This window comes from Vigna unguiculata, chromosome 4 (assembly GCF_004118075.2).
Source record: "Vigna unguiculata cultivar IT97K-499-35 chromosome 4, ASM411807v1, whole genome shotgun sequence".
Classification (NCBI taxonomy): domain Eukaryota; kingdom Viridiplantae; phylum Streptophyta; class Magnoliopsida; order Fabales; family Fabaceae; genus Vigna; species Vigna unguiculata.
Genome location: NC_040282.1, coordinates 40,604,853 through 40,735,548, shown reverse-complemented (window position 1 = coordinate 40,735,548; position 130,696 = coordinate 40,604,853). Strand labels below are relative to the sequence as shown.

General features: G+C 29.2%; 10 protein-coding genes and 2 long non-coding RNA genes across 20 annotated transcripts; 7 read left to right on the top strand and 5 right to left on the bottom strand.

Moving 5' to 3' along the window:
* The first annotated feature begins 6,922 nt into the window (after positions 1 to 6,922).
* LOC114182604 lies at positions 6,923 to 10,696 on the top strand. Of its 2 annotated transcripts, none has more exons than XM_028069501.1 (4): positions 6,923 to 7,093; positions 7,772 to 7,865; positions 7,986 to 8,068; positions 10,277 to 10,696. In XM_028069501.1, exons 1-4 carry the CDS (start codon positions 6,941 to 6,943, stop codon positions 10,298 to 10,300), a joined length of 354 nt encoding a protein of 117 aa, XP_027925302.1. In that variant the 5' UTR covers positions 6,923 to 6,940; the 3' UTR covers positions 10,301 to 10,696. The 2 variants fall into 2 exon arrangements, with proteins under 2 accessions (XP_027925302.1, XP_027925303.1); XM_028069502.1 differs by lacking the exon at positions 10,277 to 10,696 and adding an exon at positions 8,162 to 8,689.
* A 6,765-nt stretch (positions 10,697 to 17,461) lies between these two features.
* On the top strand, positions 17,462 to 23,506 carry LOC114181753 (probable boron transporter 7). 2 transcript variants are annotated; one of them, XM_028068296.1, is made up of 14 exons: positions 17,464 to 17,666; positions 18,347 to 18,440; positions 18,561 to 18,643; positions 18,737 to 18,929; positions 19,308 to 19,446; positions 19,528 to 19,693; positions 20,137 to 20,303; positions 20,491 to 20,664; positions 20,761 to 20,856; positions 20,947 to 21,063; positions 21,152 to 21,459; positions 22,275 to 22,533; positions 22,625 to 22,772; positions 23,219 to 23,505. In XM_028068296.1, exons 2-13 carry the CDS (start codon positions 18,349 to 18,351, stop codon positions 22,751 to 22,753), a joined length of 1,923 nt encoding a protein of 640 aa, XP_027924097.1. In that variant the 5' UTR covers positions 17,464 to 17,666; positions 18,347 to 18,348; the 3' UTR covers positions 22,754 to 22,772; positions 23,219 to 23,505. The 2 variants fall into 2 exon arrangements, with proteins under 2 accessions (XP_027924096.1, XP_027924097.1); XM_028068295.1 differs by having other exon boundaries at positions 17,462 to 17,666; positions 18,561 to 18,929; positions 23,219 to 23,506.
* A 9,917-nt stretch (positions 23,507 to 33,423) lies between these two features.
* On the top strand, positions 33,424 to 36,961 carry LOC114181682 (alpha-dioxygenase 1-like). The gene is made up of 10 exons (XM_028068204.1): positions 33,424 to 33,570; positions 33,729 to 33,992; positions 34,174 to 34,332; positions 34,460 to 34,593; positions 35,098 to 35,311; positions 35,417 to 35,562; positions 35,670 to 35,897; positions 35,985 to 36,187; positions 36,291 to 36,534; positions 36,639 to 36,961. The coding sequence occupies exons 1-10, from the start codon at positions 33,448 to 33,450 to the stop codon at positions 36,862 to 36,864; spliced, it is 1,941 nt and encodes a 646-aa protein (XP_027924005.1). The 5' UTR covers positions 33,424 to 33,447; the 3' UTR covers positions 36,865 to 36,961.
* Positions 36,962 to 41,554: 4,593 nt separating this feature from the next.
* LOC114180911 (alpha-dioxygenase 1-like) lies at positions 41,555 to 43,636 on the top strand. The gene is made up of 5 exons (XM_028067206.1): positions 41,555 to 41,613; positions 41,655 to 41,919; positions 42,025 to 42,170; positions 42,278 to 42,505; positions 43,092 to 43,636. The coding sequence occupies exons 1-5, from the start codon at positions 41,555 to 41,557 to the stop codon at positions 43,249 to 43,251; spliced, it is 858 nt and encodes a 285-aa protein (XP_027923007.1). The 3' UTR covers positions 43,252 to 43,636.
* Positions 43,637 to 50,693: 7,057 nt separating this feature from the next.
* On the top strand, positions 50,694 to 54,922 carry LOC114182677 (alpha-dioxygenase 1-like). Of its 5 annotated transcripts, none has more exons than XM_028069592.1 (10): positions 50,694 to 50,811; positions 51,609 to 51,818; positions 51,997 to 52,146; positions 52,342 to 52,484; positions 52,748 to 52,961; positions 53,074 to 53,219; positions 53,352 to 53,579; positions 53,868 to 54,070; positions 54,162 to 54,405; positions 54,510 to 54,922. In XM_028069592.1, the coding sequence occupies exons 2-10, from the start codon at positions 51,792 to 51,794 to the stop codon at positions 54,733 to 54,735; spliced, it is 1,581 nt and encodes a 526-aa protein (XP_027925393.1). In that variant the 5' UTR covers positions 50,694 to 50,811; positions 51,609 to 51,791; the 3' UTR covers positions 54,736 to 54,922. The 5 variants fall into 5 exon arrangements, with proteins under 5 accessions (XP_027925393.1, XP_027925394.1, XP_027925395.1 ...); XM_028069593.1 differs by having other exon boundaries at positions 50,703 to 50,811; positions 51,664 to 51,818; XM_028069594.1 differs by having other exon boundaries at positions 50,703 to 50,811; positions 51,664 to 51,891.
* LOC114182678 lies at positions 52,155 to 53,219 on the bottom strand. The gene is made up of 3 exons (XR_003604163.1): positions 53,083 to 53,219; positions 52,842 to 52,919; positions 52,155 to 52,507 (listed from the first exon to the last, which is right to left on the bottom strand). It is a non-coding gene; the product is annotated as an uncharacterized LOC114182678 (long non-coding RNA).
* Positions 54,923 to 59,284: 4,362 nt separating the features above from the next.
* On the top strand, positions 59,285 to 60,274 carry LOC114181181. Its single transcript, XM_028067541.1, has one exon. The coding sequence runs from the start codon at positions 59,481 to 59,483 to the stop codon at positions 60,033 to 60,035; it is 555 nt and encodes a 184-aa protein (XP_027923342.1). The 5' UTR covers positions 59,285 to 59,480; the 3' UTR covers positions 60,036 to 60,274.
* Positions 60,275 to 63,425: 3,151 nt separating this feature from the next.
* LOC114181307 lies at positions 63,426 to 64,274 on the bottom strand. The gene has a single exon (XM_028067727.1). The coding sequence runs from the start codon at positions 64,066 to 64,068 to the stop codon at positions 63,514 to 63,516; it is 555 nt and encodes a 184-aa protein (XP_027923528.1). The 5' UTR covers positions 64,069 to 64,274; the 3' UTR covers positions 63,426 to 63,513.
* Positions 64,275 to 64,438: 164 nt separating this feature from the next.
* On the bottom strand, positions 64,439 to 70,126 carry LOC114181309 (protein ALTERED XYLOGLUCAN 4-like). Its single transcript, XM_028067728.1, has 2 exons — positions 69,807 to 70,126; positions 64,439 to 65,467 (listed from the first exon to the last, which is right to left on the bottom strand). The coding sequence occupies exons 1-2, from the start codon at positions 69,870 to 69,872 to the stop codon at positions 64,685 to 64,687; spliced, it is 849 nt and encodes a 282-aa protein (XP_027923529.1). The 5' UTR covers positions 69,873 to 70,126; the 3' UTR covers positions 64,439 to 64,684.
* A 6,054-nt stretch (positions 70,127 to 76,180) lies between these two features.
* Positions 76,181 to 83,363, bottom strand: LOC114181292. Of its 2 annotated transcripts, none has more exons than XM_028067710.1 (4): positions 82,782 to 83,363; positions 81,491 to 81,862; positions 77,130 to 81,406; positions 76,181 to 76,808 (listed from the first exon to the last, which is right to left on the bottom strand). In XM_028067710.1, exons 1-3 carry the CDS (start codon positions 82,890 to 82,892, stop codon positions 77,162 to 77,164), a joined length of 4,728 nt encoding a protein of 1,575 aa, XP_027923511.1. In that variant the 5' UTR covers positions 82,893 to 83,363; the 3' UTR covers positions 76,181 to 76,808; positions 77,130 to 77,161. The 2 variants fall into 2 exon arrangements, with proteins under 2 accessions (XP_027923511.1, XP_027923512.1); XM_028067711.1 differs by having other exon boundaries at positions 82,821 to 83,363.
* Positions 83,364 to 112,953: 29,590 nt separating this feature from the next.
* LOC114182362 lies at positions 112,954 to 115,008 on the top strand. Its single transcript, XR_003604074.1, has 2 exons — positions 112,954 to 113,434; positions 113,524 to 115,008. It is a non-coding gene; the product is annotated as an uncharacterized LOC114182362 (long non-coding RNA).
* Positions 115,009 to 117,448: 2,440 nt separating this feature from the next.
* LOC114181498 lies at positions 117,449 to 123,362 on the bottom strand. 2 transcript variants are annotated; one of them, XM_028067972.1, is made up of 7 exons: positions 123,210 to 123,355; positions 120,724 to 120,949; positions 119,011 to 119,099; positions 118,840 to 118,928; positions 118,579 to 118,727; positions 118,326 to 118,407; positions 117,449 to 117,836 (listed from the first exon to the last, which is right to left on the bottom strand). In XM_028067972.1, exons 3-7 carry the CDS (start codon positions 119,045 to 119,047, stop codon positions 117,723 to 117,725), a joined length of 471 nt encoding a protein of 156 aa, XP_027923773.1. In that variant the 5' UTR covers positions 119,048 to 119,099; positions 120,724 to 120,949; positions 123,210 to 123,355; the 3' UTR covers positions 117,449 to 117,722. The 2 variants fall into 2 exon arrangements, with proteins under 2 accessions (XP_027923773.1, XP_027923772.1); XM_028067971.1 differs by lacking the exon at positions 120,724 to 120,949 and having other exon boundaries at positions 123,210 to 123,362.
* Positions 123,363 to 130,696: the final 7,334 nt, after the last annotated feature.

Below are 130,696 nucleotides of genomic sequence, written 5' to 3'. Positions count from 1 at the left end.
TTTCTTCGAATGATCTTTACCGGAAGGAGTCATCAGAAATATTCAAATAAATAAGTACCGGTTCCTATATTGTAAAGGATTTTGGTGTTTGGCTATTGATACCATATAAAAATGATGTAAAGAATAATTGATGTATTATTTTAAAGAACGAGGTACCATATATATATATATATATATAATATATATATATATATATAAAAGAGTGCTATAATTCCCCATCTATTAAAAGAATGAGTGCACATATTTTCTCACAAAGGTAATAATGCTTAAATTATAGTTAATACAATATTTAATATTTGCTAATAGAATATTTTACATATCTTAACAATATATTAAATTTTGATGTGTTGCATGTTGATAACATTATTTATATAACATTTTCGTACAATTAAAAAAAATGTCTTTATCGAAACATGATTACTTTCAGCTATTTGATGATGAATCGTCTAACACTTATGTTGATAATTAATGAGACAATGACTATTGGAACAATTTAATGGAACTTTTTCTTAAACTTTAAAGATCAATAACACATATGGACATATCGTATCAAAATCAAATTTTTTTAAACATGAATTGCTAAATAGAAATAATGTCCATAGCTTTCTTAAGTTGTTATTAAGCATTGAATAACTTTCCATATTAATAATATCTATCTTTTTCTTTCTCCCCCTCTCTCTCTATATATATATATAGAGCCAACGTTTCGGGAGTGTCCTTCACCGCCTATGCACAAAATGGGAGGGTTTCAACGTTTTGGAAAAAAAAAGGGAGAACCACGTAAATGGAGGTACACAAAAAATGGAATCAAAGAAAAAACAAACCTTTGAAATTGCTTGATAATGTCATCACCTATGCGCACCACGAAAACCATAAAAAATTAACCCTTTAACGCAGTCGAAGCCACAGGAGAAGAAGATCTGAAATATAAATTTTAGCGTTTACGTCTGATGCCCTATTGTCAGACGTAAATTTATGTGTGACTTTACCCAGTCAGATGTAAATTTATGTCTGACCATAGGGCGTCAAACATAAATTTACGTGTAACCTTATGCAATCAGATGTAAACTGCGATATTTACGTCTAACTCTAGGACGCCAGACATAAAAATTTGATCACTTGTTTACAAGTTTGCCACCGGTCATTTTTAATATCTGATTCTTCTACATTAAACATATGTTTATTTTGTGTTAGTGCATCTATCATGATAAGTGACATAATAATGTTTTTGTAATAACTGCAAAACACAATGTGACAATTGTAATTTGTCTGTCATAATAAATGACATTGTGACACTTTTATAATAACTTACACATTTATTATGTCAATTATGACTACAAATGTTATAGTAAGATTTTAAGTGATAGTGATATGTCATGTATATTTTTAACTATCATAATTGAGTTAAATTTTATTTTTAAATAAAATGGTCTAATATATATATATATATATATATATATATATATATTTATTTATTTATTTCTATTTTGTTGAAGTCGCATGGTCAGCACGACTTCAACACTTATTTTCATAATTTTATATTTAACCTTTCAAAATTTTAAGTAATTTATATTAATAAAATAATTCAAAAAATTAATAAAATAAATAGTTTATTAATGTTGTAATTAATTTGTAATATTTTAATTAGCTTGATTGAATATAATTATTTATATTAACAGAATCAATAAATTAAAAATTTTATTATAATAAGACTAAATATAATTCTTAAGCGATATCAAAAAATTTAATTGAGTGAGCAAATAAAAAATACAAAAATATACATCATTGTTTATATTGTTTATATGTACAATTTCTTTGGTTATACATCCTTTTTAATCTTCCTAACATTCTTACTAATATAAATTACTATAAACTTTCTTCGCTTTTATTATCTTTGTCACGTATTCAATTAATTAAATTAATTTTAAATATTTAATTAATGAAATAAAACTCCAACAAACATATATCATTAAAACATTAATGAGATTACAACTGTACCTACCAATATATTTCTGAATGTTATTCATCATGAAATTTATTGTCAAATAAGAAAATCACGTAAGGGAGAAAGTAATAAGAGTAAAAAAAATAGGAGTTGTAATATCATTCATATCACTTGAATTATACATGGAGGACTCTAAAACTCATATTCTCCGGCCATAACAAATTTTTTATTGCTAATTTGGTTGCTATATAAATAAATGTTAATATATACTAATTTGTAACCACTATTAGGCGGCTATATCAGTCATATATTTCCAACCAACTTTTTCTGTTGCAATTGAGATGATATGATTTATATCATACTCTCACGTAAAATAAAATATATCATCTTTTCAATATCATATCAAAGTACTATTATATTCATAAATTTAAATGGAAATTTTACATCAATATTCTCTAGTAGTTTATTAGGTTTATAATTAGATGGTTGTGGAGAAAATATTTATGGTCATAAATCATGTATAGGCGAACTTTATTGATGTTGCTTTTGTTGTAGTGATAGATTTTCGTAATACAATCCTGCTGATCAAGTTTGTGCAATTGGTCTCGGTGATCGAATCCTTTAATAGATCATGTAATAAAAACACATTATGAAACAAAAGTGAAATTATTTATTTAAATCGATTTAATGTTCATATAGAATGGATGAATTGTTGATTTAACAAATGAACATCATTAAATTTTGTAATTATTAATTAAAAAAATTATTCTAGAATGTGTTACTATAATTTGTATCAAAATAAAAGAAAAAAAAAACTATGAACTATATTGTTCTCATATTCATATGTGACTCTCTTAATATTCAAATTGAATATGTATAGTATATTTATCATTTTAAATTATAAATAATTTCAACTTATGTATTTTTTTTATAAATTGGTAGACATAGAAAGAATGCTAATAAAGACTCTGATCATCAAATAATAAAGATATCTCATGCAACATGGAAGACATATCTCTTGTTCTTTGTCAAAAAGTAAAAATATATTATTAAAAACTTTTAATTAATTCATGGAATTATGCTAAATTTATATCTATGAAAACCAATCCTAGTACATAATGATTGAAATTACAAAATATGAGAATTAATTTAAAAACACAAGGAACATTATTAAATTCATACCAATGAAAAATAAAATTATAACTGCATTCAATCAAATATACAAATTATTGAACATTAATATTAAGAGACTTTATCAAGTTCAAAGCTTCTTCAAATCACGTTGACAACAGCTTAGTCCCAGCCAAGTGCAACTGGTTCGAATTGCTCACTGCACATAATCTCACTACACACAAAATAATTCAAGTTAGACTCTCAAGTGAATTGTATTATCACATATAATAGCACCTAAAAACACTAATTGAAAAGGTGATATGCACTTTAAAAATTGGCTCAGACTAATTAAGATAATTAGAGAAAAATTAACAAAATCACAAACTAAAATTTACTTTAGAATTAAGAATTCTTGAGTAAATTTGATTAAATGCAATTATTAATGTTTATGTTCAATAATTAGTATATTTGATTAAATGTAACTATAACTCTTTTCCATTGGCATAATTTAACAATTCCTTGTGTTCTAAATTAAATCTCACTTTGTAAGGATATATAAATTTAACATTCTCTATGACTAATTAAAAGTTTTTAATAATATTGTTTACTTTTGACAAAGAACAAGGCATATGTCTCTCAACTTTGTTTATGGTTGATCAAAGTCTTTATTATCATTAATGTTATGTCCTAAGAATTTAAAAAAATAATCATACGTTAAAATTATGTTAATAATATATAATTATATATATATATATATATAATATAAAATATATTTAAAATTTTTTAAATTTTTTAAATGTAGGTAATATATATTAGAAATTAATAAAAATTAAATTTTTTTGTATTTCTTTTATTTAAACATAACATTTAATGTAAATATAAAATAAAATATAAATTTAAATATAATAAAAATAAAATATTTAGGTTTAATTTTTCTTTTGTCCCTGTTTTTATTTAAAAATTGACACTAGAATTAAGTTAATTACACCAACAAAGCAAATTATTCATATTAAGAGTCTCAATTTTAATGAAAAGATCATTGATTTGTTTCGAAGAATTTAACGAAATTTATCATAAAAGATCGAATTACATCAGTTTTTTCAAAAATCGGGATCAAATTGAGACTAAAAAAATTGGAGGACCAACTTAACATTTTTAAACCAAAACATGAATCAAAAGAGTAATTAAACCAAATATTTATTAACATAATTTTTATTTTCCTTTTTATTGTCTTTTTAATTTTTCACATATTGTAATAATTTCTCACTCTCATATGTCTTTTTTTTTTTTATTTTGAAAGAAAAAAAGTTAGACATAAACTCGTTATATTTCTCATTTATCCTCTTCATTTCCCGTCTCTTGTCTTACTTGATAATGAAAACATTATTTTTTTATTTCATGAGCTTTTTGTATAGTTTTTTTATGAATATAGAAAAAAAATAGTGTATTATGTATTAATAATAATGAATATATTTTTCTTTTAATAATTACATGTCTCAATTTTTTATTAGATTATGATCAATTATTTTTTAGTATTATTTACAAAAAAGGTATATTGATAAATAATGAAAGAATAAATTAATCGTTTAAGAGTGATGAAAATGAAATTATTGAATAAAACAATATAGATTCTACCTCTTCACATATTTTGAAGCATTATACTAATGATAAAAAATGTTCAGTTAAAGAAGTCATTTTTTTGAAGCATTATACTAATGATTGAATCTAATGATCTCAAAATTATATTATTTTGGCCCCTCCGACGCTTTTGGTCAAGATCCGCCACTGATGAGGATGTATATATCCCCGCGATAATACCCGTCCCCGCCACATCTCCCTTCGTATTTAAATTATTAAAATATTAATTAATTAACTATATATATATATATATATATATATATATATGTATATATACTTTCTATTTTCATTTCTTCTAATTATTTGGTTTGTCATGAAATCCATTTGCATCTCCAATATATTTTTCATCTTATCATAACCTTTATGTAATTATGTTAAAATGATGCATGTCAATTAAAAAAAATTATGTCTCACATTTGATTATTTCTATTATTTTTTAATATTTTTATTCATTATATATTTTCCTTTAACATGAGAATGTTTAATACTCTCAATTTAATTGTTTAATAGCATAAACCTTTCATTTACTAGTAATAAAAAAATTATTTACTTACTATTATTCATTTTTGTTTCATTTGAAGAACTCTTTTGTTTCGCTAAAACAATTTTCGTTATTTCTCAACCATTGAGTATATATGTTAATATTTGAAAACATTTCTTAAATTTCTAAGGTATTTTTCATCTTATCATATCCTTAATTATACATTTGTTTTTCTTTATGCGATTTCTTTCAATAGTCTCTCAAATTGTTTTTAAGACACACATTTGTTAATTTTTTTATATTTTTATTTGCTGTTTATTTTCATCATGTAGAATACTATTTCGATATATTTTATCTAATTATTTTTATTTTCTAACTTATTATCAATCATACTGTAATTTTTTCACTATAAATAAAGAACTTTTATTTACTACAATAAAATTTAATGTAATTGCCATGAATATTTTTTTATCACCATCCAACATATATTGGAGTTCAAAAGATACAGGATCTATGTCAAAAATTTATTATTATGTTTATTATTTGTTCTTTGCATCATTTTGATCAAGTGACGTATTATAACTTTTATTAGTGTATACAAAAGAGATTTATTAGAATTTAAAAAATTGAAGTAAACAAACATTTAAAATGTATTTTAATTTGAATATTCGTTTCCTTTTATATTTTTTTAAAATATTTTTAAATTTATCAACTAGGTTTCATTAATGTTTGTAAATTTAGTAAATATTTTAGTTCTCATCAAATTTTATTTGGTATTATAATCTAAAATGTAAACAATTATAATTTATTTTAAAGTATTTGATATCGAACAAACAATCATTCTCCTAATATTGAATATTTGATAATATTATGTTTCATTTACATAATTTTTTATTGTTTTATAAAAATTAATTAAAATTAATATTGAAATATAAGAAAACGGGTACGAGTATGGGTACAAGATTATATACGTTACCTGGTGGAGATGGAGATGAGAGAAAAGTTCAATACCCGTTGGATTTGGGTATGTGGATGTTGATGAATTTTTTCTACGAATATAAATATGGAATAGCGAAACCCATCCTCACTTCGTCCCGTTGCCATCCCTACCTCCCACCTTTATATATTGGAAACAACTAGAAATATTTTTCTTCCTAAATATAATTAACATAAAATTATTTTCAAATGCATTGTTTTTTCATACCATTAATTTATAAGGAGACATCCACTCGTCTCCGATGAAGGTTATGTCATTATATATTGGTTAAAATAACTTATTGAATTATTAGTTATGTCATTAAATATAATCCCTACTTAAACTATTTTATTCGATGAGTATCTCTTAAATAAAGTTTAAATTTATAATATTATTAATTAAAATGAACCCATTAAACTATTTTTATTAATCTTAATGATTTAAAATTATTGTTATTTGTAGTACACGAGCAAGACTTAATGAGTGGATTCCATTATTTTTTATCAAACGTAAATGAGATTAAAATATAGTAATGAATTAGGTGTTTATTCATCTAAAACCATTAGAAAAGACGAAATAAAAGAGAACACGAGCGATGATGATTAAGTCAACTTTTCTGATATGTGTTAAACGTGAGACATTTAAAAAAAGAGTGTATACTTTGTATATGTATTGACAATCACAGATTGTCGTAGGTATTGGTCTCTAAGGATGTTACAAATGGATGTACACCACACAAAACACGCTTGTCTGTTTTTCCATCACGTCCTTATTTCTGCATGCATACATGAAGCCACCCTCTTTTCATTCCTTCTCAACCCTGAGACAGAGAGAAACATCCAACAATAACACTCCTCTGGATCCTCCGGAGGGAATACTTTTTCTTCCACCTGTTCCTCCCACAACGAGACCTAGGGATTCACCTAGGCTCGTAATTCAAGTCAGTATTTTTCTTTCTGTTTTTCCCTTCTGCAGATCAAATATATATATTGTGCACTTTTATTTATGAAATGAATCTCATCATGGTTGCATGATTCATAGATAACATTGTTTTTTGTAAACATATGTGATCAAAGATTCAAGTTTTGTGGAAAAGCATTGGTTGGAAGTCCATCACAATCCATTATTTAGATATCATTACCACACCAAATGTCTTGATTCACAATTTTCTGCAATATTAAGGATTGTGATGAATCCACAATCCTTACCAACCCATCATTTAAATTAAAAAGTGTTTGCAAAGAATTTAAGAGAAGATTGTGATATATGGTGTTCAATGTCAGGAATAACAATGATGTCTATCGATTTAACCTCAGTTTGATTTTATATATATATATATATATATATATATATATATATATATATGTTCTAACACTGAATTCAATTATTTAAATCATGGTTTATGTGGCTGGTGTAGGCATTAATTGAAATCTTTAACTGGGTTTTTTTATGCATCTAAGTTGTTTGATACAGATGCTCAACCAACAAAATTATGGAAGTCCTTTATTTCATAGTGCTTAAGAAAAATGAATCTCCAAACTTTCATCTATTTTCATCTCAAGATATATTATAAGTTTTGGAAGTTTGTGATTTGATGATCTAATTTTTTTTGCATCAGAAATGGTACCTTTTGGAGGAGTCATTAGTGATATCAAAGGAAGGGCTGCTTGCTACAAACATGATTGGACCAGTGCATTATTTTCTGGGATTAAGTAATTCTTGTTTATTAAGTACCCTTTAGTTTCATATTGATGAGACTTTTTTCCCCCTTTTTACTTTTCACTTTTATCTGTGCTTAATTTTGATTTGTGATTCTCTGAGTAATATGTTAGGATACTGGCTCCAACTTTCTACATATTCTTCGCTTCAGCTCTTCCTGTTATTGCTTTTGGAGAGCAACTTAACAGGGATACAGGTAAAACATTTCTTCAACAATATGTAGTTACTTTCAGTGGTCAATGCTATGCTTTTTGTTCCATAACCAAGCATCCATATCATGTTTTTATAGGTGAGTTGATCCATACCCAACAAAAACACATTTTAAAGCTAGTTCTTCAAGGTTTGTACGTTGATGTGGGTGTAAGTGAACATATATAACACATCCAAAAATATGAGGCGGTAAATATGTTGAGTTGATCCATACCCAACAAAAACACATTTTAAAGCTAGTTCTTCAAGTTTTGTACGTTGATGTGGGTGTAAGTGAACATATATAACACATCCAAAAATATGAGGCGGTAAAGAGACCATGGAAGGAAGGATACAATGATCAGACAACACATCTAAAGGCCTTCGAAAGTTAAGCACATTAGAAGGTGTTCGATTAATCAAATAAACTGCAGATGTCACAGCCTCACCCCATAAATGAGATGGGACATTACCATCTATCAAAAATGATCTTGTCACCTCTAATATATGTATAATTTTTCTCTCAGCCACCCCATTTTGTTGTGGTGAATAAGGACATGTAGTTTGATGTAAGATGCCTTTGGAGTTCATGAACTCGATTAACTCAGTCTTAAGATATTCTCCTTCATTGTCTGATTGAATAACCTTAATATGTGTGTTAAATTGAGTAACTATCATATGATGAAAGGAACGAAACACATTACATACATCATTTTTATGTTTAAGCAAATACACCTAAGTTACTCGAGTACAATCATCAACAACTGATAAACCATTTTTTTCATTATGTGTAGATTGTGGGGCAGAGCCCCAAACACTTGGGTGAATTAATGAAAAAGAAAAATCTGTTTTTTTATTGCTTAAAGGAATCACAACACGATGACTTTATGTCATTACACAAGTTTCACAAATAAAATCAGAAATATTACATTTATGAAATAGTGATGGAAATAAATTTTTTAGATAACCAAAAGAGGGATGCCCCAATCTTCTATGCCATAACCAAATTTTCTTTCTTTTTCTTATCTTGTATGTGTTCATTCGCAAGACAAGCCAACGTTCTTGTATGGGTTTGTTGTGAGACATTTTCAAGATAATACAGTCCTTCTCTCTCTTTACCGCTATCAATCTTCTCCTTGGAATAGAGGTTTTGGAATAACAATGGGTTGGGTAAAATAAGGCAACACAAGAATGTGATTTGGTTAACTTGTTGTCAGAGAGAAAATTACAGTTCAATGTAGGAACAAATAAAACATTAGAAGTTGATAAGGAGGGTGAGAGGGATATAGTACCTAAACCTTCAATAGGAGATGAGACCTCATTGGCATTAATAATAGCTAAAATAATGCAACACAAGAATGTGATTTGGTTAACTTGCTGGTAGAGAGAAAATTACAGTTCAATATAGGAAAAAATTAAACATTAGAAGTTGATAAGGAGGGTGAGAGGGATATAGTACCTACACCTTCAATAGGAGACGAGACCTCATTGGCATTAATAATAGCAGTTTTAGAACAATTAGGGAAAAAATTAATAAATTTATGTGGATCACAAGTCATATGATCGGTAGCACATGAATCAATTATCCAATCACTACCCTTAATAACAATAGAAAGATCAAGAGCAGAGTTAGATATACCTGACTTGGTCACAAATCCGGCAGCAGTAGAACTATGACTCTTGGGAGTAGCTTTTACCTTGGTATTAGGAGTAGTTTTGCCTTTTGGATGTTAATCCGGATAGCCATGGAGTTTAAAACATGTTTCCATGACATGGTTATCCCCATTGCAATGCGTACACTTGCGTATTCCTTTCTTAGGAAACTTCTTAACAACAAAGGTAGTCCTCATAGTAGACTCACTATCAAGCATAGCCTCTTGGCGGTTTGCCTCGGCACAAACAATTGCATAAACTTATTGAACATTTGGAAGGGGAGTAGTAGCAAGGATACGATCATGAACTGCATCCAAATGTGTATCTAGGCCAGCCAAAAAGACATAAACTCGTTCATAATTAATCATGTTGTTATACTTTTCAACATCTTTAGGACATTCCATGGTACAATTCGTGATAGTATCATACTCCAGCCATAATCTTTGCAATTTACCAAAATATGTAATAACAGATCCTCCATTTTGCTGAATAGATATTACCTCATGATATAATTGATATGATCAGGACGCATCCTAGTTGACTGAGTATGTTTGTTGCACAGTGTCCCAAATATCTTTTGCCCTGACTAAGCGAATAAAGAGGGATTTGATTTCTTTCGTCATGGAGTCCAAAAGTCAAGACTTGACTAGACAATTTTCATCTTCCCATACTTCATATTCATCAGATTTCCTATTTTCTAGTTCAACCTTTGTTCCAGAGATGAAACCCCAACATTTTCTGCCTCTGATCTTGTTCTGTGCGTTCAATGACCACTCAACATAGTTGGTGCCGTCAAGCCGTTCAGGGGTGAGCGCTTCGTGCATATAGGTAGCAGCGGAAGTCCTAAAATCATGTTTCTTCGAATGATCTTTACCGGAAGGAGTCATCAGAAATATTCAAATAAATAAGTACCGGTTCCTATATTGTAAAGGATTTTGGTGTTTGGCTATTGATACCATATAAAAATGATGTAAAGAATAATTCTGATGTATTATTTTAAAGAACGAGGTACCATATATATATATATATATATATATATATATATATATATAAAAGAGTGCTATAATTCCCCATCTATTAAAAGAATGAGTGCACATATTTTCTCACAAAGGTAATAATGCTTAAATTATAGTTAATACAATATTTAATATTTGCTAATAGAATATTTTACATATCTTAACAATATATTAAATTTTGATGTGTTGCATGTTGATAACATTATTTATATAACATTTTCGTACAATTAAAAAAAATGTCTTTATCGAAACATGATTACTTTCAGCTATTTGATGATGAATCGTCTAACACTTATGTTGATAATTAATGAGACAATGACTATTGGAACAATTTAATGGAACTTTTTCTTAAACTTTAAAGATCAATAACACATATGGACATATCGTATCAAAATCAAATTTTTTTAAACATGAATTGCTAAATAGAAATAATGTCCATAGCTTTCTTAAGTTGTTATTAAGCATTGAATAACTTTCCATATTAATAATATCTATCTTTTTCTTTCTCCCCCCTCTCTCTCTATATATATATATATAGAGCCAACGTTTCGGGAGTGTCCTTCACCGCCTATGCACAAAATGGGAGGGTTTCAACGTTTTGGAAAAAAAAAGGGAGAACCACGTAAATGGAGGTACACAAAAAATGGAATCAAAGAAAAAACAAACCTTTGAAATTGCTTGATAATGTCATCACCTATGCGCACCACGAAAACCATAAAAAATTAACCCTTTAACGCAGTCGAAGCCACAGGAGAAGAAGATCTGAAATATAAATTTTAGCGTTTACGTCTGATGCCCTATTGTCAGACGTAAATTTATGTGTGACTTTACCCAGTCAGATGTAAATTTATGTCTGACCATAGGGCGTCAAACATAAATTTACGTGTAACCTTATGCAATCAGATGTAAACTGCGATATTTACGTCTAACTCTAGGACGCCAGACATAAAAATTTGATCACTTGTTTACAAGTTTGCCACCGGTCATTTTTAATATCTGATTCTTCTACATTAAACATATGTTTATTTTGTGTTAGTGCATCTATCATGATAAGTGACATAATAATGTTTTTGTAATAACTGCAAAACACAATGTGACAATTGTAATTTGTCTGTCATAATAAATGACATTGTGACACTTTTATAATAACTTACACATTTATTATGTCAATTATGACTACAAATGTTATAGTAAGATTTTAAGTGATAGTGATATGTCATGTATATTTTTAACTATCATAATTGAGTTAAATTTTATTTTTAAATAAAATGGTCTAATATATATATATATATATATATATATATATATATATATATTTATTTATTTATTTATTTCTATTTTGTTGAAGTCGCATGGTCAGCACGACTTCAACACTTTATTTTCATAATTTTATATTTAACCTTTCAAAATTTTAAGTAATTTATATTAATAAAATAATTCAAAAAATTAATAAAATAAATAGTTTATTAATGTTGTAATTAATTTGTAATATTTTAATTAGCTTGATTGAATATAATTATTTATATTAACAGAATCAATAAATTAAAAATTTTATTATAATAAGACTAAATATAATTCTTAAGCGATATCAAAAAATTTAATTGAGTGAGCAAATAAAAAATACAAAAATATACATCATTGTTTATATTGTTTATATGTACAATTTCTTTGGTTATACATCCTTTTTAATCTTCCTAACATTCTTACTAATATAAATTACTATAAACTTTCTTCGCTTTTATTATCTTTGTCACGTATTCAATTAATTAAATTAATTTTAAATATTTAATTAATGAAATAAAACTCCAACAAACATATATCATTAAAACATTAATGAGATTACAACTGTACCTACCAATATATTTCTGAATGTTATTCATCATGAAATTTATTGTCAAATAAGAAAATCACGTAAGGGAGAAAGTAATAAGAGTAAAAAAAATAGGAGTTGTAATATCATTCATATCACTTGAATTATACATGGAGGACTCTAAAACTCATATTCTCCGGCCATAACAAATTTTTTATTGCTAATTTGGTTGCTATATAAATAAATGTTAATATATACTAATTTGTAACCACTATTAGGCGGCTATATCAGTCATATATTTCCAACCAACTTTTTCTGTTGCAATTGAGATGATATGATTTATATCATACTCTCACGTAAAATAAAATATATCATCTTTTCAATATCATATCAAAGTACTATTATATTCATAAATTTAAATGGAAATTTTACATCAAATTCTCTAGTAGTTTATTAGGTTTATAATTAGATGGTTGTGGAGAAAATATTTTATGGTCATAAATCATGTATAGCGAACTTTATTGATGTTGCTTTTGTTGTAGTGATAGATTTTCGTAATACAATCCTGCTGATCAAGTTTGTGCAATTGTCCGGTGATCGAATCCTTTAATAGATCATGTAATAAGAAACACATTATGAAAACAAAAGTGAAATTATTTATTTAAATCGATTTAATGTTCATATAGAATGGATGAATTGTTGATTTAACAAATGAACATCATTAAATTTTGTAATTTATTAATTAAAAAAATTATTCTAGAATGTGTTACTATAATTTGTATCAAAATAAAAGAAAAAAAAAACTATGAACTATATTGTTTCTCATATTTCATATGTGACTCTCTTAATATTCAAATTGAATATGTATATATATTATCATTTTAAATTATAAATAATTTCAACTTATGTATTTTTTTTATAAATTGGTAGACATAGAAAGAATGCTAATAAAGACTCTGATCATCAATAATAAAGATATCTCATGCAACATGGAAGACATATCTCTTGTTCTTTGTCAAAAAGTAAAAATATATTATTAAAAACTTTTAATTAATTCATGGAATTATGCTAAATTTATATCTATGAAAACCAATCCTAGTACATAATGATTGAAATTACAAAATATATGAGAATTAATTTAAAACACAAGGAACATTATTAAATTCATACCAATGAAAAATAAAATTATAACTGCATTCAATCAAATATACAAATTATTGAACATTAATATTAAGAGACTTTATCAAGTTCAAAGCTTCTTCAAATCACGTTGACAACAGCTTAGTCCCAGCCAAGTGCAACTGGTTCGAATTGCTCACTGCACATAATCTCACTACACACAAAATAATTCAAGTTAGACTCTCAAGTGAATTGTATTATCACATATAATAGCACCTAAAAACACTAATTGAAAAGGTGATATGCACTTTAAAAATTGGCTCAGACTAATTAAGATAATTAGAGAAAAATTAACAAAATCACAAACTAAAATTTACTTTAGAATTAAGAATTCTTGAGTAAATTTGATTAAATGCAATTATTAATGTTTATGTTCAATAATTAGTATATTTGATTAAATGTAACTATAACTCTTTTCCATTGGCATGAATTTAACAAATTCCTTGTGTTCTAAATTAAATCTCACTTTGTAAGGATATAAATTTAACATTCTTCTATGACTTAATTAAAAGTTTTTAATAATATTGTTTACTTTTTGACAAAGAACAAGGCATATGTCTCTCAACTTTGTTTATGGTTGATCAAAGTCTTTATTATCATTAATGTTATGTCTAAGAATTTAAAAAAAATAATCATACGTTAAAATTATGTTAATAATATATATATATATAATATAAAAATATATTTAAAATTTTTTAAATTTTTTAAATTGTAGGTAATATATATTAGAAATTAATAAAAATTAAATTTTTTTGTATTTCTTTTATTTAAACATAACATTTAATGTAAATATAAAATAAAATATAAATTTAAATATAATAAAAAATAAAAATATTTAGGTTTAATTTTTCTTTTGGTCCCTGTTTTTATTTAAAAATTGACACTAGAATTAAGTTAATTACACCAACAAAGCAAATTATTCATATTAAGAGTCTCAATTTTAATGAAAAGATCATTGATTTGTTTCGAAGAATTTAACGAAATTTATCATAAAAGATCGAATTACATCAGTTTTTTCAAAAATCGGGATCAAATTGAGACTAAAAAAATTGGAGGACCAACTTAACATTTTTAAACCAAAACATGAATCAAAAGAGTAATTAAACCAAATATTTATTAACATAATTTTTATTTTCCTTTTTATTGTCTTTTTAATTTTTCACATATTGTAATAATTTCTCACTCTCATATGTCTTTTTTTTTTTATTTTGAAAGAAAAAAAGTTAGACATAAACTCGTTATATTTCTCATTTATCCTCTTCATTTCCCGTCTCTTGTCTTACTTGATAATGAAAACATTATTTTTTTATTTCATGAGCTTTTTGTATAGTTTTTTATGAATATAGAAAAAAATAGTGTATTATGTATTAATAATAATGAATATATTTTTCTTTTAATAATTACATGTCTCAATTTTTTATTAGATTATGATCAATTATTTTTTAGTATTATTTACAAAAAAGGTATATTGATAAATAATGAAAGAATAAATTAATCGTTTAAGAGTGATGAAAATGAAATTATTGAATAAAACAATATAGATTCTACCTCTTCACATATTTTGAAGCATTATACTAATGATAAAAAATGTTCAGTTAAAGAAGTCATTTTTTGAAGCATTATACTAATGATTGAATCTAATGATCTCAAAATTATATTATTTTGGCCCCTCCGACGCTTTTGGTCAAGATCCGCCACTGATGAGGATGTATATATCCCCGCGATAATACCCGTCCCCGCCACATCTCCCTTCGTATTTAAATTATTAAAATATTAATTAATTAACTATATATATATATATATATATATATATATGTATATATACTTTCTATTTTCATTTCTTCTAATTATTTGGTTTGTCATGAAATCCATTTGCATCTCCAATATATTTTTCATCTTATCATAACCTTTATGTAATTATGTTAAAATGATGCATGTCAATTAAAAAAAATTATGTCTCACATTTGATTATTTCTATTATTTTTTAATATTTTTATTCATTATATATTTTCCTTTAACATGAGAATGTTTAATACTCTCAATTTAATTGTTTAATAGCATAAACCTTTCATTTACTAGTAATAAAAAAATTATTTACTTACTATTATTCATTTTTGTTTCATTTGAAGAACTCTTTTGTTTCGCTAAAACAATTTTCGTTATTTCTCAACCATTGAGTATATATGTTAATATTTGAAAACATTTCTTAAATTTCTAAGGTATTTTCATCTTATCATATCCTTAATTATACATTTGTTTTTCTTTATGCGATTTCTTTCAATAGTCTCTCAAATTGTTTTTAAGACACACATTTGTTAATTTTTTTATATTTTTATTTGCTGTTTATTTTCATCATGTAGAATACTATTTCGATATATTTTATCTAATTATTTTTTATTTTCTAACTTATTATCAATCATACTGTAATTTTTTCACTATAAATAAAGAACTTTTATTTACTACAATAAAAATTTAATGTAATTGCCATGAATATTTTTTTATCACCATCCAACATATATTGGAGTTCAAAAGATACAGGATCTATGTCAAAAATTTATTATTATGTTTATTATTTGTTCTTTGCATCATTTTGATCAAGTGACGTATTATAACTTTTATTAGTGTATACAAAAGAGATTTATTAGAATTTAAAAAATTGAAGTAAACAAACATTTAAAATGTATTTTAATTTGAATATTCGTTTCCTTTTATATTTTTTTAAAATATTTTTAAATTTTATCAACTAGGTTTCATTAATGTTTGTAAATTTAGTAAATATTTTAGTTCTCATCAAATTTTATTTGGTATTATAATCTAAAATGTAAACAATTATAATTTATTTTAAAGTATTTGATATCGAACAAACAATCATTCTCCTAATATTGAATATTTGATAATATTATGTTTCATTTACATAATTTTTTATTGTTTTATAAAAATTAATTAAAATTAATATTGAAATATAAGAAAACGGGTACGAGTATGGGTACAAGATTATATACGTTACCTGGTGGAGATGGAGATGAGAGAAAAGTTCAATACCCGTTGGATTTGGGTATGTGGATGTTGATGAATTTTTTCTACGAATATAAATATGGAATAGCGAAACCCATCCTCACTTCGTCCCGTTGCCATCCCTACCTCCCACCTTTATATATTGGAAACAACTAGAAATATTTTTCTTCCTAAATATAATTAACATAAAATTATTTTCAAATGCATTGTTTTTTCATACCATTAATTTATAAGGAGACATCCACTCGTCTCCGATGAAGGTTATGTCATTATATATTGGTTAAAATAACTTATTGAATTATTAGTTATGTCATTAAATATAATCCCTACTTAAACTATTTTATTCGATGAGTATCTCTTAAATAAAGTTTAAATTTATAATATTATTAATTAAAATGAACCCATTAAACTATTTTTATTAATCTTAATGATTTAAAATTATTGTTATTTGTAGTACACGAGCAAGACTTAATGAGTGGATTCCATTATTTTTTATCAAACGTAAATGAGATTAAAATATAGTAATGAATTAGGTGTTTATTCATCTAAAACCATTAGAAAAGACGAAATAAAAGAGAACACGAGCGATGATGATTAAGTCAACTTTTCTGATATGTGTTAAACGTGAGACATTTAAAAAAAGAGTGTATACTTTGTATATGTATTGACAATCACAGATTGTCGTAGGTATTGGTCTCTAAGGATGTTACAAATGGATGTACACCACACAAAACACGCTTGTCTGTTTTTCCATCACGTCCTTATTTCTGCATGCATACATGAAGCCACCCTCTTTTCATTCCTTCTCAACCCTGAGACAGAGAGAAACATCCAACAATAACACTCCTCTGGATCCTCCGGAGGGAATACTTTTTCTTCCACCTGTTCCTCCCACAACGAGACCTAGGGATTCACCTAGGCTCGTAATTCAAGTCAGTATTTTTCTTTCTGTTTTTCCCTTCTGCAGATCAAATATATATATTGTGCACTTTTATTTATGAAATGAATCTCATCATGGTTGCATGATTCATAGATAACATTGTTTTTTGTAAACATATGTGATCAAAGATTCAAGTTTTGTGGAAAAGCATTGGTTGGAAGTCCATCACAATCCATTATTTAGATATCATTACCACACCAAATGTCTTGATTCACAATTTTCTGCAATATTAAGGATTGTGATGAATCCACAATCCTTACCAACCCATCATTTAAATTAAAAAGTGTTTGCAAAGAATTTAAGAGAAGATTGTGATATATGGTGTTCAATGTCAGGAATAACAATGATGTCTATCGATTTAACCTCAGTTTGATTTTATATATATATATATATATATATATATATATATATATATATATGTTCTAACACTGAATTCAATTATTTAAATCATGGTTTATGTGGCTGGTGTAGGCATTAATTGAAATCTTTAACTGGGTTTTTTTATGCATCTAAGTTGTTTGATACAGATGCTCAACCAACAAAATTATGGAAGTCCTTTATTTCATAGTGCTTAAGAAAAATGAATCTCCAAACTTTCATCTATTTTCATCTCAAGATATATTATAAGTTTTGGAAGTTTGTGATTTGATGATCTAATTTTTTTTGCATCAGAAATGGTACCTTTTGGAGGAGTCATTAGTGATATCAAAGGAAGGGCTGCTTGCTACAAACATGATTGGACCAGTGCATTATTTTCTGGGATTAAGTAATTCTTGTTTATTAAGTACCCTTTAGTTTCATATTGATGAGACTTTTTTCCCCCTTTTTACTTTTCACTTTTATCTGTGCTTAATTTTGATTTGTGATTCTCTGAGTAATATGTTAGGATACTGGCTCCAACTTTCTACATATTCTTCGCTTCAGCTCTTCCTGTTATTGCTTTTGGAGAGCAACTTAACAGGGATACAGGTAAAACATTTCTTCAACAATATGTAGTTACTTTCAGTGGTCAATGCTATGCTTTTTGTTCCATAACCAAGCATCCATATCATGTTTTTATAGGTGGAAGCTTAAGTACAGTTGAAACACTGGCATCAACTGCTATTTGTGGAATTATCCAATCAATATTTGGTGGTCAGCCTATGTTGATTTTGGGAGTTGCTGAACCAACTGTTATAATGTACACTATTCTGTATCAGTTCTGCATAAAAAGTCCAGATCTTGGCGTTGGGATGTTTCTGCCTTGGGCTGGATGGTATGTATCTATCTATGATGCTTGAATATCATGCACAAATATGATACCACCATATGATTATATATTCTAAATACATGTATAAGATATACATATGTACATAAATTCATATCAATCATATCTTACTAGACATCACTATGAATAAAAGAAAAACTGTGAATCATTTGTGTATCACAAGTAATAGTATCATATTGTTATACATACTTTATGATTCATATGTTGGTATATTATGTATATACGTACATATCAGTAAAGTATTAAAAGTTATCCTTATTTATGTGAAACAAATCAAATAATCGATGCTTCGTAGTTATATGTTAGACATTTTGGTTTTACCATGTTCTTAGTTTTTGAACTACATTATGTTCACTTGTGTTTCAGGGTTTGTGTGTGGACAGCTATCATGCTGATTTTGCTTGCAACTTTCAATGCCTGCACAGTTATCACGAAGTTCACAAGACTCGCAGAGGAGTTATTTGGCATGTTAATCACTGTCCTTTTCTTCCAAGAGGCTATAAGGGTACATTGCCGACCCTTGGAAGCAAAATAGAATGTTAATTCTGCACTTCACGATCTAACCAAAAAATCATGTGATCCTCAGGGAGTCAAGGGTGAGTTCGAGACACCCATATCTGAACATGCTTCTGCAGAGGATCATCAATTCCAATGGCTGTATATAAACGGACTACTTGCAGTCATTTTTTCTTTTGGAATACTTCTCACTGCCATGGTCAGCAGAAGAGCAAGAACATGGAGATATGGAACAGGCAAGTGGCTCCAAATATCTGCATATATACTGTCAGATATCGTTGTTTGTGATATCATTAGATATTGTTAGTTACATTATTATGTGTTAGTTTTAGATGTAACAGGGATAAAATCATCTCTTTGTACTTTCCTATATATAAATGCATAACCCTACATGTTCAACCCAGGATTCATTCATACGAGGCCATGTTCAAAGTTTTAAACTTTTCATGTAAGATTTGGGGACATTTGGAAGAACTTTGCCATAAGAATTTCTATAGAAGAAAAGAAAGTGAAAAAGGGTTATTTCTGTGAAGTAACCTATCTTAAAGTAAATTTAGTGTTTGAAGTGCTTCTCTTGTTTTCTTTTCTAGAAGTGTTTGTGGAGAAACTCTTCCAAACATGCCAATGATTTATATTTTTTTTTCACTTTTTTTTATCTTCTTTGTGGCATTCAATGCAGGGTGGATGAGAGCTATTGTTGCAGATTATGGGATTCCATTGATGGTTCTGCTTTGGACTGGACTATCCTATACTGTACCCAACAAAGTTCCATCTTCTGTTCCTAGAAGGCTGGTTTGTCCACTTCCTTGGGAACCTGCTTCTCTCTATCACTGGACAGTGATAATGGTATTATTACCCATATTATGTGCTTTTTCTTATCTTCTAGTGAAACAGAACATGTCCTTCTTTCATGCTAGAATTAGTTTTAGTCCTTACGTTTTTGAAATGGTCAACATTGTATACTATAATTAGTAATTTTATGTCAAACATGTTCTAGAAAACATATAATATGGTTGATGATGGCAAAGTGCAGGATATGGGAAAGGTACCGGTGCTTTACATCTTTGCAGCAATTATTCCAGCTATTATGGTAGCAGGTTTATACTTCTTTGATCACACTGTAGCTTCTAAGATGGCTCAACAGAAGGAATATAATCTTCAAAAACCAAGTGCTTATCACTATGATATGTTCCTTCTTGGTATAATGGTATACCATTTTCTGCAAAACCTTGCAACCTCAAACATCACTTTGTTAACTCCACTAATCAGTTCTCTGACATATCTATATCATTTTCATGTGTAGACTCTGATTTGTGGTTTACTTGGCCTTCCTCCATCAAATGGAGTCCTTCCTCAGTCCCCCATGCATACAAAGAGTTTGGCAGTTCTCAGGAGGCAGGTAAGTATCATCTTAGTTTTACATCAAGACCCTTAAGCCTAAAACACTAACTATAATATATTCTTATATAATTACTGTATCAATTTGTAGATGATCCGAAAGAAGGTGGTAAAAAGTGCCCAGGATTGCATTAGGCAACAAGGAACCGGCACTGAATTATATGGAGCGATGGAAGCTGTGTTTGTAGAAATGGATTCTGAACCAAGTGTTAAGTATTGCTGACTTGATACTACTTATATGTGCCTATTTGTTCAAATCCAACAGCAGTTTGATAGACATTTTGAATTTGGTCCAGACTAAAGACTTGAACGATTTGAAGGAGGCTGTAATGCAATCTTCTGATAGTAATGGAGAAACGCCTGCATTTGATCCTGAGAAACACATTGATGCCTACATACCAGAACGTGTTAATGAACAAAGAATGAGTAACTTCTTGCAGTCTCTCCTGGTTGGCCTATCAATTTTTGCCGTTTCTATCATCAAAATGATACCCACTTCAGTTCTGTGGGGATATTTTGCATACATGGCTATTGATAGTCTGCCAGGAAATCAATTCTGGGAAAGAATATTGCTTCTCTTCATTGCACCAAGCCGGCGCAGCAAGTAAGTATCCCTAAAGTTTCAAGAGAAATTCTGTTATCCGGGAAAATTTAAGGATTTTGGTACTGTTGTTAAGGCACTCTCTCCCTCTCTATCTCTCTTGGTGTTCTCAAACTCATTCAAACTGGTCCAGTACCAAAAACCTTAGATTTCTAAGGGTAACTAGACCACTCAACTCAAGTTTTAGTCTATAAATAATGGTTTTGAAATAGATATATTGCTTCATGGTATTCAAAGCTTTCTTTATTGCTGGGTTTCAAGTGTGAATCTAAGTTTTACATTGGATAAAAATGGTCCCTATATAAAAAATCTTCCTAGCAAGGATTCTATGTAAGCGTGTCCCGTTAAGTTGAATGGTGGTATGAAACGATACAAAAAAAGGTACTCGTGGTTAGGAATGATTTCGATGGAGTGTGTACCAATGTGAAAGGGGCTTACCCTTGAAGGAGAGATTGTTGGATTTAAAGTGTGAGTCTAAATTCCACACGGGATAAAAAGGAGAAAGTTGAGCAAGTTAGGAAAGTTAGAAAACCTATAAATTCATTATCTTAATGTTTTGGATTAGAAGTGGTGTTAATTCCTTACTTGGGTTAGGCTGATGTACCCATCATTTCCTTGTGGTGGAAATACTCGTTTGTAGCAGAATTGATAATCTGGCCTTAGTGTACAAAATGTAGTTAGCATTTTCACAAGGGTGCATAGTGTAGTAGGTCTTTCATTTTTCCCTTGGTGTCCAATCATTGTTATTTTCATATAGTACAAGAAGCTAATAACATTTTAAATTTTGTGATTGCTCTAATGTGAGTACTTTTTGGCAGAATTTTGGAAAGTCCTCATGCCTCGTTTGTGGAATCAGTGCCATTCAAGACCATAGCCTTGTTCACAGTCTTGCAGTGTGTGTACTTTTTAGTATGTTATGGAGTGCAATTGATACCTATAGGAGGAATACTTTTCCCATTACCTTTCTTCCTTCTCATACCCATAAGAGAGTACTTGCTTCCCCGCATATTCAAGCCTGCTGATCTTCAAGAACTAGATGCTGCTGAGTATGAGGAAATTCTTGGAGTTCCAAATGAGGTATGTCTTGTGCTCAACAATGTAGTTATCTGTTTGTACTCAATAATTTCAAATCCAAACCTTTTAACAATCTTCAAAACTGTTTGATCAGATCAAAGATCCAAGTGAGGATGACAACAACGCAGAGATATTGGATGAGATAACAACTTACAGAGGAGAATTAAAGCATAGAACTGTAAGCCAAAGGAAAAACAGAAGCTTCAATGAAGACAAGCAATAGACAGATATGTATGCATAAGGTATTCATGATAACATGCTGATCAGAGGCAGAAAACCTGACCTTTTTTCTTCGCAAATGATGAAAATTGAGTTTAAAATATACAAGTTTGGTTTGTTCAAATTCATCTTTGTTGAGTTTTATGGGACCTATCAAGTGAAACTTCATCTTAAATGTGACTATAAATTTGTCTGATGTATACAACCATACTTATATCACCAAAACTAAAACTTAGCTTGTAATCAAATGACTCTGTAAAAATGTCATCCACATTTCTTTTCATCTGACTATTCAAATCTGATAAACAGTCTATATTTATAGTTTTCATTTCACAAGAGAGTTCTGACTGACTACATAACCCTTTACCCTTTAAGGGTTTGAATAAATATATGCAGATATAGTGTTTGTTTTATTGTTTATCTTTGAATGATGAGTTATAGTGTCTAAACATGGAATGGTGTTGGACAGGTTCAGCAGCTTGAAAAAAAATGATGAGTCTCTCTCCATTGGCATGTTGAAACGGGCTTAGTATGACTATAATCATGAATGGAATCCTCTAGATAATTGTGAAGTCAACAAAAGTTGAAGACATACAATGTATGGAAACATAATCAGAAGAAATATGAAATGCAAATTGGAAAGAAAAAATTTTGAACTTTGATTATTTGGCCTCAATATTGTTACAAGGAAACTACATATAATTAGCTTGTTTTGTTGAAGGATCATTTTTCCTTCATTAATTGGTTACAAAGTTCTGAAAATAAATAGATTCAGCACTTGTTTTCAAGTGAAAATATAGACAATGTCTTATTTATTTATATATATATATATATATATATATATATATATATATATATATGTATGTATGTATGTGATGTATGTGTTCACGGGGCACTTTGAGGATTTTGTAAGCATTCTTTGACCCAAGGTTGTAGATGTAGTGAGCGTTGCATGTTAATTTTGTAGCAAAGATTTTGACAAAAAAATGATTTCATATTAGTATTTGGGAAACATAGAAGGTTAGATTTTTTTTAGGTATGATCATGTATTTTGACATCTAAGCTGAACTAATATAAAAAAAAAAATTGAATTTATTAGTTTAAGTAATGGATCATCATAAAAAAGATGAATATTCACACATAGTAACTTACAATAATTTGTTTAATTATTATCATAATGTGTATATATATTTTTTTTAATTAGGATTTGTTATCTCATGTGCAATTTCAATGGATAAATTTTTTCTGAACCCAATTCGTGACTCTATTGTAATTTGTCCTACTTTGTGCCACATTTACACTCTCTCGGTTCTTATGTAACCTATTGTATTCCATCAAGTATAGCTACCTTCACTTCTCCATTTATGTTTTTATTTTGATTAGGATTTTTAAAATTTTTTAATTTAAAAAAATAGATTTAAAAAATGGTTGAATTAGAGGTTAATTTTTTTAAAAAAAAATAGATTTAGTATTGTGTTTTTAGTTATTTTAAGTGTTATTTGGAAAAATAAAAAAATAAATGTTACTTTATTTTATTTTTAAATTTGTTGAGTTAAAAATAGATATAGTATTGTGTATTAAGTTATTTTAGGTATAATTTGGAAATATAAAAAGTAAATTTAATTTTTTTTTTGAATTTGTTAAGTAACTTTTTTTATAATAGTGATTTTGGAAAAAAACTTTATGAATTATAATAGAGGTAATAAAAGTAAAAATAATTAATATATAATGTTTGAGGTGGTGTTGTACTATTTATTTTTTTTGTTTATTGAATATTTAAAATTAAAAAAGTATGTGGAAGTACAAATTTATATATATATATATATATATATATATATATATATATTTTACTTTGATTTATTTATAAGAATTTTATTGGTCAAGTGTTTATTTTTTTACACAAATAAATAATGTAAAATTCATCTGTATATGGTGAAATAAAATAGTAGCTATTAACTTCAAAATATAAAGTTAGAATTTTTTTTTAAAATATCCTAATAAATAATCGACCAAAAATTTGGTTGAAATTAATTAGTTTTATTTTAACTTGAAATTTTGTTTTTGTAATATATGTGTTTTTTAGTTGAAATTTATAAAGTATAATTGAACATAAAATATATTTATTTAATGAAAGACATTACAAGTACCATAATTGACATAATTATAAATAAAATTGACATAATTGGACTTTCACCGTGGAACTTGACACCATCTTCACATTGCATCATTTGACCATTGAAAAACAAGGCTCCAAGGAAGGAATTTGAATAGTTCTTTTGGGTGTTGATGCCAAAGTGTTCCATGTCAGACATTTGGATGTGTTGATCTTTTGATAGTGGTTTTTTTATGCAATACCAGAGTACACTAACTTGGTTTTGAAGTTTTTGTATTTATAGGGGAAGTAGTTGTGGGTCTTGGTATGGATTCAAATTAGGTGTATAGGACCCAGTATCCCAATAAAGCTGATACATCTTTTCATAGTGGCAGAGTGCATCTTAGCCCATTAATATGTAATGTGAATCAGGGCATGCATTGTAAGACTACTTACCTTTTACAATTCAAGCTAGTAAAAAACTTGGCACGGTATCCCAATGAAGTTGATACGTCTTGTCATAGTTTCAGCATGCATGTGATACCATTAATGGTTACACTGTGTATGACCATGTGTTCACGTATTTGTCAGCTTTTGAAGTGGTCAAATTATGTATTTTTATTGGCACACTATTCCAATATCATTGACAAGTCTTAACGGTTATTCCACAATTCCACAAATTATGTATTTTTTATCACTATTCCACAATTACATGTTTTAACGGTTATTTTTCCTCTTAATATTAAGAATATTTTTAATAGTTTTATAATAATTTTTTTAAGTATATATTATAAATGATACGCTAATTATAGATAAATATTTGATTGATTACTATTCGGTATATTCCATTTACTATAGAAGTTCCCAGAGAATTCATTAGAGGAATATTTCCAACAAAAATAGTTTGTTTTTGTATATCTCTACTACTTTTCCAAATTAATCCCGCGGATATATATAATTCAGCAGAATATGTAAGTGATTCATATACAACATCTTTTTCGTTTATCAAGGGTTCTAATAATTGATATGTTTCGACAAATAATTGAAATTCAATTTCTTGATCTGTATCCTCAATTTTTGGAAACTTAAAAAGCCCTTCTGTTAAGCCCCGATCAATGAACCTACAAAACCCTTCAAATTGTATCTAATTCAATCCAGGTAATGTAGACATTTCTTCATTTTCACTCCCAAGCATTTTCAATTTCCCCGTGAATTTTATCGAAAAATATTCCACGATTTGCTGTCATGCTTCATCAAATCACATGAATCCATTTAGCAATACTGGAATTTCTATTCTTTATACTGAACTACATGAAATCTTACCTAATCCCGTGTATCAAATATTTCTTAGTGTATGAAATACCTATTATGAAAAGAGAAAGAAATATTAGAATTTGATACTCAACTTCGAAGGAATTTGCAACAAAACAAACAGATAGAATCGAAATTCTAATCTAAAAAAGGATTGGAAATTTCTACAGGCATTTCAATATTTTTTTTAGGAATATAAAAAAATGCATTTCATTTCTATCATTATTATGATATTACATATTCAAATTCAATTGGATACAAAAATAAATCCATTCGAAATTGTCAAGAAAAGATATATTTTGAAGTGAAGTATTTTGGAGAGAATTGGGGAGAATATGATTAGAGTATGTTATGTGTAATGTAATAAGGCTTGTATTTTTGAAACATGCATATATTTAACTGCAACTATAGATCTGTCTCTAACTTTATTGCAGTCATATTTGTTCAGGATAACAAACACATAACATGTTGTGTGAATTTTTACAAATTTTCTATTGAAAATTGTAAAAAAAGGATAAGCACGATAATTTCTTGAAAATACCGTATAGTATTGGTATTCTATATCTATATAGATATGGATAAGATACTCGATTAGATAATATCTGTGTAACAGATCAAATTGATATTCTAGGATTTACATATATTGAAAGTTGCTGTTATAATTAGAATGAACAAAGTAAAAAAAAAAAGCAATATTGATTGGTTATGTATCAATTTTTATTTTTTGATCTCATTAAGAAAAAAACAAATTTCTATTCAAATATTCAAGAATAATTCATAAAAGAATAGTTAACAGTTGCGATTTGTCTCAAGATTGTTTTTCAATTTTTCAATAGAAAGAAAAGGGGGGAGTATTCTCAAAAACTTCATATCTATATTTTTATTGGCGGCATGACCGAGTGGTAAGGCGGGGGACTGCAAATCTTTTTTCCCCAGTTCAAATCCGGGTGTCTCCTGATCGATAAGAAACTGTAAATGAAAGATTATATTACGTTTTTTTAGAAAACTTTTTTTCCAACAGAAGCAAGCGAGGGAAAAGGAGTCTTGAGAATTGCGTTTGATTCGAAATTATAAGCATCAGTAGCTTAAAAAATGTTGTAAATATTTTTGTCTCGAATTCAAGGAAAGATTCTAGTAGTGAAAAGGAATCCATAAATTTAGAAATGATAGTTCGTTCACTAGACAACTATTGTAGTGCCTGTCTCTTGGCTGGGTCTTTTATTAGATTGGATTAAGAATAAGTCGGATAGGAAAGTCCATTTTTAGGTAGAGAAAAGGCAGAAGAAAAACCTTCTATACAGACTAATTTAAAATTTATGAGTGCTTCCACATTTTATCAATATTATTTAGATCAATTCTATTTAATAACTTTAATTTAGCTAATTCGCTTTCGTAATATTCAAAAAAAGTATTCTTTAGATTTTCATATTCTATATTCTAATAAAATTAAAAAGTTTTGATTCTAAAATCGAATAGAAAAGAAAAAAAGTTTTTTTAATTAATTTAGAGAACGAATTGGGAGACATTTAAGGGACTATTTCAAATAGAAAGAAGAGTATAAGTATGCAAATGAATCTGTCTTGATTCTTTTTTTATGAAATCCTTAAGGAAATGATAAAAGAGAAATCTTAATATTCCCACCTGGTAGTAACATTCATTGACTTATAACTTCCTATAATTTTTTTTATGTTTAATGTTTTATGATTTTACTAAAAATAATCAAAAAAAAATTTTTAGATGTTCTCATAACTAATAAATAGAATTAATTCTTGTTTTTCGTGAATGATGTTAGCCCAGAGTCCTTTTTTTGACTCTGTAATAGCAATTCCACTATTATAGTATTTTTAGCGAATAATACAAAGAAAAAGAATAGAATAAAAAATTTGAAACAATAATGAAATGGTTCCTTCATATTTATAGAGATAGGAGACAAAATTTACATGGATATAGTAAGTATTGCTTGGGCTGCTTTAATGGTAGTTTTTTCATTTTCCCTTTCCCTCGTAGTATGGGGAAGAAGTGGGCTATAGGGATACTAAAAGTTGAGTTAAGGGATCCAAGTAACCTTGTTTATTTCTACCTGAATTTTTGAATTTCGAAACTATTGAATGAAAATATTTCATTTAAACTAATACTAATTAATTGAGTTCAAATAGAAAATCTATCTTGATTCTATTATATTTTAGTAGTGTAATGTATTCTATGTATCTTATAGGAATTGAAAATACTCTTTCAATCAAACAAATATTTTCATTATTCCCATATTCCTATTTTGAGAAAAACAAGGGAATCAAAAAGAAGAAGAAATGGATTCCTATTCCAATCAAATTTTTCTTAAAATTTCTATTTCGATGAACTGACGCTTAACCTGGTTATATATATATATATATATATATATATATATATATATATATATATATATGGAAAATGGCGGACCGTGTAATAACCATTCCTGTTTTTTTATCCCTTTTTTTTCCTAAGATACCGAAATTGTTTGTAAAAAGAATCTGAAAAAAAAAATTGGACACAATTCTCAGATAGTAGAAATCAAATTGATTTCTACTATCTGAAAATTACGTCCAACACTGCTTCTATGTTTTGATTTTTTTTTATGCCTCTGTTTTGGTTCTACCGGTTTCTGTTTTTAATTTGTACTTTCCAAAATTGGATGCGATAGAGGTTTTAATGTGTTGACTATCGTTTGTATGAAGAATGATTGAATTGTTTTGCATAGAAGTTGTGTAAATGGATGCAGAGGGAGATTGATGATGGATTAATGTGTTACTGAGAAGATCCTCACGTAAATTAAAGAAACCTTTTTTAAAGATTTTATTATTGTTAATTTTTTTAGATAATTTATTTTTATTCTTTTTAATTAACACTTATTTTTTGTTATTTTTAAAAATATTTTTATTCATCCGGACGAAATTGAGTGTTGACATCACCTTATGGTAAAAATTTCTCAAGACTAAGTACATTCCTACTTTCTAAGATTCCAACAACCTAAGTGCGTGATGGGTATATGAAAAGGTTACATTTACATTTTTATGTTTCAACCATGCACATGCTTTCATTTGGGCCATACTCAAGATTTCATCTGGATCTGGTAATAATGAATAAATGACTTATGCTCTCTTCATGCTTACCACACATAGCACAATTATCGTTGTTTAGGATGACCCCCTCTATGTCTTAAATTAACCTTTGTGAGTATTCCCTTTAAAATAACCCACCACATAAAAAAACTTCGTAGAAGGGATAATATTTACTCTCTAAAGGTAATTGAAGTTGATATGCAACATTTGCTTCTTGTAGCTTTTGATATGCTGATATAATAGTATAAACCTTATCTTCACCATCATTCCACATCCAACAATCATTTATTACCCTAGCAAGAATTATCTTATGAATGTCTTTTAAGAACATTTGAATTTGAGGTCTCTCCCATTCAAACTATTCTCTTCTCCAAGCCAAATTTCATTCCATTTGTCGATGTCTCATTTCCCACATTCACTTATTGTTTGTTCTTTCTTATTAGAGTTGACATATGTTAGGAATCCAAGTGTGATTCTAAGTCTCACATTGGCTAGAAATGAGAAAGTGGAGCACTATATAAGAATAAAGACCCATAAACCTATTGTCTTAAGGTTTTGGGTTGAGAGTGGTGTCAGTACCTTATGTGGTTATGCTCAGGTCTTATTGGTGTTGTATCTCCCTAGTTAAACCCCCTCCTTATAAACCCTAACAGCATATAACCTAGGATAAAATTCTTTAAGTGATTTATCACCTGCCCATGTGTCTTCCAAAAATAAAATCCTAGTTCTAGATCCCACTTTCCAATACACACTCTTTTCAAATAATGTTTGTCCTCACTAGAATCACAAATTTTTTTTAAATCTTTCCACAATTTAGATTCTCTTTGATCATTCTTTTTACATATCCTTCAGACTTTTTCAAGACCCATACTTAGATCAATTATCAATTCTATTGAAACATTGTTAACTGAATATTTCTTTCCGACATAATATATTTCATATATAAAATGATATTAATCGCATATTAAAAATACTAATATTTATTGTTTATTTGGCGCAAGTATATTTCTTGAAAATAATTATATTAAAAACACTACTGATTATTAAAATTTGTACACACTTTCAAAGAAAATTCAAATTACATTCTAATCTCACAAATTACCCTTTTAGAAGAAATATATGTATCGTTTTATTTGATCGTTAGCGTCATTTGTTTATCGAGATCAATCACTTTTAATTAGTTCAACTTGCATTAAAATAAATTGAGTCTCTAATCTAAACTAAATCAATCCCATTATGGCTAGATTATATTATGACCGAGTCTTCAGTTTATTATTAATAATGCCATAATCAAAGTTTAAAAAATAAAATAAGAATTTAACTATGAGATGTGCACATGTGTGTGACTTGAAGAATGAATATTTTATTTTGACTTCGAAGAATGAATTTTTCTTTTTCAATTCCACGTTGAATAATCTTAATATTTTTTATTTGAATTCATCAAAGTTATCGAATAACTAGTTTGGTGACCACTTTGCCCTTTTGTAATGCTAGTGTGTGATTTCCATAGATGTTGTGAGTTGACTGTTCATGCATGTGTTCCTAGCCTTCGATCTTGACTTCAACATCTTTTGTTTTTGTTTCTGCTATAAAAGTTTGCTTTTCTTTTATCACTATTCCACAATTACATGTTTTAACGGTTACTTTTTCTCTTAATATTAAGAATATTTTTAATAGTTTTATAATAATTTTTTCAAGTATATATTATAAATGATACGTTAATTATAAATAAATATTAATATATTAATATAAAGATAATTTTATAAAATTGAATTAGAATTAAAAATCACTTTTTAACAAGTAAAAAATAATATGTTACTTGAGGTGAAATTTATCATTAATCTTTTTTACACTTTTGTTTATAATTAAAAAAAAATTGCTTACACATAAACAGTTTTTTCAAGTATAAATATATAAGTTCTTAAATTATATGGAGCAAGAAACATAGAAATGGTTAAACCAGGGATCTTACCTACCGGTACCTGTTAATAATTAATATACATTGAATTCTAAAAAAAATACATAAATAAATATAATAATAAATAAAATCTGACCTAATAATTATTCATGCAATTTTATTTTATTTAAAGAATAAAATTTTTAAAAAATATTATATAAGTATGTTTAATATTTTATTTAATACGTATAAAAATTAAAAACCAATTAAATAATAAAATAATTATATTTTAACGTCGCAAAAAAATAAATATAATTAAGTATAAGAAAGTTTAAATTAAAAAAAACCAACAAAAAATAATATTAAACATGTAAAAGTTTAAAAAAATTTAAATTAAGAAAAAAATCGATAAAAAAAAAGTGTTAAATATCAAAAATTTAAAAAAAAAATTAAAATATCAATTTGAGATTTTATTAATTCTTTTTTATTTTTAGTATAAATCTTAAAAGTTTTAAAGTCTTTATTTTGTATTTATAATTTAAAAAATAGTTTTGTTTTTATAAAATTTGTTATATATATTTATAATATTTTAATTACTATACCAATTATTTTAAATTTTAATATAAAATTCATGATACCAGAACACATTAAATGTTCGTTAATAAGTAACTTAGATACTAATCAGCATGGTCCTAACAAACATCACTAATAGTATGTTTTTTTATTAATGTTTATACGGAATTCAATGCATCACAACAGATGGAGTGATAAAAAATTGATAAAGTTCATTATATTTATAATACAATTATGATCAATGATTAAACAATTCCCCGCTAATATTTATCTTGTGTTTTTTACTTTGTGTCAGGTATCTTTTTCATTTAAAATTAAATTATAAACATAACATTAATAGCCAACGTTGCCAATCAAATAATGGATAAAATACTGCAACCCACTCCTTATTATTATCCTCGTAGTTTTAAAAACAATTATAAATTACTTAATGTGTTACTTTTCATTCACGTTTATGTTATGATCTATAACTATATTATATGTTACTTTTCATTTGTTTTAGTTTTTATATAAAAAAAATACATTTTATTCATCGGTTTATCACGTTTATGTTATGATCTGTATCTTCTTTATATATATATATATATATATATATATATATATATATATATATATATATATATATAAAGAAGATAGTTATTTTTGTGTCCTCTCTTTTATTTTTTTAATTTTATCTTTTAATAATTTTATTTTTAAATTTAAATAATTATTGATAATAAAAAGTATTTTTTTAGTTTTATCATAATAACTACTTTTTTAAATATAAAGAAGATAGTTTTTTGTGTGTCCTCTTTTATTTTTTTCAATTTTATCTTTTAATATTTCTTTTATAAATTTAAATAATTATTTATAAAAAATTATTTTTTAGTTTTATTATAATAACTACTTTTTTTAAAATTTAAATAATAATTTATAATTAAAAAAATTCTTTACATATAGTTAAAATAATACTTACACTTTATGTTAAAAAATTCTTTACATATAGTTAAAAAAATTTAAATAATACTTATAGTTAAAATTTATTTTATCTATAGATATATCTATAACTATATACACTTTATGTTTCTTTCAATTTTACTCATTTAATTACTATTTTTAAAATATAAAAAATTTATAGATATTTAAAAAAAAATTATACACACCTGCCTGCGCGGGTAAGGATTAAAGCGAAAATGATTTGTCAAATAAATATAAAGACGAAAATGTTAGAATTTTATTGAGCCATTAAAATGAGAAGTAAACTGAAAACCAAATCTAGTCTCTTGGAAGTTTTCAAAAGCAAGAGATAAAGACTATTAAAACCGTTCATTGAATACAATAATGTTGTAGTAAAATCTGGGTTCATATTCAATACAAACTCTGGGTACATAGTTTTGTATAATAATTAATATATATATATATAAATACAAATACTTTGTTCATAAAAAAAATGATGATGTTCGTTTTACTATAAAAGAGAGAAAAAAGAATATTAAAACCTGATGACAAAGAAGATTAGAGGAAATGAGAACGAAATGTAAGTAATCAAAGGTCGTTTTCTAACATTTTCCTCAGAAAAAGACAAGCAAATAGTTGTTTTTCGATGATTACCACGTTAGGGTTTTGAACATGTGGTGAGTTCAGCCTCAGCAACGGAAGCCAAACTTTAAGAGCCTATAAATACAAGGCAACCTTAGAAAACTATACACATTCATTAATTCTATCTTTGCTTTGTACATCATCTAGGAAACATGAAGTTTGGGATAACGGATCTCATCAGAAACGTTTTTTCAAATGTTCTTCACCTCTTCATCCACGATGACTTCCATGAAGCAGTGGCCAAAATGACCATAATAGATGCTTTTCTCTTCTTTGTATATACCCAATTCCCTCTACATCTTATCATCATTACATGAATATTTGTTACTTTAGTGTTATGACATCATCTATATTCATTACCTAGTAGGTTTTCACAGCATAATTATCAGGGTTTTGAGTAGTGATAATCATGAAATGGGTATGTTTTCTGCAGATTGTTCATTCCATTGACAAGCTGGGGATATGGCCACGCTTACCTGTTTTCTTAGGGCTATTTTATCTTGCTACTAGACGTCACCTTCACCAAGAATACAACCTCTTCAACGTTGGAACAACACCAACTGGGGTTAGGTTTAACCCTTCAGATTATCCATACAGAACAGATGATGGAAAATATAATGATCCTTTCAATGCAAATGCTGGCAGTGACGGCACTTTCTTTGGCAGAAACATGCTCCCTGTTGCTCAGAAGGAAAAGGTCCACAATCATATATATATAAAGCTAGTTATAGAACTTCATAAAATATAAGTTTTGTTTTTACTACTAGATGAACTTATAATTTCAGTTTATGAGTATTATATAATAGTTTGTTGACTTGTTCTTGTATGATTTTGTTCCAGTGATGATGGTGAATTTTGAAAGTTTTTTATATGTGCAGCTATCGAAGCTATCGAAGCCTGATCCAATGGTGGTAGCAACAAAACTACTAGCCAGGAAGAAATACAAGGACACGGGGAAGCAATTCAATGTGATTGCAGCTTCTTGGATTCAGTTTATGATTCACGATTGGGTCGATCATCTTGAGGATACCGAACAGGTCCTAAATCTATGACAGTTTCTAAAACTTATTTCAATATTATTACTTTTAAATGTCATATATAAAACAATTTATATATATATATAAATATTTCATTTATTTATGAGATTTTGATACATATATGCAGATTGAACTCACTGCACCAAAAGAATTTGCAAGCCAATGCCCTCTAAATTCTTTCAAATTCTTCAAAACTAAGGAAAGTCCCACTGGATTCTTTGAGATCCAATCCGGATCATCAAACATTCGAACACCTTGGTGGTAAGATTTCTACTTTACATGAGCCAAAAGTTAAAAGTTAATTTTATCAAAGAAAAAAAGAAGAAGATAACTTAGATGAAAAGAGGAGAAGAAGTTAAATTTAAAAAATGCAACTTGTGTAATGGTTGGATTTTGGGTGCAGACGTACATGCATGCATGCACAATGTTCAATGTGTCGGGGAACGTATCCGTAATAAAATAAATAATAAATATTAATATCAGTTCGGAGGCCTCAAAGGGCGGCGAAAGTTGTCATTTGTTTAGAGTTAGGTTGTCTTATTCACATGTGTACATATCCTTAGTGGGGTGGTTTTTTGACAGTGATGCTTCTATTTGGTTTCAAGTGTACTTTTCAAGTTTGTCAACACAATTTGTTGCTAATAATAAAAAAAGAGGACATTTTCATAAAGAAATATATAAAAAAGTAGCAGATAGGAAACTTATAGCTATAGTCTCTGAGAATGAAAAGATTTTTAAGTTGCATGGACTTGATTGATGAAATAGGGATGCAAGTGTTGTGTATGGAAGCAATGGAGAAGTTTTAGCGAAAGTGAGGACTTCCCAAGATGGAAAGATAAAGATATCAAGTGATGGAAACCTTCTGCATAACGAAAATGGAACAGCAATTGCAGGTGACATCCGCAACAGTTGGGCTGGTGTTTCAACTCTGCAATCCCTTTTCATTCAAGAACACAACGCAGTTTGTGATTCTCTCAAGGTATAATGATCATAAATTTCATCATGGAAAAAAAACATTAACCAATCTTATTAATGAAGAGAAAACACTAACCAAATATACCTGTTTTTCATTGCAATCTTTCAGAAAAATTACCCTGATATGAATGACGAAGAACTTTATCGCCATGCAAGATTGGTGACTTCAGCTGTGATTGCAAAGGTTCACACCATTGATTGGACTGTGGAGCTTCTTAAAACTGATACTCTACTTGCAGGGATGCGTGGCAATTGGTAAGCCTCTCAGCACCACACAATTTTCTCACTGTTTTTTTTAATTTGTATTGAAAATGTAAAAGAATTTATTTGTATTTTTTTTGAAATTATTGTTTATATTTCAGGTATGGGCTATTGGGGAAGAAGTTTAAGGAAACATTTGGACATGTTGGTGGATCCATCTTGGGAGGATTAGTTGGTTTGAAGAAGCCAGAAAATCATGGTGTCCCATACTCTTTAACCGAAGAATTTGTGAGTGTCTATAGAATGCACCCACTCCTACCTGATAAGCTGCAACTGAGAGACATATCTGCAACTCCTGGCCCAAACAAATCTCTACCAGTAATCGAAGAGTATGACTATAAAATCTTATCATAGTCAATGACTACTGAACTGTTATAAATGCTTAATGACAAAAGTTTTTCCATTTGGTATTGTAGAATCCCTATGAAAGACTTGATTGGACTAACAGGAGAGAAGAAATTAAAAGAAATAGGAGTTGAAAGACAACTTGTGTCTATGGGTCACCAAGCTTGTGGGGCGTTAGAGCTTTGGAATTATCCACAGTTCCTAAGAGACCTTGTACCACAGAACGTGGATGGCACAGAAAGGCCTGAACATGTGGACCTAGCTGCTCTTGAAAGTAAGATATATCTAAAAGTTTGTGTATAGTTTTAATCTTAACGTTGACCACCGATTTACTGACAGATTGATAATATTAATTTAACCCTAAAATTATGATGCAGTTTACAGGGATAGGGAAAGGAATGTGCCTAGATACAACCAGTTTAGGAGGGCATTACTATTGATACCTATCACAAAGTGGAAAGATCTAACTGATGAGAAAGAAGCAATTGAAGTATTGAAAGAGGTATATGGAGATGATGTTGAACAACTTGATCTACTTGTTGGTCTCATGGCAGAGAAGAAAATCAAGGGTTTTGCAATCAGTGAGACAGCTTTTATAATATTCCTCCTTATGGCAAGCAGGTAAAAAGAATAAAATTCAAAATACCAATATGTTTGTTAGAAAATGTTTCTTCAATGAAAATTAATTATAACAACAATGAGTTTTACTTTTTTGTCCATTGCAGGAGGCTAGAAGCTGATAGGTTCTTCACGAGCAACTATAATGAAGAAACATACACTAAAAAGGGACTTGAATGGGTGAATACAACTGAGAGTTTGAAAGATGTGATTGATCGTCACTATCCTGAAATGACACACAAGTGGTTGAACTCTTCTAGTGCTTTCTCAGTTTGGGATTCACGTCCGAACCCACCCAATCATGTTCCTCTTTACCTTCGTTTTCCTCGTTAAATGCAATTTCGATATTTATGTGTTTGAGTTTGTTAGTGAGTACTCTAGTTTGTTTGAATCTTGAAGTCTTCAAGAACAGAATAAAAGTGTACCCAATTATGTCTTTTTAAAGTGTGTTTATTAATTTCACTTGTTGATGTTCTAGTCTATTTAAAACTTCTTGAAATTTGATCAAGTAATATTCTTGTCTTAGTTAACTAGGTTTCCTATATTTTAAAGGGGATTATTTTTACTAATTTATAATTTTATTACACATACAAAGAAGACACATAAAAATATTATTACTTTCTTTTATTAACTCAAATGTATACATTCATTCGTTATTAATTATATATAGTCATTAAGCTTTTATAAACAACCTCTATCTAATGAACTATTTTAAATAAAAAATATTAATGTAAAAAGAAAATACGCACTTACTTTAAAAAGTGTTACAAGAAGTTATAAATAAAAGTTATAATCTAAAAATAAACGTTATTAAATCAGTTTATGGAGAGGTAAACAATTTACATTTATTTTCAATGGAATAAAACAATCTAAAGTTATTATATTCGATCATAAAATCCTCGAGAAACCATATTTTATAAACCAACCCCTTTGTAGACATCCACCAGAAAAATGAGAAGTGTTATTCTAATTGATTATGTGGTATTTTTTCATGAACACGACGAAAATAATGGAATGAAGGAAGATGACCCAATAAACTTCCATCAAGCTAAACTAGATTCAAACTCAAAAAAGTTGATTGAAGAAATGAATATGTTCATATAAGACAACAAGGTTTGAGAACTTGTCATAATGTGTCAAACTCATTGTTTGCAAATGGACGTTTAAGACCAAGTGAGATTACAAAGGTAACGTAGAAAGGTATAAGGTTCGTTTATGGCTAGGGGATATACCAAAAAAGAAGATATTGGCTTAAAGAGATTTTGTCTTCAATTTCACCGAAAGACTCTTTTAGAACAATCGCAACTCTTGTTGTTTATTATGATTTAGAGCTCCATTAAATGGATATCAAGATAGAGTTTCTCAATGGCCACATTGATGAAAAAAAATCTATCTGGTGCAACTAGAAAACCTTGTATCAAAGTAGTGAAAAACATGATTTTATGACAGCTTATTATTATGACGGTTCTAATCCACCACTAATATATTATTTTAGGCTTTTTACGTCTATGGTAGGTCACACGTAACATCGGGAGACGTAAATGTACGTGTGTTGCGTTTATGATAGACGTAAATTTACGTCTGTTACAAAAGTAACAAACATAAATTTTTTTTTTTTCAAATCTACATCAAATTTGTTCGTCTTCTCCTCCTTCACTTCTTCCTTTTTCTCCTTCTCCTTGTTCTCCCTTTTCTTTTCTTCTTCTTCTTCTTTCTCTCATTCTTCTTCTTCACATTATAATGTAAAATTACACAAACCTAACACATCTAATATAAACCAAATTTTGAGAGAAAACATAGAAGAAAAATGCAAAAATCAAGCTTTTGGTATGGAGAAACACCACTGTAGTTCTCGTAGTCACTATAGTTGGGTGAAAATACTTTCGTCGTCGCTCCTCTTGGAAGGAGACCCATTATCGTGTCGCTGTTGTACTTGGAGCAAACACTGTTTCTGCCATCACATAGCAGTGTCCTTCACCGCCTATGCACAAAATGGGAGGGTTTCAACGTTTCGGGAAAAAAAAGGGAGAACCACGTAAATGGAGGTACACAAAAAATGGAATCAAAGAAAAAACAAACCTTTGAAATTGCTTGATAATGTCGTCACCTATGCGCACCACGAAAACCATAAAAAATTAACCCTTTAACACAGTCGAAGCCACAGGAGAAGAAGATCTGAAATATAAATTTTAGCGTTTACGTCTGATGCCCTATTGTCAGACGTAAATTTATGTGTGACTTTACCCAGTCAGATGTAAATTTATGTCCGACCATAAGGCGTCAAACATAAATTTACGTGTAACCTTATGCAATCAGATGTAAACTACGATATTTACGTCTGACTCTAGGACGCCAGACGTAAAAAATTGATCACTTGTTTACAAGTTTGCCACCGATCATTTTTAATATCTGATTCTTCTATATTAAACGTAAATTCATAGACGTTAATCGTTTATTTTGTGTTAGTGCACCTATCATGATAAGTGACATAATAATGTTTTTGTAATATCTGCAAAACACACTGTGACAATTGTAATTTGTCTGTCATAATAAATGACATTGTGACACTTTTATAATAACTTACACATTTATTGTGTCAATTATGACTACAAATGTTATAGTAAGATTTTAAGTAATAGTGATATGTCATGTATATTTTTAACTATCATAATAGAGTTAAATTTTATTTTTAATTAAAATGGTCTAATATTAATATATATATATATATATATATATATATATTTTTTTTTTTTTTTATTGAAGTCGCATGGTCAGCACGACTTCAACACTTTATTTTCATAATTTTATATTTAACCTTTCAAAATTTTAAGTAATTTATATTAATAAAATAATTCAAAAAATTAATAAAATAAATAGTTTATTAATGTTGTAATTAATTTGTAATATTTTAATTAGCTTGATTGAATATAATTATTTATATTAACAGAATCAATAAATTAAAAATTTTATTATAATAACACTAAATATAATTCTTAAGCGATATCAAAAAATTTAATTGAGTGAGCAAATAAAAAATACAAAAATATGCATCATTGTTTATATTGTTTATATGTACAATTTCTTTGGTTATACATCCTTTTTAATCTTCCTAACATTCTTACTAATATAAATTAGGTATAAATACACATTTGTTACCCAAACTTTTTTGGAAAGTTCAATGTGATACCTGAACTTTAGGAATGTTCAATTTGGTACCCCAATTTTCTAAAGAGGTTCAATTTGGTCTTCTATGTTAAGTTGGAGTTAACACCGTGTCCGTACAGGACACGTGTCAAGCCATGAAATTTCTTTTTTTTTTAATTTTTTTTCAAAAAAATTAAAAAACTGTCACGTGTCAGTTTATCATCGTGCCACGTGGCAGCTTACAAGCATGACACGTGGCAGTGTAATAGTTATTTTCAATTTAGTACCCCAATTTAAATTTTTGGTTCAATTTAGTACCCAAATTTTTTAAAATGATCCAATTTCGTCCTTTCCTATTTGAGACCAAATTAGTAAATAAGCTTAATTATAATTTATATAAACATGTTAAAATAATTGTTTTGAATTTATACCTCAAATCACTACACCTAAATATTCAAATTATTTTATTTTTTACAAGTGTAAAAAATTTAATGTATAAAAAATTACAAAGGTTAAAATGAAAAAAATAAAATAATTTAAGTATTTAGGTGAAATGATTTGATGTATATATATTATAAAAAGTTATTGTAACATGTATATATAGGTTGTAATTAAGCTTATTTACTAATTTGGTCTCAAATGGAAGATGACGAAATTGAATGATTTTAAAAAATTGGGGTACTAAATTGAACAAAAAATTTAAATTGGGGTACTAAATTGAAAACAACTATTACACTGCCACGTGTCATGCTTGTAAGCTGCCACGTGGCACGATGATAAACTGACACGTGGCAGTTTTTTTTAATTTTTTGAAAAAAATTAATTTTTTGAAAAAAAATTAAAAAAAAATAAAAATTTCATGGCTTGACACGTGTCCTGTACGGACACGGTGTTAACTCCAACTTAACGGAGAGGACCAAATTGAACCTCTTTAGAAAATTGGGGTACCAAATTGAACATTCCTAAAGTTCGGGTACCACATTGAACTTTCCAAAAAAGTTTGGATACCAAATGTGTATTTATACCTATAAATTACTATAAACTTTCTTTGCTTATTATCTTTGTCACGTATTCAATTAATTAAATTAATTTTAAATATTAAATTAATGAAATAAAACTCCAACAAACATATATCATTAAAACATTAATGAGATTACAACTGTACCTACCAATATATTTCTGAATGTTATTCATCATGAAATTTATTGTCAAATAAGAAAATTTTATTTTTGCAGAGTCACTAATACTAGAAACTATATTTTACACGGGTTATTTTTACCCATTACATCGGTTAAATTGTCGATGTGGATACCAACAATGTAGAAAATGTATGACATATTACATCAATTAATAACCAATGTGAAAACACTAAAACACTAAAAAAATAAAATAAAGAGTAATAGTTATATTCTAAAAGAACTTATTTTTTTAATTAGCAAAATATTTGTTAAATATTTGTTATTCTTTATATGTATTTAAATAGTTTAATCATAATATGTTAACTAATGTCACTTCTTCAACGCATCAGTTTTCTTGCTTCAATTATCTATCACAACATGCATTCATGAGTTTTCATGATATATAATTTCATGTATAATCTTTCTTTCTTTTAGTTGGAACGGTTATATTAATAATTATATTGATAATTTATTTTCATTAATTTTGTCTTGATAATTGATTTTTAATGATATAGACAAATAATACAATGATATTTCGTTTTATAATTACTATTTTGGTAAGAACAATAATTGTAGTGAAGTGATATATAAACCAATAGAAATAGGAAAGAAAGAAAGAGATATAAACTAATTTTTGGGGAACAATCTTTCTTTTACTTTTTCTTTCTTCTTCCCCCAGAAATTTGTCACGAGCACTACACATGGACACCATCACTCATAATGAGAGACCATACATGACTTCTCATCATTACACTCTAAGGTCCTTTCAATTTTCTCTTCTTATAACGTACCATAACACAGATTCAGATCCACTCCATTTTCACTCTTCGTACACTCCACCATCAAGGTTCGTCTCCGCAGTGCTGTGTATGGAAGCAATGGAGAAGTTTTAGCGAAAGTGAGGACTTCCCAAGATGGAAAGATAAAGATATCAAGTGATGGAAACCTTCTGCATAACGAAAATGGAACAGCAATTGCAGGTGACATCCGCAACAGTTGGGCTGGTGTTTCAACTCTGCAATCCCTTTTCATTCAAGAACACAACGCAGTTTGTGATTCTCTCAAGGTATAATGATCATAAATTTCATCATGGAAAAAAAACATTAACCAATCTTATTAATGAAGAGAAAACACTAACCAAATATACCTGTTTTTCATTGCAATCTTTCAGAAAAATTACCCTGATATGAATGACGAAGAACTTTATCGCCATGCAAGATTGGTGACTTCAGCTGTGATTGCAAAGGTTCACACCATTGATTGGACTGTGGAGCTTCTTAAAACTGATACTCTACTTGCAGGGATGCGTGGCAATTGGTAAGCCTCTCAGCACCACACAATTTTCTCACTGTTTTTTTTAATTTGTATTGAAAATGTAAAAGAATTTATTTGTATTTTTTTTGAAATTATTGTTTATATTTCAGGTATGGGCTATTGGGGAAGAAGTTTAAGGAAACATTTGGACATGTTGGTGGATCCATCTTGGGAGGATTAGTTGGTTTGAAGAAGCCAGAAAATCATGGTGTCCCATACTCTTTAACCGAAGAATTTGTGAGTGTCTATAGAATGCACCCACTCCTACCTGATAAGCTGCAACTGAGAGACATATCTGCAACTCCTGGCCCAAACAAATCTCTACCAGTAATCGAAGAGTATGACTATAAAATCTTATCATAGTCAATGACTACTGAACTGTTATAAATGCTTAATGACAAAAGTTTTTACATTTGGTTAATTAGCAAAATATTTGTTAAATATTTGTTATTCTTTATATGTATTTAAATAGTTTAATCATAATATGTTAACTAATGTCACTTCTTCAACGCATCAGTTTTCTTGCTTCAATTGTCTGTCACAACATGCATTCATGAGTTTTCACTATAATTTCATCATGTATAATCTTTCTTTTATTGATAATTTATTTTCATTAGTTATGTCTTGATAATTGATTTTTAATGATATAAACAAATAATACAACAATATTTCGTTTTATAATTACTATTTTGGCAAGGACAATAATTATAGTGAAGTGATATATAAAATAATAGAAATAGAAAGAAAGAAAGAGATATAAGCTAATTTTGGGGGAACAATCTTTCTTTTACTTTTTCTTTCTTCTTCCCGCAATTGTGAAATTTGTCACCGGCACAACACATGGGCACCATCACTCATAATACATGACTTCTCATCTTTACAATCTAATACCTTTTCAGTTTTCTCTTCTTATAATGTATCCAGGATCCACTCCATTTTCACTCTTCATACACTCCACCATCAAGGTTCGTCTTCTCCGCACCGCCTAACCCTTGCCGGAGTGCCTCTACCGTTCTCAGGTAAGCCCGATCCTCTCCTGGCCTTGCTCTCTATCAAATTCACTGCTTACCATTTTGTTTCATAATTTTTGGATGGATATGATTTTAGTTGGTACATGTTTTTATGATTCTGTGAGTTTTATTTGGAATCGGAGGAAGCCTATTTTGAATGTTGGTGACGTGACCAGTTTCCAATGGAAGGATGCTTTTGGTTGTTGGAGTGAGGTTCTGGAAAATCATTGATTATTTGTTCATTATGGATTGTACCGGTTGCGTTTTTCTGAGTTCATTTTTGTGGTGCGTGTGACTTTGCTAGGAGATCTCTTATTAATCCTTTAAGTCACGGTTCTACTTGATACTGATCTCGCATATAAGAAACATCATTTGACTCTTACGATTTAAACATCATTTTCGATATGATTATGACACTGTATACACTATAATGTACAATATGTATAGTATTTATGTATATTAGGATGACTATAAACACTCTCTGTGTTCTATATTAAATCTTAGATATTTTGTAATTTTAATTATTATATACGAGGAGTTGTTTTCATGGATATATATATATTTTTAAGATACTTTCAAGAATTAATTAAAAAAATTTAATAATATTTTTTAATTTAAAACAACGAACAAAGTATGTCTTGCTCATGCTTTGGAAGCATGAACTATGTTTATGATTGATTAGGATCTTTATAAGGATTCATCCTATGTCTAAAAGTTGAAAAAATCATAAGTTGAAATTATTTATACTTTAAAATTAAATCGATAATATATATTCAATTTGAATATTATGAAAGTAAATAATGAAATGGTGGGAAAAAAAATGTTGATAGTTTTTTATTTTGATACCAAATTATAGTAAAACATTTAGGAATAAAATTTTGTTCAATTAACAAATTACAAAATTTAAAAACACTCATTTGTTAAGTTTGTTTAATTAGCTCTAAAAAAATACACGAGACTATAAATAAAGATCAATAGTTAATTCATTTTCCATTAGCATTCCATCATAATGACTAACTTCATTTTTTCTTTTATAATGTTGTTTTTACTACATGGTATTACTAGAGGATTTAATTATTGGAAGATTGCAAAAACTTGGCCACTATAATTCTGTCACAAAAGTCTCTTTATAATTACAAAAACAAAATCAATAAAGTTTATTATACATGGTTTATAACCATCCAACAATTTCTTCTCATGACACTCTAATTGTAAATCTAATAAACTATTAGAAAATTTTGACATAAAGTTTTCATTTAAATTTTATATATACAATAATATTTTAATATAATACTGAAAATATGATATATATTTTTTATGTGAGAGTATATATATCATACTCACCACCTTATAAAATAAAAAGGTATCATTTTTCCAATATCATATCAAAATATTATTGTATTTATAAATTTAAATGAAAACATTATGTCAGAATTTTCTAATAATTTATTAAATTTATAATTAGAATGTCGTGAGAAGAGATTGTTAGATGGTCATAAACCATGTATAATAGACTTTATTGATTTTGTTTTTAGTCATAAAAAGACTTTTGTTACAGAATCTTGGTGGCCAAATTTTTACACTCTTTTGATGATCAAATCCTTTGGTAGAACCATCAAATAAAAAAAAACATTATGAAAGAAAAATGAAGTTATTCACTATTCATGGAGAATAAATGAATTATTAATAGCTATTTATAGTCTCATACATCTTGTAAGAGCTAATTAAACAAATTTAAACAGTGAACGTTTTTACATTTTGATTTTTTTTTTAATTAAACAAAATTTTATTCTAAAATGTGTTACTATAATTTATATCAAAATAAAAAAAAAAACATTGAACTATATGTTTTTCTCCCATTTCATTAGGAATTATATCTTTTTCTCACATTTCATTTGGAACTTTCTTAATTACAAAATATCTGACACTTATTTTTATAGCTATCCTAATATACCCAAATACTATACATCTCATATATTTAGTAATTTTAATTATTATATACAAAGACTTTGTTTTCATGGATATATATATATATATATATATATATATATATATATATATATATATATATATATATATTTAACATGTTTTCAATAATTAATTAAAAAATTTCATTAATATTGTTTTACTTTAAAACAAAGAACAAAGTATATGTCTTGCTCATGCTTTGGAAGCATGAACTATGTATACGATTGATCAGGATCTATATAAGGATTCATCCTATATCTAAAAGTTAAAAAAAATCATAAGTTAAAATTATTTATACTTTAAAATTAAATCGATAATATATATATATATATATATATATATATATATATATTCAATTTGAAAATTAAGAAAATAACCAATGAAATGTGGGAAAAAATTATTGTTGATAGTTTTTTATTTTGATTTAAATTATACTAAAACATTTTAGAATAAAATTTGTTTCGATTAACAAATTACAAAATTTAATAAAACTCATTTGTAAGTTTGGTTAATTAGCTCTAAAAAATACATGAGACTATAAATAGAGATCAATACTTCATTCATTCTCCATGAACATTCAATCATAATGAATGACTTCATTTTTGTTTTTATAATTGTTTCCTTATTATATAGTATTATTAGAGGATTTGATTATTGGAAGATTGCATAAACTTGGTCACCAGGATTCTATTATGAAAGTCTCTTCATGACTACAAAAACAAAAGTAATAGAGTTTACTATACATAGTTTATGACCGTCCAACAATTTATTCTCGCAACCATTTAGCTAAAAATCTAATAAACTATTAGACAATTCAGTCATAATGTTTTCATTTAAATTTATGAATACAGTAATATTTTGATATGTTATTGGAAAGATGATACCCTTTACTTTACAAGGTGTTGAGTACAATATAAATAATAGGAAATAGAAAAATGATATTATGACTCCCAATTTTTAATTCCTATCTTTTATTCTTTGACGTGACTTAGTGTGGACTATTGATTCTTTCGAAAGAAAAGAGAATAGTATATTAATCGATGTTTCATACTAAGTCACATAAAAGAGTAAGTAATAAGAGTAAAAAAAATAGGAGTCGTAATATCATTCATATCACTTGAATTAGACATGGAGGACTCTAAAACTTATATTCTGTGACCACAACAAATATTTTATTGCTAATTTAGTTGCTATATAAATAAATGTTAATATACGCTAATTTGTGACCACTATTAGGTGGTTATATCAGTCATATATTTCCAACCAACTTTTTCTGTTGCAATTGAGATGATATGATTTATATCATACTCTCACGTAAAATAAAATGTATCATCTTTTCAATATCATATCAAAGTACTATTATATTCATAAATTTAAATGGAAATTTTACATCAAATTCTCTGGTAGTTTATTAGGTTTATAATTAGATGGTTGTGGAGAAAAAAAATTTCATGGTCATAAATCATGTATAGTGAACTTTATTGATTTTGCTTTTGTTGTAGTGATAGATTTTTGTAATATAATTTTGTTGACCAAGTTTGTGCAATTTTCCAGTGATCGAATCCTTAGTAGATTATATAATAAGAAAAACATTATGAAAATAAAAGTGAAATTATTTATTTAAATCGATTTAATGTTCATATAGAATAAATGAAATGTTGATTTATAATCTCATATCTTGTAAGAGCTAATTAAACATGCTTAACAAATGAACATCATTAAATTTTGTAATTTATTAATTAAAAAAATTGTTCTAGAATGTGTTACTATAATTTGTATCAAAATAAAAGAAAAAAAAAACTATGAAGTATATTGTTTCTCACATTTCATATGTGACTTTCTTAATATTCAAATTGAATATGTGTATATATTATCATTATAAATTATAAATAATTTCAACTTATGTATTTTTTTTAAATTGGTAGACATAGAAAGAATGCTAATAAAGACTCTGATCAATAATAAAGATAACTCATGCAACATGGAAGACATATATCTTGTTCTTTGTCAAAAAGTAAAACTATATTATTAAAAACTTTTAATTAATTCATGGAATTATGCTAAATTTATATCTATGAAAACCAATCCTAGTGAATAATGATTGAAATTACAAAATATCTGAGAATTAATTTAAAACACAAGGAACATTATTAAATTCATACCAATGAAAAATAAAATTATAATTGCATTTAATCAAATATACAAATTATTGAACATTAATATTAAGAGACTTTACCAAGTTCAAAGCTTCTTCAAATCACGTTGACAACAGCTTAGTCCCAGCCAAGTGCAACTGGTTCGAATTGCTCACTGCACATAATATCACTACACACAAAATAATCCACGTTAGACTCTCAAGTGAATTGTATTATCACATATAATAGAACCTAAAAACACTAATTGAAAAGGTGATATGCACATTAAAAATTGGCTTAGACTAATTAAGATAATTAGAGAAAAATTAACAAAATCACAAACTAAAATTTACTTTAGAATTAAGAATTCTTGAGTAAATTTGATTAAATGCAATTATTAATGTTTATGTTCAATAATTAGTATATTTGATTAAATGTAACTATAATTCTTTTTCATTGGCATGAATTTAACAAATTCCTTGTGTTCTAAATTAAATCTCACTTTGTAATTTCAATTATTATGTAGGAAGGCTGATTGTTAGGATATAAATTTAACATTCTTCTATGACTTAATTAAAAGTTTTTAATAATATTGTTTTACTTTTTGACAAAGAACAAGGCATATGTCTCTCAACTTTGTTTATGATTGATTAGAGTCTTTATTATAATTTATGTTATGTCTAAGAATTTATAAAAAAAAAATCATCCGTTAAAATTATGTTAATAATATATATATATATATATATATATATATATATATATATATATATATATATATATACTTCTAAGTTGATGGTTTGTTTGTCCACTTTAGAGTAAGACTATGTCACGGTTTTGTCCTTAATAGACATCTCGGTGGGTGGAAGGAGGAAGGGTATTTAAAACGTCTTAGGCCTCGACTTTTTAACGATGTGAGACTATTGGGTGTGATACGCTCAAAAGCGGACAGTACCTTGTGAATGCGATGATTGTTTTTAACGATGTTGCCGAAAGGACTTGGGTCGGGTCAGAACAATAATTTGTTATGTTGATACAAATTATAGTAGCACATTCTAGAATGAAATTTTGTTCAATTAACAAATTACAAAATTTAATAAAGCTTATTTATTAAGTTTGTTTAATTAGTTTTTGCAAGATATATGAGATTATAAATAGAGATCAATAGTGTGTTTATTCTCTATGAATATTAAATCGTAATAAATAATTTTATTTTTACTTAATTTTTTTTATTACATTGTATTACTAGAAGATTTGGTCATTGAAAAATTGCACAAACTTGACCATCAAGATCCTATTATGAAAATCTCTCCATGACAACAAAAGCAAAATCAATAAAGTTCATTATATATGGTTTATGATCATCTAACAATTTCTTCTCACGATTATCTAATTATAAATCTAATAACTTATTGAGAATTTTGGTGTAAAGTTTTCATTTAAATTTACGAATACAATAATATTTTGCCATGATATTGGAAAAATGATATATTTAATTTTATAAAGTGGTAAGTACGATATAAATAATATCACTAGAATTAAAAATGGAGGACTCTAAAACTCCGAGATTCTCCCGTCACAAAATTTTCAGTTACTAATTCAGTCACTATATAAATAAATGTTAATATACACTAATGCAATTGGTAGTTCGGTCACTAATTTGTGACCATTATTAGGTGGTTATTTCAATCATAATTTTTGACCAATTTTTTCTCTTGTAATTGAGATTATATGATTTATGTCATATTCACCATGTAAATTAAAAGGTATAATCTTTCCAATATCATTTCAAAATACTATTATATTCATAAATTTAAATAGAAACTTTACATCATAATTCTCTAATTGTTTATTATATTTATAATTAGATGGTTATGTGATGAAATTGGTTGGATTGTCATAGACCATCTATAGTTAAATTTATTGATTTTTCTTTTATTGTCCCGGAGAGATTTTTATAATAGAATCTTGGCGGTCAAGTTTGTACAATCTTTCAATGATCAAATTATGTAATACGAAAGCAAAGATGAAGTTATTCAATTTTTCATGAAAAATAAATGAATTCTTGATATTTATTTATAGTCTCAAATGAGCTAATTAAACAAGTTTAAAAAATGAACTTTATTACATTTTGATTTTATTAATTAAACAAAATTTTATTCTCAAATGTGTTACTATAATTTCAAATAAAAAAAAACTTTGAAACAACATTTCATCGATAAATTTCTTAATAATCAAATTGCGAACCCTAGGTATAATTGGGTGTTTGATGAAGTAGCATCCTACGCGTCTGAGTATCAATCTCTGGTGAAACTTTCTGAGTTGATACCAACGTTTAAGTTCTGTCTGAAGGGTTTGATTGCCCTACCTTACTCGTAGAGTGACAAGGTGTTTTCGTGTTTCTCATATAAGGATGGGGTAGATACCTATGTTTACGCGTTCTTTCAGGAGTTCAACGTGTCGTTTCCCTTGTTTGAATTTGAGGTCAATCTTTTGAGCACAACATCCGTGGCGTCGAGCCAGTTGCACCCTAACAGTTGGGGTTTTGTCAAGGCGTCGAGAAGGCTATGGGAATTGAGCTAATCCAGTAACTTCCCTGACCCTTGGAAGTTAAGCAACTATTGTATGTTCTTGACGCTAGGACCCTGATGCGTATTTTGAGGGTAAGGCTGGTGGTTGAGTTATGGCCCGGTTTGGTATTATGTTTTGTAATTGTAGTTTCTAATTTTGTGTGTTGATGTTTGATTTGTGTTTGTGTAGAGATCATGTTGTCGATGGGTTTTGATTACAAGGGGTGGAAGGTCGTGAATGTGAAGAATGAGGGACAAGTCGCTGGCAGCCTTCAAATCCGCCAAGCCAGCCCTCAACCAATCCAGCTCAACCAACCCAGCCGGCAAGAATGATTCCACCTCTTTTTTCTTTAGTAGCTGTTCGGAGACTGCCAAGACCTTGTCCAGCCGACCCTTCTCCCCTTCAGTCGGCCCAGTCACTTAACTAATCATGCCTTTCTAAAGACATTACAGGAAAATTCTCATTTAAAAACTAATTTTAGAAATAAAAATAGTTAATACCACCAATTTAGATAGCGGTTTATAAAATTATAAATATAAATTATTGAACTGGAAAAAGATATGAAATAGAGAGTAAATTTCAAATTTTTACTTTTTTCTTATGTGAAATTTAAAACTTAAATAATTAATTTACTCTTATAAATTAGTTCTATTTTTGTAAATTTTCGATCCTAATTAATGTATAAATTATTCTCTAAAATTTTCTAACAGAAAGGATTTTGGTTATTTCATCACATTCTATACCTCGCGAATATATAAGGCAATTGCTTCTTGCACCCCGCAAATTTCAACCTGCACCAATCAAACGTTACCGTTTTGAAATTTAAACCAATTTCTTTCTTTCTTTTTCTTCTTCGCCTGATCTTTCCGCTTAGTGCTCCGCTCTCGCTTCCCCTTTCTGGCGTTTCTGTTGGATCACCGGTGACAAGCATTGCGGTTGACCATCGTTACCACCACCACTAAGGTAAGAACTTGTTTTCACTTTCCGAAATTTAACCGGATTATGAATTCTGGAACTCATCCACCTCTATTCCGGAATGCACTTTTACGCTTCCGAATTCACTCTCTTTCTCACACTGCTTTCCACTGCTCCACGTCTCTGTTCCACCGCCACAGTTACCGATCACACTCCCACTCAATCAATACTGCAACCTCACTAAGCTCACACTTATCTAATTTTAAAGATATTTTTATGGATTGCGTCTTTCATTTAACCATTTTTAACAATTTTGTTCATTTTCCTATAAAGTAGAGAAAAATAATATTAAAACCTGATCAACAGAGAAAGAATATTAGAAGCAATGAGAGAGAAATGCAGGACAAAGATGGTATGGAAGTAATCAAAATTATTTTTGTTATATGATGAAATTTTGTAACATTCTCCACACAAAAGGACAAGCAAATAGTGCTGAGTTCAGCCTCAGCCACGATGCATAATTGAAAGTAAAACTTTAAGAGCCTATAAATACAAATGCAACCTTAGAAAACTATACACATTCATTAATTATATCTTCTGGCAAACATGTGGTCTGTGATAACGGGTCCCATCAGAAACATTTTCTCAAATGTTCTTTACAAGTTCATCTACAAAGACTTCCATGAAGCAGTGGCCAAAATGGCCATGATAGATGCTTTTCTCTTCATTGTATACAATTCCCTCTACATCTTATCATCATAACATTAATTGTTGTTACTTTAGTGACAGTATCATATCATCTGTATTCAATGCATTTGTGAGGGTTTTGAGTCTGTTTTATGCAGATTGTTCATTCCATTGACAAGCTGGGGATATGGCCTCGTCTACCTGTTTTGTTAGGGCTATTGTATCTGGCTATTAGACGTCACCTTCACCAAGAGTACAACCTCTTTAACGTTGGAACAACACCAACGGTGGTTAGGTTCAATGAAGTTGCTGGCAGCCAAGGCACTTTCTTTGGCAGAAATATGCTCCCTGTTGATCAGAAGAAAAAGGTCCACAATCAATCATATACATACATAAAGCTAGTTAATGAATTTCATAAAATATCAGCTTTTTTACCACTAGGTGAACTTGTAGTTTCATTTGTTTCATTTTATGAGTGTTAGTTTGTTGAGTTCTTACATAACTTTGTTCCTGTGATGTTGAAGGCATAGTTTTGTGTGTGTGCAGCTATTGAAGCCTGATCCAACGGTGGTAGCCACAAAACTACTAGCCAGGAGGAAATACAAGGACACAGGGAAGCAATTCAATGTGATTGCAGCTTCTTGGATTCAGTTTATGATTCACGATTGGATCGATCATCTTGAGGATACCAAACAGGTCCTAAATCTATGACCCTGTAACCAATTTCTAAAACTTATTTCAATATTACTTTTAAATGTCAAATATAAAACAATTTATATTTGTCCATTAAAAAATATATTTGTGTGATAACTGCACATAATGAGCTTTTTTGTTGAGATATACAGAAGAAGATATTTAATCTGTTCACGGAATTGTGATACATATATGTAGATTGAACTCACTGCACCAAAAGAAGTTTCAAGCCAATGCCCTCTAAAATCTTTCAAATTCTTCAAGACTAAGGAAATTCCTACTGTTCCCACTGGATTCTATGAGATCAAATCCGGATCATTAAACATTCGAACACCTTGGTGGTTAGATTTCTGCTACACTTTGCCTGAGAAAAAGTTAAAAGTTAATGTTGATAAGTTTATCATTCATACTTCTTATGACTAGCTTAATTTCAGAAAAATCAGTTTTTAAAATGCGGATCAGATCTCACCTATATATTATGGTTTTGACAGTGATGGCTATATTGTGATTCAAGTGTACTTTTTAAGTTTATCAACACAATGAGTTGCTAAATAAAGAAAAAAAAAGACATTTCCATTAAGTGTGGATTTCGTTGGTGCAATAGGGATGCAAGTGTTGTGTATGGAAGCAATGGAGAAGTTTTACAGAAAGTGAGGACTTTCAAAGATGGAAAGGTAAAGATATCAAAGGATGGAAACCTTGTGCATAACGAAAATGGAACAGCAGTTGCAGGTGACGTCCGCAACAGTTGGGCTGGTGTTTCAACTCTGCAGTCCCTTTTCATTCAAGAACACAATGCAGTTTGTGATTCTCTCAAGGTATAATAATCACAAATTTCATCATGGATAAAAGAATGACCAATCTTATTTTAAACTTTAAAAACAAAACTCATTACTGAAAAGAAGATGCTAACTTATTGCACTCTTTCAGAAATATTACCCTGATCTGAATGATGAAGAACTTTATCGCCATGCAAGATTGGTGACTTCAGCTGTGATCGCAAAGATTCACACCATTGATTGGACTGTGGAGCTTCTTAAAACCGATACTCTACTCGCAGGGATGCGTATCAATTGGTAAGCCTCTCAACACCACACAATTTCTCACACAGTTTATCTACTGAAATAATACTTTAAGCTGTTTTTTTTAATTTATAAATGAAGTGTAATTTATTTCTAATTTTTTTGAAATTATTGTTTATTTTTGAGGTATGGGTTGTTGGGGAAGAAGTTTAAGGATACATTTGGACATGTTGGTGGGTCCATCCTGGGAGGTTTTGTTGGTATGAAGAAGCCAGAAAATCATGGTGTCAAATACTCTTTGACAGAAGAATTTGTGAGTGTCTATAGAATGCACTCACTCCTGCCTGATAACCTGCAACTGAGAGACATATCTGCAACTCCAGGGCCAAACAAATCTCCACCAGTAATCAAAGAGTAAGATAATAAAATCATACCCAGACCTTTCTTTTCCCCAAAATATTATCTGTTTCTATTTATAATAATAAGAATTCTTAAACTAATTTACACCACTTAAATTGATATTGAATTCTTCAGTAACTTATATTGTTTTTCAGAATTGTTCTTATTTTTTAGATTAATCATTTCTCTTTCCGTTTAGGGTGTGTTTAATAGCTATAAAGTTAGATTATCTCAAAATTTTAGGCATTTTAATATCTCAATAATAAATGTTTAATGACAAACTTTCTCCATTTGGTATCATAGAATCCCTATGAAAAACTTGATTGGACTACCAGGAGAGAAGACATTATCAGAAATAGGAGTTGCAATACAGCTTGTGTCAATGGGTCACCAAGCTTGTGGGGCATTAGAGCTTTGGAATTATCCAGAATGGCTTAGAGATCTTGTACCACAGAACGTGGATGGTACAGAAAGGTCTGAACTTGTGGACCTAGCTGCTCTTGAAAGTAAGATATATATAAAAGTTTATGTATAGTTTTAATCTTAAGATATATATATATACTATATTTAGTTATTAACCCTAAAATTATGATGCAGTTTACAGGGATAGAGAAAGGAATGTGCCTAGATACAACCAGTTTAGGAGGGCATTACTATTGATACCTATCACAAAGTGGGAAGATCTAACTGATGACAAGGAAGCAATTGAAGTATTGGAAGAGGTATATGGAGATGATGTTGAAGAACTTGATCTACTTGTAGGTCTCATGGCAGAGAAGAAAATAAAGGGTTTTGCAATCAGTGAGACAGCTTTTGTAATATTCCTCCTTATGGCAAGCAGGTAAAAAGAATAAAATCGAAATACTAATATGTCTGTTGTAAAATGTTTCTTCAAGAAAAATTGATTATAACAACAATGAGTGAAACTTTTTTGTCGATTTGCAGGAGGCTAGAAGCTGATAGGTTCTTCACAAGCAACTATAATGAAGAAACATACACTAAAAAGGGACTTGAATGGGTGAACACAACTGAGAGTTTGAAAGATGTGATTGATCGTCACTATCCTGAAATGACACACAAATGGCTGAACTCTTCTAGTGCTTTCTCCGTTTGGGATTCACTCCCAAACTCACCCAATCATGTTCCTCTTTACCTTCGTGTTCCTCATTGATGCAATTTCGATATTTATGTGTTCTATTTAGATCTATCTTTTGTTAAGTTCGAATTAATATGTGTGTATCTTGTCTGGCACTTATTTCGACCTATGTGTATTCAGTCTTAGTTCAATGTATTTGAGTTTATGTGTGTACGCGTAGTTGTGTCATTGTAAAGTATGTTTATTTATTTCTTTTTTTAAATTCTAGCCTATCAAAGCTTATTGAAATTTGCTTAAAATAATAAAATACTTGTCGATTTTTTTGGTTAGTTAACTAGGTTTTATATTTTTTAAATGGAATTATTTTGCGTGTCTAATTTACAATTTTATACCACATTCGAAGAACATACACAAAAATATTATTACTTTATTTTTTTAACTCAAAATGTGATTGACAAAAGTAACAAAAGAGTTATAGTTCCCATTTTGTAAAAAAAAAATGCAATTTTAGAAATTTAGAAATTTGAGTTTTTTTATACTACTGTTAATTTACCATTCCCATCATGCTTCAATTATTTATTTTCCCATCATTCTATAATGTGTGATGATCTAAAAGTAATTGAAGTGGTAAATTAAAAGTGGATCAAAGTCAAAATATCATTATTTTTTTCAAATTCACATGAAAGTCATTATTTTTGTAATGTAAATTGTATTTCATTTTGGAATTATTATTATTATTTATTTTATTGTCATTTTTTCATTGGACTTGGGGCACCAATATTCAAATCTTAGTTGTTTATATTCTTTTATACAAAAGTTAAACATTTTAAATGAACTATTTGAATTAAGGAATCGCCAAAGTGATTTTTCTTAAACTTATTGTTAGTAAGAAATATTAAACGATTGTATTTATGTTTATCTATGGGGAGTATTAATTTGTCTAAAAGAAATAAAAAAAATAAAAAGTGTCAAAGATTTTCATACAAAAATTAAAAGTATTTTGAAAAAAAAAAAGGAAACAGGTGCTCTAAATCTTCAGACAGAGTTTGATTTCCATGACCTGTACAACATATTACATCAATTAATAGCTAATGTGAAAATACTAAAAAACAGTAAAAAGATTGTAAGAGTAATAATTATATTTTAAATGAACTTATTTTTTAATTAGCAATATATTTTGTTGGATATTTATTATTCTTTATATGCATCTAAATAGTTTAATCATAAAATCTAAACTAACGTCACTTTTTCAACGCATCAATTTTCTTACTTCAATTGTCTGTCACAATATACATTCATGAGTTTCGTGAGTAGAGTACTTCTTTTAATCTTAAAGAAAATCTCACTACATCCTAATCCTTAACTTTGAGATTGCCATGTGCTCCTTAGGCCTTCTTCTCTTCTTCGTTTTCCTCTTCCTCCTGATCAAGACATTTTATTCTTGTTACTCTGACTTTAAAATTTAACCATATATTAACATAAATAAATCATATATTAACATAATACTACATATTTAAATCATGTTTAATGTATATTGAAGTTCCAACTAGTTAAATATGTTACCTTGATTTAGCTAGCATCTAGATTATTAGAAGATTTGAGATCTTTAGAATTAGAATCGGAGGGGTGAAACATAAAACTTTTAGTTATTTAGTTATTAGAAATTTCCACTAGTCGAACATGTTACGTTTATTTTTAGCGGACATCTAGATTATTAGTTGATTTGGTGGTTGAAGCATTATATTTAGCGACCAAAAATTTAGTTCTTAATTTGATCACTATACAAATAAATATCATCGTATACTAATTTGATAGTTATTTTAGTCACTAATTTGCGATTATCACTATTCGATGGCTATTTCAATCACAATTTGCGATTAATTTTTTTAATTAATTTTTTTAATTACGATTGAGATGATATAATTTATATTGTACTCACACACCACGGAAAATAAAATGTATCTCCTTTTCAATATCATATCAAAATAATATTATATTCATAATTTTATGTGGAAACTTTACTTAAGAATTCGGAAGTAGTTTATTATATTTACAATTAAATGGCCATGGGAAGAAATTGTTGGATAGTCACAGACCTTGTATAGTGAACTTTAATAATTTTTCATAACAGGGATTTTCATAATAGAATTTGGGTGGTCAAGTTTGTGCAATCTTCCAATAATCAAATATTCTAGTAGTACCATGTAATAAGAAAAACATTATGAAAACAAAAATGAAGTTATTCATTATGATTGAATCAGTGACAGATTTTGACCAGAAAGTTTGAAAGGATCAGAATAATATACTCAAAATTTATATATTTAGTCATCGTCACTAATATAACAAAAGTATATATAATCTAATATTGAAATTTTCTTGAATGTTTTTCCTTAGAAAAATCATAGTTTTGAAGATGTATTTAATATAGAACCCATTTTAAATAAATTTTTCTAATTTCATCTCTTTCACTCATTAGATACTCTTATACTTGAGAACATTTTTCCTGGTATAAGTTCAAAAGACTTAATATGAAACTCATCATCTATCACTATTCGAATTTAAAGAAATGGTTGGTCTAATTCAACAATTGGATCCTTAATATTATGCTTGAAAGTATGTAAAGAAGTCATCTATTTTGTTTTCATTTGCATGGATATCTTCCCTTTTATTACTTAAAAAAAATGAATTTATTATTTTATTTTTCATCAATATACCTATTTAAAAAAAATTTAAGACTAAAAGTAATTTATCAAAATTTAATAAAAAATAGAGACATAATTACTAAAATAAATATATGTGATAATCAAGTCATAACTAAAAAATAGTTGTAAAAAATATATAATATATAACTTTTTCTTCTATACTTGTAAAAAAATAAATATACAAAAAACTTATGAGAAAAAAAATATATTAACTATTAAACTAATATTTTACTATCAAGGGATAAAAGATATTTATCTTTTTTATCTTAAGAATAAAAGAGAACATATAAAAGATGAGAGCAGAAAGAATGAATTTGTGTTTAACTTATTATTTTAAAAAATAAAAAAAAATATTTTAAAATGAAAGATATATAGAATATGTGAGAAACTTAGAAGACATTAAAAATATCTAATATTTTTTTATTCTTTATTATATTTAATTTTATATTTTATTATTCATTTAAATTTAATATTATACTTTATAAAAAAAACTATCTAATTTAATTTCCATCAAAAGTTAAAAATTTTGGAGATATACTTTTAGAAAAATTTAAAACTTTTGGAAGGGTCATGACACCATATAGCCAAACTAAAATCTGCCCTTGAATTTTAGAATGTTCTTAGAAATTGAATGACCTATGAATTTTATTTATAGTCTCATGTATCTTTTAATTAAACAAACTTAGAAAATAAACTTTATTAAACTTAATAATTTATTAATTGAACAAAATATTATTTTAGAATTTGTTACTATAATTTGTATAAAAGAAACTATCAACAAACTTTTCTCCACATTTCATTAGCGACTTTCTTAATATTCAAATTGAATATATATATATATATATATATATATATATATATATATATATATATTTATATATATATATTTATATATATAACAATATATAAAGAGGATTCCTCTTTTTGTGTCCACATTTTAAAATATCAATTTTATCCTTTAAATATAATAATTTATCAAATTTTTAAAAATTGACCGTTATTTTTACAGGTTTTTTCTAAAATCGACTATCTCTCATTCTTTCCTTTTTTCTTTATTTATCAATGATTATTCTATCATCTGTTCTAATATATTTCATTCTATTTTTAATAAATATTATTTTAGTTTATATATTAACTTATTAACATCACAATATTATTACCTATAATATAATGCATCTTTACAAAATCATACACACAGACGTAATAGCGTCTGTATTTATGTAATATATATATATATATATATATATATATATATATATTATTAATTACATTTTAATGTATAAATAATTTTCATTTATGAATTTCTTTTAATTCTTGGACATATAATTGAATGCTAATAAATACCTTCATTAATCGTAAACATAACTCATATCTGCAAAGCATGAGAGACATGTGTCTTGTTCCCGTCAAAAAATGGAACAATATTATTGAAATTTTTTTAATTAATTCATGGAAGTATGTTAAATTTATATCCATGAAAACCCATCCTATATAATTAAAATTAAAAAATATCTAAGCCTTAATTTAGAACACAAAAAGAACATTATTAAATTCATAGCAATGAAAAATAAAATTATAATTATAATTACATTAAATCAAATATACTAATTATCGAACATTAATATTAAGAGATTATAATTTTTTACTAGGTTTTAACTAATTAAAAATACAATTTAACAACCGAATTTACCGATTAAAAAAAAGTTCATCACAAATCGTGAACGAAAAAACTTTTTCATTTGTAATGTAAAAATTTGACTTACATTTAAATTCCCAATAATTCCAAACTCAAAAAGAATTACATAATAGTTTATATTAGCAAATAATTTTTTTTATTTAATCCACTATTTATAAAAAAATATTAATATTATGCATGTATATTTAATTTTTTGTGTGTGTGTAAAATGCAAAACAAGTAACACTACAAATAATTGAATAAGAAAAATCTGAGTACCTGTGGAAGGGTGTGAAGAGTCAGAAAGAAAAATCCCATTCCTCTTTCTTCTTATCTTCTTCTTCTTTCTTATTGGATTTGCAATCTGTGGTGAAATCTGGGATCTGCGTGAGTTTGAGAGAGAGAGATCGGAGTTAGGTTAATCGGAATCGAAGAGCGTTTCAATGTCGGAAGGGTTCGCGATCGAACTGTACTTGGATCCGGCGTTGGAGAATCAGGTGCTGAAGGCGTGGAACATTCTCGCGCGCCGACAAATCACCACTCACCTCATCGAGATGGAGTCGCGCCCTCACATAACGCTCTTCTCCGCCCCCTTTCTAGAACCTTCCAAGCTCGAATCGCTTCTCAGAACCTTCGCATCCAAGCACGATCCTCTCTTTCTCTCCTTCTCCTCCGTCGGCACCTTCCCCAACCACGCCGACAACCTCCTCTTCCTGGCGCCCACGCCCTCCCTCTCCCTCCTCCAATTCCAGTCCCACCTCTGCGACGCCATCAGAAAAGAAGGTATTGAGATCTCCGACGACTTCGCCTTCAATTCCTGGATACCTTACTGCTCGGTTGCACACCATGTCCCCAAAAACAGAATGCCCGAGGCTTTCTCTCTTTTGCGGGAACTTAAACTGCCGGTTTCTGGTTACGCTACGGACATCGCGCTCGTGCAGTTCTCTCCGGTTCGTGAACTCTTCTCCTCTGTGCTCGGTAATAATGTAGAATCCTGACCTAAGGTTATGCCTAAGTACACCGCAGTTGCTAGTTTTTTTTTTATTTGTTTGTTAATGTTAAGTTAGTGATATTGTATTAGATTATTAACTGCGTTTGATTGTTTCGAACTGAGAATGGCTTGGGAGGGTTTTGGTTCCTCCTGAAATTCTCTTGCTGTAATGATTTATGGTGTTAGGTAACACCAAATTCGATAGATGAACTTTGTGAATTTATCTCTGCTATTTGCTCCCTTGTTGATTTGGTTTTGGTGAGTTTTAATTTTTCTTTCTCTGAGGAATAGTTTGATATGGAAATTAATGTTGATGGTGAGTTTCAAATGGATTGGTAATGTGTCTGAGGTGGAATGCTGAATTGTTAGAAATGTGGTGGAAGACTTTGGGAACTTGGTAGAGATTATTGTAGGGCTGAGACGCTGTGAAATAAAGGTTGAGGTACATGTGAAATGTAGTATGAGGATTTACTCTTGAGAATTTTGAATATGCTCTGAATAGAGGTTTTAAATTGTGATCATGGTTGCAGTTTTGTTGTAATGTTTGACATTTCGGAAAATGACGGACAGGTTCAGCCACAGTTATGGTGTTGTCGTGTGCTGAATGTGTTTATTTTTATCTTAGTATTAATTTGATGGATGGAACATGGTGGTGTTTTTCTCTTGGTTGCTCCCTTGTTTATAGGGTTAGTTTGACTAGATTCTTCATTCTTTTGTGTCTGCAAAATGCCTTATGCGATTGATCTGTTTGGTATAGTTTGATTAGTTGGGTCGGGTAAAAAAACTGAAATTGGATGGAAGTAGTTGCTAGGCCTGAGTGATACCATTTTATAGTTTTTGATCCTTTTTGACGTATGTGGTCTGTTCTGTATGATGATCTATACTATATATATTAATTGATGCATGTTTCCCGCCGGATATGAATTCGTGGCCAATGTTACTTGAATACATGAATTCACTATAATTCAATTAGTTAACGTAATTTACTTGGACACCTTACAAGCTTTTTTTGAAGGAATTTTTGGCTTTTATGCTCAACCAACTGTTGTAAAGTAGATCATGTTTATCTTAGTTCACTAACATTAGTCTTCAATAAGGATGAATATTTCTTGTGCAGTTAGATATACCATTTGGTTTTTTTTTTTGTTTATCTTTTGGGCAAATGAGAAACAAGCTGAGTAAAATCTTCATGGATTCCTATAGTAAATTAGCGGATAAACTAAGCTCTAGTTTAGTGTTTTATTTGTTTATGTGAGTCCTATTAATTTTCAAATGAGGATTCATTAAAGTCCGACCTTCATTAATGCTTTGTTTGGATTAAAAATGTGAGTGGAAAGGATGAGAAACGAGGAGGGAGAAAGGAGGAACCAAGGTTTTTGGATTAAGGGTTGTAAATGAATTTGAGTAAAAAATTTATATTATGTGATTGGTGTGATTGAAAGAAAAAAAAAATTTAGTTTGTATTTTAATTTTAATAATATTATATAAGTTATTTATTTTATTACAATAAATACAAAACGTAAATATTAATAAAAAAATACTAAAATATAATAGTTTAATTTTAATATAATAGCTATTCCCATAAACGAACGCAAATCTGACCGCCATTGATGCTCAACTATTTTGAAACTCTTTAGCTACCGAGTGTAAATATAAAATCAACCAATTGAAGATCAAGAAATCACTGCAATAAGCCAATAGTAAGTGCCTATCATCCTAGAGCCTCACAACACCAAACAGAATAGACACATTAATCTCAATTTACAGACAAAACCTCTGAATTATACCATTTTGCCTAACTTCATCCACAAAACAAAGGAGATCGATTCCATTTATATCAATTCTCCCAAATTAAGATGTTGTACTTCATTATCAACAAGCTAGTTTAACAATAATTAATTGCAACAAAACAATTTTAAATCGAACCAAGTACTCTACTCCAACGACTATCCTTTACAGTAAACCATCAAATAAAGAAATACATAGCTCTGTATTCTTGTGAAAAGTATACACAATCAAATGCCTAAAGAAACAGAACTCAAATTTTTATGCCTTAAACCTTTTCATAAAAAAATATAAAAAAAAATTGAGTTGAACTTCTCCGCATTCAAATCAATTTATGAACTTAATTATAAAATTATTTTAGCTCATGCAGAAGAAAAACACAATTCATTACTTACTTATTTCCTTATTATCCTATAATTGTTTGGGAGGAGTTTATCCAATCAGAACATGAGAAAAATCATAGAATAAACGTCTTTTAGTGAGAGCATGTTCATTGCATAAATCATACTCAGGATTATTAGGATCACGATTTTAAAACCTGAACTTATAAGACCTCTCCATTAGAGTTTGCTAACATGACATAAAATAATACAACATATAAGACCTTGGATTATAAAAAAAATAATATATATATATATATATATATATATTTATCTCTTGCTCATGTTTGAATAATTTTTATTAATCTGTAATCTTTTGCTCTGTGAACAAGTTTTTGGACAAATGTTAACTTTTAATTTTTGTCCTAGCATTATGTGGTGCCTTTACTTTTTTCTTTGTATATTTGGATGACTACTTTAAACCTCTTACTCTTTAAGTTTTAAATATCGTACTCTTTAAGTATTATAAAATATGCAATATTTTATTTAATTAAATTTATCTATTAAATTGGATGTTAGGAGACTTCGAAATATAGAATGAAGCATTCTTAAATGAAAAATAAAAAATAAAAATAGGTATCTATAACTTAATTGTTATTATTACTTTAATCACCTGTACGTGTGTTAAATTATCACTCAAAAAGTCTCATAGTTTTTGTAATTTTGACGAAATTAAGTGACAAATTGCAACTTCACCTACTGATCTTGGATTAATTACTCATTTTATTTGTATAATTGAACAAATTCTCTCTCTTAGTTTATCATGTTAATTTTAATGCCTTTTAATTCTTAGAAATTTAAACCGTAGAAGCTAAAAAACATTAAAAACATTGACCAAACATAAACTAAAGAAAATGATATTTGAGTACAGAAAGTAAAAAGAAAAGATTATATAATTATAAAACTAAATGAATAATTAAAGTTTAAATTTTATTTTTTCCAAGAATTACAAGAACAACCTCCTAACTATTTCCTATTTCCAGCCCCAACTCGAATCACACTAATTAAAGCAACTCAACAATTTTAGAATCTCTCTCTTGTCTATCATCTCCTCCGCAGGCAAACTTCAAAGTATTGTCGTGTGTTAGGAATAAAGTAAATCATAAGCTAAGTTAAACCTATAAAATTCAGCTAAGAACACGTTTATACGAGTTTTAGCATATGAGCTTCAATTAGAGAAAAACAATAAAACCAGCAAAAAATTTAGAAAAAAATTATATGAAAAAATTTATACACACAAAGTAAAGCATCAGGTTATTCTAGTATAATGGAGAAACTTGTTTCACCCAGAAACTACAAACTAGTGTTAAAGAAAAGAGTTCAGGAATCTACATTGTTGCTGAGCACAAAGGAGAAGAGTTCACGAACCGGAGAGAACTGCACGAGTGCGATTTCCGTAGCGTAACCGGAAACCGGCAGTTTGAGTTCCCGCAAAAGAGAGAAAGCCTCGGGCATTCTGTTTTTGGGGACATGGTGTGCAACCGAGCAGTAAGGTATCCAGGAATTGAAGGCGAAGTCGTCGGAGATCTCAATACCTTCTTTTCTGATGGCGTCGCAGAGGTGGGACTGGAATTGGAGGAGGGAGAGGGAGGGCGTGGGCGCCAGGAAGAGGAGGTTGTCGGCGTGGTTGGGGAAGGTGCCGACGGAGGAGAAGGAGAGAAAGAGAGGATCGTGCTTGGATGCGAAGGTTCTGAGAAGCGATTCGAGCTTGGAAGGTTCTAGAAAGGGGGCGGAGAAGAGCGTTATGTGAGGGCGCGACTCCATCTCGATGAGGTGAGTGGTGATTTGTCGGCGCGCGAGAATGTTCCACGCCTTCAGCACCTGATTCTCCAACGCCGGATCCAAGTACAGTTCGATCGCGAATCCTTCCGCCATTGAAACACTCTCCGATTCCACTTCACCTAATTCCGATCTCTCTCCCAAACTCACGCACGCTAACCACAGATTGCAAATCCAAGAAGAAGAACGATATCAAGAACAAGAAGAAGAGAAAGAACTTCTTTATAACGTGCGTCTTACTGAGGAATGAGAGAGTAAGGGTTTTGGAGTAGAACGTTGCAATTACGTTTGCGTTAGGTTTGAATGCGTGAAACTGTGCCACTATGGCTGAATCGTATAAAAAAAAAAACAGAGAAAAAAAAAAGACTTAATTCTGCCAATAAAATGTTTATTGTTTCCGTCTTTTCCTTTTTTACAATTATTTCTTAAATTTTAAACTCATGAATCTTGATTTTTTGTACTCATAAAAGCATATAAAATATTTATTTCAAAAATTAAAAAAAAATAAAAATGATACACTGTCTTACACAGAAATTGGCCCACTCTATACCCTCTGTTATGGTCACTCACAATCCTTAACTACAGCTAGCACCCACATACAAATCGCTGCAACTGGAACCACATTTCAGAACTAGTGCTGATAAGTATAATTAATGACACTAACAAAATCTATGATCTGTGTATGCATCTGTGATGATGAAAAATATGGTAACTAAATCTGATGAAGATGATGAGAAGCTGAAACTTTTTTGATGACAGCAAGCAACAACTCACTCCACATATCAACAGGCCCAGGCATGCACCAGTGAGTGCAATCATTGTAACCCTTCATCCACTTGTTCCCCCAATGCTCCCCAGGGTGACCGTCAGGTCTCATTAGCATGGCTCTCGCAACATCCACAACCTCAAACCTACCACCACCTTCGCTCCTCGCTCTCTCAAACTCCTCCATCTGAACATTCCTCAATTGCCAATCAAACGCCCCAAAATCCACCTCGCTCTCACTCCTCGGCCCCGTCCTGTTACAGTACCCTCCGGTGTTCCAAAACCCGTTCTCAAAGTGCGCCGCCGCAAAACTCCTCATCACCGTCACCATCCCTCTTCTTCTGCACTCCCTGCACCCACTGATATGCCTGAACGCTGTTCTCAGCGCTTTTCTGAGGGGGAAGTCGACGTTGTAGGCCGTGACGTTGGGTTCGTTGCAGTAGACGCAGCCTACTTGTTTTCCAGCTTCGTGCAGACGCATCCCTCGGAAAAACCAGTGTCCGTCAGAGATCACTGCGTAGTCTAAGTTGGGAAGCTCTTTGGCCCAGTCACTGTCTACCTTGTCCAGCTGCATGTCGAACACGCTGGTGCCTGTGCCGTTCGCCATTCTCTCCTCGCCTTCCACCAGGAACCTGCTCCACAACATCATCAGCGTGAAGTTGTGGATCGGGAAATACCATTTCCGGAACCTGTCTTCTGAGTCCTTGTACATGTCCTTTGGAACTTCACTCTGCAAGGTTTTCAACAAAATTGTCACACCTCTAAGAAAAATTATTCTTTTCACTCTCTATTTTTTATCATACGGAGAATAATATTTTGACCTCCAGAATTCTATTTCGTAGTAGAATATGTGATTTAATGCTGGTCATTTTGAGAGAAAAAAGATACTGATATATCAATCAATATTTTACGCTAAATTATATCAGAAAATACAAAATGAAAATCAAATTATAGTGATTTTTTTTTTCTTATTTTCAATTTTTATTCCTGATTTAACATGAATAATTAATTTAAAAAAATAATAATACATTAATCGATAATTTATATTAAATCACGTTCAAAAAGTAAAATATTAAAATAAAAAATAAAATATCATTGTACTTAGAATAATCACACTTTTGATCTTTCGATTTTTTTATAAAAAAATACTTAAATAATAATTAATTTTAGTATTATAATAACGAATTTTTAATGTTAATTTATAAAATAAAAAACAATTAATCAACTTTTGATATTTATTAAAATAATTATTACTATAAATAAAAATTATATTTATCACTAAATAAGTTTCAATGTAGATGCTTCTTTATAGATTAACTAGGATTTCTTTCTTCATATCAAACACGTCATGGGAAGAATATGCAATTTCTGTTTTCAACTATTGATGTCATGCTACTGATATTGACATAACATTATGTGATTGACTTTTCAAATTAAAAAAAAAAAACAGTAACAGTAAAAAATATTATTTCTGATAAAGGTGTAATTTTTTTTATATGCTATTATAAATGTTCATGTAGATTTGAAGATATAAAACAATTGGGAAAAAATGCAATTTTTTGCTAATTAAAGAACATTCAGACTATATCAGAAATAGTAGTGTGAAAGTTATTAATTGCAAGTATGAAAATGTACTATATAAGTGTGAAATTTTCTCTTTTCAAAATATACCAACAACAACTACAAAGAAGTAAAAAAAAAAAAAAATTCAATATATTCAAAACTAGCAAATTTAGTGGAAAACGAAAGTTAAAAAAGTAAAGTGATTGAATTAACATGTATGATAAAACTAACCATTAAACAAGCAAAAGTGAGTAAAATGATTTACAACAACATAAATGCAGGAAAAATGGTGAAACATATTAAGAATTAAAATGAAAATAAATGAGTTTGAAAAACAAAAATACTAGGAGGTAAAATAATTTCATGTAAGTCTCATAAAATGACATCAACGTACAATGACAGAAAATTACTTAAAAATCCTTTCAAATACATTATTTTCTACACCATCAATCACGTACATCAATTCAGATGAAAATAGTCTAGTTTAATTATTAGTCTCAATTTAAGGAGAGAGTTTAGGAATTTATTTTTCCCATAGTATGATAATATTATAATATTTTGTAGAAAATAACATTCTTTTTCTAAGTTAATTTTTAAAATAGTCCTTTTTTGAAAAGTTTGGTCGACCTATAGTAGTGTAAAAAAAAGGTTTTCAATTATAGTAATTTTTTCTAAGTGAAGCATATTTTGATCATCCCTCTAATATTATTTTCTACACCATCAATCACGTACATCAATTCAGATGAAAATAGTCTAGTTTAATTATTAGTCTCAATTTAAGGAGAGAGTTTAGGAATTTATTTTTCCCATAGTATGATAATATTATAATATTTTGTAGAAAATAACATTCTTTTTCTAAGTTAATTTTTAAAATAGTCCTTTTTTGAAAAGTTTGGTCGACCTATAGTAGTGTAAAAAAAAGGTTTTCAATTATAGTAATTTTTTCTAAGTGAAGCATATTTTGATCATCCCTCTAATATTATTTTCTACACCATCAATCACGTACATCAATTCAGATGAAAATAGTCTAGTTTAATTATTAGTCTCAATTTAAGGAGAGAGTTTAGGAATTTATTTTTCCCATAGTATGATAATATTATAATATTTTGTAGAAAATAACATTCTTTTTCTAAGTTAATTTTTAAAATAGTCCTTTTTTGAAAAGTTTGGTCGACCTATAGTAGTGTAAAAAAAAGGTTTTCAATTATAGTAATTTTTTCTAAGTGAAGCATATTTTGATCATCCCTCTAATATTATTTTCTACACCATCAATCACGTACATCAATTCAGATGAAAATAGTCTAGTTTAATTATTAGTCTCAATTTAAGGAGAGAGTTTAGGAATTTATTTTTCCCATAGTATGATAATATTATAATATTTTGTAGAAAATAACATTCTTTTTCTAAGTTAATTTTTAAAATAGTCCTTTTTTGAAAAGTTTGGTCGACCTATAGTAGTGTAAAAAAAAGGTTTTCAATTATAGTAATTTTTTCTAAGTGAAGCATATTTTGATCATCCCTCTAATATTATTTTCTACACCATCAATCACGTACATCAATTCAGATGAAAATAGTCTAGTTTAATTATTAGTCTCAATTTAAGGAGAGAGTTTAGGAATTTATTTTTCCCATAGTATGATAATATTATAATATTTTGTAGAAAATAACATTCTTTTTCTAAGTTAATTTTTAAAATAGTCCTTTTTTGAAAAGTTTGGTCGACCTATAGTAGTGTAAAAAAAAGGTTTTCAATTATAGTAATTTTTTCTAAGTGAAGCATATTTTGATCATCCCTCTAATATTATTTTCTACACCATCAATCACGTACATCAATTCAGATGAAAATAGTCTAGTTTAATTATTAGTCTCAATTTAAGGAGAGAGTTTAGGAATTTATTTTTCCCATAGTATGATAATATTATAATATTTTGTAGAAAATAACATTCTTTTTCTAAGTTAATTTTTAAAATAGTCCTTTTTTGAAAAGTTTGGTCGACCTATAGTAGTGTAAAAAAAAGGTTTTCAATTATAGTAATTTTTTCTAAGTGAAGCATATTTTGATCATCCCTCTAATATTATTTTCTACACCATCAATCACGTACATCAATTCAGATGAAAATAGTCTAGTTTAATTATTAGTCTCAATTTAAGGAGAGAGTTTAGGAATTTATTTTTCCCATAGTATGATAATATTATAATATTTTGTAGAAAATAACATTCTTTTTCTAAGTTAATTTTTAAAATAGTCCTTTTTTGAAAAGTTTGGTCGACCTATAGTAGTGTAAAAAAAAGGTTTTCAATTATAGTAATTTTTTCTAAGTGAAGCATATTTTGATCTTCCCTCTAATTTAGTTTACAAGAATCACATTCTCCTTTGTATGGAAGCAAAGAATTATGCTACTCAACGTGTAAAAAGGAACCATTCACTAAGTAATGGAACTGATATAACTTCAAATTCAATCATACAATTTAGTTTTGTTTACTTGGATATAGAATAAAAGTTAAAGGTTCAAGTTATAATTTAAATCAATTATTTAAGTTAATGTGATAAATATATATTCATTTTTAATGTATTAGCAATAATTATCATTTAATAATAATAATAATCATTCAAATAAACTATTGTACTTGTGTGTATGCATTTTTTAAATATGTGTGATATTATATTTAGTAGGTGATAATATTGTAATATTATTAAGTTAATATATAAAGTAAAATTATATTTATTAAAAATAAAGTGAAATATATCAGAACAGATGAAAGAATAACCATAGATAAATAGAATAAGAGAAAAAGCAGAAATAGCCAATTTTATAAAATTTAATAAATTATTATATTTAAAGGGTAAAATTGGTATTTTAAAATGTGGACACAAAAAGAAATCCCCTTTATATATTACTAGCGTAACACAGGCGTTATCGCGCCTGTGTGTATACATTTTTTAAATATGCGTGATATTATATTAATAGGTGATAATATTATAATGTTATTAAGTTAATATATATATATATATATATATATTAAAATTATATTTATTAAAAATAAATTGGAATATATCAGAACAAATAAAAGAATAACCATTGATAAATAAAGAAAAAGAGAATAAATAGAAACATCTGATTTTATAAAAAGTTTGTAAAAGTAACGGTCAATTTTTAAAAATTTAATAAATTATTATATTTAAAGGGGTAAAATCGGTATTTTGAAGAGTGGACACAAAAAGGGGAATCCCCTTTATTGTTATAGATTATAGATATGTAAAATGACTACTAAAAACATAATTCATTTAGTAATTGATAAGAAAATTCATAAATCAAAATTAAAGAAAACAAATTAATAAATTTATTAATGATAAAAAAATATATTAATTATCCAATTAATACTAATTCTTTATAAGAAAAGCTTCCTAATAGTTGGGCAAAATTATCAATAACAACACCAAAAAAGTCTTAAATTTCAGCAAATAGAACAGAATTTTCTGTAATTAATTACTATTAGACACTAACCTGTGACAAGAGGCAGAGAAGCGATTCCACGTGGTTTCGAGACACAGAGTCACCAATGAAAGCCATTGTTTTGCCATGAACAATCTGAAAGAAGGTTTTGGGATCAAACCTTGGAAGCTCACATTCATCAGGTTTCCATCTCCAATTCAGAAAATCAGAGTCCTTTCTGCCATGTCTGAAACAGTTTTTGCTATCAGGGATTGTAGGGCAACTTGAATTGGTGTAATAGCTTGATGACCCTCCCAATGCCTGCACCCAATGACCCTTAGAAAGGTCACATGGTTTCTGTTCTGCCCCAAAACAAAAAAAAAAATAAAGAACACAAATTTATGTAATGTCATAAACTCAGACCCATAAAATCAAGTTAACAGACAAAAGGGTGGCGATCAAAATCCATGATCATGATCAAGGTTTTAAATTACACCAATTTCGTCCCATTGTTTGATTTTAACCAAAATTTTAAGAAAAATGAAAACTTTTAAGAGGTTACAGTTGTGGGGCATAAGAACTCTATAATGGCGGGACGAAATCATGGTTGTGGACCCTTTTTTGAAACCTGAACATGATTATGATGGTGAGTGGGATCATGTTTGGGATATACCCATTGGTGGTTGGGATGATGATGATGATGATGATGATGATGATGATGACTGTGTTGTGATGATGGCATCATGTTGTTGGTTTTGTGAATGATTTTCAAAGAGGTCATGGCCTTGTTGGGGCATGAAGGTGGAAGGGTTGGGATTGTGGAGGAAGAAGAGACAGAAAATTGAAGCCATTAAGAGAGAGGACAAGACAAAAGGCACACCCTTGCCTAAGGTCAGACCCAGAAATTTCTCTCTTTTGATATGATTATTATGATGATGCTTGTCCTGAAACATCGTACTAGATGTCTTCATGGTTTTCTCCAACATCCCTCTGACACTTTACACACAGAGAGAGAAAGGGGAGAAAATTGTGGGGTCTGGTGTGGTTCAATGTGAGAGAAGAAAAGCATGAGACACCAGAATCAAAATCATCATAACCATAATAATGATAATAATAATAATAATCAGAGAAAATTTTGGTGTTATAAACTTTGTGTAGTTGTGACTGTTACGATATGACAGAAAAAAATAAGGTTGTGATGTAACTGCAATGGTGAAACTTAGGTTACGAGAATGTTTTTTTATGCTATACCATTTTTACACACTCTACTGATCTGGAAAAACCAAGATAGAAATAGAAATATTTACAAAATTATTTTTTTGGACACCATATATTAGTTTTCCTCCAAAAATTTACTATTTTATTGTCTAACAGCCATATTTTTTATGCTGTATTAAAAAATAATTTAATTACGCAAAGAATTATATTAATTGTCATTAATTTTTTATTGTCATATATACATCAAGATCGTTTTGAATAATTAATTACTTTAAAAATCATTTTTGTAAGATTAATTCTAATTGAACAAAAGTATAAAAAAACGTTAAACATATATAGAATTGACTGGTGATATATTAATGTGTTAAAATTCATTAATTACTCAATAGATGTTTCCTTCTGGATTTTAAACTGGGATATTATTATATGGGGTAAAAGAATATTTTTACTGTCATTTATAGAATTTATTAACTATGATGAGTCTGTGTATGGAAATAAATTGACCAGTGTTAATTAGTGGTATGATTTTTTCATTTTTGACATGAGAAACAAAATTTTTGGTGTGAAACAAGTAAGTATTAGAAAATTTGATGAGAGTTGATGGTGTCCCTGATAAGGATGGTGCAGGAAAGTAAGGTATTAGAAAAGTAGTTTATCTTATGGAAAATGATCTTTTAACTACTAAATTTTGACAACTTTCTTTTATAATTTTAGGTATCATTTTTTAAGTGATTTTTTATTTTTTATCTTTTTTATTTTCAATCATTTAAAACCACTTAAAAGATAATACATCATGTTATAAGAGAAAGTTGTCAAAATTTAGTATTCAAAATATTATTCTTTTTATTTTATTTGTTAGAATTTTAAGAAGTGTTTGTGGAAGAGCACAATACTTGTGAAAGAGAAAGCATGGCATGCAATGAAAAGTGGTACTTTTATTTTTGTCAGAAGATAACATGAAGGGTGGAATGTGACAGATGTCAAGGTAGAAGTTAAGCAGTGCATGTGATCGTGTTGGAGGTGTGGACCATTTTTCATTGACACAAACCCTAATTTTGCGCCACAATTGTTACACTCTTTTTGCAGCTGAGGTTGTGTTGTTGGTGGAGAGTGAATATGGTCATGGATCAGTGTAATGTAAGGTCATGTGACAGAGGTGGTGGATCAAGAGTTTGACCCGTCTTTTGTGGAACATGGTTGGTGAAAATTCAATCACTAGTTATTAGTGTTATTACACATCAAATTTGTGTAAAAAGTGAATAGTGATAAATATAGATAAAATATAACGACTAAATTTTATAATTTCTTCTTCTTATAATTTAGAATAACATTTTTTAAGTAATTTTTAAATATAAAAAAATTAAAATTAAAAAATTAGAAAGTCACTTAGAAAATATCATCTGACATTATAAAACATAATTATCAAAATTTAATTGTTAAAAAATTATTTTTCTAAAATAAAAGGAGTGATGAAATAAACTTGCTCAAGTTAGCATGGTGATGGGAGAAAATTGAGTAGTGTAGATAATACATAAAGCATTTGAGCTTTGTTTAAACTTTGTTATTGGTTAGAAAAAGGAAAAAAGATGAATAAAAGAAAAATACTCCTTTCATCTTTTGTATGGTTTAAGGTCTTTCGGGTAAAACAATAAATATAATAGAGAAATTTACTTAAAGAAAAATTTATAAGATTTTCTGTTTTATTATTTTTATTTTTACATAAAAATGAAAAAGACATACATAAATTAATTGAGAATTAAGTAAAGAATAAAAGTATAAAGGCTTAAATACCTTTTTGGTCCTCATTTTCGTAGTGTTTGTTGCGGATGGTCCTCATTTTGACAGAAGGTTTTAAATGGTCCTCATTTTTACAGAATGTTTAAAATGGTCCTCATTTTTACAGAATGTTTAAAATGGTCCTCATCTTCGCAATTCGTGTTTTATTTGGTCTTTTTCTGTAATGCCGTTTAAATCATTAACGGAGCATTGTACAGCTGACACGGTTTGTATTAGGGTGTGTTACGTGTACTGTACAGGTGAGGATAAATAAGTGAGCTAGGGTTTTGGTAAGGAATGTTTGGGCAGTTTGTGAGTTTTGGCAATCTTGTTCCTCCATTCCCAATTGGTGTTGCTGCAATTTTCTTCTTCCAACAATCCCATTATATAGGTATGTTACGGTCCCAATCTTCGTGCACTGTTGGTGGTTCAACGAGAAATGGATTAACCCCTAGTTGTAGCTGCGGAGAGATGGCAGCTTTGAGGATGGCAAGAACTCCAAAGAATATTGGTAGAAAATTTTGGGTACAATCTGTTTTTATTTTTGTGTTAATAATAGATTGGTTTTAATTTTTGGTTTATTGATTTACAGAGTGGTGGTTCCAATAATGTGGGCTGCAACTTTTTCAAATGGTGGTGTTGATGAAAAGGATATCATCATGACACAAATGAGGCGATTAATGATTTGGAGAAGTCATTAAAGGTTGCTGAGAAGAAGCTACAATTAGTAATAAGGTTCTTGTGTTGTTATTGTATTATTCGTACTTTTATTGTGTGTAATCTTTTAAAGTCCAATCTATTTTGTACTATTGTTAAATGAAAAAATAAATTAGTTTGATTATGTTGATATTAGTTTAATCTGAAGTAAGTGATATTGATATAAGCTTAGAAAAAAATAAATTGATCTAAGTCTGGAAGAAGTTAAATTCATAACGTTAATTCATCCTCATCAAAATGCACTACATCAATGTTTGGCAAAAGTGAAACTGAACAAAGTTTAAGGAAAGTCAAAATGCAGTACATCAATAATGGATTCTACATCAGAAATTCCAAAAAATAACTAAGACGTTTGTAGCTGCTATCATGACCTCCTCCTAATTTGTAATTTCATCCTAAACTGCTGAGATGGTTCTTCTGGTGTTGGTAGTGGTGCTGCTTGACTCTCCACTTCATTCCTTTGTGATTGAGTTGTTTGAGTTTTAGCAGTTGGTGCATTCTCAGCAGTTTGTGCATTCTCAGCAGTGTAGGCATCTGGTGTAGTCTTAGTAGGTAATTTAGAAACCATGCAGAATCACAACCATTGAATGACAAATAAACTCCAAGATAGAATTACGAAAACCCTAACCCACGAGCAATTACAACCCAGAAAACCCTAAACTCACTTACCTCATTGATGATGATTAATTGGAAAATTGAAATGAAGAGCGCAACTGCAATCCAATGATGAAATGGTCAGTATTAGTTGTTTCCTATGCAAATCCGAGCTCAAGAAAGACGAAGATAAAGAGATTTCTCTAATTGCAAAATTTTCCCTAAATTGAAAAATTAACGTTAATTGTTAATTAGCCACATGTACAGTAACACACCCTAATACAAATTGTGCCACATGTAGAATGTTCCGTTAATGATTTAAACGGCGTTACAGACAAGGACTAAATAAAACATGGACTGTGAAAATGAGGACCATTTTAAACATTCTGTCAAAATGAAGAACATCCACAACTAACACTACAAAAATTAGGAAAAAAAAGGTATTTAAGTCAAGTATAAAAGACCAAAGGGATTTTATTTTTAGAATCACGGTTACCTAAAATAAATAAAAGTTACATATATTTGTAAGTATAATTTAGTATAATTTTTACAATTTTTTTTATAAAAGTTAAATCATCATAATTATGTAATTATTCGATGGAATAATAGTACGAAGGTTTATTCTCTTGTGAGCGTATTCATCGGAGTTGTAGAAAATTGGTATACAATCGTACAATTTATTAAATGCATTGTATAATAATACAGTTGTAAAAAATAATTTCGTGAGAACGCGTTGAATTGACGTTGAAGATGAGAGTTACTGTTGGTCCATTGATTTAAATCAACGAACGTAATTTCTTCACTAAAACACATCATGCATGAAGATATAGCTTAAATGTTTCCTTTTATCAGTTTCTGATTAGAAATAAAAGATTTATCGATATTTGCAGAATAAATGTCAGCAATCAAGACCACAGATAAATGATAACATTATTTACAAGGATAAAAAATATTTGTGTTCAATATAGAATGGGATCACTAAACAAGCTTAAACTCTCCAAAACTGTGTTTTCATTAAAAAAGAAGTTATAATAACATTCAATTTGTTCTATAGCAAGAAAAAAAAATCAATTCTCACACTCTTAGAACAAAAAACAAACACACCCCTCACAGAAAATATAAGACTTTAATTATTTACATAAACACTTTTTCCTTATTCCATGGTAAAAAATTAATTTGGTCAAAAAGTAATTAAAACAAACACGTATGGTGAGAATTTGAAATGATATTAAGATCTTTAGAGCTTAGTTGTGAGAGTAAACAAACAGAAGAACCTTCATCTTTCTTGTTTTTTGAGAGAATTGAATTAAGGTATCATTTTTCAGAGAAACAGAGAAGAGATTTTAATTTGAAAGCAGAGTAAGTACACAAAATTGAAGTTTCCTTTCCCACTCAGTGGATGGTGACATCGCAGAAGTAGTCAGAAGTCAAAAGCTTTCCTTAAAAAGAGTATGGTACGAGGCTTGAGGCAGCATTTAATGTGAACTTTATCTCACGTTAATAATAGTAATACAACTAATAGCTATTGAGTAAGAATGAACTGAAAGTTATCGATTTTCCAGTAGCCAAGCAAGATCAGAATAATTGTACACAATGCTCACCAACTTGTTGCTAATTCAAAACAAAGAAATTAATCCAATCCCTTAACTCATCACTCTTATTCGAGATTGGTTACTCAAAAGTAAGTTACTGATTATATCACTATTTCCAAATTCTGACAAACAAGTGCTCATACCAAACATATTGAAACTGACTCTAAAATTTTCAACCAAATTGTTGACCCAATGCACTGAAATGTCGAATTGTATGAACAACATCCAAAATCACGATGAACTATTTGAGCTTTAGCTTTTACAACAACTTTCTTACAGCAACAAGGTATGCCACTAAAACTGGTTTCGTATTTCCTACGGTCCAGAGAGCACTTGTGTTCATAACATAAACACTTAATTTTAAATAACTAAGCGACTAAGATAAAAGAATTGTACACTTGGCAAACGAGAAATTCTTGCTGGAAGGAGGGCGAATGAATCATATCTTCTGTAGGCATATATGATGCCTGGCTGTGCTGACTTAGTTGTGCAATTCATTTTTTTCAAGGATAACTACTGTAACAAGAGTTAACGAATCACGAATTTATGTTGCAGCTAAGAACATCAAGGCATTGCCCATACAATAAAAGGAAGAATTCAAAGAAACTCTATAAACAAATTCTAGATATGATACCAAAAAAAGAAAACGACGCAAGTGCAGGGCGATAACAAATAGAGGGAAGAGACACATAGGCCATGGTGGCTAACCTGTGCATATATCAATAACCAGAATGTGAAAGTGACAAAATTCGAAAGTCAAGACTACAGCAATAACTATATATGTAACAAAAGTTGGAAAAAAAATGATTTAAAGACAAACTGGCCTCAAGCCTAGCCAGTTCATACATCCAATCCTCTCCTTCCAAATGCTCGAGAATGGATTGGGGTCGGTGCTGTCGCAGAACAGTCACAGTCAAACACTTGATGCCAATTTCTCTGATTCTAAGCGGCGGCATTATCACACCTGCTGTTTCAGTTAGATATCTACACAGGAAAAACTTATCTGCAAGCGACAATCTGGGAGCAGATTCATACAAAACAACTGCATCAGAGGATCTGGATCGCTTTATCAAGTCAGAAATGAAGCGGCACATCAGCAGCACGGGTACCATCTCTGCTCTTTGTCCATGGCTCAACACTCAAGTATCTCCAATTTATCAGACATTTTCCTTAATAGCTGCACCAGAACAGATACAAATTCAATACATTACAAATTAAGGAAATTGCATAGCAAAAATACATCAGTATAACAAACAAATAAAGACAGATATTTGGCGCATGCATAGAGAACTATTCTTTTTAACAAAATATGCTAAGATTCAAAAATACAAAATGAAAGATTATAGCACATTTAAAAACGCCAAATACAAGGCAAACTCATGGACCAAGAGAGCTAATAGAGCTAATAGGGCCGCAGAAACATGAAATAACATCCAATTTCAGCCAAGAAAATGCAGAAAAAAGGATTAGGAGGACAGAAGGCATAAAAGTGGCTAACCTCTTGAACATTTGTGTTGACGAACCATGACACTATTGCCGTGAGTGTTGCTTATAACCGAATCTTTCAGCATCCCAACCACCATCAGGCTCTTTTCTTTTCAATGCAGCAGCCCCTGCCATCTGAAACATCTTCAAGTGGTCCTCAATTGAGGGTTGTGGGTTCGGGACAGACATTTGCCTCAATCCTGAGGGCAATCTTTCGTCCCTCCGTTCTGTATCTGCTACACCAGGGCCTGAATTAAGATCCAGACTTTGACTTCCCCATTTTCTGCTGTCAGGTATCACATTACTAGTACCACCTGGAAGACTCATGACATATGGACGAGGATATGTGGATGAAACGACACCACCAGGCCCCACTGGCTGTGTAGGCATGGTAGGAAAACATAGCCCGCCCACATTCGACGAATCCATAAATGCATTTGAACCAGAAAAGGAGTTTGAGGATAATGGAAAATTGGTTTCAAATGGAAATCCAGGATATGGAAAAGCTGTAGTGGACGGATAAGCAACAGCCGGTGAGGATGAAAGTACTGATCCCCTGTAGATTTCAGGACCAAAAGGTGTGCTACCTGTTGGACCCATTATTCGTTGTGCCCCGGCACCAGTAACATAACTCTGCTCCCCTCTACCAGATAGAAGTGGCGGGACAGTAATTGCAGAATAGGAATTGCCAGGAGGAAACCATGCAGAATAATTTCCATATTCAGCACTGTTTGTTCTCGTGCTATGAACAGCACTTGGAAACGGCACAGAATTTTTCATCTGCTGACTACGTATAGGGACTTCACTACCAACTTCTTCAAGGCCAGGCCCGTTATTTAAGTCAAAGTCTCTTGAGACACTTCCACCATTAGACAACCCACTAGACAATGACGGCTTGCTTGGTAAAGCAGGAATATCCAGTTTGCTTATAGAGAAAGTACCAATTTCAGGAGTCTCATCAACTCTGTTTAAATCGAGATCAAGACCCACACTACGATCATGCGGTCCAGAATCTAAAGAACCATGTGAACCAACATCTTCAAAACATCTCTCATCTGCCACATTCAAGTCAAAATCTAAGGGGGGGCGATTTTGTTTGATAGAAGTGACATCAACAGAAGTAATATCATTAGTAGAGGACTGCATCTCAGTATTTTTCCTAGGTTCAGCTGGTCGAAATGCACTGGTAGCGGCAGATCCTTTCCATCCAAGCTCCCCCTTGATCCTCAATGGGTTTTCTGGTGGAACAACCGGCCCTTTAGCAGCGGATGCAACAGTAATTGAAGGGTGGAAGCCACCAGAGATGGACGAAATAGGAAAAGGCAACGGGCAAGGAACATGAACTGCAGATGATGTGATAGGATCATCCTGTCTGGCAATCTCCCCTTGGCTTACATCATCAACAGGAAAGCCTTCATTTAAATCAAAGTCAAGTTTTACAGCTGCATCAGCACCAGCTGTAGAGCATGCATGCCTCTCTCCTGAAACTTCAGACGGGTTTGCATCAAGCTTTTGCTCACATGATTTGGACACTTCACTCTCTGTCCTAGCCATTGCTTGTAAATCTGGCTGAACTGATGAACCAGAACACTGACCAATGGTTTCTTTTCTGCCCATATTAACTTCAGCACATTCATTAGAATCATCTGGAGCAGAAGAATCCTGCTCGATAGGTCTTACATCAGGCTCAATCACAACTGACTTCATGTCATCGGCACTTTCATCCTTGGGTACAATTAAAGCATTGCCAGAAGCAGGTGACTCCTTTTTTAAATATGCAGACTCACAGTTTTCAGCAATTGGAGAGGCCTTTTGCACTAGTATTCCAGTACCTGTTGCTTTCTCCACACTAATCTGGTTCTCATTATCCACCACACCTGAAGTTAACTCCGGCTGCTTTTCACCAGATACGTTTTCTGACTCAACATTTGTAACAGGTTTTGAAACCAACATTTTCTCATCCTCAATGATCTCCTCACTCATGTGATCAACCTTCTGATCATCATCCAAGGAGGAGGCCCTTGGCATTAATTTAGAGTCTGAAACTTCAGCGTCTGCATTACTCTCCTTTTTTGCTGTCAGTATAGTAACAGAAGTATCTTCTTTGGTTTCGGTCCGTAAGCATGGACCTTCAACATTTTGTGACAAATTTGTAGGGGAGACATTTATATGAGTGTCATGGGATGAAATGGTTTCACCATCCCCTGAAAAATCACGTGACAGAGTCATGGCAGGATGCCTCAACTCATTCTTTATCTGCAATGAATCAACTGTATTCAAAGGATGCTCCCCTGTAGCCCTACCATTCAACTCCGAAAGAGTGCGAACAGCTGCTTCACCAGAATGCTTTAACTTCAAATCATTGCCTGAGCACATTTCATCTGCTGCAGGAGACTTTCTCTCAGGGGATGCCACAGGTGACGCATTTTCAGATCTGGATATTTCCCCAGCAGCCACAGTGGCTAGTAGGTTCATCCCATCGTCTCCATGGGAAACGGATGAACTTGCTTCAGAAAACTTTACACAGCTTTCAACTAACGCATTCATGGGGCTTAAAGAAGCATCATAAGTCTGCCCTGATCTGGAAACAAACCCAGATGGCAAACTAGTTGGCTTTGATGTTTCTAATACCTTATCACTATCTTCATTTGCCCTGCTTCGCTCATCAACTATTGGAGTACCCTTACCTTCATCACCAATCAAAGCATCATTAGCATCACAAGCCTCATTCATCATATTTGACACATGGGTCAGTAAACACTCGGCCTTAGTTTTCACTCTTCTGTCCTGATTATCATTCCGGTCAGCAGGAGATGAAGCTTTGCTGCTCGTTGTAGCTGGTTCTTCAAAAGAGCCCCCGCTAGCTCCCCTTGAAGGACTGCGACCGGTGTTTGGCAACCTAAGAATCAGTCGCTGGTTATTCCCTTGATCGGCAAGGGCCTGGTCAATTGATTTTTCATGGGATGCTCGAGTTGGTGATACTTTCTCAGAAGGTGAATTTCTGGTTGCGTGTTTTGCAGAGTTGTGCTCCTTTTGACCTACCGCGGTACCAGCCCCCCCATGTACGCCATTGCTTGACTTGCGAGTTCGAGATGTACAACCATGAATTTTACTTCCACTCATTGACACTGCAGTAGAGCTCTTTGCATCTTCCCTGCAAGAACCAATAGTCTTAGCATGTTCACTAGAACAAGTTATACTGTTATTTTGAGATTGACTAGAACTGCTGCTCCTCTCCTCTTTGATAGGTGTCAGAGGTAGATCTGACGTTGCAGCAACAAAGAATTTACTGTTTTGATCTTTTGAGTTCACGCCTGCTGGGGTAGTCGATGATTTAGTAGAGGCAGGAGATGAAGACTTCGACAAAGCTTCTCCAGAACTTAACTTAGATTGGGAACTTTTAGATAATGAGGGTTGAATTGCGGAGCTCTTCACAACGTTATCAGAGGATCCGCCTGTTTTCCTATTTCCAACATGAGGAGACTCCGAGTTTGCTGGCTTTGCTGGCCAAGAAACAGCACGGTTTGAACCAGACTTTGAATCATTCATGTTCATTTCAGCTTCCACACGCCTCTTCCATGTGTCCACTAAACTCCGGGCTTTCCTCTGAATTTCAGCATTCTTGTGCGTGCGTAAATGATTGACAGACTTACCAACATTACAGGTCTGCAGTGCATGAAGGTTCACAGGAAGCTTATCCAATGCACGCAGTAAAGCTAACAAAAAATCATCAACAGACTTGTCACTTTCTTTGGGATTTCCATCACCAATTTTTCCCTTATGGACCTCCTGCAGCCATTCATCCAATACAGGTAAACCCCTAAGCTGTACAAACCAGCCCAGACAGTCGTACCGGTCTGTAAGTGCAATTACATCAACAAGCATTATCCGCCCAGGTAAATCAATCTTTTTATCAGCACTGTCAGGCTGCATAAGCTGTACCAGTTTTTCAACTCCTTCAAAGTCCACAAGCCCACCTTTATCAGTTATTTTAGCAATCTCGGACTTTAACATGCTCTCCGGTCTAAACTGACCAGAATCTCCATCTTCTATCTTAAATAACCGCTCCTTTTTAGATGAATCAGAACCCTGATCACCCCGCTCTCTCTTTTTACCCTTACCCTGTGCACCAAACGAAGAACTATTTTGTATATTGTCAGAACCAGATTTCAAAGACTGTGTTGATGCTGGACCATTCAAGGGTTTTGGAGAACGGCCTCCTGACTGCACAGCCCCATGCATTTCTAGTTTTGTCTTGTCTAATAGCTGGTTAACTTCTTCCTGTTGTTCCTGAATTCATCAACAGACCAAAAATGTATAAATAAATCATTATATACAAAATTATGACAAAACGATATTTATAAGAAAACTAACATTAAGGTAGTCCTTATCAGTTAGCCACCATAAACAGTTGTTCTCAATGTCATAAACTCGTCGACAGACAAATGCGGATATCCCTGAAGGAAGTTCAACACCTTTACGAAGAAATGCGACTTTACACGGATGGAGTAATGATGCAGCAGGTGTTTCATCCTTGTGAAAGGAGTAAAAAACTTCGTTCGGTGCAGCTTCCAGCACAATTCCTTTAGCGAGTTTTAAATCAGCAGGTCGGTAAAGCCAATGTACTTCTAAACTTGGACTTTCTTGTTTATCATAAGATAACTTGCGAATTATTCCAATAAAAGGAGGGGAGTCCCTAGGTGGCTTGAAGAGTGCACAATCACCGGCGCGAATCTTGCGTCCATCCTACAATGATTATGTACAGTGATTAAATAACCAAAATCTACAAATATTCAAGCAAAAGACAATGGTTATTTATAGAAATATATTATGAACGTAGATGCAAATAAAATTAAGAGAAGAAAGAATCTCAATGCATAACAATATCAGATAACACAACAAGGATTTGGTTATCAAATGCAGACAGCAACAATTACAACCCACAAGAGGATCAAAAATAGGAATTTGCCACAATCATATATATGGAGAAATTTAGAATCAGATACCATTATGAATACAATTTACACTCAGGATTTACAAAGAAGAATTCAATATAACTTTTGTCACTCAAATGTTATTATTAATATATTAATACATTCAATAACATAGTAGAGCAGTGAATTCCATAAAGGCAGAACCATCCTGTAGATTTCAACCCAAAATACCAGTAATTAAAAATAATGTAGCAAACAATAAATAAAACCATTAAAATACAGGTAGACAGCAAGCTTTGAAAAAATAAAAATAAAGATCAGGAAGAGAAAGATAACATTTTCCCCAAATCAGTAACAGCTTGGCAAGAGCCCAACAACAGCTTCCTAATCTCAATCTTTCACACACACATGTATTCTCTAGTATAAAAAAAAAAAAGAAAACAAATCAATAAAAACCCACAACTCATCAAGACTAAGATCGAAAACAACGAGGACACAACCGATTAAAAACTTTTTAGTAACAAAACTAAAAAATTAGGTCAAACCAGACAAAACACGATCACAAAGGAGATTACCGAGCTTTTTCAATTAAAATCACAACTACACTTTTTTAATTAAAAAATTTTGACATAATCCAAACAATCAAAAAGGACCTGGAGAGGAAATTGATCGAAAACACAGTGAAAAACTAATAACGGTTTAGATTTATATATATATATTTATATATATACTTTGCATATAAATTGAGACGGTGAAGAATCGATGGCTACAGTGGTCGCGTTAGCAGGTACAGGCCACATGTGCCGATTGTGTTTCCACTGGTCACCACCACACCCATGCATAATCCTCCATCTTCCGTGTCGATCCCAGCTTCGCCCCTGAAAAGAAACATCAATTCGAAACCGAATTCCCACGCCTCGTCTTCGAAACCCTAGATTTGGAACCACCACTGAAGGGGGAAACCCTAGATCAAGAACGACATCGCAGATCTCCTCCTCCAATCCGCCTTCGGCGAGGTAGTAAAAGGGGATTTTAGGGCTCGGTTACGCACGTTCCCAATGATCGGCTACAGAAAGGGAAAGGGTTCTTCTTCGCGTTACAGATCGAGCGATCGCTCTGGAAACTACGGAAATCCAGAGATTTTGTGCGAAGGAATAGCGAGATGAGAGAGAAAGTGAAAGACAGAGAAATCGCGAGAAGAGAGAGAAAGGGTTGGGTGAAGAGGGTGTTGCGCTTCACTCACGCGAAACGGTGAGATTTTGTTGAAAGAAAATTTGGGAGAAAAATTTTAGAGAGGATGAGAGAGAAAAGAAGAAGAAGAGAATACGAGAAAGGTAGAAAAATAAAAATAAATAATTATAAAATGGAAATTATATATTTTGATTGATTGATGTCTACGATTCCACACAGTCTAAAACGACGACGTGGATATGCTAAACGATACCGTTTATGGACACATGTGTATCTGTATCTTCCTTTCAAACTTTCCTTCTCGCTTTTCGTAAAATAATGTAGTGTGTAATACATAATATAATTCATTATAATTACCTATACCATTAATAATAAAAATATATATAAAAATTATTTATTTTATAATATTAATTTTATAAAAGTTATTTTATAATATAATTAACTTTTTATTATAATACAAACAAGTGAACTCACATGCATTGCTGTGTTTCTACTAATCAATAATAATAATTAAATAGATAATAATTCACTACAAAAATTTATAATATTTATTATTCATCACAAATACAAATAAAATTAATTTCTGATAGTGAATTGAATATTCCTTACACAGTAAAAGTACTTTTTATTCTCTATTTATAGAAGGTTATCATAATTTATTTTTACAATTAAATACAAAGATTAAAAAAATATATAAGTTGTTACATCTACAACAAAGTTATAATTTTTTTATTTTAAGGAAAAAACAAATTTGTATACTTGTAATGTTTTATAAAAGGAAATTATTTTAATATCTAATATTACTTTTTCATATACATAAATAAAATAGTGAATATATGTATGTTTTAAGATGTAGTAATATTTTTAATTTATAAACTCAATTGGAAGCATGGTATAATATCTTTCTCTTCAATAAATGTATTTGTTTGTAATTAACATTGCAGCTACTTCTTTGCATGACATAGGAGTCTTTGTTTGATGTATATGGAGTAGCAAATGATGGCCCCTCTTCAATTATCTTCTGATTATTCTATATTTTCATAATAGATTACTGTAATTAATTAATTAATTAATTAATTAATTTCCTATTATTTAGGAGGGTTTGTTGAATGAAATATTTTTAGAAATAAAGATGTTGAACATTTATTCTCATGTTTGTTAAAAGAATTTTATTTTAGATTCTCCTGTATACACGCAGTTTTTATTCTGGTGTTAATGAGTTACGATTCTAAGCAAATATGGGAAGTTGTTTTGTTACATATCTCATTATACTTTTACCTTTTTTTAGTTTAATTGTTTTAAAATTTAGAAAATATTTACTAAAATATAAAAAAAAATGAACAAAATATATTGTAAACATGTTTAAGAAATTATTCTTTATTTTATATTTTATCATGATATTAATAGGAGTTTTAATATAGTTTTGTTGGCAACAATGTCACGCAAATGACTACAGTGACCAAAATATTGATGGTTTCCCAAACAACTTGATATACTAATTATGTAATATATGTTTATTAAGTGTGTGAATATATGTATAATAAAATATATTTTTTTTAAACTTAAGATTTATATGATTTTATATAAATTTGTCAAAAGCACAACAAATAAACAGACTACAAACTCTTCCGTATTCTTCGAATACTGTCAACCTATATGTAACCTAATTTACCCTCTATAGAGTATAATAATAGTATTTTATTATAACAAAATAAAAATACAGATAAATTAACTTAAACATAAGTACATTTTCATATTTACAATATCAACACATTTTTATCATCAATTATTATGAATGATTAGCGGTTACTATTATAAATTATTATACAAAGAAATTACATCGATGAGTCAAAAAAAATATTAACACAAATAAAAAATACTAACATTACACTGTTTCTTTACAAAATGAAGAAAAAAACGTTTATATATTTTCTATTATGAATAAAATCTTAATTCGTCACATACGTTGATATTTGATTAATAATTATAATTAAATAAAAATAGCAAAACAATAATTAAAATAACCTAATATAAATTTTAATAAATGTAAAATAATTTGTTTTAATATGTTATTTTAAAAAGTTGTTTTTTTATTTCTTAAATTTTAAAATAACTTTTATTTTTATTATAATTTATATTTTAAAATTATGTTTATATTAAATTGTTTTAAAAAAATTACTTTTTAAATACATTTTAAAAAATTATTTTATAACACAAATCACATCTATTACAAATTTCTTATTTTTGTTTCTCTTAATCTAAATAACTTCTTTTTTTTACTTTCTTTCTTTTTCTTTTTTGTTTTTTTACTCTTTTCATTCCATTCAAACAATTAAAAATAATTTGGACTTTGTTGTGATGTCAAATTACATTTCTAAAGAGGAAGCAAAAGAAGAAACAAAGTGGTTTGATTAAAACTATGATTTGTGTAAGTGGTTTAATTTCTACAAAGTATTATTTTCTTTTCCGCTTTGGGTAGTTTGCAAAGAGAAATTTTCTTAGTGTAGGATTGGATATTTAAAGATTTTCTTGGAATCTTGTTAAATTTCTAAAGGTGTTCAATGAAGGTTTTTGCTAGGAAGAATGTTATTTTGAGGCAAGGAGAATTAATCATTGCATTAATAAATAGATTACTAATTTAAATATGTAAATATTGTTGTAGTTGATTTTTTTTTACGTGTAAAGTGTATATGATATTAAAAATATGCATGGAAACAATTATCAATGTAGTTGACATGTTGGACAGATCAGAGTAAATTTTTGGTGTTATTTTTGTTGTGAAGTTTCCTATAAGTTGAAAAATGTTACTCTTAGGTGCAATACCCCAACTGACTCAAACAGAATCTCCAAGTTTGCACTGCATATCATAACACATAGTGTCATCTCCACTTTCTTTGGCGCCTGGTGGCAAACAAGGTGTCGTCAGGCAGTGCATCCAGTTTTGGGTAAAAGCCCAGAATCCTCTTGCACCTATGAATCCTAAAATCACAATTATCCCACATTCCATCAATTTTTCAATCAATACACTCCAATCATTTGCTTAAGTTCACAATCATTACATTAGGTTTCAAATACACTTAATTTTATTGCCTTTTTCCATGCAAGTTATATCCAACCCTAAACCCCCAAATTTGTAAACCCTAATGTTCATATATATACCAATACTCGTTCAATAAGAAAAGTCCAGAATTCACAAAACACCACAAAACGAGCTATGGCAGTCTGTCATGCCATCAGGCGGTTTCTGGCATAAACTTAGAAAGTGAGTTGTAGTAAAATAATTAGATTAAACACAAATGGAATCAACATGACTAGAACCTAAGTTATTTCATAAGAACCAAGTATTCTCAACCACTTGAACTAGTATTATTCTTTATCATAACGTCATGCATTAAATGTCATAAAGATTTCATTCACGCATTTATATTAAATAATTATTTATTTAATTATTTAATTTTCTCAGGTTTTACAAAAGGCACTGTGAAGAAGATGAGAAAGGGTCTCTGTTATGGGCGTCTAATGAAAGAGTGTCAAGCGATCTTGGATAGTTCTTGCTATTGTTTCTCTGTATGATGGTTTCAAAGAAGAAAGGAAAGACATGAAAGCATGGGAAAATAGATTTTAGGGTTTCAATGAAAGATTTAAAGTGGAGAAAAGGGGCTACAGAGAACAAGAACGAAAAAGATGAGCGTTACTAGGAAACTCTACAAGAAATATGAGAGGGAGAGGAAGCTAGCGTTTTTTCTCTTAAAAAGATGGGTCGGGACAAGTATTCTCAAATATTGTTTTCCTGACCCGTATACGACCACTTATACTTGTTTTAACCATTTTAAATTATCCAGTTATACCTGAATTCATACCAAACTAACCGCCCACCTACTTTTTTGTTCGGTTTGGTCGGGTGTGTTCGGTTTAAGCTTTTATACTCACCCTTACCTAGAATCGTCACTAATTCAATCGTCATTATAAGTTTAAACAATTGATAATGGGTGAAATAAATCATTGTCCTTTGGTATCAAACAAGTTGGTAAGTAACGGTGACTTCATTGAATAGTTCTTTTTTAGGCTTGAATATATATTTGATCCATATTTTTGTTGTTTTTATTCAATTTAGTCATCATTTTTGTCAAATTTTAGTCAATTTGATTATTTTTACTTACACTTTTAAAATAGTTAATGTTATTTAATAGTACATGTCATGTGTCAGCTCTTTTTTTATTTTTTTTAGTTTTTTTAATTTCAAAAAAATTATTCATGTGTAATGCCATAATTGTATCACGTGTCATTTTGTGGTTGTGTTATTTTTTTGTTCAATTTAGTCTATATATTTGTTATTTTTGTTCAAATTAGTCTCTATATTTGTTATTTTTGTTCATTTTTATCCAAATTTTAGTTAAAATGAATCAATTTTGTCCCTTTAAAATTGATACCAAATTTAATATCTTTTATAGAAATTATACTATTTTTTTAAGTGAAATTTTTATTAATTGTTTCTAAATTCAATTATAAATTGTGAAATTTAATTATAAATTGAATATAATTCTTAAATTTAATTATTAAACAGAATAAAATTATTTAAAATATTATTAGAATACAATTATTAAATATTTGCTTCTGATATTTATATTCTAAAATACCGATTCTTTTAAAATTGATATTTTAAAAATATTTCAAATATTAGAAATATTTTAGAAAAGTAAAATAATATTTATAAAATAAATATTTAAATATAAAATATTTTAGAGTTTAATATCTAAAATGCAATAAAGATATTAAATATTTTAAATTTAAATGTCAATTTTACAAATGTTAATATATATTTTTAAAACATTTAATAATTATATTTTAATAATATTTTAAATAATTATATTCTATTTAACAATTGAATCTAAGAATTATATTCAATTTACAATTAAATATAATAATTTATAATTGATTTTAAAAAATAATTAATAATAATGTCAATTTCAAAAATAAATATATAATATTTATAAAAAATTAAATTTGGTCTCAACTTGAAAAAGAAAAAATTGTTCCATTTTAACAAAAACTAATAGTAAATTGAACAAAAAAGATGAATATAAAGACTAAATTAAACAAAAATAACAAATATTTAGGCTAAATTGAACAAAAAAAATAATAATACAACCACAAACTAATACGTGGTAGTATAATTGACAGGTTGTACAATTGTGACTTGACATGTGAACAATTTTTTTGAAATTAAACAAATAAAATAAATAAATAAATAAAGAGGAGTTGACATGTGGCATGTACTGTTAAAAAACGTTAACTATTTAAACACCGTTAGTAAAAAAGGACCAAATTAACCAATTTTTGAAAATGGGGACCTAATTGAACGTAAAACGGAAATGAGGATTAAAATGAACAAACACAATGAAAATATGAACCAAATGTGTATTTAAGCCTTCTTTTTAACATTAGTGGTTTAGTGAGCAACTGGAAGCGACAACACTTAGAGTGGTAATGACTAGTGGCGACAACTCTGAATGGGTCAACGACTACGAGCTTCAACAACGATTGCACAAAGACTAACGAGGTAGGAAACCACTCCTTGCAAATGCACCACGTACAAAAGCAACAACCTTAACAACAAGATGACTCTAAAGCCTTGGTGGTACAATGACCGGCAAGCTTGAAGTTGCGATGTGTGGCGAGCTTGAAGGGGCAACATGATGAAGAGAAAATGGGAAAGAAGAAAAGGAATAAGTTACGCGAAAAGCGAAAACACAACATGAGCGAAAAAGTGAAAAAAATGTTTAAAAAATGCATAACTTTTAATGACTATTGACCATATAATTGTTGTCGTATGTAAGACATTTAATAATTATTCTCAATAGAATCTTCATCGTTTATCTATACTGGACTTTTAATTACGGTTCACAGTCAATCGTCGTTAAAAATCTTCACAATCATTACAGTATTGTCACAGCGTCATTTTTTATGAGGGTACACTACAAAAATTCTAAATTTTAATTGGGGTTTATTAGGAGGGGTTAAAATAACCTCAAGTAAATTACACTTGTAACAATGGTTTTTCAAACCCTTGAAAAGTATTAGAGGTTTTAAAATAACCTCAAGTAAATTACACTCATAACAAGGGGTTTTCAAACCCTTGATAAGTAACAAAGGTTTTTTAAATGACCCTCACATTGAAAAGTAACCCTTGAAAAATTGTATTTCCCTCTCACATATTCACAGTACCACCTTTTTCAACTTTTCGAATAGCCTTTCGTCTTGCTTTTGTGACCTATTCATTCTCTTCTCTTGCCTGTGTGAGCTAACAGAGTCCCCATTACTTCATTTCTCAATCTCAGTTAACAAGCTTGTGTTTGCCCTCTCTAAATCTCAATAAAAGTTCTTTCGTTTTGCCCTCTCCCAATACTAGCTTCCAATCCCTCTGGATTTCTCTTTACAAATCTTCATTGGTGAATCGCAACTTCAAATTGGTAATGACTTTCAATTTTTTTTCTCTTAGTTTTCCTCTTTCACCCAAATTTGTTATGCTTTGTGTGATTGCAAGTTCAGTGGCTCTAGTTTGTGCGTTGCAGGTTTGGTCGTTCGTGTTGTTTCTCAGTTGCGTCACGTGTTCACAATTGCTTCGCATGTTTGGTACTTGACCTAACCTAAAGCTATTACCAAAATTGAACAATAGATGTGTGCGTAGATGATATGTTTGTGATTTCCTTAGGTTTGTCATTCTCACTGAGTGTTATGGTCTATTTGGATTTTGGATATAATTAGAGCGTATGAAATGAGAGAAGAGGAGTGAGAGAGTGACCAACTAAACAGACGCAAAAACAAAAGCAAAAGAAGTTGGGGGAAGCAAAGTAATGTTGCACTTTTCAAATAATCTTTTTTTTTTAAATTAAGTTTAGGAGTTAAAATAATACTCCTCTAAGTTGGATTTGGATGCACCTTCAGCCTGTGTACTCCTTAACATACATAAACCTAGCTCCACTCACTAATTCTTTTATTGCTTCCTCAACAGTCACCTACACCTCATTCTAATTAAATTAAATTTGATTTATAGGTATCAAGTTTGCGAATTAGCTGTTAGTGACTGGTTGGTCTCTGCTTTCTCTTTTTTTTCTAGCTTGAAACTCCATCTCTTCACGTTTAGCTGAATAAAAAGACATATTGTATTATATTTAAAGCTTGAAACTGGAATTTCAAGTTCACTAAATCAAGGAAAAAAACTAGATGTTAGCATTTATATTTCAGAAATGATGGTATTTTAATGACTTCAGGTCATGGACGTTCACTGCAACAAGATAAATGGGCTTTAAATTTGATTAATAATGAACCTGCTCTTGGAAACACTATCAACAGAGTTTTTGAAGCAATAAATATTTTTTCCTTAGTGTTTTCACTCTATTTTAGGTTCACACTTTTATGAGTAGAATATTCTTAAGGAAATCATTCCTTCTTAATTATGTGCATAGGGGACATTAAGAGAAAACATATGACATTAGAACTTGTTTGAACACTTTTTTTCTAATTTCCTCTTTATAATCGTAGATGGTAGAATATACAAAGAATAAGCATGCCACTTTTTCAAACATTAAAACATTATTATTCCATTAATGCGTTTAGTATATTTATAATCTCATATATATATATATATATATATATATATATATATATATATATATATATATATATATATATTGTGTGTGTATGTATGTGTGCGCTCCTATGCTTGCATCCTCTATTCAAGAAAAAAACCCCAAAACTAAAATTTAACTATGTTATTCTCGTATCTGAAGCAGTGTCTTCACCGCAGAAATAATCATGTAACTTTTTCTCTCTTATTTTCTTACAGTAATAGCACATAATTTGTCATGAATAATCATCAAATATAGTGTTTCTGATGTATTGATACACTTCCATTTGGATTTTGATAACTTTCATAGCAAACTTTTGGTTAGTGTGTTCATATATTGTTCAGATGCATTGCTCATAGAGATGTTTTATGTTGAATTGATCTGATGAGTCTGGTGTTATATGTGGAGGTCCTTGGTGTGATTTCTTTAATTCTGATATTGGGATCAGTGAATGTGAAGGTAGCAGAAAGTAGGGTTCACAGTGAATTGGCGAAAACTAAATATTTTGTCATCAATTGCAGAAAACACAGTACAAGTTTGAAAGATTTTGGAGGAGTTGGTGATGGGAAAACATCAAACTCATTTGGCCACATGAAATCTCTTAAATTCTTGTAAGCACGTTTATGTTAATTGACCAAATTAAAAACATAAACTATACACATTTTATTGAATCAAATAATTCTGAATTTAGCTTTATTTATGTTGATATAAATGGTTGACCAACAACGAGTTGTCAAGATAAATTCCATGCAAGGATTTTTTTCAAGTCTCCTTTTCTCTTCGTTATTGTGAATTACTAGTTACATGTTTGATTATTACTAACGTATTGCATGCAGGCATACCTTCCAAGTGTAATGCCAAAGCCACTTCTTAAGTACATAGAAGAAGAACTAGAGAGTTTAAGAGGGGATGGAAGAGTTGCAAGAGTGGGACATGGTGTATGACTATGCATACTACAATGATTTGAGTGATCCACATAAGAGTGCAAAGTATGCTGGTCCAGTTCTCAGAAAGTCCACTGAATATCCATACCCTCGAAGGGGAAGAATTGGTAGTTAACATTGAATTGTGCTTCTTCTAGTTAGTTAACATTGGAGGCTGATGTACCCATGCACACACTTGAATTTTACTTACGGTCACTTATTATTTGGTTAAGACTTAATTGTATTCAATAATAATTATGAATAAAATGTGCACCTTTAATGCTTACATACTTAAGATTTATCTTAACTCGTATTGTGTTGTTGATGCAAAACTGGTTTAATAAAATCTTATTATAAAATGTTTAGACAATCTAATACAATATAATATAGATCACGTGAAGGCAACAACAGGGGTTTTAAAAACCTCAGGCAATGGTGGGGGTTTTAAAAACCCCAAGCAGTAATGGAGGTTTCAAAAACTCCATATAATAGCAGGGGTTTCAAAAACCCCAAGCAGTAGCGGAGGTTCAAAACCCCAAGTAAGTTGCACTTTTTCAAGGGTTGCTAAAAACCCCCGGTAACCTGTTAGCTACGCGAGCTCTTCCAGGGGAATTATAAACCCCTGGTAAAGCCATTAATGGGGGTTAAACCCCCAGAAACACCAAATATAACCCCACTAAAAGCAATTATTTTTGTAATAGTCCTATAAGTGTCTTTAATATATATATATATATATATATATATATATATATATATATATATATATGTGTGTGTGTGTGTGTGTGTGTGTGTGTGTGTGTGTGTACAAAAACATAAAAGAAAAACAAATTTTCATTTACTTAAAATCAAAGTAAAAAGATAAAATGATAGATGTCTCATTCCCTTACCTTAGTTATGGAAGATATACTTTTGAAGATGATCTTTGTATTTTATTTTTCTTCTCTTTCTTTTCTCACACTTGCAAAAACTCTCTGCTTCTCCTCCCTCTCTTTCTTTTTTTTTTCTTCACTGTCTCTCTTTCTTTCCCCCATTTGATTCACTTCATCCATATTTATACTACATTTTGTAATGATTACACTTAGTTTAAATTGCACTATCTCATTTCTGTTTCAATTCTTCCTTGGTTTAGTTTAGTTTGTTAAAGATTGGCCTATCAAGATTTTTTTTTTGTTTATCCAATCTGTCTTTAATATTAACCTATCATGGCATTAATTGTGATTTGCCATTTTGACAGTGCATGTACATGAATTGTGACGTGGCGGTGGAGATTCAATCTAAAAAAAATTCTTTTGTTTACCTTATCATAATATATAAAGTGTCTATACATATATCATAAAGGTTCAATTTAGAGAAGACTATAAATATTATTTTTATTTTTATTTTTATATTATTATTATTATAATAAAGGCAAAACATATGTTTTTCGGAAACTAAAATGTAGCTATAATGTTATAAGTATTATAACTTATTTTATTATTGAAGTATATTATTTTGTAGTAATATTTTTATTATTTTAATTACAAACACTTAAATTTTGATTTCTTGAATAATTATAATTTTTATATCATATGTTCAAAATTTATTATACTAGTTACAATACCTATGAAAAATAATGTATCATAAACTTTTAGGTATTGACACACCGAAAACACTATGGTACAAATTTTGAGATGTTACAATTCTCCCCTACTAAAAGAAATTTCATCCTCGAAATTATTATTTTTTTAAATAAATAAGGGTAAAGGTTTGTTATTTTCTCTTCTAATTCCCATGTAATATCTCCATTAGCTTCATTTCACAAGACCTTCACTAGAGGGATCTGTCTGCCTCTCAATTCTTTGACCTTCTTGTCCATAATCTGTACATGTATTGCGTCAAATGTAAGGTTATTCTTTAATTGTACTGTATCAGGTCTTATCACATGAGTTGGATCAAAAATATATTTTCTTAATTGAGACACATGAAAGACAGTATGAAGGTTGGAAAGGAACGGAGGTAAGCAAATTTGATAAACAACAAGACCTATTTTTCTAAGAATTTGGTAAGGGCCAATAAACTGGGGAGTGAGTTTCTTTGATTTCATCACTCTACCAATTCCAGTGGTTGGTGTTACTTTCAAGAATACATGATCGTCTTCTTGAAATTCAAGAGGTCGTCTTTTCTTGTTAGCATAACTTGAAATTCAGAATTTGTCCCTGATCATTTTGATTTTCTCTGTTGTCTGTTGAATCATGTCAGGACCTAATACTAAATTCTCACCGGTCTCAAACCAACACAAAGGTGTTCTACATTTCCTTCCATATAATGCCTCATAGGGTGTCATACCTATGCTGTAATGGAAACTATTGTTATAGGTGAACTCAATCAAAGGCAGGCATCGATCCCAACTATTAGAATTTTCTAACACACAAGCTCTCAGCAAATCTTCCAAAGATTGAATGGTTCTTTCAGATTGTCCATCAGTTTGGGGATGATAAGCTGAGCTAAGGTGAAGCTTGGTACCTAAAGCTTGATGTAAACTTCCTCAAAATTTTGAAGTAAATCTAGGGTCCCTATCAAATATAATACTTATTGGAACTCCATGTAACCTAACAATTTCTCTTATGTATAATTCAGTCAATTTTTCCAATGAATACCTAATGTTAATGGGTAAGAAATGAGTAGACTTTGTTAACCTATCCACCATAATCCATATGGAATCAAATTTTTGAATGGTTCGTGGGAGGCCAACTACAAAATCCATTGTTATACTATCCCATTTCCATTCAGGTATATCTAAGGATTGTAGCATTCCTGCTGGATTTTGGTGTTCTATTTTAGCTTTTTGACAAACTAGACATTTTGCTACATATTGTGCCACTTCCTTTTTCATTTTGGGCCACCAAAACATTTTCTTGAGATCTTGATACATTTTTGTTGTGCCCGGATGTATGCTTAATTTGCTTTTATGTGCTTCCTCTAGAATCATTTCCTTAATTTCCTCATTATTGGGTACACACATCCTGTCCTTAAATCTCAAAGTTCTGGTTTTATCTATGCCAAAATTCTCCCCACCCTTTTGACCTATCAAATTCTTTTTCTTATTAATGAACTCATCACTTTCTTGTGCCTCATGGATTTGCTTTTGTAAATTGTTAGTGATCTGAATGGAGTTTAATTGCATTTTATCATGGATTAGGGTGACCGACAAATTCATGTCTCTAAATTTTTCTAACAAATTCATTTCATGAATCATTAGTGAAGAGACATGTAAAGATTTTCTGCTTAAAGCATCTGCCACTACATTTGCCTTTCCTGGATGGTAATGTAATTCAAAATCATAGTCTTTTAGAAATTCCATCCATCTCCTTTGTCTCATATTTAATTCCTTTTGGTCAAAGAAGTATTTGAGACTCTTATGATCACTAAAAACTTTGAACTTACCACCATAAACATAATGTCTCCAAATCTTAAGTGCAAAAACAATGGCAGCTAGTTCCAAATCCTGGGTTGGGTAATTTTCTCATGTGTTCTTAATTGTCTAGAAGCATATGCCACTACCATTCTATCTTGCATAAGAACACAACTTAATCCCATTTTGGAAGCATCACAAAATATAACAAATTGCCCAGTAGAATCAGGTAATGCTAAAACAAGAGAAGTGGTTAATCTTCTCTTGAGTTCTTGAAAACTATTCTCACATTTCTCTGTCCACACAAAAGATTGGCCATTTTTGGTGAGTTGTGTTAAAGGCATAGCTATTTTAGAAAATCCCTCAATATGTTTATTTTTATTTGTCTGGGGTCTAAAATACTTTGGTTTGATATTTTGGTTGTTCTCAAAATCTTCCAAAAATCTACACTTGTGAATAAGCGTAGGAATATCAGCAATTTCTAGTATTCCTACTGCTTTTCTATATTCATCCCTAAGTCCATTTTCAAATTTTATACAATTCATCTTTTCCTCTGGGTGATAAAAGAAAGTAGAGTATTTTCCTAACTTTTCAAACTTGGAAGCATATTTCCCTACTGTCATACTTCCTTGCTTTAACTGCATAAACTCTATTTCTTTTGCTCTCCTCACATCATTAGGGAAATATTTTTCTAAAAACTTTGTTCTAAATACATCCCAGGTAATAATTATTCTTCCTCCTTCAAGTAATCTCCTGGTACCATCCCACCAATATTCAACTTCTCCTATTAACATAAATACAACATAATTCACCTTTTAGTTGTCAGCATAGTTCATCACTCGAAATATTTTCTCCATCTCCTTAATCCATAATTCAGCTTTTTCTGGATCATATCCTCCAGAAAATTGTGGGGTTTTTTTCTCTCCTAAATTCAGCTAAACATTGTGATTAAGGGTTTCCTTCAGGTCTTCGATTCCTTATCAGAGCAGCAGCCATGTCTCTGATAGTTTGCATTGCTTCAGTTAATTCATGGTTCCTCCTATTGTTTGCCATTTGTAATCATATGAGTTAGTAAAAAAATAATGAGCACATTTCACAGATCTCACATGAAACGTTGCTCTGATACCATCTAATGTGACGATAATTTTTTTTTTAATTAATAGTATTATAATCTACTTATAAATTTTAAAGGCAAAATCATACTTAAAATATTCCCATATATATATATATATATATATATATATATATATATATATATATATATATACACACACAATATTGTACACACACAATACTGTATGCATCCTATATCTACACTGTTTAGTACATCTTATATCTCCTACACTAGAAGAGGAAGAAGTGTTATTTATTTACAGTTTCCCCCTCATATACGGGTTATCAAATAAGTGAAGGGAAAAAGTTATGGATAGGGTTCACTTGGACTGTTGGGGGTAAATAGAAGGTAACTCCGATTTGTCCTTCGATGACAATTGACGCGTTTGAAGCAGAGAGAAAAGTAATGGTAGAGTTTCTCGTTCCCTGAAATGTTACAAAATTATTTACTGCATTGGTTTGTCATGCATTTCTCGGAAAAACAGCCACAATGTCGACGAAGAAGGGATCAGGCATGTTGGGAGCAACCATTTATGATAAGGTTATAAAATTTTGTTTTTTACACACAATAAAAAAAAATAGGGAAGTGAGACAAATATCACATAAAAAAATACAGTATATCATAATAAGATAAAACGAAATGAAAATTCTCCCAAGTCCATAAAACTGGATTTTATTATACTTTATAAAGATATTGATTAATTTTGTAGTGACTAGTCAGGATAAATGAGCTCATGGCCAACAACGTAACTCAAGAACATCTCATCTTGAGTAATACTAACTCGTTTAAATCCCCAAGGTCATACCTCCAACTACAATAATCAAATATTTATTTATCATAAATTTTATTTCAATATTAAACCATATAATTATATAAATAAATAAATAGGATCAATGGATAATAATAAATATAAATAAATAAAAAGGACCAGTACGTAACTGGAGATAAATATAAATAAGTAAATGAGAGTAAATATAAATTGAATAAATAGGACCAGTGCACAACTAGGGATGAATATAAATAAATAAATAGGAATGGGAACTAAATATAAATTAGAATGAGGTTAGGGACACCTCACTTAGGGTAAATATAGAGATAAAAATAATTATGAATAGATAAAAAAATAATCAAAGTAAAAAGATAAAATGATAGATGTCTCCTTCCTTTACCTTAGCTATGGAAGATATACTTTTGAAGACGATCTTTGTATTTTATTTTTCTTCTCTTTCTTTTCTCACACTTGCAAAGACTCTCTGCTTGTCCTCCCTCTCTTTTTTTTTTCTTCATTGTCTCTCTTTCTTTCCCCCCTTTGATTCACTTCATCCATATTTATACTACATTTTGTAATGATTACACTTAGTTTAAATTGCATTGTCTTGTTTCTGTTTCAATTCTTCTCTGGTTTAGTTTAGTTTGTTAAAGATTGGCCTATCAAGATTATTTTTTTTGTTTATCGAATCTGACGTTAATATTAACCTATCATGGCATTAATTGTGATTTGCCATTTTGACAGTGCATGTACATGAATTGTGACGTGACAGTGGAGATTCAATCTAAAAACAATTTTTTTGTTTACCTTATCATAATATATAAAGTGTTTATACATATATCATAAAGGTTGAATTTGGAGAAGACTATAAATATTTTATTATTATTATTATTATTATATTATTATTATAATAAAGGCAAAACATATGTTTTTTGGAAACTGAAATGTAGCTATAATGTTATAAGTATTATAACTTATTTTATTATTGAAGTATATTATTTTGTAGTAATATTTTTATTATTTTAATTGCAAACACTTAAATTTTGATTTCTTGAATAATTTAATTTTTATATCATATGTTCAAAATTTATTATACTAGTCACAATACCTATGAAAAATAATGTATCATACACTTTTAGGTATTAACACACTTATGGTACAAATTTTGAGATGTTACAGAATCTATTCAATTAAAATAATGAGATTTTACAGCTGTTTATATATATATATATATATATATATATATATATATATATATATATATATATATATTTAAATTACTATTTCACTTTTTATACAATTACTTTTACATACTTATACACTTAAATGTTTTATTACCGTGACTTATATTTATACACTTAAAAATTATAATTCTAAATGTAATGTAAACTAAATTTAGCATAGTGTAATACAAATTTTAATATGTAAAATAATTAATTTTAAAATTACTATATCATTAGTTATTCAATTAAGTTGTTTTAAGCAATATGAAGATTATTATGTCACAAATTATTAATTTTTTTATTTCTTTCCAAAATCTCTTTTAATAAAATATATATTATAAACAAAATTTAATATAATACAATACAAATTTTAATATAAATAATTATTTCTAAAATTACTAATACCAAATTAATATTATTAAATTATAACAAATATTTATTATTAATATCAACTAAATTATTCTTAATAAAAGTATCTTAATAATTACATGTAAAATATTTAAACAAAATTAATAAATAAATCATGAATCACCTGTGCCAACAGGTTCAAAACTAGTTAATAAAAAAATTATAACTAATTTATGAATTGGAGTATAAATTAGTCTCTACACTGTACGATCGTCCGTCACGGATGAACCTCGTAGTAGACGCTAAGGCGACCAACCCATCGGAGTCTTAGCTTTGAGCACACTATATTCGCTACCTGTCGGTCAGACGGACTAAACACTCCCTCCGCTTTCATCTTCATTTGAATGTTGTCTCCATCTTCATAGAGACTCTCACCTTTAAAGGGCAACCCGTCAGGCCGTGCGACCTCCGGTCGATCGGCCAAATGGGAACCTTGACCAGTCAATCAGATTAATTAAGATAAAACAAGTCAGTAATCAAAATTAAAAAGCCATTGGGCCATGATTAAGGAGCCCTAATCACAGGCCCAAACTGGAAACTATAAATAGGGGCCTAAGGTAGGTTGGTGAGAATCTTTAATTCACATTTATTACAGCAGTTACGATTATCTACCGATCGGTCTTAACTGACTTAAGTATCTCGGAACCTTTTAGACAGGTACACCGATCGAGGAATAAGGAAGATTGTGTGGAACAGAGGATACGACAAGCTACATAAGAAGAAAGCTGAGGAGAAAAAGGTAATTTAAGTGTTGATTTTAGGTGTTTGGTCCCTACACTCAAAACAATCTCTAATATTAGTTATTAAAGTTTTAGTCACTTAAAATTATTTGATTTTAGTTATCCAAAAGTTTCATATATGCATTGTACAAAAATTAAAATGATAGAAATGTTTTGGAATTAAATAATTAGATTTATATTTACTAATTGTAATTATTTTTAAAAAGTGATAATTAGCTTTTAGAAATTTCAAACTTTTAAAATGACCATAAATACTGTTTTGAGAATATTTGGAGTTAAATTAAACATTATAATTCATTATTAATAACTACTGGAATCACATAATCGTTATTAATGACTAGTAGAATCACACGATGAAAATAATATTACAATAATAATTATTAAAATGAAAATAGTAATTATTAAATTACAATTTGCATAGTTTTATTAGAGGTAACTTTTTTTTAATAAGCGGATAGTTAGAAAAAGGGTTACTTAAAAAAATAGTAAAAATTTATGTACGGGAAAAAACACTAAAATGATTTTATTAATATTATAGATAGTTTTTGAAATACTATTCATATAAATTTATTCATATAATGTGATATGATTCGAAAGATAAATGTAATTTTGATATTTTTTTATATAAGGAATAGGTTATATGAGAATTTTTTTGCAAATTTGTTAATAAAATTTGCAAGAAAAGACTTTTTCCTATTATTTTTTTTAAGAATTTTAATTGGTAGGTAATTCCTTTGTGGATAATTATTTTCTACAAAATTATAAAATTCACAAGTATTTCTTATAAAATTTGTTGCAAAAAATGTTTTATACAAAATATTTTTCAAAAAAATTGACAGTAATTTCCTACAATTTTTTTTCATAACAAAATTTATAAATATTTTCTAAAAAAAATCAAAAAAAGATTGACAGGAATATAAATTTTTTAGTAGTATATATTAATTTTGATATCACTCATGAATATTATGAGGAATGTTGAATAGAATATGCAACACCAATATCAACACACAAGATATTAATATTACGTTTAACCTAAAATTTAAAAACGATGAATTTATAAGTTTTTTTTTTATATTGTATTCAAATCTCATATTTTTACTCCAAAACTTAAAATTACATTAGTGACAATTTATTTAAGAAATTATATATGGTCGAGATAGAATGAAGGTAAATTGCACTAAGATGAAAATATTTAAAAAACAATTATAGAAAACCTTTTTCTAAATACAAATTATGATTTTAGAAATTACGGGAAGTGTATATTTAGAATTCTACAACTTATAATAATAGATATTACCCTTCGTGTACCATGACTTGTATAATATATTAATAGATTGCAATGATCGTGTAAGTCTTTATTATTTTAGGAATTGAAGGAAGGTTTTGCCAAAAAAAAAATTCTAAATTTATATTATACTTTCTGATAACAAGTGTGTTCAGAACTAATATAAAAAGTTATGAAGAGTCAAATTAATCCCAATAATTGTGAATGATCAAACCAATTGCAACAAATATAAAAGTTGATCAAACTAAAATTTAACAAAATAAAATTGAAAAATCACATATACATGGTTGAGTTAATTTTTTTAGTTTTGTTCTAAAAAATCAAATCAAACTAAACTAAAATGCACATTATATTTACATTGATTTTACTTAATGGTTGTTTAATGTTATATGTTATTTAAAGTTTGTAATAGTTATAGTTGGTTATTTATATTATGGTTCTTATTTATAAGATATTTGTAAGATGTGACGTACTTCTTTTAAATTGTAATCAAGTGGCACATTGTACTTTTCTTAGTGAAAAGAAAGTGTACGAGTGTTGCTAGAAATATTGTTAAATGTGGATTGGTGCACAGTTTATTATTACGTACTAAAAGAGATTTGTTCATGCTATTATAATATCTTATTTGAATAAAATTTAATAAAAGTAATAGTTTGTTCTTATAAATATTAGAAAATAGTATTTAAAGTTAAAAAAGAATGGTAGTTGTATTTTAAGTTAAAAAGTTATATATAAAAGTTAAAATAACTATTTTCATTTTTATAAAAATCATCAATTTTTAAGGTTTAAAACCTGTATTTTATTGTTAGATGATTTAGGTCATTATTTTTTATAAGGACTATCAAAATTAAGGATGGAAAAAAAAATTTGTATTCACGGATAAAACTTGCAACGAGTAGGAAATGAATATTGAAGATGAATATTGGCGGGTAACAGGTATGAATATTTTTTATACCCACATGTTAACATGGCAGGTACAAGTATCATAGTATTCGTACCGATGAATATATGTATCCGCTATACTATAATTTAAATTAAAAAAAATATTAAAACATTAACACATTGATTTTGAATGTGTTATTTTTTATCAATTGGTTTTAAAAAAATCTTCATTTATTTGTAAATTGTCATTCAACACTATTTAAATGAGTTATTTTTACTTTATTTGAAATTTATAAAGGTTATGCATTGTATTTTTATTTGATTTTATGGTTAAATTTTTTTATTAAATATTAAAATTTTCTTTTGTAAATATCCGCAGATATTAAAAAAAATACGAGTAAGATATGAGAAAACTACTACCCGTACCCTACGTGTCGTGTTGACATCCCTGATCATAATCCAAAAAATAGTCAATAACAAACCTAACTTAACTAATATCAAAATATGATAGTATAAATTTATAATAATATACATATTTATTTAAAAGTTTTTTTTAAAATAAATTTGGATTTCTCATCTTACCAAGTTCATTATCTTTTTTAAAAGTCTTTTTTTAAAGAACAACGTGTTTTTTGAAAGTTAACATTGAAATGTGAGTAAGGTTATAACGGCACGAAAGAAAGTAGTAGAATGATTTAGGAACATATTAAAAAGTAAATCATTGATGTTGTGTTGTTGAAAATTTGATTAGATTTTAGATGTTAATGAAATATATGAAAGATTGGATAATTTGAGTATTAACTTACATAAATTGTAGATACGTTGAACTAGTATAAAAATCTATTTTATGGTGGATTAATTATTTTCATGAGAATAATATGTATAGATTTTTTTTTCAAGTTTATCCTTTTTAAAAAAATAAAGCTAGTTTTGAAATGGATTTAACATGTTTTTGACAAGCTTGAGACAATTTGGACCAATATAATCATGTGTTGGAATATAATCAATATGGAAATGACTACAAACATATTTTTTCATATTCCCAATCTTTAGTCAATATCCAATTGTTGAAAAATGAATATTAGAAGTACTATAGTTTAATGAATATAAAAAATGCATAATGACTTTTCCTTTTCTCCTCTCTTTCTTCATTTAATCAAATGAAGCATAATAAACTTGAAGAGACCTCAAACCAACAAAACTTATAATTTATTTGGCTTTGATCATGTAAAATATATAACTTCAATTCGTAACAATTTCAATTTAGAATCACATTCATCGTTTACCAAGTAATCTCTCATTTAAGTTTAAAATATATAAATATTTACTTTAATTCTTTTTTTTTTCAAATACAAGATATTGTCGAGTTTAGCTCCTAATCAGACATATCTTCTCGATACAATCTCAATTTTAAAACATTCACAAATTGATACAATCTTATTTGATTCTTTAGAAAAAAAAAACACACACATACATATAATATAAAACTATGGATTCTTTTATTGTGAGACACCTTCTAGACATATATCAAACTTAACGAAAAAAATATATTTATCTTTACATTTTTTTTATTTAAATAGTTTTTTCCCTTATAATTTAATATGTAAACAATGTTAATAAAATACTAATAGTGGTAAGTTATTTTATTCTTTATAGTCTTAATTACTCGATTCTAGTTAACATACTTAAAAAATAGATAATTGAATCATAATAAAAAACTAAATCAAAAGATATATATTATTAAAGTCAAAAAATATTTATGGTAATAGATTTTTTCTCTAAATAACATGTGTATCGTAGAAGAATGTGTAAGTTAAACATGAGAGATAAGCAAAGAAGATCGTAAAATTATTATATTACATGTAATTTTTTACATAACATCTAAATTGTGCATATTTTAACAAATGAATTTTAAATTTAATTCAATCTTATAAAATTATCTAGATATTTGTATTTATATTTTATAAATCTATCTTACGACTAATTAATGTGAAATTTCTAAACATTTTTTTATGTTGAAATATATATAAAATAATGATATTTAAACTTAATTTTAATCTACTATTTTAATTACCTTTTAATTATTTATTTTAATTCTTTTAGTAATATGATATAATAAATTAAAAATAATTAAAATGATAAGTTAAAAATAAATAAAAAATGGATTAAAATAACACTGAGATTAAAGAATAATGTAACCTCATTAATTCACACTGCCATTTTATTTGTTCAAATTTAACTTTCACTCCCACCACCCATTCATCTTCACCGTATAGTTAAATAGAGTTTGGTTGCAAATTTATTTAAATCCTCTTCTATTTTTTCTCATCTAATACAATAACTTTATTACAGTATATTCGGGGAGGCATAGAGTACGGTTTTTTAAAATGTATAATATTATATTAGTAGGTGATAATAATGTAATGTTTTTAAGTTAATATATTAGAAAAGATGAGATAATAACTGTTGATAAATAGAGACAAAAAAAATAAACAGAGATAAACAATTTTTTAAAAAAACTTGTAAAAATAACAGTCAATTTTCAAAGATGTAATAAATAATTATATTTTAAAGGGTAAATTTGATATTTTGAAATGTGGAGACAAAAAAGGAAATTCTCTTTATACATTGTTATAGATTTTTTTTTCAAACCTAGTAGTCTATTATCTTAAAATTGATAAATATTTCAAACATTTTATATGAGTTTTTAAAATACACAAAATAAAAATCATAACAAAACATCATCGTAGTTAAATATGTTATTAAATAACAACACAAACTTATTTCAATTAAAATTTGAGGAAAATTAAGAATAGACTTACGGTGTATATGTATTAACAAATTATGACAAATAATTCTCTCAATTTTTTCAATAAGATATTTTGATATTTAATACAAATCATCAGTGTTTAACTATTTATATTAATTCTCAAATGGGAAACATAGACGGTTCAAATGTGTTCATGTATACAATACTTAATTTAAATAAAATTAGTTCAACAAAAGCAAATAATATCATGCAAACATTTTACTATATATATTATTCCTACAATCAATCTAAACTATAATATCCCTTTTAATCTCCCTACAATACATTTTACAATTTTCCTATAATTTAGTCTTTACAATTTTAAACAAACCACGACTAATTTATTAAGTCGCTCTTAGAAACTAACATAATTAATTAGTCCATATAAATTTTAATATTACTAAATTTTAAATTACAGCTTTTAACATTTATAATAACATTAGTCATTTATATTAAATCAATTTTAACAATTAATTTCAATATTTCAAACTTGTAAAAATTAAACAAAAAATAAATAAATATCAACAAAAATAATTTAATGGATACATTCATACATTGTGTGGTGATTGAAGTCTAAAAAATAACTACGATTTCAATTTGAAGAAGAAAATAGTGATCTAGAAAACGAATAACCGAGACGAATGTTCACCTACAAATACTTCAAGCAAAATAAACATCTCGAATAAATCACAGACAGAAAAAGAACGGCCAAACGAAATTAAACTATAAATCACCTTATTGTCGTCATGAAAAAAAAAATTCAAAATAAATCACATTACTCATCAAATGTAAGATAAAAAGATACTAATACAAAATTTAAATAGTTTCACAAAATATTAAAGATAAAAAAATTTAAAAAATTACAAAATTATCATTGTATATCATATTTTTTTTAAAAAAAACAAAGTGGGTGAAATAAGTGACATAATTAAATTCTTCTTTTTTTTAAATTAATAAATAAATATTAAGATCAAGCGATTATCATTAGACTAAAATTATAATTTTTATTTAATTATAAAGATTATAATTGAATTATAATCTTTATAATTTTTCTGTATGGCCAATTGTATGACTAAAAGCTATAGATGATACACAACTCTTCTTTTTACTTGAGAGTATAAAAGTCTAAGCATAACAATTTAATTATAATCCGATCACTTGATGTAAGACCCAATAGTTTCTGCCCTAAATTAAAAGGGTTGTCCCATGTGAGTTGAGCCTAAGGGTTGGCCCAAAGGGAAACAAACCCTAAGTCTGCCCTAAACCTCATTCCTCTCACTTTGTTGAAACATATTTCCTAACCCCCTTTGAGTAGTTGTCACCCTCTCCGATAGGGTTCAGCCTTGGAGCTTCGTCGCACTTGTTCGAGCCAGTTTCATTCCACCTCGCTAAACCGCTCTAGGAGCTGCTGCCTTTCTCTGTTTACACCCAAGAACCCAACTGTTGGCCCTTTTCCAGGTAAGGGAAGCTATAACCCTCTGGTTGTGTGATGCGTTTTCTGTGGTTGTGTGTTTGTATCGTGATTGTTTGAGATTTGCATGTTATTGTGAACGTATGAGATGGTTGGAAATATTATTGGGTGCGAATGTATAATTGATGCAGGTTGAACAGTGGCGTAGTCTATTGATCTCGCCCAAGCGACTTGATCTTGCCTAGGCGAGACTTGCAGAGAACCAACCTCAGCTCGCACTCGAGCTCTCGCTCAGGCGGAGGGTCTTAGTTTTGAGCGAGGTGTTATCTCGCTCAGGCGAGAGACGGTCGCCTAAGCGAGCTTGCGTGGGGGTTCGAGGATGGGTCACTATAGTTGCAGCCCAGGCGAGGGGCCTTACTTTTGGGCGAGGAGCGGGCTCGCTCAGGCGAGGAAGGACTCGCCTAAGTGAGTACGCGAGAAACACCCGTTCGCCTCTGTCGCGATCTCGCCTAAGCGAGGGCTTGTCGCTTAAGCGAGAGAACCCCTCTCACCTGAGCGAGGGCCTCTAGCCTAAGCGAGGGTTGGGCAAGAGAATGTGGGGGTACTATTCGGAATCCTTATTTGAGGTATTAAATACATGCTTGGTTATATTGCTATGTTAAAATATGAAATGAATGAGTATACATGAAATGCGAGGGCGTATGAGTTGTGATTTATGAGCTCTAACTTGATGTGAGTATGATATATGTATGAGATGATTCATGGAATTGAAATGATGAGTTTGGTATGAGTTCGACATGAGACATGAAATGGTTGGTATCAATGTGGCATGATAATGATATGAGACGGAGTTCCATATTCATAGTTCGAGAATAATAAGTTGGTATGGTTTGGCTGGGAATACGAAAGAGGTGAATTATGAGAAACTGTATGTGATGTATATGTATATATGTGTGTATGTATGTTGAATCCGTTTGATTGATTAAGAATGTTGGTCCGTGTCAGTGCGTAATTCCTTGGGATCTCTAGGTGAGATTTTCAGGGTCGTGCTTCAGTGGTCGGGACGTAATCCCATGGCCCCTGTTAGTGGGTGTCCATGGTGGTGCCCCATCTGTATAACTAGGTAAGGATTCAAGGTAAGGTTGCATCCTGACACTCTAAGGAATCAGTTAGTCTCACCTAGAGCGGATTGACTCCTGTGGTGAGAGAAGCAGGAGGCTTGAAATTCATTAAGGACTAACCTTGTGGTGAGGGAAAATTGATTCATTGTAACACCTGTAACACATAGCTCGGGGGTGAGCAGCTCGGGGGTGAGCAGAGGTATCCACCACATGTGCAAGCATCCGTTGAATCCGACCAGGTTATACGTATCCGGATGAGTCGAGTCGAGTCGTAGTGTATTGATTTGGAATGCCATAACATGTTTGGGTGATGTATGTATGTGGGACTGTGATCGTAGATATGATTCATTGATGAAATCTTTATGGCTCTACCTTACCCTGTCTGCTTGTTTGATTGTCTTGTATGTTGGTCTTCTACTTTTGCGATGATCATCAACTTGTTGATATGAGCAGATGCGAGAAGCACTCGAGGTCAACCAGGAAGAGATGATTCCGCTGCATAGTCCATTTGTGTTGGACATCGCATTTTGTGGGGCTTCGTTAGGGCTATGATCCATGTTTTGCTTGCTCTTTAATACTCTACCTTTACCTGTTAGACTCTTCAATTGATTTACTGTTGGCATCGTGGTGTACCTAATTTTGTAGGGGTCGTGTTTAAGACCCCAGATTTGCACTGTTACACTTTTTATATATGACGTTTCTTTTAATTACGCTTATAATTAAATAGGACGTTACATTTGAGTCTGTTACATAATAATTAATATTATATGTAACAATAAAGCTAGTTATATCTCCCGATATTTTTGTGAGTAGAGTATGAGAAAATGGAAGTGATGGCAATATGATTTAATATTTTAAATTTGATTTTGATGATGTATGATGTGTGAGAATGAAAGTAATTTTAGAAATGGTAATGGAGAAAAGAGAGTGAAGGTGGTCACATGGTTTGTCTTTTCCTTGTTTGGTGTTTATGATATGGTTGACACAGTTGTTTGTGCTTTCAGACTTTTGAGAAACCCCATAAGGAAGAGAAACCGTCCAAGCCCCACGGGTCTTTGATGTTGATGCATTCATTGTCTTTTTCTTTTCTTTTATTCAATATCTTTTTCCAGATTAAGACATCATAATATTATTATTATTACTATGTTTTAATTCTTAATCATCACATATAAACCCTCTCTAACCCTAAATCACATATAATAACAATTTTCTTACATTCTTTATAATATAATGTATGAAAAAAAAATGTCGGATGGTAGTTACAAAGAAAAGTGGATGATGATGGCCACATCTTCATGTCATGTGGGTTACCTGTTATGATGGTGACTCATGTTAATGATAGTCCATTCATTTTAACAGAGAAAAAAATTTAATCTCATTCTATTTGATAAGGAATATATATTAGTTACATCCTAGGTACCATATGAATTTTTCTTCTTCTTAATTATCATTATTAATCAATTTTTCTCCTTTGATTTTTCAGAAGGGTGTTATTTTTTTCACTATTCATTAGTTGCTTTTCAAAAGGGCAATATCCTTTTTTGGGCTAATTATTTTCGAACCAGTATGTCACAGATTAGAAAATAATAGCTGAATATGAAATATGTAATCCAGTGATTATCTTTTAGAAAAAAAATAAAATAAATAAATTAATTGATGTATGTTTATGATTCAATAAATTCTGTTTATTTTTGAAAACTAAAACAAACATTTGGATTTATTTTGTCTTTAAAGTGTTTCGGCCTGTAAAACCTATATATATATATATATATATATATATATATATATATATATATATATAAAAGTAACTAATGTTGCACTGAATGTATAGTACTTTAAAGAATTAAATATTATGAAACCATTTTATTATTAACTCATAATTTTCAAGGACCAATTTAAAATTATGTTGTATTTTTTATTAAGTTGTAAAAATTTAAAAATCGATTTATTATTAAACAATATAATAAGTTATAATTGTCAATCTTTATATATATATATATATATATATATATATATAATATTTTTAAAGATTAAATTATCTCAGGTTATACATTAGAAACCAGATGAATAACTTATTCAGAGGGTAATTACTGAGTTGTAAGATGTTATGAATAAGAAAATTAATTTATTTTCATCACAGAAAAAACACAACACGAAAGTCACTTCTTTTTTTTTTTTAAGAAAATTGTTCCTGTGTCTTTATTCTTTCAAATCTAATCAAAATAATATCAATTTATTTGAATCTCGATATTCAACCAAATGAAGCATCAAATTTTTTCTAGGGGTTTGAGTCTTTATTTTTGTTTTACATATTGAAAATAACCTTAAATTCCTATACACCCAAAAGCTAGATATCTTCAATAAATCATAATTTTTTATATACATATTTTTCAATTAATTTATTGTTATATCTTTTAAAAATTAAAATTTAATTATTATCTCAACTAAAACTTCTTTTGTCTTTCACAATTTAATACAGATTTGAATTTTTCATTGAAGTCTTCTGTATGATTTTCATGTTATATATTCAAAATACACTCCGAACACTAATTTTGATATTTTAAAATATATTATTTTTTTAAAATATAAATATTAATATATTTTTAATGTTTCGCATCACAGAAAATATTTTTTAGATACAAAATTATGGAAAATTTTCAAACTCTAAAACAAACAATATACTTCGATTCAAATACATCAATCGATCACAACCATAACATCTCAGAACTTAAAATCAAATACATCAAACTTGATATCAGCTTAAATATACTTATTCAAACATTAATTTAAAAAATTGACATTTGGACTACCTAGTTTCACTCTTACATTAAAGTGAGTATTTTATTTTTCTTAAAATATTGGAAACTCCCTTTCTACATTTCAAAGGTTGTTTGATGGTTTTTCAATAATAAATTAGACACCAAAAAAAAGAAAAAAAAATGAAGTCCAGAAATTAAAAAAAAAAAAAAATTGACATGAATACCAAAAGAACTTGAATAGTGTGGAAAAATGTGAGCAAAAACTTGTGATATAATGAATGGTCTTTTTCATTGCAATAAAGTTGTGGTATAATGCAAGGTTTGGGTCACAATCTGGTAGTTTCATGTGATGCATGATGGCCAGCATTTTCAGAATTTCAAAGTCTCATCAGATTAGTTAATCAACAATCCAATAAGACAAAAGGGAGAGAGTGAGAAAATCCTGCATGCTTCATTCATTTCAAATTACACGTCTCTTTTTCTCTCTTCTTCCGATTCTTTATTTTATTTAGATAGTGATATTTTGACTACTAAATTTTAATAATTTTTTTTTATAATATGAGGTGTTATTTTTTAAGTAAATAAAAAATTATTTAGAAAATGATACCTAAAGTTATAAGTGAAAGTTGTCAAAAATTAGTAGTCAAAAATCATTTTTCATTTTCATTTTTATTTTTCCTCATAAAATAATGATTATTTCCAATACGTATAGCCGCACAATTTTCCTTGAATCATCTATCTTGTGCCAAACAAAAACGTGAACATCACAAATTTTGTATCTTGAATTGGTGACCGGGGCAAATCAGCATAACTCACCTTAATTAGTCAAATAATTCACATCAAAATTTAGCTGTAGCTGACTATGTCAAGTAATGTGCAAAATATTCTTTGTTCATAATTAATAAAACGCTTCCTTAGGGATTAAGAGTCAAACCATCAAACACAACCACTACAAGAATCATGATATATTAATAAGTAACTTAAGTGATTTTAAATTATTCTGATACTATATTAAAATATAAACTAAGTTTAATCGAAAAACAGACCATATAATAGGTTTAATAAACAATAAATATTGTTAAGATAGATTTAGATCACTCTGATAATATCTTAAACCTCACAAATTTGGTTTGTAAAAGAATATTTGTATTCATTTATATACTGTAAATTCATATTTTATCTCTAATCGATATGTGATTTCCAATACACATCTCATGTGGATGCATACACATTTATTGAAGATAATACTAAACATTAATAGTTGTTCGATGGATGACATGATAAGTCTAAAAAACAATAAATATTGTTAAGATAGAATTTGTGTGATTCTGATACCATCTTAAAAATGTGAACTTTAAACTTAATTCAATATTAAAAAACCTACTTATTAAAAAAAGTTTGTATTTAATTATATACAATAAATTCAGCTTATAAGGTGAAGTTTATATCTACCTAAATATTATAAATTTATTTATTTTCTATTGATATAAGATGTCAACAATTACTTATATCTCTGATTGATCTAAAATTTCCAATTCATCCAAGCATAAATTTATGTTTAACCAGGGATTTATTTCTTGTTTATGTTAAATACTAAAAAAAAAAATGAGTTTTTGTTTGTAATAATCGTGCAATGTTTGACAGGTTTGTTAAGATAAACTTATATTTCTTTGATGTCATCTTAAACTTCACAAAATTGACTTGTAAAAAAAAGATTTGTATCTAATTATGCATTATAGATTTGGCTTGTAAGTACGATTTGCATATATTTATACACAGTAAATTCATTTTATTTATAGTTGATGTGTGATCTCTAATACACATCTCATGCTAATGCATAACATATCAAGCATAAGACTAGACATTGATAGATGATTAATCGTTGTCCGATGGGTGACATGATAGGTATAAGAAACAATAAACCTTGCTAAGATAAAGTTTGGATGGTTCTGATACCATCTTAAAAAGTGAACTTTAAACCTAACTCAATATTAAAAAATCAATTTATAAAAATAAATTTGTATTTAATTATATACAATAAATTCAGCCTATGAGATGAAGTTTATATCTACTTAAATATCGTAAACTTATTTATTTTCCATTGATATAAGATATCAATAATTATTTTTATCTATGATCGATCTAGAATTTCTAATTCATCCAATAACCATGGATTTATTTCTTGTTTATGTTAAATACTAAAAAAATGAGTTTCTGTTTATAATAATGGTGCAATGTTTGACAGGTTTGTTACCTGTAAACTGAAGATAAAAAAATTGGAAGTGTAGGGACATTTTAAATTTGAAGTGAATTGTATCACTTGGCAATGTGAACATGAATTATATTTTATTGAATGGAAAAAAAACGATGAGTGTGAAAGTGGTAATTAAGATGAGGTGGTGATGTGAGGGAACAAAATTTGAAGTTGGATGGGTGCGTGTTTGAGTTTACAAAGAACACAAAAAAGATGGTGAGAGTGAAAACGAAAGATTTTGGCCTGCAAATCACAACAAATATTAATAAACAAATCTTAATCATCATGCATCATTTTGTTTTAACACAGTTATACTAAATAGATTTTATAACATACTTCAAATTTGTTAAATTTTAATCTTTTTAGATAGTATATTTTTACAAGATTAAATATTTTAATTAAACAAAATTTAAATATTAAATAATTATTAATAAATATTAATATTGACCATTCTTTTTAGTTCATCTTGATTTACGTAAGCCAAAATATAATAAGTTTTTTTAGATGATATTCATGATTTTTGTTTTTTCAATTCGATTGAGATTATCTTTAAAAGAAAACAAAGTGCGAAAAATTTAATTTTTTTTATGAAAAAAGTTATAGTTCTGTAATTAAAACAAACTTGAAATTCCAAGATCTTGAATATGAACCCTATCGATAAAAAGAAAAAAAAAATGTAGTTAAAAAGAAGAGATCATGTCAAAAGTGATGACCCAAATTCTTCCACAAGCATGGAGAGAAGTGATAAAAAAAATATTGTACACAGTGTTCTGCTTTTGATGCCTTCTTCTTCCTTTACCAAAAGAAAATAATATATATATATATATATATATATATATATATATATATATATATATATATATATATATATATATATATATATATTGATGCATGTCTCTTTCAACAACTTGTTTTTTGTTTTAGGGATGTTCCTAAAGTCAGTTGTTGCCCCCTTCAGGAGCGGTGGCTGATGGGTTTGGGCCCGGTTGGTGGGCCAGCCAAGGAGTTCATTTGCCACTTGTCTCTTTGTGTGAGGGCCCACAGGCCCAGATGGTCTTCTTCCACCTCTCTCTTTTTCTGCTTTTTCTTTTGCCTTTTTCTCAGCATTCCTCAGACTTATGAGCACATATGTTACATGATATTGCACAATCATGATAATGTGGTTTTGTCACTTTTTGGAATGTGTCTCATACGCTATAGTCTTTTCACTTACCATCTTCTGTATTGGATGCTCACGGTGGGGTCTCAAAAAGTGACTCAAAACCAACCAAAATCAAAAACCATAGCATAATAATAATGGTAATAATGGTGTTGATAATGGCCACTTTGGTGGGGATCTTGATGGAATTGATAAGATAAGATACACGAATGTGTGCCACTGCCACTACTGCTCAATCATTGTAATGAACAAAGGGGGAAGCAGTGAAAAACTTTCCTTTGGGTGAAACACCTTTCAAGTTCTCTCTTCAAACAAAGGTCAGTGTCAAGATCTGTTTTTTATTGTCAAAAGTTGCTCATTTCAAGTCTTGCTTTTGGACTTGTTAATTTCCTCATGAAATTGGTAGGTTTTGGTGTTTAACCATCATGGTTGTGATGGTAAAGCAATAAAGGGTTTGTTCACTTTGATACACAGTTCTATGAATCAGGGATGAAGGAGTGATTATATATATCAGCTTGTGTTCTGGGATTATGTAAGGTAAGATGTTGTGGTTTTTCATTTGGCTGGTGTGGTTTTGTTGCTAGTTTTCTGTTTTAGTACAATCCATCAAGACAATGAATTGAAGAATGATATTCATACACTGGTTTGGTGCTAGTTTCTTGATCTAATCAAGAGATTGGCTTCATTTAGCGTATGCTATTACACAAACATAGACATGAGCATTCAATAACTCTTCACCAAATGCTTAAATGAAACTGTTTTCTTTCAACCATGTTACATGATATTGGTTCACTGGTTAGGTTTGTAATTTATGTTGTTTGAAAGCTTTAATCTGCTGAATAGGCAATGTCAGAAGTTTTCCAACACTCCAAAGTCTGATAGATTCTGTTGTGTTGTGTTATGTTGTGACTCTTCAGTCTCTGTACTGTTGTTGATATTAGGTTGTTTTGTTGAATATTGAATATGCACTCAAGGTTGTAATAGCTACGTCAAAATGACTTCATATTTGTTTCTTTCTCCTTTTATTTGGCTAATTAGTCTATCCAAGACTTTAATTTCTGAAGTCCATGCACCCTTTCAAATTCACATGCCTACTTCATCGAATTTGTGGAACAAGTAATCATTAACAGCTTTGCTTAAAGTCCAATTTCAAATTGTAAATAAAGTCAGCATTCAGCAAAGTTTTATTCTCTATGTTCACATTACTTTATTCTATGAACTTTTCAAAATCCCTCCAAACACGATCAACCTGGTACATAGTTTGTTTGACTGTCCATGATATTTTCTGGTGCATCTGAAAGAACACTGCAATGAATGAACTTTGACCACTGAGTCAAGTCAGAAACCATCAGCTTCCTATGAATCACTATTGGTCTGACTGCATAGCCTTTTTCTACTTTGAATTTGGTGACAACTATTTGTTGCTTTGGCTTTAAACTTCAAATTGAAATCAGTTCTGGAAAAATTGAACATGATCCAAACAGGATCCGGAAGAAAAGCATGAAAATTTTCATCTGGGGTGATTCTCATATATCACTGTATAATTGAAAAACAAAGGACAATGTACTTTTTGTAAAAGGAAAAATTGCAGGTATCATATAGAGGGACAATAGTCTTCATGGTGTTTTTTGTAGGCTCCTGCTCAGAATCACGCAAAAGAGCTGCACGGATTTTTTTTCATTGTTGATGTGAAAGAAATGTACCTCACAATGTACTGATCCTCATATAAAAGGGGTGAAACACTGATTCCAAGTGAAAATAAAGGGCAGTACCAGTTAATGGTTGGTGCATAATTGTTGCAGTGAAAGTGAAAATGTGACTAAAATATATCACATTGAATGAAGATGAACATATTGAGCAATTTATAAATAGTTTAGACTCATACTTCAAATGTGTTTGGTTATGCAGCTAAATGTAATTTACCTTCTCTTAGACATACAACTCTAATCACCAAATTGTGAAACTTTTTGCTGTTTCCAAAGATTTTACAGCAAACAGACAAAAACTTAATGTCTTGTGGTTTTAAGGAATGATATTTTGACAATTTTCATTTTATGTTCAACTACTTCACAACCTTACTATAATAATATGGATATGTGTAAGGAAAATAGTGTTTAAACTTTATTATTATATTAATGTAAGAGGGTTGTGTATTCGATTGAACATGGAAAAAAAAGTTTTCACAGCATCATTTTCATATGGTTTCTGTTAAGGTTTTGAAGGCATTATTTTCACTTAAGTGAGGAAAGTTGGATCATTTTGTTGATTTGGAATTACTGATGGTGATAATAATTCTACTTCTACATACTGAGTAAAACGTTTTAGTTAATCCAAAAGTCGATGCAAAAACAGGTTTTGTCATGGGATGATGCAACTGCAGTTGTACACTTATACTGTATTTTCAGTGCTGACAGGTTCAGAACATTTGTATGTAGCTTTGAACACACGTACTACAACAGTATGGAACTGTAGTACCTAATAGCTCATAGGAAATTTCTTCCTAAAATGTGTTTCTGTATCTGATTTAACCTGGATTGGTTCACCATGTGTCATTGATAAATGAAGTAAACCAGTGGAACATGAATAGAAACTTTTAGTGGAAAAAGAGAATCTAGTGACTAAAAGTTCTCAAAATTTGATTGCATAAGTAGAACCTTTTAGGGCAAGCTTCAGTTAAATCTGAAGGGAGCAAAATATGTGAATAACAGAAGTTACAAAGAATAATATGTGCATAACTGATTTGAGCTAAATCATTGTTTCTGCATTTCCATAATCATAAATAATACTGAGCAGAAAAATATAATGCTGCATTGGAATTCACAAACATTGGTGGTAGGTAAGCTTATTACCATGGTTTTGTAATCATGTTACCGACCACAAAGACCTGAAAACAGTGGTTTTGGCAGCAAAAGTCACTTTCAATTAGTGCTAAATCCCAAGGTTGATGTGCAGAAAAAGACTTCTCAGGGAATGGATAACTGGCCAAATCTGACCCAAACAGCATCTCATCAAGTTTCAATGTCATCCTCCTCAATTTTTGTACACTTTCCCATTTTGTGAATGGACATATTTTGATACACTTCTGAAAGAGTGATTGTAGAAAGAAAAATTCATATGTAAATTATGTTTATTTTATTGAAAAATTTATTTTATTACATTTTAGGAAGTATTTTTGGAGTTACTTCAACATAAGTGGTAATGTTTCTTTTTATGTTACTGAGTAAGTTACAGTGGTTCCCTTTTGACGTATATGGATAAAAAGAACTAATTTCTTTTTTGATGTTGTTTTATCTCTGATTACGTGGAATGTTGAAGCAAGCTAGTTTGATTACCCTAATTAGAGGTGAATTACAATATAACACATTATAAATAGTAAATAAGTAATAGATTTAAAATATATTAAATATTTTAATCTAATATTTAAAGATAACTTTTATATAATTGACTTAGATGGTGGATGGGGATAGTTTCTTGTCTCCACTTATTAAACCTATTTATTTGAAAACAAAAATGACTAAATTTTATTTTATGTGAATCTGTAAAAAAGACTGAGTTAAGGAGTAAAATATGCTTTTCATCCTTATAAAATTACAAATGTTTGCTTTTCGTCTCTCTAAAATTTTTAGGATTTCAAATCCATTAATTACTTGTATGATAAAATATAGCGTTTGATCTTATAAAATTATTCTTCACCCTTCAAAAATTTGTAGTACTTTGTAGGTCTTCAAAATTGTAAACGTATTATTTTTTATCCTTCATAAAAATTTAGTACTTTTTTGATTTTCAAAATTATAAATGTATCATCGTTGTTAATAGAGATGAAGCCCAATAATGATTTTCAGCATTTAATTTATTATCTGCAAAAAAAAAAATTGACTATACGAAAATTTATGTAAAATAAATAATTAATTATGTTGAAAAGATGATAAACTATATTAAATGGATAATTAATTACATTAAGTTTATAAATATATAATCAATCATGCAAAGTAAATAATTATATTAAAGCAAATAATTAATCAAATATTAAAGGTCATTAACAGATTTTGGCTCTATCAATAAAATAACACATTTAAAAATATGAAAAATCTAAAATATTAAAAATTTAAAAGGACTAAAAGCAAACATGTTTAAATTTATAATAATGGATTTCAACATTATCGATATCAACAACACATTTATAATTTTAGAGAACCTACAAGTTTTAGAAAAGAAAAACAAACAATTGTAATTTTCTAAGGAACATTTTACCCTAAATTAATTGTATAGATATTAAATTAATGTGTGTGATACAAGCTTATACACGTGTTGCAAATTTGAGAAGTATGAGCTGCCATAACCTTTTACCCTCTGGTTCTATTGTTAAACTCAAATATCCAATTCCATCCATGGAATCAACAAGATTCTATGCCATTGCAACCATTTCTTTCACTAAGATGGAAAGCAATGGCTTTAATAAAAGGTTCCTGAATAACATAATTCATTCCAGTTCAAAAGAAGAGTTAAGATTTACATGTTAACGAGGATAGACCTATATAGATTACAAGTACCAGATGAAATGCTTATGTATTATGGAAACATTGGCAACACCACAAGGTTACAAGGTTATGGTTTTTTCCTAAGAGCTAATGCCAAAAGATAGCAGAGGACCGAATCAACAGATGATAATGCAACAATAAGCAACGCAACCAGGATAAGAGTCAGAACCGCTGTCCTCAGCTGCAAAGGATTAATATAAGCATGTAATCATTCAATACATTTCACAAATTATAAAATGAAGGGTTAAATACGATTTTGGTCCCTCAAGTTTCAGCAAAATTTGAAATTAGTCCCGCTTCAAAACTTTTGATCAATTTAGTCCTTCATCTTTAAAAATGCGTGAATTTAGTCTTTTTAACCAAATTTTGTTAAGTTTATCTAACGTTTCAAGCACATTTCATGATAGTATTTGAATTGTTTACACCGTTTGACACATTTTCGCTTTAATATTAACTCAAATATTATAATAAAATGCATTTAAAATGAAAAATAAACTTAACAAAATTTAGTAAAAATGACTAAATTCACACATTTATAAAGATGAAAGACTAAATTGGTATAAAGTTTCGAAGAGGGACTAATTCCAAAATTCAATGAAACTTAAGAGACCAAAAACATATTTAATCCTAAATGAAATAGAAACCGCAAATAATGAACTAATTGGCGTACCGTACTGCTAAAACTTGGCCACTCCACGTATTTCAGCTGGCTAGGTTGCTCAGCCAAAAATACAAACAAATATTTTAGCCCCCTGGAAACAAAGAGATAGTTACTAGAAATACGGTTGTATTTTTTCAATAACATTCAAAGGTGAATTCTACTGGTCTTTAATGAAAGTAAAAATAGTTTCAGTTCATGCAGGTAAAAACAGTATTTCATTAGGTTAATGCAGTTTAATGACAGGTTAAACTTTAACAAATACCATATGACATCCTTGATCAATGATAGCAAAAAGGGCTCTTCAGGCAAGCCGTCATCATAGGTTATATGATGATCATTCCTTGCAGCATGGATAAAAAATTTGTTGCAACTATGGTTTGCATGTTTTTCTCTCTTTTGTATGCTAAAAGTCTGCAAACAGAAAAGCATGTAATCTAAAACCACAGTTACCACTAGAAACACATGCACAAACACATAAATTGAAGGAGATTTAAACTAGATGAGAGAGATAAGTAATAACAACCGTTTGGGGTGTTAGAGAAACATCTCTGTGACAAGCAACTCTCGCTGCCAACTTTGATGGCAAAAAAGGAGCACCTCGGTGAAGGAAAGCTGCAATATATCAAGAAATATAAAGCTAAACAGGGAGTGAATAAAGTACGACTTAGAAGATACCGATGTAGGCAGAAAAAACCTGAATAGTTCAGTGGCAACGTGGAAAGAATCACCATTTTGAGACTCAATATTTCCTAAACAATCGTGACCAATCCGAAGAGGAGAAACCTGAGGAAACCAACGTGGTTATTAAAGGTTTATACATAGCACTTAATCTCAGTGTCAATATATTTTTGTCTTCATGTTTCTTGCTTTATAAGCAAGAATCTTAACAGTTGACAGAAAAGTAGCCACTGCATATAAAAAAATAAAACGAATAAACAGTAGACATGCATCAAGCAGATGTGAAAAGAAATCAAAACAAATAAGGCTCTGATCTTTTGAATATATTGATATCTATTGAAATTGATTCATCAATCAAAGCGTCTTACACTTAAATTTCTCAAGACTCCATTATACAGAAACCTAGAATTAAAACTGTTAATTCTTGCATAGGATGCAAAAAAGATATGAGCGTATGGCTTCGGAAAAGTTGTCAAGCATGAAGAGAGATCACACATATGTCAAATGTATCACTAATCTTTTTTTTACTGATGTTTTTCTACAAATCATTTTTCCATGAAAACACAGCCAAAAATCATCACGAGTCAATGTACAGACTGAGCAAATAATACCAAACACAAGTTATCATTCATCCTTTGATTGTTATTTCAACTAATAACAAATTTGAAAAGATTGGAGAGATGAGGACAACTGAAAGTACACTGAAAAAGACAAACCATTAAATTCTAGATGAACAGAAAATAGGAAAAAATAACCACATGGAAAGAGTTCCTCAAAACCATCATACTTCTTTCTTCGCTAAAAGACTTAGGAAATATCTTTGACTAGTCATCTGCTTTCTTCACCAAATAGATTAGAAATTCAAATAAGTTTGTGGTTGAAAGCATTACATCAGGAGACTGTACAAGTATACATAAAAACTCTATGCAATAAGAAACCAAGATCTGTTAATGTACAATAATCATTTCAAACATCATCATCCAAGCCCAGACAATTACACTGAATGATACAACAAGGCAAATCAACCAAAGAATTCTATATCATTTAACAGTTTCAAAGAGTAATGGAGAAGATCATCCAGAATTTCATCCTATCACTATTTCACTAATCCACTAAAATGGAATCTTTCAGGATATTGTCAAAAAGCGTTAGTTGCAATCTAATTTTTGTATTTTGTGTTATCAAGTTTCAAGTCAGCCTCGGTAAATTACTTGGACTCACTTTTTCATTAGTAAAACAGCATAAGATTTCACCAAATAATAATAAATAAAATATTAAAGAGAGTGTCAAAGAATGTATTATTACATTTCTCTAGCTCCCAATTTTGTAGATTGGACTACACATACACTTTCTTTTGTAAAGGAATGAAATGATGAAGCTATACATATATCCTATTGCTACTTATTGCCATAGATGACAATGAGCATCAGACACGAGACAACGTTTTCAGTTAATGTTCAGCAAAACACAACTATATTTAATATAAAATAGTTACTATCTTGCTTGAATATTGAAAATCCTACCTTAGTTTCTGTTTTTTCTTGCACTCTATCATGTGGCCTAAGTAACTTAGACTCAGTCTAGTTGTAACATCTAATTAGCTGCTACTACCTTTGAGAAAAAAGGTGGTGTCATATTGTCAAATACTTGGGGTGACAATGTGTGTCGGCTCAGTCCGTTTAGGCCCGTCTTGCATTTGACCCACAAAATGCGGGTTAAGTTAGCTCACCTTACTTTAGAAATGTGGGCTCAACTTCTGGTCCGCCCCGCATAGATTCTGGCTTGCAGGCCTGTGGGCTAGTCTGCGTTAGCCTAATATATGTGTTTGATGTTAAGACATACTGAACTTATGTTTAGGAGGATGTGATGTGAATTGGAGTAGGATATATGCCTTCTAAATGACACATCAATGCGAGCTATCTAGTGGTACTCCACACTTACTTGCATTCCTGCAACTTTATAATAATAAAAAGGTGTCAAATTCTAGCACACATTGGATTCACTTATGGAACCTACGCATCAACAATTCATCATTTGTTCATTATGGAAACTTCAAATATTTTATATAAATTCAACAAGTTAATAGGTAACGAATTTATCAAAGTGGTAGTAATGTATACATCCCGGTACAGACACTGTATCATCCAAGTTACACCCTTTGCAAAGAAAAATGCATATCCCAAACCATGTCCTACAGAGCAACTGGATTGGATTCACTTCTCACTAAATTACCACACATCACTGGTCACTCCAATTCACAAAACAAAATAATAGATAGCCCTCTTATTTCCTATTTAATTATGCACAAATAAAACCAATACAAAGGCCAAGGACAGAACAATATGCCTGAACCAAGAGCTCCGTTGTTGTCACTGGTGAGGATGGAACAAACACAAGATCTGTGTGTCACCAGTAAGGATGAAAAAAACCCAAGCTGCTGGGGGACTTAGCTTTGGACTCCAACTGATTGAGAGAAAAGAACTGAACACGCTCGCAACAAGCAGGACATTGGTTTAGGAATTTCAGTTTTTCTAGAACAAGATAAATAAAGAGACGCAGGCTGCACGCTGACCCGCCCCAAAACCATACGGGCTGCAGGTAATGCAGGTTGGGCCAATGCGGACTAGCAGACTTAAATACTAAGCCAGTCCCGCCCATTTTGCCATGATGATTAAAATTGATTAAACCCAGGAGAAAAACGACCTAGGCGGCTTATTGTTCAATGCACCAGCAATTCGATCCAACCTATATGTATCTAAGCAGAAAAAAATATTCTAGAAAGGTGGTCTTCACCTTGTTTTCTGCTTTTGTTACTTACATACGGTTTCTTTTCAACCATACTTCCTAATATTAGAATGATGATTATAACAAAGTCCCCCTTTCTCTATCTTATCTTATCTCTTTTCTTGTCATTTTATGAACCCTGAACTGCTTCCTATAAGGAAACTCAAATCAATAAAATAGAGAGAAAGAAATGGTGCAAAGACAGCAGGGGAAGAGTCAAAGATAAAAGGCATTCTTAGCTACTTCAGTAAATTATGGACAGTCACATGATACATTTATTAGATCTGATAGTGAATTATTTTGGTGAATAGAGCTTGTATATATAACTTTTTTTAGGAAACCGAACACGCTTTGTTGGAGTAGCATAGACATTGTGCTCTACATATCTCTTCACCGCCTTCTTTTCTTACAATATTCTTCCTGTCATTCTTGAAATTTTGATTGGAACAACCACAATGCAAAAGTTTAATATCCAATGCGTACAACGATATCCCAGGAGAAGTTGAGAATGAGGCCGACAATGAGGAAAGTAGCTTAGACCACAGCAGTTGTTGCCAATGATGAGATGGTCACGGCTCACGACAGAAACCAGAAAGAAAAATATAGGCATTTATTAGAGAAGAGAAGGTTACCAACCTACTATCTTAGCTTCACTTTCTAAACACCAAATTCTACCACCTGTCAGCATTAGTAAATTTCTATTTTGTTGATAAAACAATTAGTTAATTTCTACCCCAATGCAGTTAAGACCCAATGTATCCATAATAACAATTCGACATACTATTCTGTGATCATACGGAGGATGGATACTTGTTCAGATGGCCATCCTTTAGCTGTTATACTCCTATACATATACGTACATGCCATTATTATTTTCACTATTTAGACAGGATAGTTAACAATGGCCTCAGAATTCCTCAAGCACCTTTTTTTTTGCATTATTTATTCTTGAAAATACTAAACAATAAAAGGGAAAAGAGGAATTCAACAGCATGAGTAATTAATTAACAAAGCCACCTAATGATAGCAACAGCAACAAATGCGGATTCAGCAAAGAAAAAATGCACATGTTATTTGGAATCTAGTTTATGAACGAAGTAACATAATTTTTAAAGAATAATCAAGCAAATGCTGATAAAAATCTGAGTCAAGAAGCAATAGACCACCCCATACGACTTTCACAAACAGAACCTATACAATACTCAGGGCTTCATGTGTCACTAAAAACGCGGAGAAATGCAGTGACCATAAAGAGTCAAGCATACTTGAGAATTATGAACCACCATTGATACTTGTAATGACTATAACTCAACAGTTCAGACCTTTTATCAAACAAGTTATGAGCAGAAACTATTAGCAGAAGATTGAGTCAAGGGTTATCCACGAGATAAAAAAAAAATTCAATACGGAAAGAATGGTGGCGGAAAATACCTGACGGTGGCCGGGGAACGTATTCAGAGAACGACGACGGAGAAACCTGTTCTACCACTCGTGTTCTGCGTTTCACCGGGTACAGTTGGGGAACAAAGAAAATGACTTGGAATTTAAAATTTTGATGTGCTTATTTTTAACAATTCTACTGAAAAAGTTATTTCCAAGAAGGGTATGGGTTATATTTAAATTATAGGTTATTTTGTTCCCTAGTTTTGTTACTTAATTTTATTCTTAATTTTAATTATTCATGATTTAATTTTTTACATAATTTTTATCTCCTAATTTTAAATTATCGGTAATTTAATCAAATTACAACCGATAGTAACTCCCCACACCAGGGTTACTCTTTTTAATTTTTACGTTTCCATATTTTCACTCTTTTGTTTAAAGTAGAAATAACTATTAATGAAAAACTAAAAAATAAACAAAGTTATGTGTAATTGACAGTTAAAGATTGAAATTGTGTATAAAAATTCAAAAACCAAAATGACAGAATTTATAAATATATAGAGATCAAAATTCTAATTAAGTATAAATGGTAATAAACTTTGATAGTCGTATAGTTATTGATTACGAAAGTAACGATTAAAATTTTCATCATTTATATTTGATTAAACAAAGTTTATTAGTAACAATCAGTGACAATTCATCTGCTATGCTATGCATATGCATGTTCATTTTTTTCATAGTAATAAAATTATTATTATTATAATTATAAAAGTAAATTTAAATAATTTTGTTGTAGGTAGTTTTTTTTTTTTTGTAAATAACCTTTTTGTTATAAATAGTTATTTTAGTTTAAAAGAATAGTTAAATTTAAAAAGAATGGTTAAAATAAAAAAATGGTTAAATCTAAAAAAAAAGTGATTGAAATTAATAAAATAATTTTTTTTAATTTTAAAAAGCAAAATGTAGGGTAAAATTTAAAAAACATGTATAAGTAACTGTCATTATTTTTCAAAATTTACAATGGATTTACTAAGGAATCGTGGTTGATTCTCAATTATTGACTTTTAATAATAGTTTTGAGTCAACCATCATTAAAAAAATTATATTCTACTACACTAGTTTAGTTCTTTGCATTCTTGTAACAATGTTTAATGTTTATGGAGTTTATTCTTTCGACTAATCTATCTTCTCAAGTTGTAACGTATATCTCTCATAACTCAGTTTATGTTTAATATTCATATTTTTTTAAGTTGGATTAAACATTATTAAGTATTGAAAAGAAAATACAAGAAATCATATGAAAAATAAATTGATAAATATATTTTCTTTATAATTTGGGTTAGATAAAATGTGGTAAACTTGTGGATTATTGATTAGTGATGAAACTTCCCATTTTACCCAACATATTGTATTGGGTATCTTAGATCCCATCTTCTGGCACTGCATAGGGAAACCAAAAAGTGTCATTTGAATGACATTAATTGTTTGATTTCTTAACATTCACATCAATTATGATAATTAATTGCTACACATCTTAAGATCTTAATTTATATTTCTTTGAGATCGATATGTGTGCTATAACAATAATAAATAATAATATTAATTAAAAAAAAATGCACCATCAATCTACCTGTGTTAGCTGTCCCTTAATATTTTTCCAAGCTAAGACCATAGTTTATCAACATCTTTATCTTTTGCATCAATTTGTGTGCAAGTAAAAATCCAGTGAGTTGCTCTCATCTTTCAACCACCAATATTATTTTATATCTCTTGCTGAAAATGAAAGAGTCATGTTTATCTATTAATCCGATAAGACGAAAACAGAATATCAAGAAATCTCACTAACTTAATAATTTTAATTTTATGTTAGAAGTATATTTTAAACCTAATTTAACTCCATAAAATTAGTTTGTAAGATGAGATTTGCACTTCACTTACATATTATAAAATTATTTTATTTTTAGTTAATATGGAACTTTCAACAAATCTCTTAAATATAATATTACAAAGTTAAATATTAGTAGACATGATGTTAGGTAAATTTTACGTAGAAAATTTATATTATAATTTTCATTTTTTAACTCTCTGACATTGTTTAATGTGAAGAATTGATTATTCTTTTAAAAATAGTAGTTGTACATTAATCAATGATTCATACTAAGTTACGTCAGAAAGTAAAAGATGAAGTCGAAAAATGAAGTCATAATATCATTATCCTTTTATATAATAATAATTTTACTGTGATTTTCATATGTTGTAAATATATATATATATATATATATATATATATATATATATATGAAATTGTAGATAAAATTACTGATTATGAAGACCAGGAAACAGTTGTAGGTTTGGCATTAAAGGTTGATGAAGAAAAAGACTTGTGAAGGAATATAAATCAAACTTCCTTGTCATCTACCCACTACACGTGACCTTTCTCACTCTAAAGTAATTTTGAAATTTTGATGGAGAGCAAATCTTACGAATTATAGAAACTAGTTAAAAAATACATGCATAAATAACAAGTTTTTTTAATAGATTGAGTTTAAATAAGATTTAAATCACTATGATTGAGTTTTGGAATAGATTGAGATAATTCAAGCTTTTCATTTTTTTTGCCTCATAACCAATATGAAATATTGGGAGTGTCTCATCCTTTATAAAAAGTTGTTGTTCTAAATATAGATATAGCATATAAGCCGAACCAACTATATGGTCATATTTTGATTGATAAAAGATCTATTAATAAAAGAAATATAAAATCCTAATAAAATGAGAGAAAGTTGGAAAACAGCTCCGAAAATCACAATTACAAAACTATGCAAAATTCAGTAAAAAAAAATGTGAAACATAAAACTCAACGATATCAATGAACTCAAAATTTCTCTTTTGGTTTGGTTCTGATTTGCTTTGTCAAAAATTTCGATACACTAAAAATAAGGTGAATTTACAGTATAAAAATAAGAGTTAAATATGTTTTTTTTTCCTTTAATTTTCAGTGAATTTTGAAATTAGTTCATTTTAAAATTTTAGATCAATTTAGTCATTTATCTTTCGAAATACGTGAATTTAATTCTTTTAATCAAATTTTGTTAACTTTATTTGATATTTCAAGCGCGTTTCATAACGGTATTTGACTTAACATTAAAGCACAAATGTGTCAAATAATATAAATAACTCAAATACAATCCTGAAATGCATACAAAACATCAAATAAACTTAATAAAATTTGATTAAAAGGACTAAATCCACATATTTCGAAAGATGGAGAACCAAACTGGTCCAAAGTTTCGAAATTGACTAATTCCAAAATTTACTAAAAGTTAAGAGACCAAAAACATATTTAACCCTAAAAATAAGTGTAAATCTCACTTTATTAGTTAATTTTGTAAGTTTGAGTTAGGTTTAGTTCACTTCTTAAAATAGTAATAGATCATCTAAAAAAATATTTGTTAGACGTATTGTATCACCCGCTATCAGATTAATATCAGACAATTTATAAATATCCAATTTCATGCTCAGAATGTATATTGGTGTAAAAAGTGTGTTGAAAATCTTACATTAACTAAAAATAAAATAAATTTACAAATAGATGGAAACATTACCTTACAAAATAATAATTTTGTAAGACTGGATAAGATTTAAAGTTATTTTTTTGAGATTATTAAGTCGAAAGGGTAAAGACATGTTTAAACAAATGAAGCAGTTTGAGATGAAGGAGTCCACACATAAATTCTATAACACAGGCAGTTTGGAATTTATGCATGGTGATGGTTGAATCGAAGTGTTATTGAAAATTTTGAATGGTGTGGAATATTATGCATGATATGATTAGCGACAGAATGTGAGTGAGGATGGTGAAGCTGGTGATGCATCACCTCTGAGACAACATGGGAGAGGGTGTTGTCCGGTGATCAGGGTGCATTCATGTTCAAACTTCAATAGTATTTTGTAACACTTTCTGCATTTGGCACCTAGCATGTTACCTTTGTCCAACATATCTAATGCCACTGTGGATTGAGGTTAATAATGAGACATGTGGGTTATGTTTCAAGACACACAGTGTGGCTCCTTTTCATCCCTCATTCAACGTCTTTCTTAACATTAATAATAAGGGATTCAGAATCACATTTTCCTAATTAATTTCAGTTTACAAAGCTCTGTTTGTTTTATTTTAATCGTCTCAAACAAAACATTTTTAACTATTTTAAAAAGTTTATATAGAAAGAGGATTTGATACAATTTAATCTATACTAAATATATATAGTTGCGTATACTGACCAATAATTTTGGGAGAGTCAAAATAATATATTCAAAATTCAAAATTTATATATTTAATTATTATCACTAATACGATAAAGAAAAATGAATATATAATTTAGCATAATTGTACCTATAAAAGAAATCACACATATACAAATTGTCCTTCGTTCTTTCAGATTTTTGAACTCATTGAATCAAAACTAAAATTTTTAACTATTTTTTTTCCGATGTAAATAGAAACATGTTCCAAAAAATTAATATAAAACATGTTCTCTAATTGAAAAATATAATCATTTGTATCATGATTCGGGATACTTTAAGATAAGATATTAAATTTGAATTGTTTTCATCATTACTGATAACTTTCTTTTTATCCGTATAGCTCCGCCAATATATATATATATATATATATATATATATATATATATATATATATATAACTTAGGGGTTTTAGTACTAAATTTTAACGTAATATTAAAATTTGTCTATCCGAAACTTTGATATATTTTGGTTCTTAAACTTTAGAAGTAAATTTGGTATATACAGTTTTTTTAAACGCATTTTCATGTGACATTGAAGCGGGAATGTGTCAAACCGCGTAAACAATTCAAATACTAACATGAAATTTGTTAGGTGACATTGAAGCAAGAATGTGTCAAATAATGTAAACAACTCAATGTTAGTATGAAACGAGTTTGACACATAAAAAAAAATTTAATTAGGTTAAAAAAATTATATTCATTCATTTTTAAAGTTTAGGACAAAAAATGTATTAAAATTTTGAATAAAAACAATTTCAATTTTGCATATATGGAATTGATATGGAAATAAATACTTACACTAAAGAACATTCTTTAATAAATCGTCTTCTACTTTCTTCTATTAATTTAACTGTTTGATTTTTTAACAGACTGTCTGTTGTGAATGATATAGTGTGTATTATAAAATAAGTAATAATTAGGTTAATTACCTATATTAGTCTGATATAAAATATTAAAATGTACAAGAGAAAACATGTTTTAATGGTCTAAAAAGGTTTTACTGTAAGTTATCATTTACCATAATTTCCCAACTTTCATTTTAAACATCATGACTCCTGAGATATGTCAATGGTGCTCACTAATGCTATCAGAGTGTTTCAAAAACCCTAGAAACAATCATGAAAAAGGATTTTGAAATGAAGTTAATATTTAAGATAATCATATATAGGAATTTTTCATATGTGGAACACATGGTCTTGAGGGGTATGAAAGTGATTGCAAATGACAAGAACTTCATTTTTATTTCTGGTCCTACAGTGTTATGATGGAAACCTCTAAGTCATTAAAATAGATAAAGACATGTCACCGTATATTGTTATATTATAATATCTGTTACTATTATTTTCTTTATTTCTTTATTTTATTATTTTTTTCCTCTTTCAAATGTTAACTAAAAGGGTGTTAATATAATTATTATCATAATGAAAATAAATTATGAAAACATGAAGAGTAGAATTATAATAAAATACATATACAAAAAATAGTTATAAAATGAGATATGTATTTTTTTCATCAATTATTATAATTATACGGTAAACAAAAGTATATAAGGAATGTAAAGATATAAAAAATAAAACAAATAAAAAAATATTTACACGAAAAATAGTTGCCAAAATTAACCTCTATTATTGTTATAATATATATATATATAATATTATTTCAGTAAAAAAAAGTTCCCTCAAATTGTACTCACATTTGTCTTTGAATTTTATGAATTTATTGTCATAAATTTATTTTTTTAGTATGTTTAAAATAAGTCAACGATAACAATATTTTGATTACATTTTTTTTAATTTTCTAAAAGAGCATTTTAATGAAAAATCATGATATTCTAAATTCTATAATAAATAAAATCTCAAATGCATATATATATTTGACCTATTTGAACAATACTGTAGAAGATTTCCACAAACATAAACACAAAGAATTGCATGCATCCAATTTTCGGTGCTTTCTTTTAACAGTGAAATTAATTATTAGATATAAATACTTACCAATAAACAAAGACAGAAAACCTAATTTCTAAACATCAACTTTCTCTCAGTTTCCTTCTTTTCGTTCGGAAGTCATTATCTTACAATAAAAGAAATGATATTTTCAGTATCAAAGATAATTTATAATCATTTCAAAAACATGTCAAATATATTTAACTATAACATCAATACATATTGTCAAAAATAGTAATAATAAATTAATTCTAGAGCATCTATTTTCTTCTCAACCAGATTTATTCCATATCTAAAATAAGATTAATAGAATCTGAGTTAAACATATATGTTTATCATAATTCGTACAATTTTTATCAAAGTTATTTGTACATTTTCTCATCATAATTTTGGATTATTGTTTTCTGAGTTTTTAGTGTTAATTTTGATATTTTAAAATACATCAAATTTTGTTTAATATATGAACATCAGTTTATTTTAAAAGTATATATAAATAACACAACAAATTCAACAAACGACTTTCACTCGTATCAATACATATATACAAAATGTCCACAACTTTATAATATTGATGAAAACAATTCCAACACTTAGTTTTTTTATAAAAAAAGTTGGTAAATTTTTCATAATTTTGTTGTAAAATCACACTATATGTATATAGATATAGAATTAACTGAAACCTAAGATCAGTTTACACAAAAAAAAAAAAAAAATGAGAGAGTCAACACTTAAGTACATGGGTTTCCATCAAATAATTGGAGTTAGATTCATTAGACCACATGCATGATTGGAAACTGTGATTTGATTCGCAACATGAATCAATCCAAATAATTAAGAAGAAAAGGTTTAAATATTCATATCACTTTACTTTTTGTGAGAACAAAATCGAAATTATATCGGTATCTTGTTTTTATCTAACTACAAGTATCTAGGGTTTCCACAAATTCTCATCAATCCTAAATTTCTAATATCTAACTAATTTCTCTACAAAGCAATCTTCATCTTGATAGTATTGAATCCAATACATAATTTTACGAAAAATTCATAAATAAATCGAGAACAAATTCATATTAAGATATCATTATATCACTTTTAACTTAAAATCTTTAAATAATTTAAATAAAATTACGTTAAGTATTATTGTTGGAAGTTGCAAGCCTCACCTTATAAATCTATTTTATGGGGTTGTCGGTCCCACGGTGGGTACCAATGTTCCGATACCGATCCAAGTTCGTCCAGCAGTCATCGTTAGGAATAATCATCGCGTTCTCGAGGTATTGTCGAC

Bases quoted from the DNA above. Each gene is read 5' to 3' on its own strand.
- LOC114182677 (XM_028069591.1), top strand. From the start codon at position 51,370: ATGTGGTCTGTGATAACGGGTCCCATCAGAAACATTTTCTCAAATGTT. The intron at 52,147-52,341 runs GTCCTAAATCTA...ACATATATGTAG, and splicing joins ATCTTGAGGATACCAAACAG to ATTGAACTCACTGCACCAAA. The intron at 54,406-54,509 runs GTAAAAAGAATA...GTCGATTTGCAG, and splicing joins TTCCTCCTTATGGCAAGCAG to GAGGCTAGAAGCTGATAGGT.
- LOC114181309 (XM_028067728.1), bottom strand. From the start codon at position 69,872: ATGGCTTTCATTGGTGACTCTGTGTCTCGAAACCACGTGGAATCGCTT. The intron at 65,468-69,806 runs GTTAGTGTCTAA...AAAACCTTGCAG, and splicing joins TTCTCTGCCTCTTGTCACAG to AGTGAAGTTCCAAAGGACAT.
- LOC114181498 (XM_028067971.1), bottom strand. From the start codon at position 119,047: ATGGTGATTCTTTCCACGTTGCCACTGAACTATTCAG. The intron at 118,728-118,839 runs GTTGTTATTACT...TTCTGTTTGCAG, and splicing joins TTTCTCTAACACCCCAAACG to ACTTTTAGCATACAAAAGAG. The intron at 118,408-118,578 runs GTATTTGTTAAA...CTTTGTTTCCAG, and splicing joins TTGATCAAGGATGTCATATG to GGGGCTAAAATATTTGTTTG.
- LOC114181181 (XM_028067541.1), top strand. From the start codon at position 59,481: ATGTCGGAAGGGTTCGCGATCGAACTGTACTTGGATCCGGCGTTGGAG.
- LOC114182604 (XM_028069501.1), top strand. From the start codon at position 6,941: ATGAAGCCACCCTCTTTTCATTCCTTCTCAACCCTGAGACAGAGAGAA. The intron at 7,866-7,985 runs GTAATTCTTGTT...GTAATATGTTAG, and splicing joins GCATTATTTTCTGGGATTAA to GATACTGGCTCCAACTTTCT. The intron at 8,069-10,276 runs GTAAAACATTTC...TTTGTTGCACAG, and splicing joins GCAACTTAACAGGGATACAG to TGTCCCAAATATCTTTTGCC.
- LOC114181292 (XM_028067710.1), bottom strand. From the start codon at position 82,892: ATGCATGGGTGTGGTGGTGACCAGTGGAAACACAATCGGCACATGTGG. The intron at 81,863-82,781 runs GTATATATATAA...TAATCATTGTAG, and splicing joins CGTCTCAATTTATATGCAAA to GATGGACGCAAGATTCGCGC. The intron at 81,407-81,490 runs GTTAGTTTTCTT...TGATGAATTCAG, and splicing joins CTGATAAGGACTACCTTAAT to GAACAACAGGAAGAAGTTAA.
- LOC114180911 (XM_028067206.1), top strand. From the start codon at position 41,555: ATGGACACCATCACTCATAATGAGAGACCATACATGACTTCTCATCAT. The intron at 41,920-42,024 runs GTATAATGATCA...GCAATCTTTCAG, and splicing joins CAGTTTGTGATTCTCTCAAG to AAAAATTACCCTGATATGAA. The intron at 42,506-43,091 runs GTATGACTATAA...TAATGTATCCAG, and splicing joins TCTCTACCAGTAATCGAAGA to GATCCACTCCATTTTCACTC.
- LOC114181682 (XM_028068204.1), top strand. From the start codon at position 33,448: ATGAAGTTTGGGATAACGGATCTCATCAGAAACGTTTTTTCAAATGTT. The intron at 33,571-33,728 runs GTATATACCCAA...TGTTTTCTGCAG, and splicing joins TAGATGCTTTTCTCTTCTTT to ATTGTTCATTCCATTGACAA. The intron at 34,333-34,459 runs GTCCTAAATCTA...ACATATATGCAG, and splicing joins ATCTTGAGGATACCGAACAG to ATTGAACTCACTGCACCAAA.
- LOC114181753 (XM_028068295.1), top strand. From the start codon at position 18,349: ATGGTACCTTTTGGAGGAGTCATTAGTGATATCAAAGGAAGGGCTGCT. The intron at 21,460-22,274 runs GTAAGTATCCCT...ACTTTTTGGCAG, and splicing joins GCACCAAGCCGGCGCAGCAA to AATTTTGGAAAGTCCTCATG. The intron at 22,534-22,624 runs GTATGTCTTGTG...CTGTTTGATCAG, and splicing joins TTCTTGGAGTTCCAAATGAG to ATCAAAGATCCAAGTGAGGA.
- LOC114181307 (XM_028067727.1), bottom strand. From the start codon at position 64,068: ATGGCGGAAGGATTCGCGATCGAACTGTACTTGGATCCGGCGTTGGAG.